The sequence below is a fragment of the Alosa pseudoharengus genome, unplaced genomic scaffold (genome assembly GCF_046254945.1).
Source record: "Alosa pseudoharengus isolate Yale_2024_CS ecotype anadromous, Long Island Sound unplaced genomic scaffold, YU_APseudo_1.1 YU_APseudo_1.1_scf_21, whole genome shotgun sequence".
NCBI lineage: Eukaryota > Metazoa > Chordata > Actinopteri > Clupeiformes > Clupeidae > Alosa > Alosa pseudoharengus.
The window spans coordinates 11,654,558-11,777,057 of record NW_027468674.1 but is presented as its reverse complement, the minus strand read 5'-3'; the positions used below and the strand labels follow the sequence as shown (position 1 = coordinate 11,777,057).

Below are 122,500 nucleotides of genomic sequence, written 5' to 3'. Positions count from 1 at the left end.
ACCCCCAGTTCGACACCCCTGTCCACACCAATGTATATGTGCCTCTGAAGGCAAGCTGCAAGGCCCTAACAATGACAGAGTCATGGATTTAATTAAATGTTCCCACAAATACCCCACTTAAATTCATTGAGGACCAAATCATTGTCAAATGAAAGTGCTTGTGGGAACACATTATCAGTACCATGTGCTGTCTCTGTCTCTCTCTAGACGCTCAAAACCTGTCCGACAAGCACCTACATAACGTCGAGTGGATGTGTGCACTATTTTTTTTTAATATGTTTGGACCCTGTAAATTGCTGCTGGCGTCTGTATTTATTTGGTGATTTCCCCTCTGCGGTTCCTATATGTATGTTTACGGTGGAGCGCAAGTGCTCTTTTAGGGATTGAATATACATTAAGTGGTCTCCAATTCTCAGACAAAACTCACTTCATAGCGGATTGGAACTTTCAGGTCTGTGTTTAAGCATGTCGAGACAAGGCTCCTAAGTATGGCTCGCTCTACCACACTGTGCTTGCTGTGGTCTAATCATACCATAAGTATCGCCTTACGTGCGCTCCCAGCCATCTGATAAGAATACGTTGCCATCCCATAATGCTTATTAAGAGGTGGATATAATTCAGTCAGTTTGGTCCAATAACAGGGGTAGTGATGAGAGATACATTTGAAATGTTTTCTTAATGAAAGATTCGATGGTATATAAGACGGTGATTACCTTGAACAACTGAGTTTAAAACTTTGAAAGCCAATCTGTCATTTGTTGATGCTTATTCGTGTCTCAATGAAAGAGTTGATGTTCAAATTTCGGAAATTTGTTAATTTACTGCATCGTGGTATGCCCGTGTGTTGAAAAAAAAACCGGAATTTAATGAAAATCTATCCGCCATATTTCATTTGCCGTTGCCTCTTTCCCAGCCTTTCTAAAGGCAGTTTGGCCTTAGCAGACTATGATGGATCATGACTGGTTGACAGCAGTGGTAGTGACAGCCTGCGGTCTGTACCATGTCATTAGTGGCTAAGAAGAGGCTGGCTGAGGGAGAAGGGGGTTTGAGGGGTGTCATCCAGGCCTTTTGAGATTGTAATTAGCTGTGTTGGGTACAGAGTTTATGAGATTCAGCGTCTGGTTGTGTGCGACATACCCTTAGGCGACGCTTGTAGAAAAAGCGGCTGGATGAAATGCTTTCTCTCACAGCGTAGAATTACTGAGAGTTGCTATTCGCTTGATTGCTGGTTACATAAGTGATATTTTCAGCTCTCTGTCTTGGAAGACACATGGGCTTATTTGGGACCACTATAATGGAATTATGTGCATTTGTGCCATTTATGTGTACGTGCCCATCCGTTTCACCACACTATGTATAGACTATGCAGTGTAGGATTGTGCAGACGCACCCTCGGAGTGATATACGGATATTGTGTGTGTGTGTGTGTGTGTGTGTGTGTGTGTGTGTATTTATGGATCTCCCATTTGGTAGTAGTCTTTTTTTATACACTCACATTTTTTGTTTCGAGATATAGACGATGGGGCGGTGGTAGTGTGGTTAAAAATGCCTGCTAAATGAATACATGTAAATGCAAATATAAAATATTGTTTTCATTAATCTATGGATTCTTTATTTGTTTTGAGATATGTACTGTATGTATTGTTTTCACTAAAATTCTGGATTTATTCAAAAGTCTCAGGTAGAGTCAGCAGTCAGTCAGAAATCTCAGAGAGCTTTATTCACGGTACCGGAGACCTAAGCTGTGTCGCTAACAGACACAGTCTAATGTTACAAAGAAAATGCATACTTCTCATACCCTCCTGACAAGACAGACAAGACATGACATCTCCATTAATGGTACGCAAACCACTTTATGGCCTAGTTACTCAAGCAGTTGACCATATCTATAAGATCGTATCCACTAACGGCCAACATCTGTGAAATCCAAAAAGGGAGATCCAAGGTCTAACAGGAGCCAAGGAGCAGGACCGGAGCACTCAATGCTTGAACGTGTTTTTATTTGTGCAAACTGACTAACGTTTCGACGCCCATGCGTCTTCTTCAGAGACTGTTAGACCTTGGATCTCCCTTTTTGACTTCTGCGTCCTGTTCCGTGAGCACCAACCATGCTGAAGCGCAAGTGACCTACTTCATCTGTGAAATCCAGTCAAAATTGACCCCGGCAGTAAATAAGGTCTGGGGCGCCAGCCCGCTGGAGCAGAGGCCTGGCAGTCCTTCTCCAAGGCACAACACAAGCAGCATGACTTCACACACACCTTGAACATGGCATTCCACAGATGCTGGGCATAAATCTTTCCTTCTGTTCTCTGCCTACTGTTGCATTTCCATCTTTAACATGTTCACAGACAACACCAAAAGAGAAAATGGATGAATATAGCACACACATATATATGGTACTCTTCTCTAAGGCTAAACATTTCTCACTACAGTATGTGTGTATGGTTTTGACTCTGACAGAGTGCTGGATTTCCGAAGAGTGCCACCTGTGATAGGGCGACTGGTTAATGTCTCTGGGGAGATTCTGCACGTCACTCGGAACGAGGAACTCAAGAGTGTGTTTTTCACCTCCCCAGGTGAGCTCGCCGACATGTTAGACTTTCCCAATCCAGATATATACTGTACTCACAGATACATGATAGACTTTCCCAATCCAGAAATATACTGACAGATACATGATAGACTTTCCCAATCCAGAAATATACTGACGGATACATGATAAACTTTCCCAATCCAGAAATATACTGACAGATACATGATAGACTTTCCCAATCCAGAAATATACTGACAGATCCATGATAAACTTTCCCAATCCAGAAATATACTGACAGATACATGATAAACTTTCCCAATCCAAAAACATGCTCACAGATACTTGATAGACTTTCCCAATCCAGAAATATACTGACAGATCCATGATAAACTTTCCCAATCCAAAAACATGCTCACAGATACTTGATAGACTTTCCCAAATCAAATATGTGGTTAAGAGCGAGGGAGATAAGAATATCATTATCAGCAGACACTAAAAAAAAAAAAAATATTGAGAAGGAGCTCACTCAGACACTTTCAAATCTAATCCATGGTTGGGAAAGAAGATGATAAGGATATTATAGGAAAGAATGACCTTGTCATCACTGGTTTACTCACAAAATACACAGGGACAATAGAAAAACAGAAACAAATGACATAAAGTGACAGTGAGTCAGCTCAGACATACACAAGGCATTCACAAATACACCTGTCATAATTCCCTCATGATTCCTGTCCTTCACAATTCCATCATAATTCGGAAGAGGCTATAATTGCTAGTTCAAAAGTTGAAAATACTGCAAAGCTTTTGGCCCATCCATTTTCTGATCTGGTGTTTTTTTTCCACCCTATTGGAAGCCACGTTTTCCCCTGACATGCCGAATCATGTGCATGACTCAGAGGTGTCTGACACATGAAAACCAAAACCTCCAACCTACCTCCATTCTTTCTCACCCGCAGCAAACAACACCTGCTTCTTCGCCAAATGCCTGTACGTGTGCAAGACGGAGTACGCCGTGTGTGGTCACCCGGACCTTCTGGAAGGTTCCATGTCGGCGTACCTGCCTGGGCTGAGCATCGCACCCCGGATCTCCATCCCCAACCCCTGGATCCGATCCTACACCTTCACCGGGAAAGAAGAGTACGACCCTTTCTTTCCCTTCCCTCTTTCCCAAGTATTCTTTTTGTAACACTTAAAGATGATTAAAGGTTAATTTATTAACTTATTGCTTCATTTAGAATTTAGACTTCGCTGTGTAAACTGTTCATTTTAAAGCTAATGTTGTATTTATTGATGTCATTGTAAGTCACTTTGGACAAAAAAGTTGGCTAAGAACCATAAATGTAAACATAAATGTGTAGTCCTTAATTATAATCATTTACACTTATCTCCTCATGTCCCTCTGACTGTCCGTTCAATGTGTACACTCCAAAAAAAGAAAAAATACTGAAAAAATACTGTGTTGTTTATCATACGCAGTCCTGGCTGGGACACAAACAAAGTGAAAATGACACTACGCAAGAGTGGCTATTGAGCTCACATATCAGTATCGATCACATATCAAGCCAAGTCTCTTTGGACAAAAGCGTCTACAAAATACCATAACCATAACCATATCAATCACATATTGTAGCATTCTGTGACGTTCACTGTCCAGACAAGAGCTCAAACGAGAAGTGTGTTTTAAGCTCACTGGGGGAAGGATGGCAGACTCGAGGGGTCAGAGTAATCCTGTTCATTTGGGTGGAGGCAGCAGCGGAGTCACTTTATATTTCTGCCCCATTTACAACTATGTGCTCTTTGCAGATGGGAGGTTAATCCTTTCTACTGTGACACAATACGGAGGCTCTATCCCTACAACTCTGGAAACAGGCTACTCAACATCATCGACATGGCCATATTTGACTTTCTCACAGGTATGGCCAGCACTGTGTTTGTGTTTACCTGTTTGTTTTTCCATATAAACCAGTTATAACGTGTCATTATACAATTTTTTAAATTTTTTGTCATCATTTTGTCATCAAGGGAACATGGACCGCCATCACTATGAAATCTTTACCAAATTTGGTGATGCTGGATTTCTGCTTCACTTTGATAATGCTAGAGGGTAAGAGTGCTGCCATTGCCAAGTGCCATTCTCTACATTACAATATCGACAAATAACGTGTGATAACCTTTCATCTCTACATTACAATATCAACAAATAACGCATGATAACCTTTCATCTCTACATTACAATATCGACAAATAACGCATGATAACCTTTCATCTCTATAGGCAGGAAAATGTACATATTATACAAAAAGCCCTCGTTGGTTGAAAATGTCTATTTTTTTATATCTGTCTGTCTGTCTGTCTGTCTGTCTGTCTAATTAAGACATAGCAAGTGCATGCATTTCTGAGTGTGTTATATCTTGTGTTGACAGGTTTGGCAGGCACTCCCATGATGAGCTGTCCATCCTGGCTCCCCTGACTCAGTGTTGCACGTGAGTCCCTCTCTTGATTTGGCCACTCTCCCGACAGAATGTGGGAGGAACAGCACCCCAAAGCTATCCCAGACCTCCGCTTACATTTCCAAAGAGACGATTAGAAATGTATAAGACGCAGATCTTTAAATCATCACAGGGGGATTATGTGCGTGTAAACACTCCCCAGGCATGGGCTCTGATGGAGTTGATGTTCAGTGCTAGTGGTCGCTCGAGGCACTGTCGGAATTGATCCATCAACAACACTGCACTTGCCATTGTAGTAGAAAAGATAATCCAGCTTCTATCAAGACAGTGATTAAGCTGCACGTATGAACCTGTACTGTTTGGATATTGTAACTGGTTTAGGAGTAGATCAATCGTTTTTAGTAATGTGCAATCACAAGTGAATTTTTGGATTCTTAATCGTTTTTTAGAGTGTGAATGTTGTTTTGAGATACAGCAATAGATATGGCTATTTCACTTTATTACTGGTCATAGCATGAATATACTCACTGTCTGACTGGACTGTTGTATCTTTGACCTTTGACCCCCTGTCTCATATCCCTCCTCCCTCCACAGTATCAAGCGTTCAACGCTGCTCCGCCTGCATCTGCTGACCCGGCCAGACCTCCGCCTGAGCGAGGTGATGCGCGAGTCCCTGGATGGCGACCTGCTCCGGCCGGTTCTGACCGAGCCGCACCTGCTGGCGCTGGACCGGCGCCTGGAGAAGATCCTGCGGGCCGTGCAGCGCTGCGTACGCAAACTGGGCGAGCGGCAGGTCGTGGTGGCCGACTTCGTGGAGGTGCCAGATGACCCGGCGACGCGGTCGCCACAACCTCCCCTGCCCCCAGAGCCCCGGAGCAGGTGACCGATGGACAGACGAGGAGGCGCCGGACGGAGAGATGGAGAAGACAGAGAGATGAAGACGTAACGATGAGGAGATGGAGCTGAGGGAGGCTCGATGAAGTCGTAGAGTGGAGGACAGATGGAGTTGGGAGAGATAGGAGTGTCATGTTAACAAAGGCTATGGCACTGTTCTCCTGCAGGTCAAAGGTCAAGGTTCAGTTCAGGTGGGGTGCTCTTCTCACTGGAACAGGTTCAGTCTGGATTGGGTTCATTTCAGTGAAGGTTCCTCTGGCCTGCCATTGCCAGAGCAAGCAACTAGCACCAGCGTCTTACCAGTGCATACGAGTACTTAATCCTCACATACAGGTCATTCAGACTGCCAGTATACAGCTCTCACCCTCAAAGCCAGCATCAATGGCTCTTCTTTGGAATAGAGCAACGGACATGCATCTGTTGGGTGGGAAGAGGTGATGGACATGGTTGTGGAGATGGAGCTACGTAGGGGACTGCTGGAGATGGAGCTACGTAGGGGACTGCTGGAGATGGAGCTACGTAGGGGACTGCTGGAGTTCATAAGGGCAGATGGAACTGCAAAGCTGGTAGAAAGAATCTCACTTACTCACTTATTCATATTGGCTGACGATTTCACCCAAAGGAACCCCAAAGGGCCAGTTTCCCCAGAGCAACACGGGATGCCTTGCTGAAGGACACAACAGAGGCAACGGGGAATTGAACCCTTTTCTGGCTACTGCCTGCTGGCCCAGGCCCTTATAGACCCTTTCAACAATAAAAACAAAAACAATGCTTGAACATTCTATTTGGTTCCCAATCTACTTCCTCTGCATTAAGATAACATATGGAATGTTAAAACGGAAGCCTTGTGGGGCCAACTATGATGCTGATAATGGAACTCTCTTGAAAGGGTCTATAGTAAAGCATATTTTTTGGGCTTTTTATGCGTTTAATGTGATAGGATAGTTGAGAATGACAGAAAGCGAGTTGGAGAGAGAGAGTCAGGGATGGGATCCGGAAAGGACCACGGGGCGGGAATCGAACCCGGCTCGCCGGTGTACGGTGCAGGTGCCCCAGCAAGTTGCGCCGCGGCTGGGGCCCAGGCCCTTTTATTAGCCACTATGCTCCCACTGCACCTGTCTGCTTTGGTACATGGCCCATGATTGAGGAAGAAGGGAAGTCTCAGTAGGAAGAACTTGTGGGGAGAGGATACAGCAGGAGTGACAATAACACAGCGCTACACTCACATGGACAGACAGAGATGGTGGAGCTCTCTGTGCAATGCAGTGCAGCCATCACTAAACAGTGCAGAAGACCCTGATGAGATTGCTCTGATGAAAACACAGTGAGAAGCAGAGAAAAGCTGTTTGCGTGTGACGTGTCGCTGATCAGTTCAGGGAGACACGAGAGAGTGTGTGTGTGTGTGTGTGTGTGAGAGAGAGAGAGTTAAACAAGAGAGCACTGACCGCCTGCACCCTGACATCCGCACATACACTCACGCACCCACAACCTACATGACTCACACACAAACACACACACACACACACACACACACTCACTCTTTGTCTCTTTCTCTCTCTCTGTCCCTGTAAACCTAAGTGGCTAAATGTGGCCTCTGACAATTCTTGCACTCATTTCAAAATAAACTTTTAAATTTCCCTCAGTCATCTCTAAAACACGCAGAAAAAGATACACTTGTGTCTAAAAAGAGATTTGGGGGGGGGGGGGGGGGTTGCAGACAGGAGTAGGGAAGGGAGGACTGCTTTAACTCCTACTCCTGAAATAGTTAAATGTTTTTTTTTTTAATGTGGCAACTCCCAAATAACTGCCAAAAGAGGGCTAGACTGCAAAACCACTTCTGAGCTTTTTAGGCCAATGCGGACAGACCACTAGCGACCTACGATATCTCATCAGAGAGTCTGGAGCTTAAACTCTTCCTGGGAGCCCCACTGGCTTCCATGGTCAGATTTTTTATTTTGTTTTTGCGGTTCTTCCTCTTTCACACCCTTGATGTCTTAAATGACTGTGAGCACAAACAGGAAAAGTAAACAACACATTAGAGAGAGAGAGAGAGAGAGAGAGAGAGAGAGAGAGAGAGAGAGAGAGAGAGAGAGAGAGAGAGAGAGAGAGAGAGAGAGAGAGAGAGAGGGAGCGGTAGAAAGCACAAGAAAAAGAAGAGAGGAAAAAGAGACAGAGGGTGGAGATAGAGAAAAAAGAGGAAGGGAGACAGTGTTAAAAACACAGCACAAGCTCAGACAGAGAGAGACAGAATGGGAGAGGGAGAGTTGGAAGAAAGTGGGAGAAACAGAATGAAGAGAGAGAGAAAGAGAGAGAGAGAGGGAAGTAGGAGTTTCAGGGCTGAATTTTATTCCTCTCCAAGACAGAAAGAAAAAAAAAACACAACCTCTGACACAGAGACAGAATGAGAATGAGACAGAAATAGTCTGAGGAATAGACAGATACACAGAAAGACTGTTAGAAAGGAGAAAAGGAAAAGCATAGTATATAGGCGCACACACACACACACACACACACACAGAGGTGGACAGGGAGAGACAGCATGAGGCAGACTGAAAATGGGGGACACGGAGTGGACTGCGTGGTTTGAAAAGGCAGATTGAGCTAAACACTGAAAAGTGTTACCTAAAAAACATCTGACACAGCAGCAGTCGATGGTTCCCCCAGAACGATTGCAAACCCCAGATCCTTAACTGTCTAAGAGAGCTATGCAAGGGGGAGATGTCCATGTTCCTTAACATGTGTGTGTGTGTGTGTGTGTGTGTGTGTGTGTGTGTGTGTTAACACAGTTTTCACTTGATCCCATCTCATCACAACTGTTTTGCCATTTGTAAACATTTCATCAAAATTTTACCTTTGATTACAAATGAATTACAGGAAAATGGATCTAAATATATATAAATATAATGGCTAGCTGACTGTAAACAATAAGATTGTAAAACTAAAAGTTTACTTGGTTTTGGTGAGGAGAAATAAACTCTTTGTTAAGTGTTCTCAGGCGTGTTCTTGTAAATTTATAGATTACAGATAGTTTTAATGACTGTTTACTGCTACATCTCAGGACCTGTCCAAGGACCATGTCCTGTTGAAGTCTTTGATGTAACGATGTACATTAACTTACAGTGTCCTGTATTCATTCATAATAACAATGGTATATTCTCTAAAAAAAAGAAAAACGTTTTGCTGTTGGTCCTATTGGCTTCTATTTATAAATCATAAATAACTTCATGAGTCATAAAATACAGACATGGAATTTTAAAATAAAACACATGTTGTAAACTGTTTAAAGGCCATAAAAAGGGAAAATGTTTCTTATTAAGATGTAATAAAAAAAAATATCTTGTGAATTTCACTTGGAGGTCGATGTGTGTTACAAAACAGCCAAACAGGACTACTTACAGCACACAGCTCTTGGTGAAGGAGCAGTACAAAATGTCATGAAAGGGTTTGATGCTGCCATCTAGTGTTCAACCAGGTAGGTTGGATACTCTGCTGATTCCTGTTATCCATGGGAAACCAATGATATTTAATGGTGCAGCAGGACCCACTCCCGGTTTCCCTTTAGATTTATGCAATTTCTTTAATAAATGTCATTGTGTAAGTAGCCTAGCCTACTTGGAGGGACAGTGTTCTGCAGGAAGTTCAAGCATGCGTTAATCTCGGCTATAGGCAAGGAATCCGAAAAGGGGAGGCGCAAGAGCACATCTGAATCGAGTGGTATCGCACAACCAGAACGTAAACAATGGTCGGGAATAGTTAGGCCTATACAATTACGCAATATTTATCCTAGTAATAGTTAAGTTAAAAAAAAGAATCCTTGCAAAAAGGACAGTCTTCAAATCCGAGGCCAAAACGACAGGTGCTTGCTTGCTTGCACGTGTCTGTTGTCCGAAGTTCAAAACAGAACAGTAGGCCGAGCCGAGCCTATGAGGTAAGTTATATCTTGTCGATGTAAAGGTTATTCACATTGCCTTACAACAGCCTATGGTTATGAATGGTTCTGCCTTTTAGCTCGTACATTGATGTTGATAACGCTATAAAGTAAATGTACTTATGAGCCAGTCTAACATGTTCGTGCTGCTGCTGATGGCTCCTCCTGTCCTCCTGCTGCTGCGGATCAAGAGTCCAAACCTTGAACGTGATGTCCGTGATCGAAGACTAGACTACACATCAAATTAAGATTAAGAGTTTAAGTGGTCGTTGTTGAAACATGCACGTCAGGCATTTTCACGGGCTTTCTTAAATTGGATAACGCCTGACATAAAGGGAAGCATATAGTCTGGCTAGTTAGCTCGCCATTTAATTTGTTTACACCATTTCCACGCCCCGCCCACACATCCAGTAAGCCATTGCCTTGCACATTGTGGTGAATGACTGGTAGGTAGCCTACATTGATGGACTTTAACGACTAACAAACGAGCCATTTAGTCTATGCAGCTGCAGCAGCACCAGCGCAGACAGACACAGAATAGACCGTTGGGGTTCTTGTGTAACGAATAATCATAAATATTGATTGAACAGAACATAAAGAAGTGATCCATGTTTAAGTTACCCTAACCCCTTGCTTCGGACTAGGCCCTAATTAAGTTAGCCTCCAGTGGGCAAACCCTATGTGGATCTTAGTTGGGTAACTATTACATGAGGCTCAGAATGGGCAACACAAATGGTGTCTGTTTGCATTTACCAAATGGGTCAGGCATGGGCAAATATAATGAGTCTCACATAGGCTGACTTGGTAGGTCCCAGGGGGCATGCCCTACCTATTTACAATAAGGATGTCACATTTTTTAAGGATACAAGACATTATCGAATGTCGAATCAAATTGACAAAATTAAAGAAAATATTGAGGTATGATTTTTTTTGTGTCATTGTCATTTGCCGTTTTTTTGTGATTGGTCCCTAATTCAGACAGAAAAAATGGGCCCTGTGCAAAAAAAAAAAAAACACACGTGTCTATGAAACGCAGTTATGTCTTTGCATACAAGACGTGCTTGAAGCATCGTCATACATCTGGCCATTTAATTAAGACCTAATACAGAAGCAGTATGGTGTGCCTCATATGTCTACGTTGACCTCTCTAGGGTAAGTGCAAAAGTCTTCAAGGGCAAATGAGCAGCCAACCAGAATCACTTGAGCAGAGTGCAATCTCCTATTTGAGACAGAGCAATCTCGGGTTCGGAGGAGAAACCCCCCTTCCCAGAGCAACTCCGACGGTCAGCAGAGACAAACATGATCAGCAGAGGGACCACCACTTGTTCCAACAACCGAAGGTGAGTTGTTTATTTATTTTAATATGCTGTTTATGTATTTGTGAGTTGTTTATTTATTTTATTATTTTTCGTTTTAAGTATATATATATATATATATATATATATATTTTTTTTTTTTTTTTTGGGGGGGGGGGGGGGGTTGCCTTAGTTCAGATAGGATAGTGAAGAGAGTGACAGGAAGTGAGTGGGAAAGAGAGGTGTGGTGGGACCAGGAAATGACCGCAGGTCGGATCCTAACCTAGTACAGGCGCTGTAGCAAGTGCAGAACTTGAGCAAGTCTGTAGCAAGTGCAGATGTGGAGAAACACATTGTTCACACATGAAGTTTTATAGCATATAGATACTTATATGCCATTAAACTGAAACTACTACTACCACTTTTGAGATGGGGGCATGTTTTTTTTTTTTTTTTTAAAACACTGATTCAACATCTCTGAGAGTCTGTTTGCTATCAGAACTGTCTGGTCATCTTTCCAGTGCTCCAGTAACCGACCTCACAAAGCCACTACCTCTGTTGCTTCTTCAAAATATGTTTTTGGCTTTGCCTCGGTTACATAGAACGCCCACAAAAACAACTTGGGGGTCATTCCACGTCAATTGAACCAGGGCCCACGCACTTAGGTCTCAAAAAATTCTGAAAAAATTACCAGGTATACCTATGTTACCCAGGAGACACACTGTAAAATTACTCTTAGGTAAGATCAATACTTTCCAAGATACGGCCAGTTTTACAGGGGGAGGGGGGTGTCGAATTTGGTCTGCCTCTTTTTTTTGTCAAAGTTCACAAGCCCACAGCGCAAGAACTAAACCATGTAGGAGGCTCAAATTGTGCATGCTGGTACATAAATAAGAATAGTATGTAGCAAAATCGTCATGTTTGGTCTGGATAATCCTGCATGGTCATAGCTGTCCCTCAAAGTTGATACAAGTTTTATTGGAGTTTTTGGCTGGGCTCTGTTTAGGCCTTCAGAAGACATATTTGTACTCAACATAGACTCTTGATTTATTTTCCTTACTGAGATAAGTAGAAACACTCTCACAAAAAGCAATGAACAGAAAATAAATTCCTTCAGGGTCTGAACAGCAAACCTTACAAGTCTGAAAAATCATTTTGGTTCTCATTTTCAGAGCACCCAAACACCTTGTGGGAATATACAGAGCCCAGCCAAAAACTCCAATAAAATTTTGATCAACTTTGAGGGACAACTATGACCATGCAGGATCATCCAGACCAAGTGTGACGATTTTTCTACATACTATTCTTATTTATGTACCAGCAAGCAAAATTTGAGCCTCCTACATGGTTTAGTTATTGCGCTGTGGGCTTGTGAACTTTGACAAAAAAAGAGGCCGACCAAAATCGACACTCCCCTCCCCCTGTAAAATAGGCTGTATCTTGGAAAGTATAGATTTTACATAAGAGTAATTTTACAGTGTGTCTCCTGGATAACATAGGTACACCTGGTAATTTTTTCAGAATTTTTTGAGACCTAAGTGCGTGGGCCCTGGTTCAATTGACGTGGAATGACCCTTGGGCAAACCTTGCCCATAAAAACATAATAAACTATTCCAGCAAATTACTGACAAGATGCGCGTTTTGGAGAGTTTCAATTGCACGGGAGGGAGGGGGAGGAAGTAGCGTGCTAGCTTTCTGTTTTGTTTGAATGTCAACAGAAGTGACATTACCCAGTATCGTTTAGAGTGCCTTTAACTTACTTTGCAGGAGGCCTTCATTCAGTGTGGTGGAGTTTGTGGATGAACTTGGCCCTGATAGCTGCAAGAAGGTGAACATCATCCCTTCCAAGTGGTTGGAGGGTCCTGACAGAAACGAATGCTGGTGGCCACCAAGTTCCATGCTCAATGTGGCCAAGGCCGTGGAAGAGGGCATGCTACCAGCCAGCAACTGGACACTGCGTGAAGTGCGTGTGCTGGCAAATGCAGGTAACTTCGGTTTTCCTTGTAAGATTGTGACACTCTTTTGCTTTCAGGGTTCCAATGTTCAATTTCTCCGTACACCACTGTTGTCCAAGTTAGGGCTGCAACTAACAAAATAAAATGTCAAAATTGTGAAAAAATGTCAGTCAGTGTTTCCCATAGCCCGAATTTGTCCTCAAATGCCTGGTTTCATCCAAACATGTAACAGTTGACAACTATTTGATTAATCAATTCGTTGTTGCAGTCCTTGTCAAAACTTACGCTTATAAATGGCTGGTGTGGCTGAAGGTTTTCCCGACACCACTCATTCAATTCAGTTAATTCGCTGTTCAATTTGACAGCTGTGGTTTATACCATGTAGATCCTATATGCATATTACAATTAAAGGAGAATTCCTGCAATATTTCACATAGATCTCTGTTTCTCTAGGTCACCGAGTGCTGTCGGTACGGGAAAAAATAAAACGTCAGAAAAAATTTGGTTTTACCGAACTCGAGTTGTTGCAGCCATGGCCCCAGGCTGCACTCTGAGGGCATGTTCATGGGGGGGTTGGGAGGGGCATGTTCATTATAGGGGCAGCCGTGGCCTACTGGTTAGCGCTTCGGACTGTAACCGGAGGGTTGCTGGTTCGAACCCCGACCAGTAGGCATGGCTGAAGTGCCCTTGAGCAAGGCACCTAACCCCTCACTGCTCCCCGAGCGCCGCAGTTGTTGCAGGCAGCTCATTGCGCTGGGATTAGTGTGTGCTTCACCTCACTGTGTGTTCACAGCTGTGTGCTGAGTGTGTTTCACTAATTCACGGATTGGGATAAATGCAGAGACCAAATTTCCCTCACGGGATCAAAAGAGTATATATACTTACTTATACTTATGTTCATATCTGTCTCTCTCCTGTCTTATACAGATACTTATGCAGATGCCAGAGTAAAGCTACATCAAGCTGAGTATTCATCTGACCTGACTGACACCAAAGGTGGCTCGAGAAAAAGAAAGTAAGTGTTTGTGGGGGAGTGCAAGTCCAAAGGTAATTTTCCTTCAGAGTATGGAAGCAGTACCGTAATTTATTTCACAACTATTAGCTGCGGCTTATACATTGATTTTGCAAAATTTCTTCAGCTATGAGGTTAATATATGGGGGCAGTTAATATGGTATTAATAGGATTTTTTTTAACTTGCATTAAACACTGTCCTGCAGTATACACAATGCGGCTAATACACAGGAAATTACAGTAGGTATGTAAAAGTCCGGCTTTAGAAAGTAAAAGTCCTCCCATGTATGGGTTTTACTTGTGCACTTAACACATGTGATTTCACTAACTAGCTGACCTACCTGGCTTAAGAACTGTGCTAATTAGAATCTCTTGATTAAGTGAATGGTAGGAACCAAAATGTGGCAGGACTTTTACTTTCTGAAGCTGAACTTTTACACCTTTACGTATGCTTTGCTTTGTATGTCTCTGTTAACCTCTCTAGGGCAAGTGCAAATGTCAGCCAATCAGAATCACGTGGGCGTTTGGATTCAGAGGAGGAACTTCCACGCACCCCCCCAGACCAAGTCCGAGGGCCGGCGGAGAAGAACATTATCAGCCGAAACACCAGCCCTCCTGCCCAACAAGATGCCAGGGCCACTGCCCAGCGAGACACCTGCCCCGCTCTTCAGGGAATCGGCCACCCCACTTGTGAAGCCATGTTGTCTAGAATTATTACAATGTTAGAAAAAATGAAGGAGACTCAAGAGGTCCATAGTATGATGTTAAACGCCTTGCCGAGTCAGCAAGGCGTACCGACGATAGAGGACTCAGAAGGATCGGCCTCACCTCTAAGAATCCAAGCTGCCGTTCATGTTCTCAATGAGGAGCAGGGGGAGACAGATGTGAGTTAACTTTTTTTGTATTTATTTATCAGACATGTATATCTAAACCAACTTGCGTGGCTACTAATTTGTATAAAACACAACGCGCCACGTAGTGCGCTATGAACCCACATGAACCAATGTTAATAATTACTGGGCAAAATCCTTGCTGATTTAATACCACGCCACCCACTAACATCTTTAGGTCTTCATAAAGAAGAGGAAGTTCTAATACATGAATTTATGCACCATACCTTTTAACGGTTAAAACTCATACAGGAGGAACCATCACTAAACATTAAAATTACTCAAATATTGTGCAAATATTCAAATCACTGCCTGTTCTCACTGTGTGGTTTCCACAGCATGGTAACCTTATGTAAAGCACGCTGCAGATTCAAATCAATGCCATTGGTCATATACAAATATATATGGCACTATTACACAATTCCACCATGCCTTCAAATGGTTAAAGAAGCCCTATTATGCTATTATGTACTGTTTATTATTTCATTTGTTGGGTCTAATAGAATTGATTTACAACGTTAAAGTGTCGTCGGCCACATTATTTTTCCTCATACGTCTATCAGTATTACAACCTCTATGTGTAACGCCCGGTTGCTGAGAATTTTGAGGCAGATAGAATCTTGGCGCTGACAGAAACGTCTCGTCAGACATTTGTAAGTTAGGCAATCTACTTATCGGGTTAAATTGTAGAATCTTTGGAGTTTATCCTTTTTTCTCTTTTTTGGAATTCATCCCTAGGTTGGCATGGTGACAGATGTAGGGAGCACAAGTGTGGACAAAGCAGCACAGCACAGTAAGTGAATTAACTAAGTGTAACTAAAGTTGAGTCTTCAGTCAAGTCATTGTGGCAACCGCAGTCGTGTCAGGGGCAGCCGTGGCCCACTGGTTAGCACTCTGGACTTGTAACCGGAGGGTTGCCGGTTCGAGCCCCGACCAGTGGGCCGCGGCTGAAGTGCCCTTGAGCAAGGCACCTAACCGATCACTGCTCCCCGAGCGCCGCCGTTGTAGCAGGCAGCTCACTGCGCCGGGATTAGTGTGTGCTTCACCTCACTGTGTGTTCACTGTGTGCTGTTTGTGTTTCACTAATTCACCGATTGGGTTAAATGCAGAGACCAAATTTCCCTCACGGGATCAAAAAAGTATATATACTTATACTTATACTATACTTGTGGAACTTGAATAGTGGTCAATATCTATGCGCCTTTGTAATAATACCCAAGTATGATTTGTGACATTTTTGAAAACACTGAGATTCAACCTAGTTGCAGTTATGAGAGAGATCTTAATCCTTGTTTTTATTCTAGGGTCAAAATTGTTCTCGTTATTGAACCTGTTTAAGTACAAAGGCGTTTGGATATTCTTAAATGCTAGTTTGTTTTACAGAGGTTCGGAAGAAGAACACGCCGTCAAAAAGCAAACTGCAAAAAGCTGAGAGGGAGCAGTCAAAACGGTCCAAAGGTGAACATAGTCCGAAAAAGCAGTCTTCAAAGTAAGCACTATTGAAAATGCGGTAACACTTTACTTGACAGTATCGACATAAGAGTGATATGACACTGTCATGAACACATGACACTGTCATGACACATGAACCCTAACCCTAATCCTAACCCTAACTTTAACCCTAAACCTAATCCTAATCCTAACCCTAATTTGTTATGACAAAAACCGACACTTAATGACAGAAGCGTTATGTCATAAATGTTTATGACTTGTTTATGACATGTTCGTGACAGTGTCATGTCACTCTTATGTCGATACTGTCAAGTAAAATGTAACCGGAAATGCTCTAGCTGAAGTGGGGTTGCAAAAATTAAGCGATTAATAGTACATTTATTGGCAACTATATAGACACAAGGCATTTGAGGACTTAAAGGTACAATATGTAAGACTTTTACCTTAATATAACCTCTATGAAGCCAATTTGATGATAAAAGAACTTGTAATAGGGGAATTATTCACCTAGTATAGCCATAGAGCATAGCTGTAGCGGATTGCTACCAAGAGAACCGGCAATGGAACTTCAAGAATTGCCGACCCAGAGACACCTTGTGAGAATCGTGAAACATATATGTAGATATAGCTACTAGATATAGAGATTGTTAGTCCCTCGCCTCCACAACAAAAGCATTTACATTGTGTATTGAGGAAACAAGCCATGAGAAGTAGGCTATTTATAAAGGTAAAGTAAAATATAAATATATTGCGACTCTAGGGGGAGGTCTAGAGTTGCCAAAAATACCTGAAACTGCATAGGATGCCTTTAAAGGTATACAAGGTATAAAGGTAAGCGAGAGGTCTTCGGGTCGGCAATTGTTGAAGTTGCATTGCTGGATCTCTCGGTGGCGACCCTCGATGGCAATGTTAGGTAAACGATTCTTCTATTACAAGTTCAAATTGGCTTCTGGAGGTTATATTAGGGTAAAAATCTTGCATAGTGTACCTTTAAGCTTTTGGGAAACACTGATCGATATCACTATTTTTTACATTTTGTAGACCAAACTGAATCAATCAAGTAATTGAGAATATAACCGACAGATTAATTGATTAGGAAAATAATTTCTAGTTACTGTCTCAAACTGCCCCCAGTGTATTTCCTTTTTCAAATTCAATCAAACATCACAAACAACCCGATGAAATGTGCTGCCAGGGTTGGAATTTCACGGTGTGGTGGCTGCCTCCCCTCCTCATTATACATGGTGTAGTGGCGTGTAAATGTGCTCCTCTGAAGAATCAGAAGGTTGTGTAGTCCTGATTGTAAAGTGAAACTTAGAAAAAATAAGGAAGCTCAGTGTTTCCCACAGAAATAAATTCTATTTGTGGTGGTAGTTTTGCAGAATTAACTTGAATGCAACAGTTTTTAACAAATTAGCGCAGTGTGGTTATGATGCTAACCAGATTTAAGCACAATGTAGTACAACCTAGAAAATAATTTTGTGGTGGTCAATGTTGATATTGTGGTGGGCCGCCACAAATAAGTCAATGTATGGGAAACACTGAAGCTGTCTAAAGCAAGTGGTATATTCCTCCGTGCCCATTTGCGCGGCGTCGAAGACGTGCATCATTGATGCGCGGTCCCAATTGTTGGGAAGCATACGAAACCCCCAACGTGGGCGTTGATGACTCAATGCAGGAGTATGTCACGGCCTTAAGCTGTCGTTAGTGAATCACTCTCCTGTGTTGTACTAACATGGTTCTTCTGAGTTTACTTTGTGAAACTGAGCTACACACCTCTGGTTCTTTGTAGCTTTCACCTTGAAGAAAAGGTAGCCCCCCCCCCACCCCTCATACTATATCATTTGTACTGTCACTATGAAATTCAACAACAGAACAAACAAGAAAACAAATGTTAACACCTCATTATTTTTTTTAAAGGAAAGTCTACAATAGAGAGGACGTGGCACTAGCTTTGGGGGAGCTGCAGGTTGGGGGGAGCCTTCGCAAGGTTGCGGCAAAGTACCACATCCCCCACACAACCTTGCAGGACTACAGGAAAAATAAGTACATGCACCACCCTCACCCCAACCGCATCCTGACTCCGGCCGAGGAGGATGCCCTGGTGGACTACATTCGGTGGATGAGTGAGCACGGCTTCTCCATCACACACACGGTGGCCAAGGCGCTCGCTTTGGAGATGGTGGAGGCCACAGGTCGCCCCACCTTGGTCAACCTGGAGGGAGGCTTCAGCAGAATGTGGTGGTTCCGTTTCCGTCGCCGCCACCGAGACATACCCTCAAGAACACCTGACACCCTGGACCATAACAGGCCTCATGGAGCAACGAAGGAGGCTGTGGCTGTGGATGGGCTCTTCTCTCTCATTGAGCCTATCTACGCTAAGCACGGTCTGGGAGATAAGCCGCACCTAATATTTAACTGCGACGAAACAGTGTTTGGTCAAACCCATTCCAGAGAAATGGTCTTCTGCCAGAAGCATGTAGATTCCCAGCAAAACACTTTAAAGGATCCTATAACTGTCCACTGCTGTGTAAGTGCAAGTGGTGAGAGTATCCCACCCCTTATTATTTTCACCAAATCCCTCCCCAAAGCTTCCTACGCCCTAGACGGGCCCAAAGACGCGCTGTACGGCGTCTCTAAGGAGGGCTATATGGACAGTGACCTGTTTGTGAAGTGGCTGGGCCACTTTGTGAAATATGCCCCCACCGAGCGCCCCCTTGTTTTGTTCCTGGACCAACGTGAGACGCACGTCTCCAAAGACGTGGTCAACTTCTGTCAAGACAAGGGCATCGAGCTGGTGTGCTTACCGGCGAACACCACTCACATGCTCCAGCCGCTGGACGTGTCTGTGTTCGGGCCGCTGAAGCTGGCGTCCCAGTTGGGGCTTGTTCGAGGGGACCGGGTGAGCAAGCGGCGGTTTTCTGCGCTTTTTAAGTGCGCATACCGCAAGGCGGTGACACCTGCCAATATAAAGAGCGGGTTCAGTAAAACGGGCCTCTTCCCACTGGACAGGGCGGCGGCGGTGGATTCTCCACAGGTAAATACAGTAAATAAATTAATAATCAGTTACCGTAATTACCGTAAACATTTCTTAAGACATGAGATAATACTATGCAGTTTCGGGTACATTTGGTTAACAAGCTCCCTTAAGAGTCGCGGGATATTTATGTTTTACTGACGAGGTTGACTTTTTCTTTTCCTCTTTGTTTCCTCCGAAACCACTTTCTTTGTTCCCATTGCTGCCCGAAGCATAAAATACATACGGTTACTAGCCTGCAGTGTGTGGTGAATACAAAAGAAAATTGTGGTAATTGTTGTTTCGAACACAAGTTGTGTGTTAAAAAAGCATCAAATATACCTTTTCCCCCTTTTCAGATCGTGAAAACGACAGCCTCTGCTTCGCGTGCTGCCTCCACCAGTGATGCTGCTGCCGCCCCTGATGCTGCTGCTGCCCCTATAGGTGGGAGCAATGTATACTTGTAGATATATCTGACAAATTGTCAACCGTCCCATCCTTCCTCAAGGTGCTCTAAGCGATGTTACACGGTTTCTAAGCTAAAACATTTTTTGTTGCATACTGCAAACACCATCCGCTAGCTGTCTGTGGCCTGCATACACTGTAAAAAAAAAAACTCGGTCTCTGTGGACAGCCCAGGCTCCAAAAACGGCAACAAAAACAACTTGGTCCAACCTGGACCATAAAAACAACAAACTGTTCCAGCAAATCGCCGACGAGATGCCCGTTTAGGAGAGTTTCAATTGCATGGGAGGGAGGGGGAGGGAGTAGCGTGCTAGCTCTCTGTTTTGTTTGAACGTCAACAGAAGCGACGTTACCCAACATCGCTTAGAGTACCTTTAAACGTTTTCAAAATGGTTCTTGTTATTGAACCTGGTTATGTACAAAGACGCTATTTGTAAATGTTAGCTTGGATATTCTTAAACACAAGTTTGTTTTTACAGAGGTTCTTAAGAAGAACAAACCGTCAAAAAGAAAACTGCAAAAAGCTGAGAGGGTGCAGTCAAAACGGTTCAAAGGTGAACACCAAAAAAGTCCAAAAAAGCAGTCTCCAAGGTAAAGACACACACACACACACACACACACACACACACACACACACACACACACACACACATATACATATATGTACAGTGCAACCAGAAAGTTTTCAGACCCTTTCAAGTTTTCCACATTTTGTAATGTTTCAAACTCATCTTAAAATGTATTCAATTATTTTTTTTCATCAATCTACACACAATACTCCAACACTCCACAAAAAACAGGTGTTTGGAGTGTTTTGTAAATTTATTTAAAAAAAAATTAATAAAAATATACAATTTACATAAGTATTCAGACCCTTTGTTATGACACTTTGCAATTGTGCTCTGATGCATCCTACCTCTATCAGTGGTCCTTGAGATGCTTTTACAACTTGATTGGAGTCCACAGTCTGTGCCTAAATGAATTCACTGGACATTATTAGGAGAGGCACACATCTCTTTATATACGGTCTCACAGTTGATGGTGTATGTCAGCGTGAAAACCAAGCCACAAAGTTAAGAGAATTGTCCGTAGACCTGCGAGACAGATCAGAGAAAGGATACAGGAAAATTCTGCAGCATCGAAAGTGCCCAAAAGCCCGGTAGCCTCCATCATTCTCAAATGGAAAAGTTTGGAACAACCAACAGTCTTCCTAGATCTGGGTGCTCAGCCAAACTGAGTAATCCGGGACGAAGGGCCTTGGTCAGAGGCCAAGGTCCCTCCGACATACACCATCAACTGTGAGACCGTATATAAAGAGATGTTTGCCTTTCCTAATAATGTCCAGTGAATTAATTTAGGCACAGGTGGACTCCAATCAAGTTGTAGAAGCATCTCAAGGACCATTGATATAGGATGCACCAGAGCTCAATTGCAAAGTGTCATAACAAAGGGTCTGAATACTTAAGTAAATTAAATATTTCAGTCTATTATTTTTATAAATTATATATATTTTTGTGGAGTGTTGAGAGTATTGTGTGTAAATTGATGAAAAGGTTGGGAAGATTGTGTAGTCCTAATTGTAAAGTAAAAGTTAGAAAATAAGAAAGCTACCCAAGTCGTCAGTTGTTAGTACAACACAGGCAGGTGATTGACTATCATGGTTCGTTTGAGTTTACTTTCTGAAACTGGGTTACACACCTCTGGTTCTTTGTAGCTTTCACCTTGAAGAAAAGGTAGCCCCCCCCCACCCCTCACCCCTCATACTATATAATCTGTACTGTCACTACAAAATTCAACAACTAAACAGAACAAACAAGAAAACAAATGTTAACACTGATTCTTTTATTAAAGGAAAGGCTACAATACAGATGACATTGCGCAAGCTTTGGAGGACCTGAAGGCTGGGGGGAGCCTTCGCAAGGTTGCGGCAAAGTACCACATCCCCCACACAACCTTGCAAGACTACAAGAAAAAGAAGTACCTGCACCAGCCCCATCCCAACCGCGCCCTGTCTCCGGCCGAGGAGGATGCCCTGGTGGCCTACATCCAGTGGATGAGTGACCGCGGCTTCCCCATCACACGCACGGTGGCCAAGACGCTCGCTTTCCAGATGGTGAAGGCCTCAGGCCGCCCCACCATGGTCAACCTGGAGGGAGGCCTCAGCAAAATGTGGTGGTTCCGTTTCCGTACCCGCCACCCAAACATATCCGCAAGAAAAGCCGACACCCTGGACCGAAAAAGGGTTCATGGAGCAACGAGGGAGGCTGTGGATGGGCTCTTCTCTCTCATTGAGCCCCTCTACGCCAAGCACGGCCTGGGAGATAAGCCCAACCTAATATTTAACTGCGACGAAACAGGGTTTGGTCAAACCCATTCCAGAGAAAAGGTCCTCTGCCGTAAGGGGCAGAAGCATGTATATTCCCAGCAAAGCACTTCGAGGGATCCTATAACTGTCCACTGCTGTGTAAGTGCAAGTGGTGAGAGTATCCCTCCCTTTATTATTTTCGCCAAATGCCTCCCAAATGATGTCTATGGCCTAGAAGGGCCAAAAGACGCGCTGTACGGCGTCTCTGAGAAGGGCTATATGGACAGTGACCTGTTTGTGAAGTGGCTGGAACACTTTGTGAAACATGCCCCCACCGAGCGCCCCCTTGTTATGTTCCTGGACCAACATGAGACGCACGTCTCCAAGGACGCGGTCGACTTCTGCCGAGGCAAGGGCATCGAGCTGGTGTGCTTACCGGCGAACACCACGCACATGCTCCAGCCACTGGACGTGTCTGTGTTCGGGCCGCTGAAGAATGCCTTCACCAAGCTGGCGTCCTCCTTGGGGCTTGTTCGAGGGGACCTGGTGGTGAGCAAGCGGCGGTTTTCTGCGGTTATAAAGCACGCATACCTCAAGGCGGTGACACCTGCCAATATAATGAGCGGGTTCAGGAAAACAGGCCTCTTCCCACTGGACAGGGCGGCGGTGGATTATTCACAGGTAAATACAGTAAATAAATAAATAGCCATTTACCGTAATTATTATTATTGTGTACAATGTATGCCGAATACAAAGGACATTGTGGTAATTGTTGTTTAGAACACAAGTTGTGTTAAAGTAGCACTAACATCAAATATCATTACCTTTTTCCCCTTTGCAGATTGTGAAAATCACTTCCTCTTCTTCGCGTACTGCCCCTGGTGCTTCCGCTGTCTCTCCTGGAGGTACCCCAGCCAGTGCCACGGCCGTTTCCCCAGCCACAGACCCCTCTGTCTGTGCCACCACCACTGCCTCCTCCAGTGATGCTGCTGCTGCCCCTGATGCTGTTGCCCCAGATGCTGTTGCCCCTGATGTTGTTGCCCCAGATGCTGTTGCCCCTGATGCTGTTGCCCCAGATGCTGTTGCCCCTGATGCTGTTGCCCCTGATGCTGTTGCTTCCGCCCCTGATGCTGTTGCTCTTGCCCCTGATGCTGTTGCCCCTGCTTCCGCCCCTGATGCTGTTGCTGCTGCCCCTGTTGCTCTTGCCCCTGATGCTGTTGCTGCCCCTGTGGGAGATGCCAGCTCCAGCATTGCTGCTGCTGCCCCTAGTTGTGCTACCAACCGGTATGGTGCCTGTTCAACTTGCGGTTCGAAGCCGAACCCCCTGGTGCTGGCTGGCTTAATCCCGGAGGAGCTTGCAAACATTCTGGTCCCCCCCAAGTTTGTGAAGTCCGACTCTCCCCGGAAGCGCCTGCCTCTCCCAGCGAGGGTGATCACGTCGGAGGAATATGCCGCCCTCTTGGAGGAAAAACTCGCTGAGGAAAGGGCCAAACAAGACAAGAAGAGGTAGGCCTCTCACAAATTTACTGTAATAATCCTAATCATCATTAGGATTATTTTATAATAATAATATTATTATTATTATTTGAGCTGACCACAATGATGGGTAGAATTGTTCATCTGTATAAAATCAGCAGGATGAAACCAACATAAATGTGATCACTGTTCCCATGGCTTCCATTGGTAATGGTTTGACTGGTGCTCTTTGATGCCATCTTTTTGCAGCTCTAGTACTATAGCTAAATGGCGCCACCTACTGTTAATCTGAAGGTGCTCAACTTCTAATATTTGACCAACCTTATTCAGATGAGTTTAGTGTTGACATTTACACCATGGATTTGGTTGTGAACCCAAACACCATAGCAACACTCTGGTATATGTGTTAGTAAACTACTACACTGCTCAAAAAAAATTAAGGGAACACACATCGGATCAGTACTCTGACGTTGTTTGGTGTTGAGGTGAAACTGTTCTGAGGTGATTGTTTGATTTTGCAAGAACTGTCTGCCAGATGTTCTGTGAATGTAGTTTGAGAAAGGAGAAAAGGGTGGAAGGTTTTAAAAAATGTGTTTTGGCAATTGTGAAAAACCGTAAGTGTTCCCTTCATTTTTTTTAGCTGTGTAGAATTAGGCTTGTACTTTTAAAATATACTGTATTTTAGTGGCATGAACTCAGAAAAAAAAGTCAGTTGTTAATCATTTTGATCGTGACAGACGACGGAAGAGGAAGAAGAAGGAGGAATGTTAAAGAAAATGGGAGGAGTCAAGCAGACGAGGAGTCGTGGCCACAGTCGTGATGTGGATGCTGACTACAAGCAACACTCTCTGGCTTCTTGTAAGCCTCAAATTACTTGTGATCAAGTGAACTCTGTGAACTGTTGTTTGGACTACACCAATGTTGTCGATTAGTGAATGGTAGCTCATTACTTACTGTATCTGAAGGACCTTGCAATTGAAACTCACAAGAAAAATACACAAGCCAAAGGGGCTGTAGAGACCGATTCAATAATACAACATTTTTTTATTGCTTAAACTGCCATTAGGACAATCTATACCAAAAAAGGGCTATAGTCTGAGCACACATACAAGAAATTAAACATTGTACAGACATTGGGTAAAATAGAATTTTTAAAAAAATAAGACAGAAAAAAGAAAGATGGTCCTCGGTCGACCGGCAGGTGGAGGTCACTGCGGGTCACGTCACACCCTCAGAAGGATGGGCAAGCACCCTCAGAAGGATGGGCAAGCAGGAGAGTTCCCTCCCTCGGTAACAGAAGCTAAGGCAAACTATGTTAATCTGTTTGGTAACGTACATACTCACACACACACAAACACACACACACACACACACACACACACACACACACACACACACACACACACACACACACACACACACACACACACACACACACACACACACACACACACACACACACACACACACACACACACACACACACACACACACACACACACACACACACACACGCGCGCACACACACACACACACACACACACACACACACACACACACACGCGCATGCACACGCACACACCTCCGCTCATCCATTCCAGTCACACACATTCACACCCAGTAAAGATAATTAACAAAACAAAACAAAAAGCGACAGAGGAGAAGACGTCAGTGGGGAAAGCGGGGGTCCTTTTTCAGCTCTTTGTAGGAACATTGTCATGTTTACATGGGTGGCAGCAATGGGGGTGGAATGGACAGCAATATCACTTTACAGTACAATGGTAAAACAGTACAAATGGAGAGTTCCAGAAAGAAAAAAAAGGAGTCATTTTATCCCTCACAAAAAGACCTTAAACCCGACTGCAATTTAGTGCCCCTAGTACTACACAGCACTAAAGCTGTACATCAAAAAGCTTGCATTCCTTTTTTTTTTTTTTTGTCTTCTTGGGTTACTTGCCAACACCAGTCACCTGTTTATCTCAGGTAACCAACAGCCATGGCATTCGGATGCTGCACATGCAGTTCACATTCCAATGAGAAGACAACTCCTCACGATACTCAGTAAAATAAACTTTGTAGTGTGAAATGTGATATCAGAACGACTTAAAAAAAGAATGACTCTATTTTGTCTGCATGGGGTTGATCACCCAGTACATTGGCGCAAGTCTCCGTAATACAGTGTCCCTTCCTGTTTGAGGCCATGTCAGAGATTTGAGCGCGGAGCTTGTTGTGAAAGTTAAGTATGGTTTGATGTGCTCTTGTTTGGGGTTTCTTACAACAGAGCAAAGCTTTCACATCTGTTATTATGGCACTCCTAAATAACATGGTGTTTTTGTAGAAGATTTCTTACTCAAAGAATCTACACAACGTTAAAATGGTGGCGCAAATGGTTAAACATGTAGTAAGTGGCGGATACTGACGAGACATTAAATACTGATAACGATACATTTTGGTCTAAAACAGCTTTTCCCAGTAAGATCTGATCATAGTTTTGTCTTGTTACGATTGAACTGGCTTAATATATTCTCTTGTAAAATCACAACAGCAATGAATTGTTGTGCCATACACATAAATTTCAATGTTTGGCACTAGTTTCAAAACTAAACAGAACGGAGCAATGCTCGGAAGCAAATGACACCAACCAATTACTGAAGAGAAACTTCAAGAGTTGAGAATTGAAAAATTCAAATCACTGAAACATTTTACAACCCTTTTTAACAGTTAAGATAAGCAAAAATATGCTGCTCAATTTTCTCCCACACAAAACAAATCACTTTGCCAGAGAATAAGCCATAAAACTCAGAATAATCTACTGTATTGAAACTGATGGTAATGACACAGGATTACGTAACAATCAAATGCCCTCTACTGTTGTCTTGTAACCAACCGCGCCCTGCTCATTTCTACAGACCCCCTAACAATATCCAATCTAACTAAAACCCCTGGTGTGAACATTCACATTCGGAACGACTTTATCTGACACATAAGGTGTGTTTGGAACCTGACTTTTTTCTGTTGGATTGGCTGTGTTCAAAGCAAGGTTAAATATCTGGCATTCTAGAAGTCTGTTGGAAGGTTAAGTGTTCCAGAAAAGGTCTCAGGTCAGATTGCTGGAGCTGTGCCTACACTACTCTGGTCCATTCATAAACAAGTTGACTTCAGAGGAGAACCCAAGGAAAAGACGAAAGATGCACACACATTAAGGCTGACTGCAAGTTCTGAAAGTTTTTTCAGGAGTAACGTCAAGCAAGAAGCTACCAAACAACATTGTAATTCGGGCCTGTATGAATTTCAAGTGTATTGATGTCAGTTGTTGTTTTATAATTATTGTTTTTCACACTCTCTTTTGGTTTCTTCAAGATATCCTTCATTTTCAAACTCACACTCAGAAAACCTTTAAAAAAAAAAAAAAAAGCTAAAAGCCACGTTTAACAACCACACGTGAAAAGCAAAGTGAGAACATTTCAATCTGATTGTCTACTCTTCCACGAGCCTCCGCCAAAAACACTACTGCACTGTCGCGTCAACAGAAACATCCCATTCTTCAATGAACTTAACAGGTGCACGAAACAACCACAAAAAAAGGTGTCAAGCTGGTGAAGTGCAAGGGGGTGCCGCTCCTGGCTCTTAAAAAACATCCGACCAACCAACCAACAAACAAACAAACAAACAAAAAACCTGGGGGAAACGGCAAATGCAAAGAGCATACTGTGGAGACCCTGCCTGACTGTGAGGTCTGGGCTGAGGGGGGGTTGAGGGGTTGGGGCAAGGCGTGAGGGAAAAGAGGGGGTGGAGGTTGGTGGAGGAGGGGGGGGGTGGTGGAGGTTGGTGGTCCTACGGGTTTCCTTAGACGGACAACGACACGAAGCTGTTGTACTGCTGGATGTTGCGTTTGAGGATGTCGGAACAGGGCCCGAGGACACGCTCGAAACGGGGTCGGTCCAACTTCACGCACTTCAGCGGACCACGGGCCACAACCGTAGCGGCACGTGGACGGTTCATCAACAAAGCAATTTCACCTGCAAACGAACACACACACACACACACACACACACACACACACACACACACACACCAGAGTTCTCAGTAAAGACTTACAAATGAACACTATTCCAGTTCATCATAGGACTAAAAAAATAAAATAAAAATTCCACAGGGAAGTACTACTTCAGTGTCTTCTTATGCATCAATGTATGTATAAAATATCTATGTCTTCAGAAAAGAAGAAAAAGATTCCCACCGAAGTAGTCAGAGGGTCCTAACCGTCCGACCTCCACAAACTCCTCATTCTCTGACCTGCGTTGCAAAACGGCGGCACTGCCCTGTGTGAGGTCCCCAAAAAAGAAAGGGTACAATCAACAGCAACTCAATAACCCTATATGGCTGACAAAAACATGCTAATTTCAACATTACTTAATTAATTGAATGAAATAAGTTTTTGTTAAGTTTTGAATAATACAACTTAATTGAACACAGGGTTTCTGCAAATCTCATTTCATGCTTTTTCATGCCACTTTAAACTAATTTCATGCCCATGTCTAACTGCAGATACGGAATTTTTCCATCATTTGATATTTCCTCCGTTCTTTTGCCACAGAGTACACTCACTCACTCACACTCATAGCACGTTGTTTACTAGCATCTGGTGTTGCGACTTCATGCACCGGCTGTAAAAAACAGCCAATTAAAAGGTTCCGCCTGTCAACCATTAAGCTATACTTCTGATCAAAATTAAATTTAGATGTTTATATAATCAAAATAAATTGTGAAAAACAATGTTTTTATTCCATTAAGTTTACATCATTTTTAATGCCTCTGAACATCGAAGTTCATGCTTTTTCATGCCTGAATTTTCCCAAAATCTATTTAATTACTTTTCATGCTTTTTAATGACCCGCGGAAACCCTGTGAACAGAGAATGTGTTGGTTACCTCCAGTATGATGAAAAACTCGTCTCCCGGTTCTCCCTGAACTACAATTTTCTGGCTGTCCTCAAACTGAACTGGCTCCAGTGAGTCGGCAACCGTGAGGCGTTCCCACTTATCCAAAGACTCTGAGGATGCATGGAAACAATGTGAGTTAGCCTTATAATCCTCCCGTCTAGCCAAGGCTGACTGGATTGACAAAAACATCGACAAAGACAAACATCAGCATCAAAGCTTATGGTCAATGTTTACCTAAGATGGAGACTTTGCTAAGGAACTCGTCGTACATTTTCCTCTTCCTCAAAGTGCTCCCCTGAGGGAGACAGAGACACAGACACAGGATTCAGAGAAGACACACCAAAACACAGGAGTACTGACATTTTGTGGCATTACGGAACACACTACTTTGAAACAAATAAAAGAAAATACACCTTCATTATCAAAACAAACACAAACAGCTTCAATAAACTCCAGACCATGTCCACACACCATCACAACCTTTTTTACTGAATCAGAACCCAGAACCTAGTGGCATCACCCAGGTAGGTGCTGCACATCGGTAGTGGTTTAAGTGAGACTACCCCCTTCACTGTAAAGTGCTTTGGGTACCTTGATAAAGCGCTATATGGCAAAAATAAGATTGCTCTACCGCACACTGTTGACCTGAGCGAACCTGAGGACGCTGTATGCGAAACGCGTTGTTCGCTCTGAATAAAACCAAGTAAAAAGTCAACAGTGTGCGGTAGAGCATTCTTATTTTTGCTATTTAAGTATGTTCCTGCAATCTACCTGCACCTAACCAGGCTGTGCGTGGATCTTGGTTTCATTTGAAAGCGATATATGGATTAAATGTGGGAGTATGAACAGCACAGTGTCTGCCCGTCTTACCATGAGTATTCTCCGGTAGCTGTCTCGGTCAATACCCCACAGCTTGACGTTGGTCCTGGCTCTGACGGTGGCGGCACGGGGAGTGCCGTAGATCAGGGCGAGCTCGCCGAAGCTGCCCCCCTCGCCGATATTTGTGGCCCACTCTCCGTTCACATACACCTGAAGCCAACACGAAACAGACGAAAGACACTGAAGCGAATGCAACGGTAGCGAGCTATGTACGTAGCTGTGCAGCATGCACGCGGTGTAAACTTATTGCCGGGCTGAGCCGCGCGGCTGAGCCACACAACACCAGTTACATGCTGTGACCCGGATCGGGAGTGAGGTTTAGGGAGTTGAGTGTAATGTTAGCCAACTGCTACATAGCTGTGCAGCATGTATGTTGTGTAAACCTCCCTCCCGACGCCTTAAGAGACGTGCTAGTGAGAGAGCTAGCAGCTTGGGGCCTTTAGCTCGATTGCTAGCACACTCGACTCCCGATCCGAGGTGCTGCAGTCTGCGGGTCTGAGTCTGGCGAGCGCAGGGCTGCGCCGCGTCGTCAACACTACGCAGGTTACACACACACACACACACACACACACACACATATATATATATATATATCCAGGAGTGCTTGGACTACCATAGTACATATAATATGAGGTCGTCTCATGTACCATTTCAAGACACTGCTGAAAAATACAGGATATGAACAGAGAAAGATGCAAAAATGCTTAGCAATGTTTTGATACAGTAGAAGACGATACAGTATAGCTTGACCAGGAGAGGTATCAGACTGGACATGAGTTGCGAACTGAGTTGCAACTTGATAAACTCATTAGTGTTCAGTGTCACATAGTGGCACTACTTACATCCATCTCTCCCTGATCGATGACATAGAAATTATCTCCCTCATCACCTGTAAAATGACAAACATAATGGAACTTTAAACAGCTGACGAGCCATGGGGCTTAACAGCATGTGCTTGACAAGTCACATCCAGCTGTGAAGAATAGCACAATCAATTTACAAAAGCGATAAATAAAATAAAAATGAATTATAAAGGCATTAAAAAAATGTAGTTTACATACATAACTGAGATACAACATCTGCTGTAGTAAAGTAAGTGATCTTACCCTGCTGTATGACTATCTCCCCAGCAATATACGTGACTGGGAACATAGCATCAAAGATGTCACTGGAGAACAAATGAATGGAAAGAATGACTGTTAGGATTTCTACACAAACATAATGTAATAACGTGATTACCCTTACATTGGGGGAAAAACAGAAGATAAAAACATCCACAGAAAAATGACTTGACATCTAAACCTGACTGGGGGCAAATGTCTTTACCTTCTTTCATTGTCGTCAAGGTGGGAGAAGAGCACGTTCTTCTCTATGGCTTTGGCAAGAGCTGCCATTGTCTTGTAATCTTTAGGTATGACCTAGAATAGGATCAGATTAGAAATGTATACATTTAAGAAGCAACAAGCAGACAATTATGACATACACACCAATTAACAGATTATCAAAATAGTTGGCAATTAATTTAATGTGTCAACTAATCGATTAATTGTTGCACCCCTGTAGTGGATGTCACTGTATGCGTCTGTGTGTGTGTGTGTGTGTGTGTGTGCGCTGTGTGTGTGTGTGTGTGTGTGCTGTGTGCTGTGTGTGTGTGCGCGCTGTGTGTGTGTGTGTGTGTGTGTGCGCTGTGTGTGTGTGTGTGTGTGCGCGCTGTGTGTGTGTGTGTGCGCTGTGTGTGTGTGTGTGTGTGTGTGTGTACCTTGCGGACGTATGAGGCGGCGTCCTCCTCCGTGTAAACCTCAGCACTGATGGCTCCTCGCCGCATGCGACCCTTCACCACGGGGTTCATGGGAGGGGACACCTCATCCTCCCGGGAGTCCGAGCGAGAACTCGCCTTCTGCTGATTCTGGATCTGCTTGGTTTCCTCCTGCAGGGCCAAGATAGGAATGCAAAACAGCACACATAAATAACACATACAGTACATGCATGTGTATCATCTAGAGAGGAACAAACATATGAAATGCACACAGTACACACATGTGTATGATAGAGGAACATATGAAATGCATACAGCACATGCATGTGTATGATAGAGGTACATACATATGAAATGCACATAGGTCATGCATGCGTATGATATATTATAGAGGAACATACAAATAAATGCAAGTATATAGATATGTGCCATGAGAGGTTCTGACGTTTAGATGGAGACAAAGACAAGGCACTTGCTTTCCACAAGCCAAAACAATATGTGGTTTACTTTGCAACTATTGTTTTATACATTCTTATACCAGCAGCAACAGACAAATATTTTTTTTTTTATATATATATATATATAGAGAGGAACTACCAAGGAAAGACATATTTTGAGAGTCTAGAAAATGACGAATAACGGTGAACAACTTGCTAGTTCTGTGACGGCGCACCAGTTCATGAGGGGAGGCCGATAGTGAGTAATGTGGCGTCAATAAAGAAGTTCACATCAAGACAAAGCTCCTATTCATTCCTGGAAATATCACAACATCCCCATATTCTTCTAGCCTTTTGAAGTGCAAATTGTATGTATTCATGTGCTCTCACAGAGAGCTGGACACAGTACAGTGTCTCCACATTCTTTTGCCTCCTCTTGAAGAGCATTTTAATTTTTATTAATTTATTCTCATCACTGATAAATATAACAAATCTTAACCTTCTCTAAATGGCAACTAAATGGATCACTATATTCTCATTGATTGGTAAAACATCACATGCAATGCAATCATAACATAACACACCCACTCAACCGCCACTTCACTGTAATGTCCTCTTAGCACAGGTACAGATCTCAGATCTGATATGATATGCAAAGGGCCTCACTTTGACAAAAGCCTGGAAGCCACAGCCATAACCACACTTAAGCAGAAGGGCATTCAGAGAGCGCAGAACTCCGCAATCGTGGCCATGTAGCTCCGCTGTACATGCAAGTCAAGTAAAACTCAAACTCGAGATATCCGTGTGAAGCTGGCTAAACACAGCCCAATTATAATCACAAGACGCACATCACCTTAAGGCAACCAGCTTGATGTGAAAATGCTATACTGCACTGCATGAATTCATTAATTCCATGTCATGGGAACACCCACACACTGGTTTAGGAACCCCAAAGCCATCAAGTGATGCATTTCCTCAGTTAAAACACTAGAGGGCAAAACAGGCGTGAATGCCATATGGCACAAGAGTAGGGAAAGCAAAACTAAATCACTACAGGAGGCCCGCGTGTCAGACAAAATGTTATGAGTTCATCCTTGGACCATGCTACATCTTTCCACCAAGCTTCATGGAAATCGGGACAGTAGTTTGTGAGTTATTCTGCACATTGACGGACGGACAGATAGACAGACAAATCACACCGAAAACGTTACCTCCTGGCAGAGGAGATAGCTTGATAGCTTGTTGGTAGCCTTGTGTTCACTTGGGTGACTTTGAATACTGTGTATGATATTGTGTGATGTTTTCGTAAGGCCTGACAGATAAATCAGAGTATTATCGGCCGATATTAGCTATTTGCCGATCTATCGGTATTAGCATTTATAACGGACGATAATTATTTTTAAATTAAAGGGGACGTATTGTGAAAATGTTACTTTTTTCATGATTCATTATAAGAGCCTTTCAATAGGCTACCAGATAGTTTGGCCCAATTGTACACAATATGTTGGACGATGGTAGCTTAGTGGTTAAGGAACTGGGCTAGCATGCAGTAGCCGAAAAAGTTGTAAGTTCAATACCCGACTTTCACAGTTGTGCCCTTGAGCAAGGCACTTAACCCCGAGTTGCTCCAGGGTCAGTAGCCTTTGTAATATGATTGGGATATGTAAGTCACTTTGAATAAAAGCTTCTGCTAAATTAATAAATGTAAATGTAACATTGATCTGAACAGTACGTTTCAATATGCTAATTATTGGACATAATTTTTACATTGTGTAGACAATGTATAAATTATTGTTTTCTGAAATCCTCAAATATTAATATTGGAATCAGTCTTTACAATTCCATATCAGTCAGGGTCTAGTTCTTAGTTATGTACTATGTATGTTATGTATTAACTGATTATCTTTAGTCACGGCTTGTATATGTTTATGGTCATTGTTATTATGATGACTTGCCATTACTATTGTTATTATTATTATTATTATTATCATTATGTAGTGTTGTGGTGTATCACCCCCCACCCAGGGACAATTAACTAACAAATTAACTGAAAATATCTGTGACCCCCATACCTTCTCCAGTCGCTCAAAGTATTCCCTGAGGAAGGCCATGGGGCGGTCTGGCCTGGAGGTGCACAGCTGCACGATGCAGTCCTTCAGCAGCTGCTGGACGTTGTGCCGCTGCACGTACAGCTCACACTCCCGCAGGCTCTTCTCCTCTTCGCTGCTCGCACTGCCGGACGCCATGCTGCTGACCTTTGACTCTTCGACCTCTGACCTTGGAGGAGGACATGGGATGGTGAGATTCAGAGTATCAGTTCTCATTTCCAGTGAAGAAATGGTTTCGGTGGTTTGTGATCTGTTATCAATGCATTTGCACATACAGTAAACAACACCCCCAACAAACAGTTCTGTGTACTCTGTTATTTTCTGTACCTCATACCTATCAATTGTGTCATGGATTTCAATGACAACAATACAGCAAATGATTTTGCACCTCGTTGATCTAAGTACTTTAATACCCACTATCGAGTAGAAAAACACACACACACACACACACACACACACACACACACAGCTGCAAACATAATCAACAAGACGATGAGAACAACGGGGCACCGAGATTATTGTATTAATTTTGCTGCCCGCTTGTAATTGGATTCAGGTCAATAATAATCTGTGTGCGATTATAATGCCTATGACAAATAGTAGCTAGGCCTATTAACCTTACGGCACAACTTGCTGGCTACATTTTTTACAACAGTTACATACGCAGCCCGATAAGATGACATTGTAGGCGTTTATGCTTTCCAAAGGTACACCCAGAGTTATTTTTAAGTCCAAATATTAACAGAAAAGATTGTTTCAAGATTCAGAGGTCGGGTTTGCACTCAGAAAGTAACGTTAGCGTATTAACACTTTCAAGCTGGAATCCACGAATATCAAATGATTGCGAATGAAATGTCAAGTTTCGAAAATCAAAAAAACATTTCCGGACATCATCTTAACGTTACCCAACTTCTTACAAATAACATTAATCTAAATAGGTAGCCTAACTTTATGTTACCGTTGACGTTACCTTTCTTTTAACAGAACGAACAACAATAACGTTGGCGTCTCTGTCGTACTTTGAGCAAGTGCCTTTACAGAAACAGGCCTGTTAACTTCGTGTATTAACCAATGTTTTCAGTTCTTCTGAGAGCAAGGTGTCACGGCCTTTTAAGGCGACATTAATGTTGACAGAAAATCGGATAAAATGTTGGGCCTCAACTGCTGCCCGTCGACGCCATCTTGATTCGTATTATAAACAAATGACAGTCGTAGGATAACTAGCAAACTGTAAAACATCATACGATATCACTCTCTGTTGTGTTTACCAACCATCTATAACAAAACCCTGCACAAATTCATTTAATTACCTAGATCCTCGAATTTTTCTTTCTCTCAAATGTTATGTATTTTCCGGGTAACAGAAGCTCAAATTCTTGATTCTTTTCAACCTCTTGGATGGTTGCCCTACCGGAAACAGGTCAAGACCAATCACAAACCACCATTGACGTCAATACGCCTCGATTTGACATGGAGGATGTAACCCCTGACAACCTTAAAGCCACAGTGACTAATTTGCTTAGATCACATGCACAGACCATACTTAAAATGCCTACCTCACCCTTTGTTGCTGATAATGTTTAGCATAATAAAACAATGCAACTTTGTAGTATTTGACCAATTGCTAGTCTTTACTAGTATTTAATTGATCATCAAAACAAAGAAGTGCTCCACAGACTCGAATGAGCTACAATGCAGAATCCGATAAGCCTTTTCTGACAGTACCTGACAACAGTCACATGCTTTTGTGTAACTAACCATAGCTCTCAAGCTATCACGAGGGAAGTTGACATTTTATTCAGATTATTTAAAGACCGCACCATTTGCAATCTATTTCCAGTAACCTATCTACGATTACGTATTTTATCACACTCCTGTCACAATTTGCAGCATGTAATCTTAACAATTCCGCGTGGTTCAATGGAGGCAGAAAGGAGCCAATGGGATGCTTCCTCTTGTTTAAGCAGCAACTTCTAGACCAATCAGAAAATGTGTTTGAGTAACAGAAACAATATGATTGGAGGAGAGTTGACGTGGGTTTTTAGCGCAAGCAAAAACGGGCTATGTTCCATACGTCTCATGTTTTTGCATTTTGTAACGTCTCGTACATTAAATCTTTAGGTAGGCTATACCACGTTTTGATTAGGGTCAAATACTTCGATTATAACAATAAGTATCCATAAATATATGTGTCTTGACGAAATGTGTCTGTAAATTGATGTATAGTAGACACATTTAATTGGACACATTTCAAAACCTTACGGGCTTGGAATGATCTTGAACATACCATCTCTCCTACGTGACGTACCAGGCACTCAGCTGGCCGTGTTTTGTTGACACTCTGGCCATGTAAGTGTCAACAACACGCATTTTTTTGCGTAATTTCTCGGAAAGGATAAAAACAAATAATTTGGAGGAGATTTCTATTTGGGTCGATAGACCGTTTTCTCTGCCAATCGAAATATATATTTAATATAGTTGTATTGTCCAAGTAAACTCTGTAATCGTGTCACACAACAGTGACCACGAACAGCAGATAGGATGATCGAACCTGTCCCAGCTTGCCGTTCGGGGGACGAGGGTGGTATATCGGACTTGGAGCAAGACTGCAAAGGGCAGTCCGATGAACCCACTGGAGGACAAGGAGTTGTGTGCGCCTCCTTCAATCAGGACTCCACGTAAGTATGGAGATGGAATGCAGAAAAACAGCGCTCGACTGTTGATCAAAGGCTACGCCTAAATCGAACACCATATGCCACCTCAATCCCTTTGTGGCCTTTTCTAGAAGGGTTCATAGGGTCTAACAATCATGGCAGCAGGTCCTGCCAGTATTTCATGCGTTTTATGAGCTGTTTGTCTGTTTGACTGGTCTGACACAGTGCAAACATTCACACCTAGCGGTTCACTCATCATAAAGTTAGCTATCTCCTGGTCATTTTACATGCTTCCTTTTTGTGTTACATAGGTGGCCTAGAAACGTTTTAAAGAACACATTGACCCAAGATGGCAACTGCTTTGATGCCCTAACCTAGCTTTGGTTTCCTAGCACAGATCAGAACCGTTAAGCCTTTAATTGTTTGGGCAGGTGTGGTGTATGATAAGAAAACTTATCTTATCATTAAAAGTTTCCTCAGCACCTGTCTCCTTAGTCAATATTTCCTTCTCACATCACTGGAACCTCTCTCTACTAAGCTTGACATTTTCCTTGCTTCTGTCAGGTCTTTGGCTATTGGCACCAAAGATGGATATCGACTCTTCTCTTTGGCATCTGTGGACAAATTGAATTGCATTCATGAAGGTGGTAAGTGTTTCAAGTGATGCAACTGTTGCTTTGTTAATTATTTTGTTTTTGGTGGTAAATAGGCTTGGTTGTATAGGCTACCTATAGCAGAAGGAGTTTAAGATCTCTTCTGTGTAGGCTATATTTGAAATTGTAACAGGTGTAAATTTAAAAATGAATAAATACTCATGATTTATTAGGATATGTGTGTGCCTTTTAAAAAGTGAACTGTTATTATTACATGATGACATTAAACTAAGGCAAACATAGGTCATTGTAACAGGGTACCTGTACTCCTTGGGCTAGCAGAGAGCCCAGATGTACACACACACAGGCACACACAGGCACGCACGCACGCACACATACACACACACACACACACACACACAAGTGTCTTTACTTTCAATTTATGATGTGTATGTATGTGCCCCTCCCTTGGGCTAGCCGAGAGCCCAGACGTGTACATCGTGGAGCGTCTCTTCTCCAGTAGTCTGGTGGTGGTGGTCAGCCGCTCGATGCCGCGTCGCATGAACATCTACCACTTCAAGAAGGGCACAGAGATCTGCAACTACAGCTACTCCAGCGACATCCTGGCCGTCAAACTTAACCGCCAGGTCTGACCACATGTGTCGACATAAGCTGTGTCTATGGTCTTAGTGGTAGTGGTGGTTTGAGGGAGTTTGAGATACTGATATCAGTCCCGTTCTTTTTTAATGTTTATCTCATCCTTTTGTTGGATGCGTGGTTGGGGTCATTTCAGAATGCCAGTTCCTCAGTAATAATAGTGTTATATAGAAAGGCAATAGTGATGCAAAGAACTCAGGGTTCCCACCGGTCATGGATTTTCTGGAATATCATGGAATCTTGGAAGTCTATTCCAGACATTCTTGAATTTTCCCTTGGGGATCAATATCTAGTAGTATCTATCTATCTATTTATCTAGACATGGAAAGTCAGAGAATTTGGAGGAAAGTCAGGGAATTTTGTTTGTATCAGTTTAAAATGTACTAAAGATTTACTTGAAATTTGTGGTCGGTGAAGTAATGTCAATGTACCATTCATTATATAGCAGGTCATGGAAATTCAGGTTTTTGTCAGGGGAAAGTCACAGAATTTTACATTTGACGATTTGCATTGAACAAAATGTGCATAAAAATGTACAGCATTTGTGATATTATGTACCATATATGTTTAAGACAAGCTCCTCTGGACATACTGCTCTCTGTTAATGTTGCATTTTCAGTGCTATTGATATCTTGTGTGTCTTTCAAACTCCTGCTTTGGGTTCCTACAGAGACTGGTGGTCTGCCTGGAAGAGTCCATCTATATTCACAACATCAAGGACATGAAGCTCCTGAAATCTCTGCTCAACACACCAGCAAACCGTACCGGTGAGTTGCGCTGCACTCTGTGTATGCATGTGCATGTTGTGTGCGTGAGTTTATTGTGGGTATGTGTGTGTGCACCCGCTTTCGCTTATGATTTTTTGTGACCCTATATTTATTTTATTCTATATATATTCTATATTCTATAGTTGGTGTTGTGCAATGTGTCAATTGTATGGGAAAATATGATGTGTTTGAAAAATATGATATGTGTGTGCTCTGCTGCTTTAGATGCAATGGACTTTTGCCAGTGTTTGTATTCTGTAGACAATTGCTACTTGAATACTTTTGATATAACTTGGCACAAATTGCTATCTTGTTTGTATCATGTGTGTGTGTGAGAGAGAGAGAAAGAGAGAGAGAGAAAGAGAGAGAGGGAGAGAGTCATTTGCGAGTGTTGACTTGTGTTTCCTCGGTCCCAGGTCTATGTGCACTGTCTGTAAACCATTCCAATTCTTACCTGGCCTACCCTGGGAGTACCAGTATTGGGGAGATTGTTGTGTATGACACCAACAGCCTGGTAAGAGTCACAACATGCGTGACTAGAATGGCCAAGGAAACGGTGCACACTCACCAATAAGCAACCAATCACCCTTCTTCTCATCACTTGTCTTCACCGATAAGCAACCAATCACCCTTCTCTTCTCTTCTCTTCACCGATAAGCAACCAATCACCCTTCTTCTCTCTGTGTGTCCCTGTCTCTGTCAACCCCTCCCAGAGTAACACGATTGAGATCCCTGCTCACGACAGCCCACTGGCTGCTATGTCTTTCAACATCCAGGGCAACATGCTGGCCAGCGCTTCCGAGAAGGTATGTGGCTCAGCATTGTTTTTGCCGCGATGGACCTCAATGTGTGTGTGTGTGTGTGTCTGTCTGTCTGTCTGTGTGTGTTTGTGTGTGTGTATGTGTGTGTGTGTGTGAGAGACAGCATGTGGGTGTGTGTAGCCTATACAGTACATACATGAATACGCAAATACATATTGGATTGATTGTGTGTGTGTGTGTGTGTGTGTGTGTGTTTGACCATTTTTTTGTATCTGTGTTGCTTAGGGCACAGTCATCCGTGTCTTCAGTGTTCCTGATGGCTTGAAGCTGTTTGAGTTTCGAAGGGGGATGAAGAGGTGTGTTGTTACTCTATTTTCTCCACCAAACACACACACACACACACAGACACACACACACCTGGGCCACTGCTACAGTATAAATGTTCGACCCTCCCAATAAAGTTGTCCACTAAGGTCTTTGGGGGCCCTTAGTCAATGCCCTTTGCCCGACTCTCTCTGTAGGTGATGTAACCAGCAGTTTAGCTCATGACCTTTGACCTTCTGGTTGCTGTTGTTGTAGGTATGTGAGCATCAGCTCCCTGTCCTTCAGCGCTGATGGCCAGTTCCTATGTGCTTCCAGCAACACAGAGACCGTGCACATCTTTAAACTGGAGCATCACAGCACCAGGTGCCCCCATTCTCTCTCTCTCTCTCCTTTTCTCTTTGGTCTCTTCCTCTATCCTTTTCTCCCTGGTCTCCATCTCTCCTTTCACTTGAGTACTGCAACAGTTAATTGATTGTTCAATTAGTATTGGTATCAGTATCAATTAGTATTAGTAATAGTATCTATTGAATTAATCGCCAGTTTTTTTGGTAATCGATCAATTTATAATTTTGAAAGGAAAATTACTCAGATTGCAGTCTTTTGTCTTTGCTCATTCCTCTTTTACAGTAAACTAAATATGGATGAAACAAGGCATTTGAGGACATAATCTTTAGAAAACACTGATCAACTTTTTTTCACCATTTTCTGATGTTATATCGATCAAACAACTAAACAAAAATAATTTGAATGATTAATCAACTATGAAACTAATCACACTGGTCTTGATTTTTCTTTTCTCTCTCTCACTCTCTCGTATCCTCTCTCTGTCTCTCATGATGACTGTATATTTAGATAAAATGTTTTCATATGCTATGGTTATTGTATGGGAAAATATAATGTGTTAAAAATATGTTTGCTCTGCTGCTTTAGATGCAATGGACTTTTGTCAGTGTTTGTATTCCATAGACAAAATTCCTAATGCACTCGTAAGACTTGGATACTGGTGACTGCAGCTCTGAATTGACATGTGTGTCTGTGTGTGTGTGTGTGGGAGAGAGGGGGGGGTTGTTTTGAGGTGAGTTCAAATTCGCAAACATAGGCGAACATTTGCAAACAATCGCAAACAGTCTGAGGAGGTAGTTCTCTGAAAACATACAGGACGTGGACTTGACGAAGGTAACAATGCAATTACTGTTACAATGGAATGTTAACATCAAATCGTTCAAAGTTAACAGTTTGGAAAAAAACATGTTCACCACACACGGTTGCCAATGTTTGCCAAATTTGAACGAACCTCTGTAGCATTGTCAAGTATGTGTGTTTGCTTTTGTGTGGTTTCACCAATTTGAATGTTTTTTTTGCACTCATTTGACTGTGTGTGTGTGTGTGTGTGTGTGTGTGTGTGTGACAGTGTGGATGACGACTCGTCTACCTGGACTGCGTACGTGGGGATGGTGTTCTCTGCCGCCAGTACTTACCTGCCTGCCCAGGTGTCCGACATGATGCATCAGGACCGGGCTTTCGCCACCGTCCGTCTCAACATGTTCGGCCTGAGGAATGTCTGCACCCTGGCCATGTAAGCACCTCTTCTCATTGGCCGATTCACCCTGGCCATGTAAGCACCTCTTCTCATTGGCTGATTCACCCTGGCCATGTAAGCACCTCTTCTCATTGGCCGATTCACCCATGCGAGAGTGGATGTCCTCTCATCACGTGTGTAATACATAGTGTAGTCTTCCACGGGAGTGAGCTTTATTGACCCTTTCAACAAGGTAAACAAAAACAATGCTTGAACGTTCTATTTGGTTCCCAATCTACTTCCTCTGCATTAAGATAACATATGGAATGTTAAAACGGAAGCCTTGTGGGGCCAACTATGATAATGAAACTCTCTTGAAAGGGTCTATTGTCAGTAAAGGGGTTGAATTTTTTTTTGTGTGTGCTTATGTGTGTGTGTGTGTGTGTGCACGTGTGTGTGTTCTTATGACTTTGTAGCATCCAGAAGCTTCCCCGGCTGTTGGTGGCCTCCTCAGATGGCTACCTCTATATGTACAACGTTGACCCTCAGGATGGCGGGGAGTGTGTACTGGTAAACAAACACAGGTGCGTAAACACAAGTAGTAAACAAACAAAGGTGTGTGTGTTTGTGTGTGTGTGTGTGTGTGTGTGTGTGTGTGCTCTGACTGGTCTGAGTTTCTGAGTTTAACCTGTGACACTACTCATTTTAACTTTAGTGGAAAAGCTCTATGTGTCCATTAAATCTACTGTTAGCAATTCTGATTATTATTGTGATTGTGAAAGTGTTTTGTAACTTGTAGCACTTTCTGTCACATTCAGCAAAGATCTCCTCACAGTCTTCTAGCTTACAGTATGGCAGTATCTACTTAGTTACTATAAAGTAACTACTATTTAGGTAATTAAAAAATATCAACCAAGTGAAATGAAAGCCAAGCGTATTCTGAATGCTAGAACCACAGCATAGCTAAGACAGTTGGCACAATGTAATGTGCGGAAACATGATTAAGTGTAATCCAGATATTGAAGTGTAAGTTTTCCACAAAAGGCCTCTCCTTCACACCTTTACCTGCCTCATCTTTGCTGACACTTTTGGAAAATGGAACGCAATGAGAGCAGCTTTGCAAAGTTGGCTGTAGGTGATAAACTTACTTGGCTGTCACTTTTATCCAAAGCGACTTACTTACAATCAAGTATTACAACATTCCAGTCTCCCCGGAGCAACTCAGGGTATAGTGCCTTGTTTAAGGGCTCAATGGTGGTAGCCAGCTCGAACCCATAAGTTGTTCAGGCTACTGCTAGCCCAGCTCCTTATCCACTACGCTACCACAGGCTACTGCAAGCTAGCCCAGCTCCTTATCCACTACGCTACCACAGGCTACTGCAGGCTAGCCCAGCTCCTTATCCACTACGCTACCACAGGCTACTGCATGCTAGCCCAGCTCCGTATCCACTACACTACCACAGGCCCATACAGCATGCGATGCAAAGTCTCATCGTCTCCTCTTGTCTCGCGTCAGGCTGTTCAGCGGCGAGGAGGAGCTACCACCGCTGCTGGCGGAGGAGCCCATGGGGGGCGTCGGGGGTCAGACGTACGCCGCCACGCTCGCCACCCCCGTCTGCGTGGAGCACACCGTCTCCGCCGGACTCACAGGTCAGAGTTCAGTCAAATGATCACACACACACACACACACACACACACACAGCCACACACACTCACACAGTGGATTGAGCTATACACTATTCCAGCCTAGTAGTTAAAGATGACTGGTGTTTAGCAGATGCTTTTATTCAAAGCGACTTGGCCTTGCAACAGCGGGTTTGTGAATCGAATGCAGGTCGTCCCATTGTCAGGCAGACTGCCATTATAGTGGCATCATGTTGTGAAAGCTGTTAAGTTTTTTGTGGAGCGTTATAACACAGTGGTGAATGACATGGGGGAAATGTAGAGTGTCACTATCTCTCTTGAACATAAATGAATTAAAAAAAAACATGTTCAGTTCTAAGATCACAGAACATTTTTTTAGATAAATAATATTTTTAAATATATGTTTAACATTATTTTCTTAAAATGTCATAGAGCACTGATTCTTACAGATATTGTCTGAACAAATGTCATACTCTCTCACTTAGAAACAGCAGTTTTACTAGTCTACCTTATCTTAGAGTTTGGGTGTTGATATCCATTCTAATTTTAGGTTTCTAATTCTAATTCTAATTCTAATGGTAGGTTACTCGGAAGATGGAGGAGCCAAAAAGGGTGAGGTCATCCCCGAGCACGAGTTGGCTGCTGGGTCCATCCGTCTGGATGATGAGCAGGAGTTCCCACCAGTCAGCTCCCTGAGCAACTAACCCACCCCCGGGCCAATCAACCAATCACATCGCTGTCTCGGGCAGGGGGTCTCGGGTCAGGGATGGTACAGAAGTTGTGTTGGCGTATTTGTCTTGTCAATGAGAATGTTTGATTGCCGTTGACAGACCACTACCTTGTAGCTAATCTCATGCAGTATTACCGAGCGACCATTACCACGTGGTAGGACACAGAGTTAACTGTAGTCCATAGATAAAAATATAGCCAAAATGTCTACTAAAACGACATCTAGCATGGTGACATTGACAAAGAAATCCTTTGTAGTTTGAAATTTCAGTTTTGGTATGCACTATTTATGATACATTATTTATGACAAACCATTATAGGGAAACTATTGCCCTTTGAAAAAAGATCCTCAATGTTTTGGTTTTTTCGTGAACAGTGGTTAGGTCAGGTTTGCATGTCAGAAATGCCTCAAGCTCAATTGATTCCTCATTTTAGGGAGAGAGCAAGAGCATCCTTTCTTTTATTACTGGTCTCCCATATTGAGCATTGGTAATACGATGTAAGGAGACATGTTGAGTTATCACTACTAAAACAAATTGCTGCCAAATAGTGAGCCATTTTTAAAGTGCTTACATATTCACAAAAGGGTAAATAAACAAGCATCCCCATCCCCTAGTCTCATACCTATATCTGTAAGAGTAATTTACTTCAGGGGCAATTCCATGGAAAATTACATTTTTTGTAACATCCATAACGCCAATAAAATGTGATAGTATGGTATGATGTGAATGATTACATGAAATTTGAGCATTTGCTATTTTTGGCTGAAGAATGTAAATTAAAAAAATGCACAAAAAATTAATGTTATCATTCACATCATACAAATGCCAAGGCATTTCACTGCGTTATGGATGTGACAAGAAGTCCATTTTCCGTGGAATTGCCCTCAGCTTGAATCCATAGTATCACACATAGACTTCAAGAGTGATTTTGAAATATTACATTGAACAATGCATTTGTTTTTGGCTGCCCTCGATGAGGGAGACAGCGGAATCTTCAGGCATTGTACACTAAATGTAAAGTAACAAAACAAATAATTCTCAAGTTCGGGTGTGATTTAGTTACAACTCTACAACCAACACAGCTTTCCAAACCTGTTACTGTTCAAGAATTTATGGAAAGCATCTGCCATAATGAATCTAATTGAAGAAGCAGTACATTGATAATTCTCTGTCACAAGGGAGTGAAGAATATTGATGCTGGCTTGACTTTAGATTTGAGTGTGTGTGTGTGTGTGTGTGTGTGTGTGAGAGTGTGTGTGGGTATGTGTTTGTTGATAATGCATGCTTCTTAGTCTCCGCTAAGGGACAATTTTTTTTTTTTTTTGGAAAATGAAGTTAAATCTTGAAGATCAACACTATATGTACAGCAACTGGACCAGTATGTAGAGTAGGCAGTGCAATGTCAACCTCAACTTTATCACAGAGAATTTACATGACAAGAAACACATTGTAGTGGTGTACCTGTGAACATTTACTCATATTTCAAGTCTGTTGTAGTTTCAAGTGAGCAAGACCAAAAGAAAGAAAACACGTGTAGATCCTGCTCAGTTTGTTCTCCTGCAACATGATTTCAAATGCTGCACACAACTAACACATAATGTGAACTGTGTCTGATAATGCCCAAGGTATTTTCATACTGTAGACTCTGGATATGACTAAATATCTGTGGTACGTTTGTCTCCATGTAGCAACCATAGTAATGTGGAACATTATACTTGGTCAGAGAATTTGTGTACATTTGTGTATGTAGATTCTGCCATACGCAGTGTCGTATAGAGACCACTAGGGTGCGCTACAGCTTCAGTTACAAATCATAGGGCTCATCCTGCTTTTCTAGAAATATCATAACATGAGCAGCTAGTCTTCTGTTAACCTGCTTTTTGAGACCATTTTGACCAGCTTTCTATCATGTCAGCAATACCATGTAGGAATAATTATGTAGGCATAAGGAAACAGGTGAGGATATGATAGATGTCATGTTGACTTTCTGTGGTGTGCAATCATTGCAGAGTAACACTAAAATGCTATTGAATTGGAGACAGCACCAGGAAGTGTTGGTGGTATCCAATACCAATGTCATAGTTCTTCATATGGAATCGATAATACCAAATTGTACTTCATCTTTTCCTCTTTTTAAGCAGTTTTTGTTCTCTTCATGTTAATTGTACTGCCCATGTATGTTTTTGTATGTGCCTATTTGAAATATTGTGTGTGTGAATGAGTACATGTATGTTTGCAGGAGGGCAGAACAGTACAAGAATAAACATAACTTTGCATTAACAAGATGTAAGTTTTTATTTTTTTGAATATTTTCATATTAACAATAGTTAGATTGCCCAACAATCATGTAGGCCAACATTTACTGTATATTCTAGCAGATATGACCCACACAAGCATGATTTCAAAATAATGGTTGGCACCGTAAATGTCAAGATGAAGAGAAATATACTGTCAAAAAAACCTACCAATTGTTCTGTGGAGAATGTCGGGGATATTTTAAATGAAAGTAATAAATAAAATAAAAAGGAGTGTTGAGCTGGGCAACAACACTGCATAGCTGGGCACATGTTTTTCAAAAACTGTCAAAATGGTTTAGAGAACCTTTCACGGGAGAGGGGCATGAGATTGGAACAAGATCTTGTATTTAGAGAGACAGACAAAGATACAGAGAAAGAGAGATAAGAACTCACAAAGCAGAGGGAGAGAGAGACATGAAAAGAGTAAAACAGTCATAGAAAAAAAGAGCATCTTATCAAACCATCTTAGTTGAAAAGTAAGCTCTCATGTGCTACACCATGACAGAGAGCTCAGAAAACCTTTAAGATAACCAACGCTAGACAGTGCAAATACAATACAACTGAATGAATGAATTCAAACAGCACAAATTCACTATGACAAAGAGGAGCTTACAATTTATTCTCACGGGATAGTATTAAAACCACTTTTGCTTTGTTACATTTTATTCCACTGTTGCAAAGCCTGCTTGTTCAATTGTCTGTGATTACATTTTTTTGTTACCAGATCTCCTTCATAGGAGCCCCAATATACAAAATGAATAGCCCCTGCCTGCCAATCAGAAAATAGTAATTCTTCTCCCTTGGGAATACGTTTTCAATAATATGCCTTGTTTATTTTAAAAGTTGGTATACCATGCTGCTGACATCATGGTTAAGATCATCTTATATAAAGCGCATACAATCATCCATCAACTGACTATATTGTTTTGGATGCAATTCTAATGTGATTGTTAAAGTTTTTTATTTTGTACAAGAAACTTGTTTTATGCCACTCACTCACAGCTTAAAAGTGATATTGCTAAGTTTTCTACTTTATCACCCCCTTAGAATATGTCTGAACTATACTAGTATAAAATAAAATATCAGACTTAAAGCAATACAACAAGCAACAGTTAAAGCAACAGTATCATATGAAATTGCCCCAATTGCACCCTCCGCTAGGCATAGCCTATGTCTACAAGATTCAGCAAAAAAATAAATAAACTTAAAACAACAAAAAACCCCATGGATGCCAGACAATAACAGCAAGAAATATTTTTTTTGCTAATAGAGGAGGGACTGGCAAGAAATTTAGCTAGCAAGTTCTGAGAAAATGTGTATAGCTTGCGTCTGATTTCCGCCTGTAACAGCGCACATGCTCAGTAACCACGACTGTACAGCTGAGCTACATGACAGGGTGCGGACATGGTCCGTTCATGCCACCTGGGAATATCAGGGACCACCCCATGATTACGTTGTTTTTCCCACTGCGAGTGTTCATGTGGGGAGTTGGACTGCTGGACTGTGAATGGTTAGGAGTTGCTTGTGAGAAGTGACGGAGTAGGAAGTGTATGATGAATGAATCTGAGCGCGGGTTTGGTGAGGATGGTAGGCCAAAACGCAAGAAAAAGGACATTTCTGTGAGGAAGGAAACATATAGTGGTGCTCATAAGTTTACATACACATGATGAAGTTGACTAAAAAGAGGAATAAAAAAATCCTCTTTTGGAAATTGATCTTAATGCCTTAAAGGTTGTATCAGTGATTTCAGGCCAAAACAAGGCCCAAATATAAATGATCACATTCGTCTATCCTGTCTGCCCCTGTCCTTAGCTGTCTGCCCCATAAGCAGGCCGTCAAAAAGCCGCGTCTCTGTAGGCAGCCTAGGCTCCGAGATCTGTACACAAAAACAATTGCTACCAACAAGGGTTGGCAACCCACTCAAAGGCAAAATAAAATGTTTCAACCAATAACCGACGAGATGCGCATTTAGGAGAGTTTTAATTGCACGGGAGGGAGGGGGAGGGAGTAGCGAGCTAACTCTCTGTTTTGTTTGAACATCAACAGAAGTGACGTATCCTCGCTATCGCTGATACAACCTTTAATAAAAAAAGAGGAAAATCCAACCTTTAAGGACACCATTTTTTTGTGTATGAATAATGTATCGTATATAAATAAATGTTCTTCCTCAAATAAAACAGGGCCCATAAGTATACATACCCCTATGTTAAATTCCCATAGAAGCAGGCAGATTTTTATTTTTAAAGGCCAGTTATTTCATGGATCCAGGATACTATGCATCCTGATAAAGTTCCCTTGGCCTTTGGAATTAAACTAGATGTAGCGCATAGTGACCGCCGCTCTGTCCTGTACATCCGTTCCGCGAACATAAAGCACACTAAGCAATTTGTATCCATCTTCTACTCCATCCCCCACTCTTAAAACTTTGGTGTATGCTTGTTTGGCATGCCTGTGTGTGTGTGTGCGGGCCGCACAGCAAGTAACCTACTGGCGCTGCGAAGGTGAATAGATTTGTAGCACTAGCCAAAACATTTGTAGCATTGTTATAAAACCTTTAAAATCTCTAAAGTAGCGCAGTTCATCACAGTTCATCCATTGCAACTGGACTGATGAAAGGTCATGTACACCTGTAGGCTAGGTATTTGGGGAAAGTAGAAGGTATAATTTTTACATTTATTTATTTATTTACTTACTAAAAAACAAAACCATCCCTGTCATTGCCATGCAGTTTTCAACAGCTATCAAGTAGAGAGAGGTCATGCCATGGATTTTTGTGAATGTTTCTTCTTCTACATATGCAAGATTTTAGTCATCTTTAGTTCATGATGTTCAACTATATTGCCAATGCACAAATGAAATACCAATAGTCTAAAACGAAATGCAGTTTTACATCTAACCAGTAGGGCTGGGATAAACGATTATTTTTTAAACGATTAATCTAGCGATTATTTTTTTTGATGCATCGATTAATCAAACGATTCATTTTTTCAGTCCGATTTGATTTCGGTTCAATTCGATTATCTCCCAATTAATTCACTAATAGCAACTTATACATGTTTATTTACATATCTGAATGAAAAAACATGAATTCTTTAACATTGCAATATATGTTTATTGCTCTTAAGATTTCAAAATAAAAGACTATACAAGTGCAAAGTAATGCATTCTTAGTCAGAGGTAGCATTCAATAAAGTTCAGTAGTGTATGTCTAATTGAGTGCCTGTCATTTTAAGACGTTCATGTGAGAATCCTTGCAATTAACATTAACAAAGGCTGCTGATGTGTGGATGCAATTCATAACGTAGTTAGTTCAAATAACGGTTCTTACTTCTCCTTTGGACAAGCACTTTTGTGTCTTGGAAAACACTTTTCCATTTACATCGGGATTTTGCAAACATTCAGAGTCAATAAAATGAGCAACAAATACAAGCAGCTGCAAGTAAGCATGCTAAACTTGACATCCAAACAGTATTCTAACGTGGGATACTGCTTGATTGCATACTGTAACTTAACTTAGTTTAGTCTCCTCAATGTACTATGTTGTGATAAGACCTTAGCAGAGTTTACTTTAACTTTAATGCTGCAGTTTTGAACAAATTTGCACAGCATGGTCACGATGCTAAGCAGATTTAATAGCAATTTAGCCCACTATCTCTGGGAGGTGTCTTCGTAGGGATGGAACAGTGTGTGTGTCTGTGTCTGTGTCTGTTGTGTAGATAAATGTACAGTATGTGAGTGTGAGTGTAATAATCAGCTCATGGTGTAAATTTGTTTATGTCCATGTGTGTGTGAGTGTGTGTGTGTGTGTGTGTGTGTGTGTGCTCTGTCGGTTAGTAATTTCAATGTACCATCACAGAATTTTACATTTGACTTGATTGGGAACCCTGGTTTTAATTGATAGACACACCTTCAAAGCTTTGTTTAGCTATATATTTCTTTGCACAGCAGGTGTCACTAGTAAGCACACTGTTGAATGAGGCTTCAGGTAATTGGTGAATCAATGGGCTGGAAAGCCAGAGGTTCATTTGGACATCACTAAATTACCTTTTTGGTTGGAGTAGACAAAGAATCTTGCCACCATACATACATGCATTCAAACAAACCTGTACCTGTGCAAGATGTGTCATACAATAGGCTATCAGCAGTACTGGAGCACCATAGAATTAGCTATCATGGACTTTAATTCACTGCTCGCTGTGTGTTCTTCCACTTTATACAGCCCCATGGAACCCAGTCCAGAAAAGCAATGTCTCCATGGGTGGTGGGGTATACACCCTTCGCTGTGAGGCTGAAGGGTATCCCCTCGGTCATTTCACCTGGACCGATGGATGTGGGAAAAAGTTAACTGACCAGACCAAGCTCACAATCAGCATTACCTCAGAGCAGCTTATTTACATCAACAGCCAATTGAATGTCACCATCTCCACCCGTAGCAACTACACCTGCACTTTCAGTGATGACAGAGGAGTTTCTCAGGCTGCCACCTTTGTCTTTCCTGGTATGATATAAAATATGAAATGTTATCACAGTATATGGTAAAGGATATCCACATGGCTGTGATTTGGCTGTAAGTCATGGGTAACCACAGCTGTGGGGGTATCTTTTATAGTGCAAAATGGGGATTGATAATTAGAATTTAATAGGCCAAGTGGGGAAGTCCTTGGATATCGGCACTGAAGGAATGCCTCTTGTCCAATAAGATATTAATCAATAGTTTGACCCGGATCTAACTGTTATCCAATGTAAAATATTATCACAGTTAATGTTATCACATACTTTTTAATGACACATTAATGACCCATCGATGCATGCTTATTATTATTATTACAGACAAGGACAAGTCAAGACATCACTATTGGCTGATCCCTGCTATAGGTGGACTGGTGGTGGTGGTGGTTATTTTAAACGTGAAACATCAGGTAAGTCATAGAGATGGAACAGGTGTACAGGCCATAACATAAGATTAAATTATATTATTCAAGACTTCTCAATACAGAAGCTTATCAGGAAATATAGTATGGGCACACATATTTTGATATGGACCCTTTCAAGAGAGTTCCATTATCAGCATCATAGTTGGCCCCTACAAGGCTTCCTTTTCAACATTCCATATGTTATCTTAATGCAGAGGAAGTAGATTGGGGCCCAAATAGAATGTTCAAGCATTGTTTTTGTTTACCTTGTTGAAAGGGTCTATACTAACAAACACTTTTGGTCTGCTTGCCCTCAAGGACTCGTCTCAACACCAGCAGCTTAGAGCAACAGGAGCCTCGAAAAACCAAGCCGGGCGGACATGGTAGAGCCAAGGGGGTAGGAGAATGTTCGGAAAGCGTACCCCCTATGGGAAGCTCTGATGCTAATAGATGACCAGTTAGTCATTCCTTTGTAACATTCCTTTGACCCCAGTTGATTTTGGTGTCACTGTGACATCAAATAGCTTTACATCTGAAGCATTTTATAGCGTTTTTTATTTTCAGAGAAATGCATTGTATAGGCTTAATAACCTTGTGTCTCACTTTACGGCTCCATACTAAACTTTTTTCTGCATGCGACTTTTAGTAGCAGAGGAGAGAAGTTACCATATTATCTGATTAAGAATAAGCCTCTCTGAGGCTTCAATGGGAGGATTCAAATTGGCTTCACTTGTCTCTATCAGAGTCTTACAGATTGGCTCTGTCCATTTTTTTTTTTTTTTTTGGGGGGGGGGGGTTATGCCTTTAATGATAGGACAGTGGAGAGTGAGATGAAGCGTATGGGAGCGAGAGCAGGGGCGGGATCCGGAAACAGATAGCCCCTTCTAGTGCTACTAGTTAATAGCCGTCCTTACTGTCCTAAACACTAAGTGCGAACTCGCCCGTCCATCAAGATACGATTTGCTGACTCGTTAGACTGGATTGGCTGCTTCAGAGCTGCTTGTTGTTTTGTTTGTATGTCTGTTTGTTTGTAAATCCAGAAATTGTCGACAATAAGCTTGACAGTGTGCCGCCACCACTGAGTCCATACAAGTTAATTACCGAATGGAGCACACACTTCTGACACTAAAGGAGGAGAGCTTGGTAATCAACTTGTACAGACTTCCTTGTAATGCACTTTCCTTTCCTTTTCGCTTTATGCACATCTTGTTTTTGTTTATGTAGAAATGGAAGAAATGCTTTATACAGTGCCTTCATTGTATTTTATTTGTTTGATTCCACAAATGAAGATGTGCAATGTTGAGGAGCTTGAATATACTACCCTAGTGCAGTGGTTCTTAAACTGGGGGTCGCCAAAAGTATGGGAGGGGTCGCGAAATGATTTGCAGTCTGAATTAAATACATGTTTCTAAAGGTTTTTAAACCAGTATGTTTAAACTGCAAGCAAGCTCAGGCATGAAAAATTAAGTCAACCATAGCAACGGAGCTCTTGTGTTATCTCAGGGATTGTCATTTTTTCTTACTAAAAGTTGGCCTCATCAGCTTTGTGAATAGATTTTAATTGAGACCTGCCTTTATTTATCCTGAGATGACTGGGATACATCGGTATAGGAAATTACCATTTTAATGCATTTATTATATTTATATTTATCTTTAATACATTGAACTCCATTGTCTCCATGCCTTAACACCTGCCTTTCTTTGTTCTTTTGTTACTTTTAAGTGTAAAGAAACTGGTTTGTGCTAGCCCAGGTTCCCCTAGGCTTGAGGCCAGTAGTAAAAGCTGTCATGACCTGTAATATACAGTATTTGTATACAAACTTTATATTAAACTTTGAAGATTGTGAACATACAATTTGGTGTTGGTGTGTCTTACTGCTTCCCAGGCTTGCCTCTGCTTCTTTTCCTCTCCAGGATAATAGCTTGAGCTAACATGCCCAAGTCCACCTTTGACCAGTTGGTGGCAATAGAGGAGTCGAGGTGCAGACAAAGACACATGGTACTGTCCTACTGTCTTAACTTACAACAGTATGTCTGATTTTCAAAAATCAGGTAGGCCTATCTTTGAAATGGAGATATGCCAACTGGTGATGTCAACCTAATTGATTCAGCCATCATATTGGATAATGTTGCAAGGTTTAAAACATTTTTTCACAGGCCATGCATTTTGGCTCGTGTGTAGAGTTTTGACAAATTATGCTAAAAGTGTAAGCAATTGGCAAAAACTAAACTAGATCTTGCTCACTGCTCAGTTTGTTCTACTGCAACATGATTTCAAATGCTGCACACAACTAACATATAATGTGAAATGTGTCTGATAATGCCCAAGGTATTTTCATACTGTAGACTCTGGATATGACTAAATATCTGTGGTACGTTTGTCTCCATGTAGCAACCATAGTAATGTGGAACATTATACTTGGTCAGAGAATTTGTGTACATTTGTGTATGTAGATTCTGCCATATGCAGTGTCGTATAGAGACCACTAGGGAGCGCTACAGCTTCAGTTACAAATCATAGGGCTCATCCTGCTTTTCTAGAAATATCATAACATGAGCAGCTAGTCTTCTGTTAACCTGCTTTTTGAGACCATTTTCACCAGCTCTCTAACATGTCAGCAATACCATGTAGGAATAATTATGTAGGCATAAGGAAACAGGTGAGGATATGATAGATGTCATGTTGACTTTCTGTGGTGTGCAATCATTGCAGAGTAACACTAAAATGCTATTGAATTGGAGACAGCACCAGGAAGTGTTGTATCCAATACTAATGTCATAGTTCTTCATATGGAATCGATAATACCAAATTGTACTTCATCTTTTCCTCTTTTTAAGCAATTTTGTTCTCTTCATGTTAATTGTACTGCCCATGTATGGTATGTTTTTGTATGTGCCTATTTGAAATATTTTGTGTGTGAATGAGTACATGTATGTTTGCAGGAGGGCAGAACAGTGCAAGAATAAACATAACTTTGCATTAACAAGAAGTTTTTATTTTATTTATTTTTTTATTGGTGTTTTAAAGGACAAGTTCGGTATTTTACACTTAAAAGCCCTGTTTTCAGATAGTTTATGATTAAATAGAACGTTTAAGATTGAAATTTGGACACATGCTGCTGTCCTGAGAATTTTCGGTTTATGTGGTAGCACCCCCCCACCAAAAACTGTACTGTACTGTACACGTGTCACCCCCCTGCCTTCTGTCACTTGCCTACACTGTCCTGTCCTGTCCTGTGCCACTAGCAGTGGCGCAAAAAGTGGGTAGGCTATGCGCTATATGCGGCTCATAGGGGCGCATCACCGTGGGGGCGCCAAAGCGATGGTAAAAATAATAATAATAATAATAATAATAATAATAATATATTTGGTATATTCTATATGTAGCTACTGTTGTACGTTTCTAAATCATTTCTGCATTTCCTCAATGTTAAATAACATTTTAGAGGACAAACAGGCTAGAGTAGGCGCCCTATCTCATAAGATTCTATCATAGAATTTTGACATAGAAAAGGGAGTGGGGGCGCCGTGAGCGCTGAGTGAGCAGGTAGGCCTACGAGTAGTGAGTTTTCGTGTATGGAAAAAGATGGATACAGCTGTCGGGGGGTAAACATAAAATAAGTGGATGGTGAAAAGCAACAGGTAGGATTTAAAGTGTGACGTTGGAGGCTTGCAAATATTCATGTTAACAGACTAACTAGCGTTTGCTAAGCATATGCTGATTGAAACATAACCTATTCCATTAAGATAGCTAGGTGGCTACCATGCTCATACTGAACTTTTAATGGCAAACTGCAAACAGAAATGTCACGTTAGCAACAACTCATTACATGTTTCCATTTCCTAACAATCCTAATATTAATAGCTTAATATTGTGCTGATAATGTGGCAAACAAAGGCTAGAGTTAGATCAGCCTTATCCTTTGTGAGCAACAGCTGGCAAAAGGACATTATGAGAACCGTTTAGACTCTCTTAAAGTGACAATGCACCATTTACATTACATTACAATTAGCAGACACTTCTTGACCAAAGTGTGTGTGGGGGGGGGGGGGGGGGGGGGGGGGGGCGCCAATTTGTTGTTGCATACCCTTCAAAAAATGGGTAGCTGAGCCCCTGGCCACTACCACTGTTCCAACCCGGGACAGTGGCACGAGACAAGAGCGTGGCCGTGGGACAGTGGCGTGTGTGCAGTTCAGTACCACTTTTTGGCTTCAACTGCTGTTGTTGGATGTCAGGTTGCAGTCAATTTATTCTACATTTGAATGTACATTTCTGAGGTCTATATCAGAAGGAAGGAATAATTCTTCTTGAAGGAATCATTTTCATTGCAATAACTTTGCAGATGCTGAAAGTGACATGACAAGAGGACATTGGCTTTCATTAGGTTAGTGGCCCTTGTAATTAGGATATACAGTATGTATTTTTTTTATCTTGTATGGATAACTGTGAAGTGTAGTCAGGTTAACAATGCTCTAAGGGCACAGACAGGGATGGGCACAAATACATCAAAAGGTATTTCCAAATAAAATACCAAATACCCACCTTCAAATACCCACCTATCAAAATAATCTACAAAATACAGCAGCCAAAAATGTATCAAAATAAAATACTGTATTTTTGTATTTTCAAAATACTACAAAATACTTCTTTTTAAAAGCCTTTTTCGTCTATCCCTTCACTTGTATACTTACTACCTGAAAAAACATCTGAAATCAAGAGACTCCTTCCATAATCAGTCAACAGATTAGATATGCTGACCCCTCATGTTTGACATCCCAATATAAACCTCTGCCCTAAGAAATGTTCGGTAACTCAAGGAAGCCTTCCTTATACTTATTTACTCTATTGGTGTAATAGATTGCCCACTATAAATCAGTGACAATAACTCAAAAACAAACAATTCAAATGGATGATTTATATAGAAATTATGAAACTAGTAGCATTTTAACCTTTTAAGTTATTTAACACCATCACTACCACACTTATGGTGAGTTTCATCACAGTTGAATCATTTTGTATACACCTGAAACTGGTGTGTGCACAACCTCTATCAATATAAATACAAAAAAAGTAAAAATAAAAAATCAGGTTGTCACATTAATACCATCCAATCAGTTAAGCCATTAAGAAGCCAATAATTATGACATTATCAATCATTTCTTATTTAAAATGTGCAAGAGGTTGGATTTTTTCTTGTTTGAGGTAGGAAAGTATCTTGTCAAGTCACCGTAGCCCTGAAATATTTCACAGATCAGAGAACATAGACAAATTTAAAGTCTAGAAAAAAACTGTAAAACAGAAAAAAGAAAGGAAATAGCAAACTCAAGTGCGATCTAAGCTTGTGAACTCAAGTCCTTGTGCTGTCCTTGAGTGAGCAAAGGAGTGTGTGTAACCTTAGCTAGTGGTGTCTCCTCAGTTGATGCCTTTAAGCACAACTAACTTCTCAAACAGTGTTGCATTCAGATGACGCATATGGTATATATACTCTTGATCCCGTGAGGGAAATTTGGTCTCTGCATTTATCCCAATCCGTGAATTAGTGAAACACACTCAGTACACAGTGAACACAGAGTGAGGCGAAGCACACACTAATCCCGGCGCAGTGAGCTGCCTGCAACAACAGTGGCGCTCGGGGAGCAGTGAGGGGTTAGGTGCCTTGCTCAAGGGCACTTCAGCCATGGCCTACTGGTCAGGGTTCGAACCGGCAAGTCCAAAGCGCTAACCAGTAGGCCACGGCTGCCCCTAATCAGTCCAGCAAAGGAAAATAAACGCTCTACTGGAGCAGAAGATGGAATGATGGTATTGAGGTTTTTGATGAGGGGATACTGGTCCAAGGATGGCAAGTCCTTCCCTGGTCCTCTAAAAAATGAAGTGACTCTAGCTCAGCCTTGCTGTGAGTTGACTTAAGGCTTGACCATGCGAGGGCAGAGACAGAGATTTTGTGCTTTATAAGATCAGACAGTCTGTCCACAGACAGACAGAGACAGTGATTTTGTGCTTTATAGATACAGTAGTTAGATAGATGTCATCACAGTGTTTCACAGAACGTATTTTACAGTATTTTGAAAATACAAAAATACACAACACTGAAGTATTTCGATACAAAATATGGAGGCATTTTCATCATCTAAATAAAATACAAATTACAAAATAGTATTTTGTATTTGAAATACATGAATTAGAAATACTGCCCATCCCTGGGCACAGATTTGGTCTATCCATAGAATCAGAACAATGTTAGCAATGATGTAGTCTAGTTAGCTGTAGTGGGTATACTGTGATATGTAGTCTTGTTAACTGTAGTGGGTATACTTTAATCAACCCCAAATGTTAATATGTACCCTTGTCTATTTTAAGTGGGTATACTGAGATGGTGATGCTTTTTAAGTGGGTGTACTGTGCATTCCTGCGTGTCATGTAGACTACAGCACTGAATGTTAGTAATCAAATATGATATATTTAAAAACAGCACTCACTGATGCACTTATTCTTATTGTACTACGCCTTTTTTTAATTGTCCTAGAGTTGTTGAGAGAATTGCTTTAAAACTGTTTACCAAGTTGTTAGTCGCTTTGGTTAAAAATGCGTTAGCCAAATGTAATGTACTGGCAAAAGAAATGCATAAAACGTTTTGTAGATTTGTACAATTGCATACATTTATTAAACAATTACAAAATATAATTGGGTAAGAGACTTAATGAAATTAACACATCAGATCTAATTGGTGATTATTTCTAATAAAGATGTTTAGTGACCAACACATGTACAGCAGGTACCTCATGACACAAACGTGTCAGTTTTCTCAGCCCTGGTTTTGTCTCCGGCAGGGACCGGGTTGACAAGTGGTTATTGGAGTGATTGAGTGGTGGTTGGAGTGAGGAATAGGCTGCTAGAGGCTGCTGGAGCAACAAGACTCCCTGAAGCTGAGACTGGAAAGGGCAGGCCAAGTACTTCCATGGCAACAAGCAAGGTGGGAGGCATTGGTTTAGGCGCGGAAGGATTTTGAGTCTTCCTTGCCTTTTTGCTTTAACTCTTGCTTCCAAGATGGTTATCATCCTGTCGCTTTTTGTTCTAACCCTAACCCTAATCGATTTTGCTTCAATATGAAGCCTCAGCCTGATGTATGTGTTGAGAGTTTTTTGTTTTAGGTCATGGCATGAAGGCAGTGTGCTGTGCAGGACCATGGCCTCTCTCTGTAGTAGTGCCACTGCATTGGCTGACTCCATAAGGGAATCGGTCGTCCTTGCCCGGAACAACTGCTCCACTTTGCTGGTGAGATCAAAGGCCTCTTGTGATGGACGGTAAAGGGCACCTCTCTTGAACTCCTTCAGTTGTAGTAGTTCACTACATTTGCTAGTAGCACCATCATTGCCAGATGATATAATACACAGGCATCTGTTTTGGTTAAGGCAGTTGTTGCAGGTGTTGCTGTTGCAGGCGTTGCTGTTGCAGGCGTTGCTGGGTCTATCAGTTCCTCCAGCCTCAGACCAGGACTGCAGATGGTGTCCTTGATGTCCAGGAAGTCTGCCAAGTGTTCACAGCCATCCTCCTGGTAGCTTCCTGTTTGGACCGTCAAGAGGAACTGGCCAACTGTGACTGCCCACAGTGCATGGTGGAACTCCACTGGTGTTGGGACAGGATTCCTCTGTCTGATGCAGCTGAACATGTTCTCCAGGCAGTCCTGTGTGAACCTACTGGTAAGAATGAACTTGTGGCCCTGGCGTAACATATCTGACTGTACTTCCAGTATAGTGGTTGTAGCCATCACCACTCCAGTTTGAACTGGTTTCCAGCTGCCCTTGAGACCAATCTTCAGTCCACAAAAAAGATGGATGGTGTCCCGAAGGAAGTTGGTAGCTTTCTCATACTCATCCTTTTTCAATTCGCTCAGGGCCATTACAACATGGCGGGAGGACATAAGGTCGAACCAGTGGTCTACCTTCTCAAGGAACCAAGATGTTGTGAGGTAAGACTGTGGCCGTTGCTCCTCCTGAACCAGGTACTTCAGGCCAGCACTGGTCGCTTTGCTAAAGTCATGCATGGCAGAGCTTACCTTCATTTTCTCAAAATGACTAGGCTGCAGAATGTTTCTGGAGAGATTTGGCACCAATTTCAAAGCCTTGCCCTCCTCATAGGTCACTAGGTCTTGTAATCGACCGATACACACCTCATTGGATGGTAGCCTCTCCTTGTCAACCACATCTTGCGGAATGGTGATGATCTGTCCACGGACAAGGGCACTTTTCAAGTTCTTCACCAGATGTGGTACATCTGGCATGAAGTACAACCTCTGGTGTTACTGGACAGGATGTGGCACCCATGTGTGGTTGTAGTCCACCCCAAAGGACTTCCACATCGCCCTGTTGGGGCTCCCCATGTCTGTTGTGACATTACAGATGTGAAGTCCTACAGAGGCTGCAGCTTCCACTATGGCAACAAAAATTGGCTGGTACACTGCCCCATCTGTGGAATTACCACTGTAGTGGTATGCTACAATCTGCTTCCAGCGTGTGGTAAGTCCTGCCAGCATGAATATGCAGGCATGAGTTGCACGGCCTTTGTGCCCAGGCAGTGTGATATCACCAAAGAGCTTCCCGGTTCCCATGTGCAGCTCCACACTTGTGGTTCATGCCACCTGTTTTAAGCTTTAGCATTTCAAACACCTCCTGTAAGACTCCTGGCTCCAGTTTAACATGCTGCATCCTGCTTTGAATTGTTTTGATATCTGGTAAGGGTATGTTTAGGTCTTGTAACGTTTTGTATCCTGTTGTGCCTGCAGTGAATCTGATTTTAATCGCTTTCTTTATTGTTTCATTCCCCCAACGTATGCCACCTTTGTGCTTTCGTCCAATTGCTTGAATTTGATCTTTTGTTTTAAATCGTTAAACTGTTCCTCTGCCTTAACACTGAATATTTCTTTTTCTGCTGTAAAACCGCCCTCTCTGCTGTTCTTCTCAGAAGTTTTTCCTTTTTCAGTTCCTCCATCAGGTCTTCTCCACTGGCCCTTGGGAGACTGGCCTGGCTCACATACTACATTACATTACATTACATTACATTACATTCGGCTGACATTTTTAGCCAAAGCGACTTACAACATGGTAACAATTTTAAGTTTTAAAGCGATTCTCAACAATTTTAGGACAATTTAAAGAACAGTTTAGAAACAGTAGAGTACAGTAAGAATAAGTGCATCGGTGAGTGCTGTTACGTCTCAGATCAAGACGGCTGGTGAGTGCTAGGATCAGCAAGACTTGTTGTGAGTGGTGCTATGAGAGGAGATGTTCTCTAAAGAGCTGGGTCTTCAGGAGTTTTTTGAAAATGAAGAAGGATGTCCCTGCCCTTGTAGGAACTGGCAGTGTGTTCCACCAGCGAGGAACAACAGATGAGAAAAGTTTGGTTTGGCCTGAGCGTACCGGTGGTAGAGCTAGATGTCGTTCGTCTGAGGAGCGCAGCTGTCTGGTGGTAGTGTATGTCTGTATGAGGGCATTCAAGTAGGTGGGAGCAGAACCGGAGACTACTTTGTAGCAGGGGTTGAAAACGAAATTATTTTACAACCGTTCTGTTCCGAACGGTTCAGGTAGGCCTATGTTTAACGTTTTTGTTCTTGCATGCGTTCCGCCACCAACATATCGGTCCTGAACCGGTTCGGAACACAAAATATCGTCCGTTCTTAAAGTTCCGGCAGTGTTTTGCGGGCCTATCAAGTCTATATATGTGGACTTCACCTTAGAATAGACCAGTGGCGTAACAAACCAATGGTGGGCCCAGGTGCGAGAGCGCTATGCGGGCCCCATACCTAATTTGGCCCAGGATGAGTTAGCTCTGATACATGCAATACACATTAAGGGTGACTTCAATTGTTTACGCAAAGGGCCTGATGCACCGAAGTAGTTTAGTAGTTACAGATTACAATTTCAAAAAACACACGACTACATAGGATCCATTACATGTGAAAACATTGAAAAATAATTTTATTAACAGCCTGCAGGCCAGGGTAATCTAATATTACTGCATTAACATCAACTCGCATGGAATTATGGGAACACTCAATGCGCCTCTTCAACCCTCTGCTGAAACTGCAAGCGTAGATTGCTTGCTTATAAACTTGCACTGCGCAGAAACAAAACTTAATGTAGCCTAACTTATTTAACCGTGTAGAAACCAAATAAAATCATTCATATGCATACAATCCCCAATATGCGTGAATTAGGCCATTAGAAGAAGGCCATCTTACGAGCCTTTCGTTGTGCAAAATCGTCGATATTCCCAATATTTAATGCTCTGGCTCTCGTATTTTCAATGGACAGGATAGCTAACCCACTGAGCCTCTCCTGCCCCATGCTGCTCCTTAGATAGGTCTTAATAAGTTTGAGTTTGGAAAAAGATCGCTCAGCTGTTGCCACAGTCACAGGCAATGTCAGAAACAACATGAGAGCAGTACACACTTCCCCGAATGTGGATGTTACACTGTCATAATCTACCGCAGCATTTTGGCAAGTTGAAAAATAGATGACTTCTGATCTCTGCTTTAAAGCAAGACCTGAATGAGAGGAGTTGTGTTGGGAATGTCGGTGCAATGTCCCTGCTATAATGGTCTGACAAACGTCTTGCCTTAGTTCATCATCACCTGCGAGTTGAAGGGTCATAGGACGTAAAGACTCAAACACATGACAAGTTTCCCGCATACTTGCAAATCTTTGGGAGAGCCGACTGATTATGATGTCCAGAGTTGCGTTAAATTAGCCTGACGTAGTCATACTCAATTCTAGTCATAATTTGAGTCTGATACTGCTCCATTGAGCTGTGATTATGGGGCATGTTTCAAACGAACCAGGAAAGAAAATGCCTCTGCACTCAATTGGATAGACCTACAACCAATCAGAGCAACGGAGTGTGTGACGTATGTTAAGCGACGCATAGTTGATGTCAACCAAGGGGGCAGGCGAATTCCCGGAAGTAGAAGAATCGACGTAGGCTGGAGGGACCACCTCTCTGCTAACTCCCATAGAAGTCTATTCATTCTAGGATTTTTTTGAAATACCATAACTTCATATAACATATATCCTGTGCCGATATTGTAGCTTCTGTGTAATCTACATAAACACTACAAAGGCAAAACAGACTCCATTACCTCGTCCGTAACGTTGGTTACCCGTAAGAAGAATGGTTAGCTTGTTCGGTTGGAGGGAAGCTAGCTTTGACGTAATCTCTCTTTCGCGCCGTAGGGAGATAACCGTATTGTTTGGATAAGAAGCTCAGTCCACCTTACTGTGACGGTAACTCATAAGCAAAACCTAGCATACACGACCGTATGTTAAGGTAAAGCATTACACAGAGGAAACCTTATAATAATAAAAAAGTAAACCTAATTTTTTTTAAAACGGCACTAATCATTTCAGAGGTTTTCGATGGATTGACCGTAGGTCGGAAAAGTGGAAAGAAGATTAGCTTCAAGGCTATAACTTTTTTGTTATGTTTTAGCATGACTGTTTTTGAAGATGATCATGTATGGGGTAGCTTCAACATTAACACGACTTGGTGAGAATGATATTAATAATAATACATAAATAAATGTTTAACTTTGATGACTTTGAAGGCGAAGGAAGTGTGAGAAGAATTTCTGTGTATCTATCATATGAGTTACAAGATTCAGTTCGATGGCTAACGTCACGAAGTTAAGTGTGAGTCTGCGCAGTACTGGGGGGACCAACTGAAAAATCGTTCTATTTGACTCAGTGCCCTCCCATTGAAAACGACGGAGTCTGTTCGTCCATTTCTTTTACTGTCTATGATGTCAACAGAACTCAACTGCACGCTGGAAGTAGAAGAAAAAGATGTGAGCAATATTCGCAGGTGTTGTAAAAATAATGTAAGGATACTTGGTGTTCTTCAACACACGAACCTAAATTTTGAGAGAAACTGTAAAGGTGAATGCATATACGATCAAGTTATCCACAACACTGCAAACAAATCGCATCGCATTTGTCGGTCCTGTCAGAACGTTATAACACGGTTGGAACGCGACATGCCCGTGTTTAAAAAATGGGCAGAAGACGAAGGAGACCAGCCTGAAGAACCGTGTTCATCTGAGGCATCAGAGAAAAGAGACCGGTAGCCTACTCCTTCCAAGACGCCCCGGACTCTGAAGAAGTTCTGCCCCAATCCGTCAACTCCAACCGGTACAAAAAAGCGAAGAAGCATTACAGAGGTAAGCTTGTTAATACATTTCTACTTCTTATGATATGACTATGAGATTAACCTCGATTGCCACGTTTCACATGAGTTAATAGTGAGTCGTGATTATTGTCCAATGTGATAAACACTGTGCATTCCCACACTCCTCATTTCCGTGAAATCTATCTATGATTAAATCATCTAGTCATATTTTGACATGCCTAGTATTCTGGAAGCCAGCCCGAATTTCAGTGTAGTGTGAGCAAATGTTACCAGGATAAACTTGTACCTGATGTGTAAGTTGGCCTCTGTCACTTTGTCAATATGTAGAAACTTCATTTTGTAATCGACTAGCATGTTATCCAACCCCCACTTCTGTGCTCTGCACCTCTGTGGGGGGTGGGCAGTGTTTCTCTGACCTGCTCAGCAATTGCATCTGGTGTCACCATATTTAACAGTCTGTATTTTCCAATGTATTGTCAATGCACGTTATACTTATTAGGCTATACTGTAATTCTTCACACTAATGTGTTCACTTATATTTCAGGTTGTCACCCATTTTCCATCCACTTGACCTCCACCTGGAACACCTAAACAATTTTCTCAAATCATTTATGAGAGGATTGGGACCAAACATGTCAGAAATGTCAGCAGCCAGAATCAGTAGGTCCATTGGCATCGTCAAAGAGATAATGGACAAAACGGACACAGAGCTGGAGCTGACAAGGCCGGCTGGCATTCATCATGTGGCCCAAGAACAGGACGTTTTAACACTGGTAAACGTTTTCAGGGAGACACAACTTTCCCAACAAAAATCACCCAGGCAGGCAGTATCATGCATTCCCGAATTTCAAGAGAAACTTATTGGCAAAGCTGAATTACCAGGAGAAAATAATGGACTGGCAAAATGTGCCTATTTAAATAATTAAGTAAATGTGAAATGTAAATGGTGATGGTAATTTGTAAATATTGTTTTCATAAATGACAATGTAAATAATTGTGTTTTCATATAATAGTTTAGTAGTATCCACATTCTTGAAACCATTTTTGTGTTTTCTTATTGGTTGTATGTTCAAAGTTCAGCGTATATCTTCAAACATTACCTATTATGTGTAGATATTAAAAATCTTTATTGACATGTCTTATTGTTTGTCTTGTAAATGCAGAAACATCACCAACCAGTAGAGAAGTATAAACCGTTTTAATTTTATTCAAAAATATAAACGTAACAGAGGTAAAAAAAAGGCATTTGCACAACAACAGGACCCTGAAGCTACAAATTTGAGCCTGAATTTGAAGCTAGTCTGAGATCTTCAACATTGACAAGCCTGATTCCAAGTTACTTGGTGATGATTGTATCTTATCATCCTCATCATCAAAGTAACCAGTGTAATCCATGTCAACCTGAACACGGTCATTCTGAACAACACAGTCATCAAACAAATTAGTTTGACTCTGTTCGATGTCATCAAAAACCTCATGCATAATTCATAGTATCTCTTTTGCATGTTCCAGCTTGTATGTAGGGAGATTATGGATAATGAAGTCCAGGTCAAATATCTGTGTGTACTGTTCTAAAACTGATCAATGAGTTCATCTCCAAAACCAGTGCAGGCTGTGTCAACTGTGTAAAGTGGTATGTTTGTATGGTCCTGAAGTAAACTACTCCTGTAAGTTTGTAACAGTTCCCTGATCAAAAGTGTGCCCTCAGGTGTGACTATTCTGTGTTTGTGGTGTGATGAAACCTCCCCTTGAAAGTGTTCATATTTGGGGATTAGCTCCCCACAACCTTCAGGTTCACAAGAACAAACAGAATGGCAGTGAGTGCAGCACAGATGTCCTGATGCTCTGGATTCCCGATCAGCAGAAGCGGTCAATGTCAGCACAGGTGTACCTGGAATATATAGCAGTACAAAAAGCAACCAATAAGTAACAGTAAAAATAATAAAATGAGTAGTATCATTTAGTACTTTTTAATGACTGTACTGACATCTAAAAAGAATACATCACTTATAAGGGGTACAGTGACTAGCCTACCAATATGGCTATGGTGCTTGAGTACATAAAGCAACACCCAAATGCCCTTCTGCAGCCTGACCACTGATAGAAATAAAACAGTATCCTACATTAGAATGTTTTAACAGCTAGTTCGCTACAATCACACTAACGTTATGATTGTACCAAGTCTGAGTTAGCGAACGTACAACGATACCTAGGCTACTATGTTTACAACATGGGATTCATATCACGACATTGGGAGTTATTTACTAAGTCAGACAGTTAGACTCTCTTACCATTTGTAAGTTAGATGAACTTCGTCCACGACGATACCCATTACGTTGGCTTGAAAAACATCGGAGCCAAGCATGTCCCTCCACTTGTTGTTCAGCAGCCAGGATTCCGGGCTTCAAAAAAGGATCTGGCAACGACCTGGCTAAGTCCACCTCGTCGTGCACGCCGAGTTGCATCGCCGTGATGCCCATTTCAGTTGCTTCGGCAAAAAACATCTTTCTTATCAACAAATGCCTTGATCCCGTTACTCTGTTCCTCTTTTAAAATTAATTCGCTGTCGATATCTTCTAGAACAGACCTGATAGCAGAATCTACACATCTCAATTCTCCAGCGGCAGCCATCGTTGTTGTAAACGAATTCAACTTAGAATAGAAAAACCGCACTCTCAAGTTCATTCTCTTTACTTATTTATTAATACCATGTCCACAGACGCGTTTCGGCCTAAGCCATCGTCAGTGTGTAGTGTGACTACCAACATGAATGCTTTTTATCTTTGAAGGGGTAAAGGGTTACAGGTGAATCACATGAGGTCATTAGGTGAGCTGCACCCAAGGGTGCGCTGCACCATCAGTTGTACAACATATTTGCACACAAAGGACACAATACATCCGACTATAGTAAATAGACACATGCAAACCCTATCAAACAGTTGCCAAATTAATCAGCATTAAGAAAAATAAAAAAATAAAATAAATGATAATAATATAATGGCCTAAATACAATTGATTGACACAGGCTAAGCCTATTTAAAATTATGCAAAAATAGGGAGAGCCCACCACATAGGCTATACATTACATATAGCCCAGTAAGTAGATATGCATTACACAAAGGTCATAGAAACTCACAAGAAGCAATTTAAAACCAGTTCTTCATTTAAACCATTAGGGTGTACTGTTTGGAGCGTATAGATCCAGAAGGCCTCCCGTTGAAGGAGATAGCGCTCCCTATCTCCGCCCCGTTTAAGAGGCTTAACTGCCTCGATGCCTTGAAATTTCAAAGTACAGACGTCGTGCCTAGATTCATTAAAGTGTCTTGCCACAGATGACTTAATGTCATGATTACGTATGTTGCTTTTGTGTTCATTTATTCGTATTCTTAATTCTCTTTTTGTTTTACCAACATAACAAAACCCGCATGGGCATTTCAGTAAGTACACGACAAAGGATGTGCGGCAAGTGATTCTCCCCCTCACAGAGAAAGACTCGCCGGTCCGTGGATGTAAAAAGGAGTTGCCTTTATTCATCGCATTACAGTTCACGCAACTCCTGCAAGGGAAGTTGCCAGGATCGAGAGTTGAAAGCCAATTGGTTGGCGGAATGAAAGAGTCCGCTCTCACCAGCGTATCTCTCACATTTTTACACGTCTTATAGGCAAAAAGTGGATGGTTTTGAAAAGATTGGCCGATCGGTGGGTCGCTAGACAAGACATGCCAATGTCTTTTGACTATGGACTTAATCTCACCAGAAAGGGGTGAAAAAGTTGTGGATAAGACAACACGATTATCTGAAGTGGCTTCTTTTTTCTTAAAAAGTGATTCTCGTTCTGTGCCGCGTACCTTATCCAAACATAAATCCAAATTAGTGTTATCATGGCCTTTGGCGAGGAAACGGTCATATAGAATTTTGGACTGATCTTTAAACTCTTAGTCAGTGCTACAAATCCTCCTCATACGTAGAAACTGGCTATATGGGAGACTTTTTTTCATAGAAGGGGGGTGGTAGCTTTTGGAGTGCAAAAAATTATTCCTGTCCGTTGGTTTACGAAACACTGATGTCTGTAATACTTGTCCCGTAGACCTAAATACCCTAACATCAAGGAAGGCTATGGAAGACATGTTGTATTCCAATGTAAATCGTATAGAGTCAAGTCTTGTGTTCAAGAATTCATGAAATTGATTAAGTTGTTCCACTGTTCCACTGAAAACAAAAAACACATCATCAATGTACCGAAACCAACATTTCAGACAATGGTGGAAGATATTATCTGAAGAATAAACAAAATCCGCTTCAAATTTGCCCATAAATAAGTTTGCATAGTTTGGGGCAAATGGAGATCCCATTGCCGTACCCTTTACCTGGTGGTAAAAATTGTTTTCGAATTTAAAATAGTTCATAGTCAGCACTATGTGTGCCAGGTCCCACAAGAATTTAGCTGGAGGCTCATCAACATCTCTAGATTTTAAGTAGTGTTCTAAGGCACATAAGCCTAAATCATGGGGAATGTTGGTATACAGGCTAGTTACATCCATAGTGCATAGCAAGTCATTGTCAGATACATGAACATTCATCAATTTATTGAGAAAATCAGAAGTGTCCCTTAAATATGAGGGCAATGTCCATACAATTGGCTTTATATACCAATCTACATATTGTGAGATGGATTCAGTTAAGGATTGACAGCCGGCTACGATTGGACGTCCAGGGATGGTACCTTCACATTTTTTATGGATTTTCGGCAATGTGTAAAATACAGGTCGTACTGGGTGCGCTTGTAATAGAAAATCCAGTTCATTCTTTGTGATGTAATTTTCTGATTTGCCACTGTTCAAAGTTCTTTTAATCATATTGAAGAAACGACTAGTTGGATCGCACGTAAGGGGGGAGTAGAATTCCTGATCTCCAAGTTGATTCAGAATTTCATTACGGTATGAGTCTTTGTCTTGTATTACAACTGCCCCACCCTTGTCGGCAGGCTTTATCACAATGGACTCATCTTCGCTAAGCGCCCGCAAGGCTTCGCGTTCTCTGATTGAAAGGTTTGAGTAAAAATGTTGATCTCTTGTGAATCGGTTAGAGACATCCTGATCCACCAACCGGCAGAAAGTCTGGACCGAGGGATTTAATACAGGGGGCATAAATGTACTTTTAGGCCGAAAGCGGCTCTTCTCCGAATTTTCTCTAGAATTAAGGCGTGGACAGGCAAAGGCGTGGACAGGCAAAATAGGCTATTACGCATAGGCTACAAACAATTTCCAAATCAGTTTCAGTAGCCTAGGCCTACGCTACGAGCTGGCCTAAGATCCGAAGTGGCAGACGGATAGGTTACATTACAATAGCAAGACAAAATATACACATTTGGACCAAAGGTCCATTTATTAACAGTGTAGATGCGGGCTTGTTGCACAACCGGAAATAGTCTCCCTGACATAGGATATGCTTTTGTGAAATTTTATAATAGAGAACGAAAAAAAAACGTTATTAACCGGTTTTGTGGATTTCAGAATAACGTTTCTGTTCCGGAACAGTTGAAGACCATTTTGTTTTCGTTTCCGTTTCCGCTCCTCGTAAAATTCCTTGCAGTCCTTGCAGTCCTGGTAGGTGAAACAGACAGGGAGTCAAATTTGATGTTGATGTCGTGGTGTATGGTAAGTTTAGCTGGGAGGACCAGCAGTTCAGTCTTTGAGAGGTTCAGCTGGAGGTGGTGTGCCTTCATCCATGTAGCTATGTCTGAGAGGCAGTCTGAGATCCGTGCTGAAACCAAGGGGTCATCAGGTGGAAAGGACAGATAGAGCTGTGTGTCATCTGCATAGCAGTGGTATGAGAAGCCATGCGAACTGATAATCTGTCCCAAGGAGGTAGTGTAGATAGCAAAGAGAAGGGGGCCCAGCACTGAGCCCTGGGGGACCCCTGTGGTGAGATGGTGAGATGCAGATAGTTGACCAAGCCATGATCCTGTGAGGTAGGATTCAAACCAGGAGAGAGCAGAACCGGAGATTCCCATGTTAGCGAGTATAGAGAGAAGGATGCGGTGATTAACCGTGTCAAAGGCAGCCGATAAGTCAAGCAGAATGAGTACTGATGACCGAGTGGTCGCCCTGGCTTCTTTTAAGGCTTCTGTTACAGACAGCAGAGCTGTTTCGGTAGAGTGGCCGCTTTTGAATCCAGACTGGATTCATACATGCACACTGTTCCTGGTATGTCCCTATTAGTCTGAGCGAATTAGGGTTGAAGGTGGAAGTAAATACAGCAAAAGGATATTTGGTATCAATCAAACCGTAATTTCATGTAGATTAAGAATTTCAGGTGCCTACAGCGCAGATTTGTACCAGATATACAAAAAGATATACAGCTTTTTGGACCATGGAATAATGATTATTGGGCCAAAATCATATATATTATCACATATAGATATTAGCTGATATCTCCCATACTGATAAAAGCATCTTTACCAAACTTAGTGTACATACTCACCATAAGTTGATGAAATTAGTAGGTGTTCAATGTCTTGGGGTCAAAGGTCAAGGTCACGTGAGGTCATACATGACATCCAATGTCAGATTGAAGGATCCTCATTAAACCCAACACAGTTAATTAAGCCTAAATTAACTGATAAGGCATTAAAGATCATGGGGTCACAGGTGGAGGTTAAAGGTCATGATGCTATAGCTGGCTGAGGCATAGAATATCTGATTTTACATTAAGAAAGATTAAGACATTTATTAAAGCAAAACAAACTTTATTATCTGTATAAAAACAGTTGTTTCAACCTCCACATCTTATTTTAGTATTGTAGTAGTAGCCTCTCTGAAACCAGGGGAAATCAAAATAATTAGCTGTTTTATAAATGTAAACATCTGTGTGAATACCTGTTTAAGTTCATAAATGATATTGGGGTAAAAAACAAAGTACTATTACATAACATTCAGTACATCAATAACAACATTGTAGTTCATTTAGACAAGCTGAATAGCAAAAGTTTTAGATTAAATCCAAACCATTTCTGTCAAACATCTGATGAACATTGTCATCTTGAGCTATTTCCTTAAACTTAAATTATAACGCCAGACAATCGATGTAAATGTCTATGTTGATAGAATAGTGTTAGAAATAAAAACTACCCTTGCATCGCATTGCAATAGTTATACTTTGTTGCCTGAAGTTGGTAGTAGGCATATAAGCAATGGCAGCAGCGGACTGATATTACCTAGGATTCTACTAGGTATTATGGTGGGTTTTCAGGATGTGAAGGGATGTAATCATGGGTTTCAATCATAAGGGTTTATACTATTGCATGGATTTTCATGTTTTAGAAGAATGTAGTCATGAGTGTCATAAGTCTTAATGCCACTGCATTTGCTGTGAGTAGTGTGAGGTCATTGTATCTGTGTAGGCCAGACCAACTGTCAGAGGAGTGGGGTGAGTGGAAAAGTAATGGGGGTACCAGGATGAGAGGATCTCCTCCTTACATGGTTAAGGGAGAGGGGGTGTTATCAAGCTGGTGAGGACTGGACAGGACAGGGATGAAGAGGCCACTGTGCCTTATGAGTTAGGGCCTGTCCAGCTTGGAAGAGAATAAGATAAGAAGGAACCAGAAAAACTTGTAAGCGACCCTGCTTGGTACTGATTGGTGAAGGGTGTTGATGGAGATGGCGTGAGAGGGCAGCATTTCCAAATGAATACCCTGTTTACGCATCCTGTTTCAGGGCATTTCTCAGATTTCGGGCCTATTTGGGTTACTGAAATTTTGAAAAATAAAATTAAAAATTTTACTAATTGGTATGCATCAAGTTATCAGTTATTTTGATAGGAGTAACCTTGTGAGCTTGGTTGAGACCACAATATAAGGGAATTTATGATTTTTTGTCATTTTTCAGGTAAATGTCATTACCATCACATCATCTGATATGTACATTTTAAAGATGAAATAGTCAATCAATGATCAATCAATGATCAATTGTGGTTTCACATGAAGTATAGTTTATCTTGAACTTATTAGAATTGTTGAACTTTACTTACAACATGAATTATAGTCGTTTAAGTATCTTATTTTTAGATTTTTTCACTCGACCCTGACTTGGAATTTCATTTATTTGAAATAAATGCCATATATCATATCTGTTTTCATCCAGTGGCAATTTAGACTGTCCAACATTATCAAAAATATCTAATTAATGTAATTAATTGTAATTTATACATAATCTATTGGCAAAAATATGCATGGTGATGGTGATGACATTGCAGTTCTGGTAATGACATTTGTTGCGGTGATGACAAATCACTGATCGTAATCTATTGCAATTAAATGTTTATAATTTAGAAACCCAAGTTGAACTGACTTTGTGGAAAAAAAAACTTATTTCTTTTAAAAAGAGTACTTTAAATGTATCTGCAAAAATGTCATCACCAACACAGTCGTCATTACCACTACATTTCAAGCTATAATGTGCTGGTAATGACTGTGCTGGTGATGACATTTATACCGAAAAACTACCCTGAGAAGCAAAAATGATCACCATGCAAGTATAGCTAGCTTTCTACATGTAAACTACATCATTTAAACTATTAAAGTCATTTTAAAATTTCAGGAATATTCAAAAATACAGAAATACAATGCGTATGGTAATGACACATAATAAGTGTACATGCCCAAAACGAGGGATAAAGAGTAGATTTTCTTATGTTTCTGGACATCAAGGCATCAATCTTTCTGCTTGACACCCATGTATTCCACTGTGATATTAGATGACCATGGTCACCAAATATTTTTTTGATGAAAAAACAGTAGCAAAGTGCCTTTATGTAGAGTGTGCTGGTAATGACGGCTAAACCATGGGACAGCCAAACATTAAGCAAAATAAAACAGGAAATGCATATATATGCATAATTTGTGCATGCAGTTCATTAGTTCAGATAACATTTAATTCATAAGCATGATTTTTTAAATGTATTTTTGATAAACAATGTTTGAGATATGGCACTATATGTGAAAACTCTGGTTGCGGACAACACCAAAACACTGATATTGTACCATAAAATACCAATAAAATGTGTCTAAATCATGAGTAGGAGCAACCATTAAAAAAGTCTAGGCTTGTTTTTCTTTATACTAATTAGTGATGCTAAACATTATTAGAAATAATGTGTTTTTAATAGAATTACACCCTGTGGACAGAAATAGGCCCCAATTCTGGGAAATACCCTTCAATTGAGGAAACCGCTAAACTGACTCTCAGAAACTGCATCTCATTTCTTGGAATTCCAGCCTTACCAATGTTCATCCGCGGGGGACTATATAATCATTTGAACGCGTTTATCTCGTGATTTCTGCTGACTTCTATTTTGCATTCAAGTTATTTCACGGTAATCACAGACAATCTGAAATTAGGCATAGTTGTTTCAGCATTTAGCCTACTCAGCCACGTATTTTTCGGTGTGGAAGGAGACTTCGCAATGCGGTAGTATAAATGCCCTCCCTACTAGCAGTTCCCACTCACTGTAGAGCAGTATTGCACATAGTAGGTTGCCATGAGTTGTAGAATAGGCTATAAACGATAGAAACCATTTTCCTCCTTTTTTCGACCATAACATTTGTTAACTTTTGTTCATTATATCGTAGCAAAACGATATCTACCTAGATTTCTCCTAGGGTAAGCATTTTTACATTCATTTCTACTTTAGTTAACATTATGCCTTACTGCTCGTGTATGCATGGTAGGCATAATGAGCCGGTTCTTTTTAATCCGCGGTTGTCACATTTAGTAGAATCTTATAACCGGTTGTTTCGGTAACGTTATGTTAATACAGGTCTAACACTATTCGCCTGTTTGATGCATGTGATATTTGCAGCTAAATATTTGTAACGGGAGTTAAGTATCCGTATGATAGGTGAATTCAATCCTGCTCATCAGATGTAACACAAACCTTGGACAAACTGCATGTTACCTTGAAATAAACTGGTCGTCAAATGGCAGATGCTACCATTAAACCCCAAACTTTGCTGCTTCAATCCGGTCACCAATTCATGCATTGCACGGTCTTGCTGTGCCTGCAATACAATGTAACAATTTGTTTTCCAGCCGTTTAGCTAGAGGCTACATTTAGCACAAAACAATAACAATGACTAGCCTCCTGCTAATGCCCCCCTCGTGGCTCGAGAGAAAGGCGTTCCTAAAGCCACTCATTGGGTGGGTGTACGATGATTTACGAGACTACTGGAAAACAGCATAACTCGCCAATGAGTGAGCAAACAGGCAAATGCAAAACGATGTTTACCCTTTTGTCTAATAGGCATTTAATGTCAGAATTTCACCAACGGAACGCCCCCTATTACCACCAGTCCCGTGTTTCTGTCCTCTTGCGTGTATGTGTCGCTTAATATGAATTTCTAAACAAACCAAGACGGCGGATTTCTAAAGAAACGTAAGCACCCACACCATTGGTGTATATAAATTAGCTATGTACCAAAAATTACATTTTACCGTGACTCGAAGAGTTATCCAGACTTACACTCCATTTCGGTAGGTGGCGGTAATGCTTCCAAAAGTTCTGAAACTTTTTTTGAAACCGCCATTAAAAAGGAAAGAAGAAGACTCGAAGAGCTGTAACAGAGAATGTCTAATAAGTGGCTTATTAGACATTCTCTGCAAGTAGGCTACCCAAACGGGCTCTGGCTGTAACAAAGATTCACCAGAGAATGTCTAATACATGGATTTCTATGGAACGTCACGAAAACATGCGTGCGCAACCAAGAGGCAGAAAGCACCACAGAACAGCATAGAGCAATGCAAAAGAGCAAAAGAATAAAATGAGTTTTTGTGCTGAAAACTGCACCAATTCGAAATCACGATTGCTAGAGAATGTTAAATATGTTCAATATCCCTAACGGAATGCATGTCTTCGCCAAAAATGACAAAATACGATGTTATATTAATAATCCAAATGAACGTCAAACTTTGAAATATAGTCTGAAATGAGATGTTATTATCATTGAGACAACAGGGGTATACAAAAAAATCCGATTGTAGCTTACAGCAGCCGACTATTTAGGTTAAGTTTATAACGTTGTGGACGGCCACCAAGCTTCTTCTGCCTCGCGGCTGCGCGCGCATCTAGTTTTGTTGGTAAACGGGAAACCCGTGTATAAGGGGAGAACCGCCACTCTCGGGAAACTTCCTGTTTCTGAACTGGTTGCAGTTCCTTTACTGGTTCCACATGAGGGCGCTCACGAATAAGTGCAGAATAAATGGAGGTCTATGGAGCTGTACCCCTCAAATCCACTTTTCTCGAAATATAATTTTTTGCCCAGAAATTTGAATATTGCATGCGAAAGAGGGGGCAGAGAAAATACACACCGCTGAGTATTATATTTTTTGAGTCACTTATTTGTTCTAAAAAGCCTTTCAAATGCGTCAATGACGTCATTCATTACCAGAAAGCTAGTGTGTTGTGGGCAACACCGACCCAACCTGTAAGAAATCGAAAGGACGTAAGTACTCATTCATTCAACTTTTGACCTATAATCCATATTTATCTTGCAGAAACCACAATCCAGTCTTCGATTTTTCAACGACAACCAGGTGAAAGAGACACATTTAGCCGTCTAGCTCCATAGACCCCCATTGTTTTTGCACTTTATTCGTGATCGCCCCTAGCGGAACTGCAGCAGATTGCAGGTACAATGGAGTTAATAGGGAGTGATCCGGCTCTCCGTAAACAGGCTCTGGATTCACCAATGGAACGAAATGGCACTAGTTCCGGACTCCTAAATAGGCGTGTTAAAACATAAACTTTTCTCTGAATAAGCAATAATAACATATAAATATAATTTTGTATACTATTTTACAGTCATTGTTTGTGTATGATGCCAATGAAACACTCTTTCGGACATGGAATGAATCATTTCATTTTGCCCCGTTAACCGAGCTAGCTAGCTAGCTAGCTAACGTTAGTACAGTAAACGGAAAGTGAATGGGAATGTTCGCTAGCTAGCTAGCAGCTAAGAACTTTGGTTAAACTTATATATTGTTGCAAACAAACCTGAAATAACATACGTTCAGCAACTTTGTGGTAGTCTACTAGTTCTAGCAAAAAATATGTTGGGTTAGTTTATCAACCATCTCTGAGTCTAGAGCCTCTGAGAACAGGTGGCTGTGCACCAGAGCTTTGAGGAGACAGTGACAGATCACGAACAAAGCTATTTTGTTCTTTATTTGTTTTGTTGGAAAATACAATTTCAATGTCGGAATATTCGGGAGACATGTGGCTTGTAGAAAATGGGTTCAAAACTTACATCGCTGAATGTAGGGTTAAGGGCTAAGGCAGTGGTCCCCAAACTACGGCCCGCGTGCTGGATACGGCCCGCCACCTCATTTTGGGTGTCCCCCCAAAACATGTCCGTGGTATATAGCATCTGGCCCACATTAGTACAACCAGAGAATGTCTAATAGGAAGAGAATTGGCACTGTCTGGTTACTTCCGGTTTCTGGACTGGTTGCAGTTCCTCCTCAGATTCCACTTGAGGGCTATGGAGCATTACCCCTCAATATCCACTTTTCTCTGGATATAATTTTTTGAGTAGTAATTTGAATGTTGCATTCGCTAGGAGAGGCAAAGAAAATACACACTGTTGATTGTTATATTTTTTTAAGTCACGTAAGTCACGTAAGTCTTCTAAAAAGCCTTTCAAATATGTCAATGACGTCATTCATTAGCACAATGCTAGCGTGATATGGGCAACAACGACCCAACCTGTAAGAAATGAAAAGGACGTAAGTACTTGTTCATTCAACTTTAGATCTAAAATCTATATTGAACTTGCATAAACTACAATAAAATCTACGATTCTTCCACGACAAGCAGGTAAAAGATACATTTAGCCGTCTAGCTCCATAGACCCCCATTCAACCTGCACTCGCCCTCGATCACCCCCAGTGGAATTCTAATGGAACTTCAACCAATTTCGATACAATGGGGCTTAATAGGAAGTGCCAAGGCTCTCCGTAGACGGGCTCTGGTACAACATCGTCAAACTATTACCTCCGTAATTTTCCCCATCCATTCTCTATGGTGAGTCTTAACAGTACACATGTAATACGCGTTTTGCCCACTGGTGGTTGTTTTGGCGCTGTTTCCCGTTTGCCATCGTAAACGGAATGAAATGTAGGCCTACCTGCAAACAATGTAAGAGGCCTATGCTGACTGCATCAGTGCTCAAAGTATTCTAAAAGTTTATCAATTAATTGTTAATAACTAACTTAACTTCTATTCAAGTCATATTTCTGGGACTTTCTTGGATAATTATTTCTATTTTTATTCACTCGTTCAAATGTTCATACAAATTCACAATTCACAAAGTTCTCATCAGGTGAGTGAAAGTGGTCATTTCAGGTGTTTTTGCCAGCACTTCATAAAACTCTCATAGTTTGAGAACTTCAAATTATTTGTGGGATATTGCTTGTTCACAACTTGAGCTGTGTATGCAAAGACACAGAGTTCAGAGTTCACACATTTTGAATAAAATACACTTTTGGGACTCCCTGCAAATACTTTTGGCAATGCTATTTTTTTTATTAGTATTATTTCATTTGAGCTACATTTTACACTCGTATGGCACGATTGCAATATAAACACAGCTAACAATGGTATTAAATTGCAGTAGCCTATGATTAAATGTAATTTAATATTCAACTAAGGTAGACTGCTGTTGTTCACAGCACTAAGCTATTTATGGTTACTAATATACTCCGAGTCTCTGGCCCTCTCTTAGAGCCAGGCATAGTGAGCCAGGCATAGGGACCACTGGGCTAAGGGATTGGTCATATTCCGAGAAAATGTTCATTTCTCCCATAGGAATACATAGACACTGGACCTTCCGCTAGACTCTTAAATGGGCGTGACGGCTTCGAACCCCACGTCACAACGTGCCAGAAACCCTCTTATGAATCGTCTCGCTTTATCAACCGTCTCTGGCAAGGGGGAGAGCGTAGACACTATGGCGGATCTGAGGCTATATAGTAGACCAGTTCACCTAGCCATCCCACTGAAGCCCATTCAATTTGGCGCCACTTTGACATCAAATAACGTTACAGCTGAAGCGTTTTAAGCCTTTATATGAACTTTTTGTATTTTCGGAGTAATACAACATTGTGTGATTGGCGTCATAACCTCGTAACTGACTTACCGGCTGAGTAATAAACATTTTTCCGAAATCAATGCTAAAGTGACGTAATGAGCATACAACCAGAGCGGGTGAAAGCGTCGCACAGGAGCAAAATAACCGTATTCTCTGGATAAGAATGAAAGCATAAAAACATTAACTTTAAATCAATGTATAGTACATTATTATCCCCTTTTTTCTATGTTTGTTTATCCTAGGCCTGTCATTATACTATACGCAATACTATTGAACTTTAAAATGTGTGGCTTTGGGAACAATAAGTTGTGCATATTTAAAAGGGGGTAAAATGGACTCCTTATAACATATACTTTCAGAATACACATAGATAAATACCAAGTTCGCCTTTGTAGTACCAGGCAATACCAAGTCTGTACCAAGTCACTAGGCCTGCCATTGACACACACTGTTTAACCCATTCGCGCTGGATGCTGCACGACACAACATTCTATCTCCCGCCTGTTGCTGCATAGCGCAGCATTGACTCTCCCGCTGGTTGCTGCGTAGCGCAGCATGCTTTTTATTTCATGTTTCTAGGTGTACAGAGGCTTAGATATTAAGGTTTTGGTAGACGTTGACAATTCTTAGTATTTTTTTAGAAAACCCTCAGGAAATAAGGTTATTTAGTCTAGAATGCCATAGGATTCTTTAGGCGTTTTTAGCAGGCATATTAGGAGTAAATGGGTTAACTTCAAATTGTGTGGCTGTGAAAACAATAAGTTCTGCATATGTAAAAGGGGAGTGAAATGAAATCCTTATAACATGTACTTTCAGAATGTATAAAGATATCTATACCAAATTCACCTTTGTAGGTACCAGGCCATACTAACTCTTTATCAAGTCATATAAGCCTGTCATTAACCCATAGCCTACTATTGAACTAAAAATTGTATGGCTATGAAAACAAAGTTGTGCATATTTTTTTTTAAAAGGGGGGGGGGGTGAACTCTTTATATCTCTTTATATCTCAGTGTTTCCCCTAGAAAATTTTCCAGCAGCGGTGCTGTTGATCGTAGGAACCCCCCCCCAAAAAAAGAGAAAATTTTGAAGAAATGATTCCTGAAATGGTGACTTCTGGTGGATTTTGTGAAAGAAATGGACAGATTGAGTTACAAACTAGATGTACCGCGTAGCGGTACAAAATATGACCGCCGCTCAGTCCTGCACATCCATTCCGCGAAAATAAATCATATTAATGAATTTGTCTCCATCTTCTACTCCATTCCCCACTCTTGAAACTTTTGTGTATGCTTGTTTGAAATGTGTGTTTGCACACATTCCGCACACAAAGTAGCCTACTGGCGCTGCAAAGGTGAATAGATTTGTTTCTGGGCCAAAAAATCTGTAACATTGTTATAAAACCTTTAAAATCTCTAAACAATCACAAGTAGGGCAGTTCATCACAGTCCATCCATTCCACTGGACTGATGAAAGGTACACCTGTAGGCTACATTGTATTTGGGAAAAGCAGAAGGTAGCAGCATAATGTATTTATTTATTTATTATTAAACAAAACAATCCCTGTCAGTTCCATGCAGTTTTCAACAGCTATCAAGAAGAGAGGTCATGTCATGGATTTTTGTGAATGTTTCTTCTTCTACATATGCATAAGTTTAGTCATCTAGTTCAAATGATATTCAGCTTTATTGTCAATGCACAAATGAAATACCAGTAGTCTAAAACAAAATGCCGTTTTTCCCAGTGGTGCAAATAACTGACATGTCCAAAGGGCCTTCATGAAATGCGTTGCGAGACTGTTCATACACATTTTAACGGGCAAAGTTGAAGAGCTACTCTCCGTTATTGTTTGTGCAAATAATATGCTGATTCATGTTCCCTTGCATTTTGCAACCATGAGGTCAATGGTTAAGCTCAATCTTTTGACGCAATCTTTTGATTTTCACCCAGCCTAGTCCATGGTAGGCGCCCGATAGAAATATTGTTTAATTTTGCGATTGAGATATCCACGCACTGGCGCCCCCCCTGCGACGTGTTCGCCCCCCGGTTTTAGAGCTATTCTAAATGCAAAAAGGCATAGAGGGAGTTATGACAAAACCGTGACTGTTAACAAACTATAAGCTATATAAGGTAGGCCCTATGCTAGGCCTATTACACAACACAAATTGTCGCTGGGCTATGCTGGCGACCCAAATAAAATCTCCGTTGGAACCAATGGCTTACACCTTACAGTATCAAGCTGCCACCTCTTGGCGAAAAAGTTAATAGTTTTGCATATCAGTAGTAATACATTTCACGTAGCTGTGAATCACGGAAAGGGCGAATGAAGTGGACACTTCTAAACGGAACCCAACCCACTGTACAGTAGCTCAAGGTCTGTGGCTAAAGCAGCCATAATGAAAGCGTTATCATTGTTTGGATACTTCACACACACGTGTTTTTTTAATCGCATAGACTACAACTACCAAGCTGGAATCAAAGCACATCGACTCCCCTCTCACACCCTAAACACGCACTTCGAACAAACAAAAAGCGCCTCAGTCTCACGGAATAGCCATAGGCAAAACTGTATCTGACCCTTGTAACGTTGGTACTAAATCATTCATCGCAAAGAATGATTTTTGTAGCACGTGCAACAAATATGTGTAGGTACAGCCCTGCCCTGAATACATCTCAACGTGCGCTCTAAAACATCTGGTTTAAATGGAGATTGTAGATCATCACGGGATCATAGACAGGTTATCTTTCAGGTAGCCTATATATTTTCCATTAAAAACCATCACGTAGCGAACGTGTTGTGGCTAACTCACTTAGCTCCTGTTAGTAGCCTAGGTTATGGTCATAAGCAAATGAGATGACAGTCGAAAGATACAATTAGTGCTGTTATCGATTTGCTTGGTAGCTTATAAACGCATTTATGGTTTTCTACAAATACATCAATAATCAAATTGGCCTCCATCACTCAACCATGCTAACGGTAACATTATTTTACCTACGTTCTGCTATTGATAGGATTAACGTAGCCTACCTGCAGTAAAAAACAAGCATGTCCGATAAACATTCTCAGATTTATTTCGGCTTCAAGAGGAAATGGGAATTACATGTCATGCAGAAATCATCCTACCCTTAGACGTTCTCTGCGGTAAACTACTGTAGCCTACAGTCTTGTCCTTGTAGGAAGCATAGTGTCTTTCCAACCCATTTAAGATTAACTTCCAACAAAATTACGTCTCACTGCAACGATGCGCCATCTAGTGGACAAACGACTACTTATCGCCAATACTGGAAATGCAGCCATGATGATGATGATGAATATTTATTTTGGTTTTCTTTTAATCCTACTGAATTTGTAATTATGTATCGGCCGTTCTAATACCGATAGTATGTGGGTGCCTGTGTGTGTGTGTGCATGTGTATATGTGTGCACCACCATCTACAGGCCAATGAGTGTAGAGTCACTAAATGTACACATAACTTAATTTTTTAGACCCCCCCATGGATGAAATTCTACGAAACTTGGCATACCCCCAGAGAATGTCAGGTTAATCATACACATAAAATTTGGTGCAGTTCTGAACGTCTTTACTGAAGAGAGGGGCGATTAAAGCAGAATGATATTGCATTTTCATTTTTTACCGGGGGGGTGCAAATCACAAATGAGTGATTATGGGCTAAGTTGATGTGGGCCCTTGAGACCAACATACCATAAAAATTTCTTCATCCTCGGTGCCACGGTTCAGGTAGTTATTGAGGAAAAACTGCATTTTTTGGGTTTCGGGGGGCCCAGCGCGGAGGGGGAGTGGCCCCCGGGGACCAAACGAAAATTTTCCGTAAAAGTCTAGTGGGGCTACATACCCACCAAATTTCATGTGCCCTGGTGTTTCGGTGCCCCGGGTATCGTTGACCAAAATTTCAGGAAGTAGATGACGGAAAAAAAAAAAAAAAAAAAAAAAAAAAAAAAAAAAACTTTGACAATCCCTATATGACCGCTTCGCTAGCTTCGCTAGCGGCGGTCATAATTATGACATAACCATCAACACAAGTATTTACAAAGCATGATTATTGCAGTACTTGAACAGGATTATTCATGTTTTTCTTTCACCTTTTTCATTTACATTATTAGTAATTCGCCACTGTACAACGGTACACTGTAGGCCACTGTACAAACTATTACTATTTAGAATATAGTGCTGTGCATAAGTTAAGACATTTATTTATATAATAACATTTGTTTATTTACGATTCATGATACATTAAAAAATAATTAATGTCCAAAAGGCAAAAAAGACAAAAGGCAAAGTATTTTTTATTCCTCCCTTTAGTCAATTTCAGCATGGGTGTCTTAACTTTTGCACAGCACTGTATAAACTATATAGACTTCTCTTTCATGTCATTATTGGTGCTGTGCAAGTCGAATTGAGTGCCTGTCACTTTAATGCCGTGACGGCTTGCTTGATTCTCAAGGTTTTAAGCTAACTTAGCAGCGTTGTTGTGCATGGTGCATATGTGGATGAAATGAATTATGTTTCCCATGTCATTTGGTAAAATAAATGCTCAAAAACTCGAAGAAAATCTATCTTGGATTATAGCAGATAAGTGTCTTGTATCATATCTATAGTTTTGGTGAGCTCTACAGGAATTACAAACTATCTCAGATGTAAATTGTTGCGTATCCTATTACTCAAATTCAATTAAACCCACCAGTAGGCTAGCTAGACCTTAGTTTCACAGCCTAGGTATTAGCAACATGGCTTGAAATCATTGCCTGTATCAAACAAAAACGAAACAATGCGTGGAATTTATCTGGGAATAGGCTACTGAAGGTAGGGGCAGCTATCTCGCTGGCGTGTTTAATTTGGTTCCTTGGTTAACATAATGTAGGCTACATTTTCTTGCACAAAAATGCGTCTGCTAATAAACTTAAACATAAACACAAACAAGCGTGATCTCCTGTGGAATCCTGACTGCGTCTGAGAGGCGGTTAGAGCCGAAACTGTACTGTACCGTACTTTTGTCCTGTCCTCTGTCTTGCGGATGTTGCGTAGTGTCTCGCGGCACTGTCTTGCGGAAGTCGCGTACTACCTTGTGGCACTGTATTGCGGAAGTTGGCTAGTGGTATCAAAGATTCTAGACAGATCACGAACAAAGCTATTTTTTGTCTTTATTTGTTTCGTTGGAAAATACAATTTCAATGTCGGGATGTTAGGAAGACACGTGGCTTGTAGAAAGTGGGTTATTAACTTACAACGCTGAATGTAGGGCGACGTCTGGCCAATATTATTCTGCTGTAAAACATGTTTTTGTTTATCCAGCATTGTCTTGCTTAAGTTACGTTGTGCCTTGCAGAACTGTCTTGTGTAAAGGTATGTGTGCTAGGTGTGTAGCGCTGTCATGATGGTTGTCTCGTGGAAAGTTAGGTAAAACGCCAAATAAAAACACAAGTATCCGTTGTCGACCTCAGTTGCTTTGGAAATGTTTTGTTTTGTTGAAATGTTTGTTATGCCACCTAGGCCTATTAGGCTACCTTCCACCTCTTTCTGTTCTATTTGTTATTAACTTGTAGGCTAGCCTAGGCTACTTGTAACCAAGAAATATATAAATCACTTTTTACTTACAACAAATAGCCTACGTATATTAAACACTTAATGTATATTGTTGATATTCCACAAGCAGCATTAGTTCAAGTTCAAGTAGTTTATCGTCATGCACGCATAAAGGGAAATATAATTAATGAAACTCCTTGTGCCAGCAAATATTTTAAGAATAAATAATAATTGTTTAGATAATTATTATAGGCAAATGTGTAAATATTTAGGCATCTTACCAGGGGGGTATTCCAAGTACGAGGTTTAGTGACAAACCTGGGTTAGTTAACACAGAGTAGGTGGTAAACCTCCTAATAGAAGAGCTGTATGGCTTCATTCTCCTAACAAAACAATACCATAGGGCTCTTGTTGTAGGAGGTTTACCACTTACTCTGAGTTAAGTTACCCAGGTTTATCACTAAACCATGTACTTGGAATACCCCCCAGGTCTGTTAAGTCATAGGCTTGCTTAACCAAATGTTGTAGCCATCCATGGGTAGATGATCACAAAAACAGACAACTGGACAGTTTTGGAGAACACATTTTAATTCTAAACATAAGAACAAAAAACCTTTTAAACAAAAAAGCTTTGTAAATCTAAATACGGAAAACCTTGCATGGTTCAGTTTTCTCTCAGAACAAAATACACCATAAACTTAACACCAAAAAAAATCAAATTTCCCCAGTACACACATATAGTAACAAGTTTTAAATACCTTGGTGTCCACATTACTGAAGACTTAACATGGACTGTTAACACTCAATATGTTCTGAAGAAGTCCAGACAACGACTCTACTTCCTTCGTCAGCTAAGGAAATTTAAAGTTTCTACATCCATCATGAAGGCCTTCTACACTTCAGCGGTTGAGAGTGTTCTAACTGGTAGCATCATCACCTGGTATGGGAACTCCACAGTTAGAGATTGTAGTACTCTGCAGAGAGTAGTGCGCTCAGCTGAACGTACAATAAGAACTCAACTCCCTGCTCTACAAGATATCTATTCCAGAAGAGTACTCCTAAGAGCCCAAAAGATTCTGAAGGACTCTTCTCATCCTAACAATGGATTATTCCTACCACTGAAATCAAGAAGACGCCTATGTAGTCACAAAGCCAGAACTGAGAGACTTAGGAGAAGTTTTTATCCCCAGGCCATCCGAACTCTGAACTCACACTATACTGACTTTGCACACATTCACTCCTCAGCACTCTCAAACATTTCCCAACTCTGAACTCACACTATACTGACTTTGCACTCATTCACTACTCAGCACTCATGACCCCCCCACCCCCCACACACACCTACAAGACTTTTAGCACTTTTACATCCCTCTCCCTAAGCTACAGACCTTTTATTTATTTTATTTATTTTACAAACACACACACACACACACACACATATCTGACTTTCTCCAACTTTTGCATATCTCCATAGAACTTTTTATTATTATTTTTGTTTTTTCCTCCATCTACCCATGTCCTTGATTGCCTAGCCTTTCTGCCCCCCCACCCCCCACCCCACCCCCATCCCCAACACACACACTTACATCATCACTGTCATCACTTCACATACATACAGCACACTGCTTGCTACAGTAAGCCTCCTCTACATACTTGCTGCACACTGCCCCCCCCCCCCCCCACACACACACACACACCTACAAGACTTTTAGCACTTTTACATCCCTCTCCCTATGCTACAGACCTTTTATTTATTTTCTTATTTCATCACACGTCAAAACACACACACACACACACACACACACATATCTGACTTTCTCCAACTTTTGCACATCTCCATTGAACTTTTTATTTATTATTTTTGATTTCTCCTCCATCTACCCATGTCCTTGATTGCCTAGCCTTCTGCCCCTGAACTCCCATCTCCCCTGTCATCCCCCCAGAAGGTTTAGCCTTCTGCCCCCCCCACCCCCACCCCACCCCCATTCCCAACACACACACTTACATCATCACTGTCATCACTTCACATACATACAGCACACTGCTTGCTACAGTAAGCCTCCTCTACATACTTGCTGCACACTGCCCCCCCCCCCCCCCTACATACACAGCACACTGTCTTCAGGATCTTCTCCAACACACATCCTCTACATACTTACAGCACACTTCCCCCACCTACCCACACACACACTACACACACACACACACACACAGTCACTGCTCCACTCCCCTCCCGCCCACACACATATCTTCACTGTCATCACTCACATACATCATACATACAGTACTCTGCTTGCAATAGTAAGTCCCTGCCCCCCCCCTACATACACAGCACATTATTTCATCAGGAAGCTTCTCCAATACACATCCCCAACATACTTACAGCACACTGCCCACACACACACTACACACACACACACACACACAGTCACTGCTCCACTCCCCTCCCGCCCACACACACATCTTCACTGTCATCACTCACATACATCATACATACAGTACTCTGCTTGCAATAGTAAGTCCCTGCCCCCCCCCCCCCCCCCCTACATACACAGCACATTATTTCATCAGGAAGCTTCTCCAACACACATCCCCAACATACTTACAGCACACTGCCCCCCCCCCCCCCCCCAATACACAGCACATTGTCTCATGAGGAAGCTTCTCCAACACACATATTGCACACTGCCCTCTCCCCACATACACAGCACACTATCCCATCTCCCCTGTCATCCCCCCAACACACACACCAAGACCCCTGGCAGTTGGGTTAGCCCCTTGAGCCGTGGATCTGCCCAAGGTTTCTTCCTTTGTTTTTCCTTGCCCCTGTTGCTCTTGGGTGCTCCTTGTTGGTGCCCCCCACCCAATCCCAATCCTCCCCCACCTTTTTTATGCAGCCCTTGCCACTTAATCTACTAAACCCCTCTTCTACTGCACTTTTTACCCCCCCCCCCCCCCATAAATGCACAAATAGGCTGACACCAGACATAATTTCACTGCATTTCTTACTTCCAGTAACTATATGCATGTGACAATAAACTTCCTTGTATCCTTGTATCCTTGTATCCTTGTAAATAATGAAATGAAGATAATAAATTGAAATCCAATAAGACATAAATAAATAAATAAACAACTAATACATTAAAAAAGAATGTATAAATACAGAAAAAAACAGCAATGCTTGTTACTCCAATGCCGGATGCATGGACATGAACCTCTCCAGAAACCTGCAGAAACCCTCGTGGTTCGTGACAATGTTAATGGAAACCTTCAAATGCAAACAGATTTCAAATTGGAAATAGCATGAGAATGTAGTGACAATATGCATGTTTGGTATGGTTTGGTTTATTTATTCTGGAGAAACCACACTGATCATAATATGACATGGCTTTTATATTCACATTTCCTTACCTCAGGCATCATTACGTCGAGCACAAGGTCAACATCTATGATATCTTCATCACAGATTATGGCAGTCTGTATCATTTTTGCCAGTTTCCTGGACTAATTGGGGCCACAAAAGAGAAATAAATCTTAGAACAAAAACTTTTTGCATTACTAATTGTATGTTTACTTAAAATAGTTGTTATTCATAACCAGTGCATTATTACTACATAAACTGTACAGTGTATTCATATCAATCAGTTTTCTATGCAATCTAATGCTTTTCGGATGTCATCTTCAAATTCCTTATTTGACAGTTACTGTTTATAAGTTTGGAGATGTACTGTTTTGCAGCGACATGCAATGCCGACTCCACAACTGTTGCACTTTCCAACCAGTTGGTGTAATAGATTGCCCACTATGAATCAGTGACAATAACTGAAAGACAAACAATCCAAATAGATGACTGATTTAGAAATTTAAACTAGGTAGCATTTTAACCTTTTAAGTTATATAACCACATCATTACCACACTTATGGTGAGTTTCATCACAGTTGAATAATTTTGTATACACCTGATGGTGTGTGCACAACTTCTATCAATGTAAATACAAAAAAAAGTAAAAATAAAAATCAGGTTGTCACATTAATACCATCCAATCAGTTGAGCCAATTAGAAGCCAATTATTATGACATTATCAATCATTTGTTATTTAAAATGTGCAAAATTGGAAATGTCCTTGTTTGAGGTATCTTGTCAAGTTACCATAGCACTGAAATATTTCACAGGTCAGAGAACATAGACACATTTAAAGTCTAGAAAAAAAACCTGTAAAACAGAAAAAAGAAAGGAAAATATCAAACTCAAGTGTTGCAATATAAACTTGTGAATTCAAGTCCTTCTGCTGTCCTTGTGTGAGCAAAGGAGTGTGTGTAACCTTAGCTAGTCGTGTTTCCTCAGTTGATGCCTTTGAGCACAACTAACTTCTCAGACAGTGTTGCATTCAGACTATTTTTTATATATATAAAATATTTTTTATATAGTTGTTATGGGGCCTGTTAATCATTCCAGCTTGACCATGCAAGGGTGCCACAAACAGACAGAGACAGACATTTCGTGCTTTACAGTATAGATAGTTAGATAGATGTCATCACAGTGTTTCACAGAAAGTATTTTAAAGTATTTTGAAAATACAAAAATACGCAACACTGAAGTATTTTGATACAAAATACGAAGGCATTTTCATTATCTCAATAAAATACAAATGACAAAATAGTATTTTGTATTTGAAATACATATTTTAAACACATGTATTAGAAATACTGCCCATCCCTGCCCATGCCCATGGCCCAATCAGTGGAAACTGACATAAAGATTTGCTCTGCCCCAAGTGTGGCCAAAACGCCGTAAAATGACTTATTGTTTTGTTATGCAAGGAAAACAAACTCACCAAGACCAAGGAGATGGTTGTTGTGGACTTCCATAAACAAGCACTTATGTTATGTTATATTGTATTTATTTATTATTCACTATAGTACTTGGTCTGCACTGAGACCTGAGTTGATATTTTGTTATCTTCATACAAATAAAGCATCTATCTGTCTGTCTGTCTGTCTGTCTGTCGGCCCAGGTGTGGGTGTTATTGTTTATCAAAGTGTTGGCTGAGGGTTGCCTGGGTCCCTGGGCATGCACTGGCCCACACACTAACTGATCTGACTGAGTGTTGGCTGAATGCCAGCTGTGCTTGAACATTACTTGATAACAAAACACAAATCCAGAGCTACTACTTTAAAGCACAAGTCATCTTTATTAAAAATTCTAACAAACAACTTTAAAACTTAAAAAGTCATAAAGCAAAAAAGGATTTTTACATGTACAATTTTATGTAAAACAATTAATAAGCTTTATATTTTATCTAAAACAAAACAAATAAAAAGATACATACATACATACATACATACACACACACACACACACACACACACACACACACACACAATGATTCAAAGACATAAATGATTCTACATAATAATAATTATAATAATTATTATAATAATTATAAATATAATTAATTATAGCACCTTTCATTCACAGAATGCAGCTCAAAGTGGTTCACATTTGGAACATTTGTCATTGGTGTCACAGGACAGTGGCTTGGTGTCACAGGACAGTAGCTAACTGTCTCAGGACAGTGTCTGGATGTTACAGGACAGTCATAGGTGTCACGGGACAGTGTCTGGGTGTTACAGGACAGTCATAGGTGTCACGGGACAGTGTCTAGGTGTCACAGGACAGTCATAGGTGTCACGAGACAGTGTCTGGGTGTTACAGGACAGTCATGGGTGTCACGGGACAGTGTCTAACTGTCTCGGGACAGTGTCTGGGTGTTACAGGACAGTGGCTAACTGTCCCAGGACAGTGTCTGGGTGTCACAGGACAGTCATAGGTGTCACGGGACAGTGTCTGGGTGTTACAGGACAGTCATGAGTGTCACCGGACAGTGTCTAGGTGTCACAGGACAGTGTCTGGGTGTTACAGGACAGTCATGGGTGTCACGGGACAGTGTCTGGATGTTACAGGACAGTCATGAGTGTCACCGGACAGTGTCTAGGTGTCACAGGACAGTGTCTGGGTGTTACAGGACAGTCATGGGTGTCACGGGACAGTGTCTAACTGTCTCGAGACAGTGTCTGGGTGTTACAGGACAGTGGCTAACTGTCTCGGGACAGTGTCTGGGTGTCACAAGACAGTCATAGGTGTCACGGGACAGTGTCTGGGTGTTACAGGACAGTGTCTGGGTGTTACAGGACAGTCATGGGTGTCACGGGACAGTGTCTAACTGTCTCGGGACAGTGTCTGGATGTTACAGGACAGTCATAGGTGTCACAGGACAGTCATAGGTGTCACGGGACAGTGTCTGGGTGTTACAGGACAGTGTCTGGGTGTTACAGGACAGTCATGGGTGTCACGGGACAGTGTCTGGGTGTTACAGGACAGTGTCTGGATGTTACAGGACAGTCATAGGTGTCACAGGACAGTCATAGGTGTCACAGGACAGTGCCTGGGTGTTACAGGACAGTCATGGGTGTCACGGGACAGTGTCTAACTGTCTCGGGACAGTGTCTGGATGTTACAGGACAGTCATAGGTGTCACGGGACAGTATCTAGGTGTCACAGGACAGTCATAGGTGTCACAGGACAGTGCCTGGGTGTTACAGGACAGTCATGGGTGTCACGGGACAGTGTCTAACTGTCTCGGGACAGTGTCTGGGTGTTACAGGACAGTCATGGGTGTCACAGGACAGTGTCTAACTGTCTCGGGACAGTGTCTAGGTGTCACAGGACAGTCATGAGTGTCTCGGGACAGTGTCTGGGTGTCTCGGGACAGTATCTGGGTGTCACAGGACAGTGTCTGGGTGTCCCGGGACAGTGTCTGGGTGTTACAGGACAGTCATGGGTGTCACAGGACAGTCATGGGTGTCACAGGACAGTGGCTAACTGTCCCGGGACAGTGTCTGGGTGTCTCGGGACAGTGTCTAACTGTCTCGGGACACTACTCAGGACAGTACTAACAGGACAGGACATTTTTTGCTGTTACTGCTACTGCTGCGTCTTCAACGTTAGCCTACTATTATTTGTTGACATGAAACCTGAACGAACGGCAGCTGTTCCTGAAGTTCACTTGCGTCTATTTATTTATTTTTTTTTTTAATTAGGCAACTTTTTTTTGCAGTGGCGCTTGATGCGCCGCTGATGAATACATTGTAGGGAAAACACTGTATCTCTTTATATTATGTATACTTTCAGAATATGTTTATACCAAGTTCGCCTTTGTAGTAACAGGCCATACTAACTCTGTATGGAGTCATATACTATAGGCCTCTCATTGACACATACTGTTGAACTTCAAATTGTGTGGCTGTGAAAACAATAAGTTCTGCATATGTAAAAGGGGGGTGAAATGAAATCCTTATAACATGTACTTTCAGAATATACATTAATATTTATACCAAGTTCGACATTGTAGGTACCAGGCCATATTAACTCTGTACCGAGTCATATACTATAGGCCTGCCATTGACACACACTGTTGAACTTCAAATTGCCTAAGCATTATTCCAGCTGCGCTAAGGTTTTGACAAGCACCACAATTTTGCCTACCATGTTGTAGCCCATCTGAAATAACTCCAAGCTTTGCTATGTTCCCTCCATTTTTTCGTTGTTTTCAAAAAACGCTTTATATCCATGATAGCCTTGAAGTCTTTAGTTAGTGAATTAGCTTAAATCAGCTTATTATGTGCTGTTAACTAGCAACCATAGATAGTAAAAGAAAGCAAGTATGGCTACATTTTCTGTAGTTGCTGCGTCCATTCATTGTTATCCTCTCTCCTGCTCAAACAAATGTTGTGCGTGCATTAAGTTGATGATGACGTGTTTTCAAACTCTACAGAAAATATTGTAAATAGCCTACGGTCATGCAGTTAATGGGATACTGTGCAGAGTTGGAAAGTTAGGTCAACTTGAAAACTGTTTCTCGTTGTTGAGTTGCCTGATGGTAAGGAGCCCTTGCTTGGCCGCCTGTGCTGCGCAACGCACACTTCGCTCCAGGCAGTAAGCAATGTGTTGATTGGCTCTACAGAAAGGCCGTAAAATTAGGGTCAAAAGTCCGTAAGCATTGTATCTCAGTTTCACGCTCATACTTTCAGTGTTGCGCAGGAAAGCATCGCGTAGGAGATTCACACACACGTACAAAGTATTTGTGCAGGTACATATTTTTTCCACACGTGTACAAAATATTTTTACAGATCCGCATTTTCCCCCCACATATGTACAAAACATTTCTACAGATACACATTTCTTTCACACAAGTACGTAATATTTCTACAGGTACATAATTTTTTCACACATGTACAAAATATTTCTACAGGTACGAAATGTCTTTGCACATTCAGAACTCCTTTTGCACAGCTGCAAAACTTTATTACACATGTGAACATCTTTACACAACCTCTCAAAAGTAATGACCCTATTTTGACTCCATAGTAGTAGCTTACACCTGCAGGAGCCCTTGGCCGCCTGTGCTGCGCAATGCACACTTCGCTCCTCATCTATACAACACAGTTCCCATTTCTGCAAACCATACATAATTACAAGGAAAAATATTACCACACGAGGGAAATCAGTGTGGTGTCCATTAAGATGTGGAAAAAATAGGCATAAATCTGTACACATTTCCACGAATCACGGATGTGTTGATGACATAAATTAGGAAATATTAGAGGACTTAGGGAGACGTGATGTTGAACTGCATGCCGATGCCATTTAACACAAATGCCCTAGCTGCAGCACTGGAGAGAAGAGCTTATCTGACAGAAGATATATATGCATTGTCTATAGAGAGGTAATGTTAGATTGCATTACAAAAATATCACCATGCATTCATAACCTCATGATTCAGTGAGAGTAATCCCAAAACATCGGAAAGTACTTTATGTCTTTGTGACAATTCTGTCTTACATTTTGTCAAGAGGAAAAATCAATAGCTACCTGTTCCCAAATGAACAGTGCTTTTAGTGCTGTGAACGCTCCCGGCTGCGCCTGGCAAATCCGCCATCATAATAGCAATCAGCTATGGAACAAGCGTGCCTGTTGTTAAAGGGAATGTGAGATGAGCTCTGATTGGTTTATTGCATGTTACGCCAAAACCACACCCATGAGTAATGTAGCTACTTCAGACCACCCCATTTTAGATTTGCGTCAGGTGCAACAGTCATTTACCGACGCGCAGCAGATGGGTCTTGTTCCGCCCTGAAGGGACTTATTTCCTAGCCTATTTGTTACCATTCATCGTGGCATTTGCTGAGAAACATAGTTCGCAACAACACACGTTGAACTTGAATCAAACATTCTTTAGAACACAGCTGATCGCTTCACTTCACTGTGTGCTGAGTGTGTTTCACTAATTCACAGATTGGGATAAATGCAGAGACTAAATTTCCCTCACGGGATCAAAAAGAGTATATATACTTATACTTATACTGAAGTAGAATCACAAACATAGTTGCCATTGACAGCGGTAATAATATGTTTGCTGCGAATATGAAAATATTTTACCGTAGAACTTTGGGAAAACCCATTCAAGTCAATGGAGCGTTCTACTTGCCTTGTGAAGAGATCATTAAAATAGAGCCCTCTGACTGGAAATCAGACAAGTGTCTGTGATTGCCTGCAAATGTTGCCCATAGACAATAAAGGTGCTGCCCCTACCAATATGGCGGCCGCGTTTACGATGCCACCTGATAGAACTCTACAGTCAATGCGGTATCTAGCTTTCTAATATCTATGCCATAGACTATATACAGTCTATGGGTTGTACCAGAGAATGTCTAATAGGAAGAGAATTGGCACTGTCTGGTTACTTCCAGTTTCTGGACTGGTTACAGTTCCTCCTCAGATTTCACGTGAGGGTGCTCGCAGGCCAGTGCAGAATGCATGGAGGTCTATGGAGCTGTACCCCTCAATATCCACTTTTCTCTGGATATATTTTTTTGTCTAGTAATTTGAATGTTGCATCTCCGAAATCTGGCGCTAGTTAGCCGATGCTACCAACAGGTTTTCAATGGGGGTGCCTCGGGCATCTGGCTAGCCATGCAAATAAATTACTGTTTTACACCATTTACGAGGCTCAAAGTAGCTCCACACTTTATTGGTAGACTTCAGAGGGCCATGACATTTAAAACGAGACATTGAGAACTTTGAAAAAGCACTGGTAGTTTATTTACAAGACTATTTATACAGACAGTACCTTCAGGAAGTTTACCGTTCGCCGCCATCTTGAATTTAGTCAAGATAAGTCGAGCGACGAGTATAAATAGAATGAACAGGTATGATAAGGGATCAGATTCCAAAAATAATTCTGTGGCAATGCATGGATTCCAGTTGTTGCTACTGGAAGCAACTGGAATCCATCTGGTGGCCATGAAATATTTAATGTCAAATGTTTGTGAGGCGCCCTTGAAAATCTTGTTGGTCTGATCATGACATTCGACGAGTGCGGTGAGAACCTGCAAAGCTGTCAGCGTCGCTTTTGTCCAGCCCCTTCACGATAGACTTCTGAATATCACAATGAGAAAACGTATGGTGATGGTGCTAAGAGATGAAAAGCTTTGGTATGTTTGGTAAACGCCTGTCTTTCAGGTAATATTGCAATCTTTAGGGGTGGATGAAGAACTTCAGTGAAGGCATAACCTACTGTAGCATTGTGCTGATAAAAGTCAGGTTGGCTGTTCGAAGTTGGGCTTATGAAATATGAACATCCATGGAAGAGGACTGGAAAACAGTGAAACGTTTATTTTTTGATTCTGCGGCACCTGTAATGCTCTTTTGTTTGCTTTCACAGATTTGGTGAACTTTATCTTGACCTCATTCATTTCACTAAATGGGAAAGAGATGCAAAACATAATAATTGGCCTCTGCCTCATGCTGGCCTCTCTGCAATGTAAGAATACAAGATTTTAATTATTTTCCCCTTTAGTAGGTTAAAACGGAGTCATGTGAAATTTGGATGGTCACAGTCCCTTACCAATTATGTTCAATTATTGTTTTGTTTTTTTCCAGTCTATTCATCTGATGCCAACAACACATTTGATGCAGCACTCCATGACGAGGTCATTTTGTTTTGGAACCTTTCATTTAAGTTGGACCCCGAAAGTAATTTAGTTGTGCACATCCAGAAAAGTGAAGAATCTTCAGTGGACGTTATTCGTTTAGATCAAGAAGGACTAAAAGTATTCCCAAACTTCGTTGGAAGAGTTCAGCTACTGCAAAATGGTTTCCCAAATAAGGTTGTTGCTCTAAAGATGGACAACGTCAGCATCCCAGACACTGGAGCATACAAGTGTTTTGCATCGATGCCTCTCTATATAGATCAGGGGCTGTGTCATTTGAAAGTTCGAGGTTAGTTATATCTACTCTACACAATACTTTTGCCGCCTTTTATATGGCAGTGTAGTGGTAATGCTTTGAGAAACTAATTAATGAGACTTACAGAGGAAACCAAGAAGTAAAGTCATTGCGGAGTGAAATACATTATTGAGATTTTCTAGACTTGAGAGGGAAAAACCTGTGCTAATTCTATGCTTGTGACCTATAATGTGTGTGTGGGTCAGACACAAGCCCCAAACAGGAGAGGAGTTATTGTAGTTTAGATTGTTTGATCCACAATGACCAAGTTCATTCATTCATTCATTCAACCTTTATTTATTCTCGGAGGGTTATTGAGGGAAGCCCTCATTTTCAATGAAGCTGAGATTACAGAAACACTACAGATAACAAAAAGACAAACGATGCCGGACGGAGCGGCGTAGTCGCCAGCGTTACCCGCGACATCAAGACAAACAAACACATTTACAAAATAACAATTGACGCACAAGACAAAAGATGCCTGATGGAGCGGCGTAATCGCCAGCGTACCCGAGACACCTAACGGTAGACATACAAGACAGACAACAAACAAAAATGAACAAGTAATAAAATACATAAATAAATAAGAAATTAAAATAAAGAAAAGTCCGTGTTAACTTAATCCAACTCTAGCTGTGTAATCGCTAGGGCAGAACATTGGTAGATGAGATGGCTTGTAGTTGACACGACAGAGCCAGTTGGCCTACGCTCTGGTGAGACGCGCTCATCAGACCATCGCTGTTGACAGGCACCAGGAAGATAAGTTGAGGAAGTTGACGGAGTTGATTGAATATGTGGTTTTACAGGGTTCCCACAGGTCATGGAATTTCTGGAATATAATGGAATCTATTCCAGACATGGAAAGTCGAGGAATTATTATTTTTGGGGCAAAGTCAGGGAATTTTTGTGGCAGAAGTTAAAATGTTCTTGCCAAAATACAATAATAAAATTTCCATGCTGCATTGGTGTTTATCTGGTTATTAGCTCTTTCCATTACCACTTGCTTGAGCGGTTGTGGTTATTTTTTTTTTATTTTTGTTATAGCCTGGTTAGCACCAGACATTTGAAATTGAGATTGGGTCTGGGCAAGCTTCATTCACCTCCCATTTCCAAGGGGGCGTCACAGGATAGGATACATCCCAGGTCTAAGATTCTGTAACACTATTCGGCTGCTCTGAAATAGTTGGTTAGTAATTTCAATGTACTATTCATAGTAGGTCATAGAAATTCAGGGTTTTTTTGTTAGGGGAAAATCACCGAATTTTACATTTGACTTGATTGGGAACCCTGGTTTGAAGTGATAGAGGCACCTTTAAAGCTTTGTTTAGGATTAACACCCAAGTGACTGCTTTGGAATTTGATTCAAAGGTTTTACACTGCATAAACCATGGGAGTGGGTTGGGATACTGCTTTGTTTGTTATAATAATGCATTTATTTTCGTTTATGAAAACCTAGAGTTGTGAATTGTAAAGTCCCATTTGATTTATAGGTGCCTGGTCTATTCATTGTTGCTTGTGGGCCATGGCCAACTAAGCGTGCCAGATCACGTCCTGCTTCGGAAGCTAAAGTTGTGGGTTCGATTCCCAGCTGCCACCCTTGAGCCCTTGAGCAAGGCACTTCACCCCAAGTTGCTCTGGGGAAACTGGCCCTTGTAATAGTTGCCATACAGTGCCTATAAAAAGTCTTCAGACCCATGCTAAAGTTGACTAAAAAGAGGAATAAAAAAAGCATCTTTTGTAAATGTTAATGTATTAATTAAAAAAATGAGGAAAAATCCAACCTTTAAGGACACCAATTTTCTTTGTGAATGAATAATGTATCGTAAATAAATAAATGTTCTTCATTAAAATACAGGGTGCATAAGTATTCATACCCCTATGCACTCTATGCAAGTCGCTTTGTATTCAAGCGTCACACAAATAAATAAATAAATAATAATAGGAGACAGCCCATTGGGCTCTGTTTTGAAAAACTCATGAACCTTTTTTCAGTACAGTTGTGTTTATAGCGTTGCTGGTTCACAAAGGTCTTCACTGTACCAATGAGGCTTCAGGTAATTGGCGAATCAATAGGCTGGAAAGCCAGAGGTTCATTTGGCATCACTAGATTACAAGATTTTTTTTGGGCTGGAGAAGACAGAATCTTGCCGCCATACATACATACATACAGACAAACCTGCACCTTCCCAAGACGTGTCATAGAATCAGCAGGACTAGAGCACCATATAATTATCTGCTTTTGAAACTATTATGGACTTTAATTCACTGCTCGCTGTGTGTTCTCCCACTTTCTACAGCCCCATGGAACCCAGTCCAGAAAAGCAATGTCTCCATCGGCAATGGAGTATACACTCTTCGCTGTGAGGCGGAAGGGTATCCACTAGGTCATTTTACTTGGACAGATGGACATGGGAAGAAATTAACTGACCAGGCTAAGCTCAAAACCAGCATTACCTCAGAGCAGCTTATTCACATCAACAGCCAGTTGAATGTCACCGTCTCCACCAGTAGCAACTACACGTGCACTTTCATGGACGACAGAGGAGTTTCTCAGGCTGCCACCTTTGTCTTTCCTGGTATGATATAAAGTATGAAATGTTATCACAGTATAAAAGTGTTTAAGCAATATGGCACTAGTGAGAGTAGCACTGGTAAAGGATATCCCCTTGGCTGTAAGTTGCAGGTCATCACAGCTGTGGAGATATCTTTTACAGTGCAATATGTGGAGTGAGAATTAGCAGTTAAGAGGCCAAGTGGGGATGTCCTGGGATATCGGCACTTGAGGAACGCTTCTTGTCCCATAAGATATTAATAAGTAGTTTGACTCTGATCTAACTGTTATCCAATATAAAATATCATCACAATTAATGTTATTACATACTTTTTAATGACTCATAAATGACACATCGATGCATGCTTATTATTTTTTATAGACAAGGACGAGTCAAGACATCACTATTGGCTGATCCTTTATATACTAGGTGGAGTGGTGGTGGTGGTGCTGCTGGTGTTGGTTATTTTAATCATGAAACATCAGGTAAGTCATAGAGATGGAAGATCTTCCATCTCTATGTGAACAGGCCATAATACAAGATTGAATTATCAGTCAACCATTCTCAATACAGAAGCTTATCATAAGGAAATGTATGCATGAAATTAAGCAATATTTGTGTTTGAAATTAGCTTTTCTACCGGGCACTATATTTTGATATACTAACAAACACTTTTGGTCTGCTTGCCCTCAGGGCTCGTCTCCACAGCAGCAGCTGGTAGAGCAACTGTAGAGCAACAGGAGCCTCGAAACCAAGCAGGGTGGGCATGGTAGAGCCAAGGGGGTAGGAGAATGTACAGAAAGTTTACCCCCTATGTTCCCTCTGGTGGTAATGGAAGACCAGTTAGAGTTACCATTCCTTTGACACCAAAATGAAGGGGGGTGGATGAAAGGAATGCTGACTTTAACTAATCACAATCACTTTCACTGTAACTGTCAGTGACACCAAAATGAACTGGTCATCCTGAGAACCGTTCATTTTGGTGTCACTGTGACATCAAATAGCTTTACATCTGAAGCTTTTTATAGCGTTTTTATTTTCAGAGAAATGCATTGTATGATCTCACTTTACGTCTCCATACTAAACGTTTTTCTGAACCTAATGCTAAAAATTATGTCATGAGCATGCGACTTTCAGTTGCACAGGAGAGAAGTTACCGTATTATCTGATTAAAGCCCCCCTGTGTAAGAAATTCTCCCATCTAGTGGTAAGGAGTTATATAGCAACCAACCTCTCAAGCGATGCCTCGTTTAGAACTACGGGAGCAGTCACACATCAAAAGTGACACTAGTTCTGGACTCCTAGCACGTCGAAGCATAAACTTCTCTCTGAAAGCGTAATTCTCGCCAAAATGCACCCTAGGGTGTTTTGTGAATGTACACGAGTCAAACTATAAAAAGCATAATAATGTCTGAAGCGCCACTTTCAAGCTTGTCCGTGTTGTCGTTTTTGGGTCAAATGGAGTTTTGAATGGGAACTGTTTTTTGATACATGATCGCGTCAAAATCGCTATTTTTAAAACACTAAGAAGGCTCGACACAACATGAAACTTCCATCGAAGTATCATCAGTGTGTCTACACATGAACTCGAGCATTGAGAACATTGTTCGTGTACACAGGGTTTTGAACAACTCACTTGGGTTTTCTGCTCGCTGCCATCATGCCAGTCAAGGAGTGAGTTGTCCAAAACCTTTCTTTTTAGTAAACTATGTGTACACTAACAATGTTCTCAATGCTCAAGTTAATGTGTAGAGACACTGATGATAGTTCGATCAAAGTTTCACGTTGTGTCGAGCCTTCTTAGTGTTTTAAAATAGCGATTTTGACGCATCAAAATAGTAGGCAAACACACAGTGCGAACTCGCCCGCCGATCAAGCTACGATTTGCTGACTCGTTTGACTGGATTGGCTGCTTCAGAGCTGGTTGTTGTTTTGTTTGTTTGTCTGTTTGTTTGTAAATCCAGAAATTGTCAACAATAAGCTTTATAATGTGCCGCCCCTACTGAGTCCATACAAGTTAATTACCGAATGGAGCACAGACTATTGACACTAAAGGAGGAGAGTTTGGTAATCGACTTGTACGGACTTTTTTGTAATGCACTTTCCTTTCCTTTGCGCTTTATGCACATAATCTTTTTGTTTATGTAGAAATGAAGGAATAATTGTAGAAGGGGAGGCTTACAGTACCTTCATTGTATTTTATTTGTTTGATTGAACAAATGAAGATTAATGTTGCCATGTTGAGGAGCTTGAATATACTACCCTAGAGCAGTGGTTCTTAAACTGGGGGTCGCCAAAAGTAGGCTATGGGAGGGGTCGCGAAATTATTTGCAATCTGAATCAAATACATTTTTCTAAAGGTTTTTAGACCAGTATGTCTAAAAACTGGGATATTCAGTAGCCCTCCAACACGACGTCGCATTCCAATTCACAATGTTTCCATACTGTTCCTGTTTATGCAAATCAAACCTCTGCCTCTTGCAATGAGCTTGAAGATGCTGTACATAAGTTTACCAGTGACAGAACGCCATGAAACCTTTTTTCGGCACAGGAGCACCAGTTATACATTGGACGAGTGCTAGTAAGATGCATAATAAATCAGATGCAGATCAATTGCTGCCAATTGACATTAATACCTTTGGCCTACCTATCAGAGAAGACAATTTCTGCCTTTGCAACATTTTCCAAAGTAAAAACATATTTTGCCATTTGAAGAGAGGTGGGTCACAGCTTGTCCAATGTTTTTTTTTAAAGGGTGGCAGGAAAAAAGCTTAAGAACTACTGCCCTATTGATTCTCAACCAGTGGGCCGCAAAATGTTTTCAAAATAAAGCAAATTTCTTTTGAGAAATATTGTAGTCACTGCAAGCAAGCTCAGGCATGAAACATTTTAAAGTCAACCATAGCAACGGACCTCTTGTGTTCTCTCAGGGATTGGAGCTACAGTATGTGTCTTTTTATACGTTTGATTTTGTTTATTGCAGTTGACTTTATGGAAAGATTGATTTAAATGTGATGCAATCGTAAAACAAAAAGCCTGAAAGGTGATTACTGGAGCATGTCTCTTGAGTTTCACAAAAGACTGTCTGAGAAAATTACAATAAAAATAGTAAAGATTGCAGTATTTTATATAAAGCACATCAGTGTGTTGTTGCTGATCTGAAAGAATGGTTCACTTGTGTATCATTTTGTTACAAGAATGACATTTTGAAAAAGGATTGTCAAGTGTTGACTGCAGAGTTTCATTTCAACATAGATACGCAATATTCATCTCCAAGTGTTATGTCTTACCTGGCTTGTGTGTAGAATTTTGACAATTTGCCAAAATTAGCCAAAAGTGTGTAAGCAATTGACACACTGTAAACTAGATCTTGCTCAATTTGTTCTATGTGGAACATTATACTTGGTCAGAGAATTTGTGTACATAGACCTCTGAAGTTCGGATACAAAAAAGCTGCCATCTTTGACATCCGGTATCTGGCGATTTTTCCTGCGGGAAAATAACATGGGGATTTTGAATAATGGCACCTGTTAAACTCTCACAGGGATGAAAAAGTCTGAAATTACGTTTACCTAAACACTTTTGTCCTCTGCCTGCGAGTGGATACTGTGATCTCCAGTATGTGAAGGCGGAACACTTAGATTTTTGCTACCCCAGTGCTGACTTGCAATGCAACTTGCCAATTAGCTATATAGCTTCAATTAACAACCAGATCTCCTTATATGGGCAAAGATGGCCATTTTGGTTCTTTTTTGTAGGCGAACTTCAGAGGTTTATTTGTAGATTCTGGCTTATGCATTGTTGTATAGGGACCACTAGGTTGCGCTACAGCTTCAGTTACAAATCATAGGGCTCATCCTGCTTTTCTAGAAATATCATAACATGAGCAGCTAGTCTTCTGTTAACCTGCTTTTTGAGACCATTTTGACCAGCTGTCTAACATGTCAGCAATACCATGTAGGAATAATTATGTAGGCATAAGGAAACAGGTGAGGATATGATGTCATGTTGACTTTCTGTGGTGTGCAGTCACTGCAGAATATGTAACCTAAATCGCTTTTGAGTTGGAGACAGCACCAGGAAGTTTTGGTGGTATCCAATACTAGTGTCAAATTGTACTTCATCTTTTCCTCTTTTTAAGCAGTTTTTGTTCTCTTCATGTTAATTTTACTGCCCATGTATGATATGTTTTTGTATGTGCCTATTTGAAATATTTTGTGTGAATGAGTGCATATGTATGTTTACTGGAGGTCAGAACAGTAAAAGAATAAACATAACTTTGCATTAACAAGATGCAATTTTGTTTGTTTGTTTCTTTTATTGGTGTTTTAAGGCCAACAGTCAGAGTTATAATTATTACTACAATTAAATAGCCAATATTTTAATATTAGCACTAGTTAGATTGCCCAAGAATCATGTAGGCCAACATTTACACTGTATAATATCAAAACGTTGACACTATTGAGTCGACTAGATGCTGTCAGCTCTTAGAACAACAGTCTGGTCACAGTATCATGAAAGTGGCCAATCCATGCCTTTCCAGTAGATGGCGGTAATATACCGAAGTGTACCAACGAAGAAATAGTCTAGGTTCGAGTCTGGTTGTCACTTCAAGTTCTTGGGTTCATTGATCAGTTTGTCTGTACAAAAGACATAGATATGGCTTTTCAGTGTCAGAGGGATTGCTACATGCAGGAGGTAAGTGTCAATATTTTAATTCATAGCTGTGGTTAAGTTCGGTTTGGCAGTCTGCAATCAAGGCTCTGACTATGTATGCTAGCCTACATCACGTTGTTGCTAACGGAAGGCTATGCAGAGTCAAATCTTACTTTCACTTTTGTGTTTAAAAACCTCTTGTCAAATGCACTGAACATCTCGGATTCTATCATGTATGTGATCAACGAGTACAGCTGTTCATGGCGCGAGGGGCAACCTTAAAGAACTAGACTGCAGTTGAAAATGACAGCTGGACCAGCACCACGGACAGCTGAGGCGTGCACTGAGACACGACACCTGTCAAAGTTGACTATTTGACTGGCATTTCGTGCATCCTCTCTTGCAGTAGGCCTATACTACTCTATGATGTCCAAAGTTGATTATGTGATTGGCATTTCGTTCATCCTCTCTTGCAGTTAATGCAGTATACTACTTCTGTGGTGTCCAAAGTTGATTATGTGACTGCCATTTCGTGCATCCTCTCTTGCAGTTAATGCAGTATACTTCTGTGGTGTCCAAAGTTGATGTGATTGCCGTTTAGTGCATCCTCTCTTGCAGTATACTACTTCTGTGGTGTCCAAAGTTGATGTGATTGCCGTTTCGATCAACCTCTCTTGCAGTATACTACTTCTGTGGTGTCCAAAGTTGATGTGATTGCCGTTTCGTGCATCCTCTCTTGCAGTATACTACTTCTGTGGTGTCCTGCGCGGAAGCAGAGCTGCAACTCGAGAACAATGGAAAGAAAGAGAAAGTAAAGGGCTATAACGTCAAGCTGAAAGACACCATTCTCTTTCCCGAAGGAGGGGGTCAGGTAAGGAAGTAGCATCAATCAACATAACAACAAAAAAACATCAGAAATAACTCGAGAGGGAGGGAATAGTCATTATGGGTCATTCCACCAAATCGGTGCCTTTTCAACTTTACACATTTGAAAAATATAATTGTTTCAAACTGATTTTTTTCATATTATTATTATTATTATTATTGTTATTATTATTATTATTAGTAGTAGTAGTAGTAACATTATTATATTATTATCATCACTATAGTAGCTATTGTAGTAGTAGTAATATCATTATTATCTATGTTATAATTACTATAGTGGCTGTAGTAGTCATAATAATAATAATAATAATAATAATATGATAATGATGATAATAATAATATGTTCCCTCCAGCCTGATGATCGGGGGACCATCGGGGGAGTGCCTGTGCTGCGCATCCTCAGACAGGGCCCCGAGGCAGTGCACTTTGTGGGCTCCGCCCTGCAGGAGGGCCAGGAGGTGAAGCTGAAGGTGGACTGGGAGCGGAGGTTTGACCACATGCAGCAGCACTCAGGTGACTGAATACCAACTGGTTATGATTCCAAGCAGGTGGTTTAGTGTCAAACCTGGGAAAGGTAACCCAGAGGAAGTTGTAAACCTGATAATAGAACAGCCCGGGGGCTTCAATCTCCAAACTAAACAAAGTCTGGTTTTATCTTATCCAGGGGGGTATTCCAAATACGTGGTTTCTCCTAACAAAACAGTGCCATAGGGCTCTTGTTGTAGGAGAATTACCACTTACTCTATAATTAAGTTAATTTACTCTGGCTTGTCACTAACCACGTACTGTACTTGGAATACCCCCCTGGTCTGTCACTTAACCATCTACTTGGAATACCCCCCTGGTGCTTTTCTACCGTGGGCCAAACTTACCTGTGGTTCAGAGTTAGGGAAATATTTTCAGATTTCTGACAGAAAATCCATCTGACACTGGACTGGACTGAACCAACTGTCCAATCCAACTGTCCACCAGCGTGACGATAAGGACATCCATAAGGAATCTGTTCTCCTTGGAAATGTCTTAGAATTATTTTATATGAGACCAGGGCCCAGTCCTGACAACGCTGACACTTGTTTTTCTTCATGAGAACACCATCTTAAACAAGGGAGAGTAGGCTATATTGGACTTTTTTTTTTTGTATATTGTTTTGGACTTTTTATGCCTTTAATGATAGGACAGTGGAGAGTGACAGGAAGTGAATGGGAGAGAGAGAGTCAGGGATGCGATCCAGAAAGGACCACAGGGCGGGAATCGAACCCGTGGTCCTTTGCCAGTTGAGCCACAGCTGGGGCCTATATATTAGACTTATAGACTAGATTCAACTTCACTGTCATTGTGCAGAGTACAAAGTACAAAGACAAATGAAATGCAGTTAGACAATGAAATGCAGATCTATCACAACACAGTAAAGTTCAGAAATGTTCTGCATGTGTGCTAAAGGCTGGAGCCAAAACTTCATAATCTTTTTCTTTGTTTTTCCCAGGGCAACATCTTGTCACAGCGGTGGCTGAATCCATGTTTGGATATAAAACCACGTCATGGTGAGCTTCTCAACCAAAAACATGCAATTATGTTTATGTTATGTTTATATTTCTTAGCAGATGCTTTTTTGTAAAGCACCTTGAAATGACATTAATAAGCACTACATTAACATTAAAATAAACAGTTTAAAGTGAACATCATGTGGCTTAAATAAATAATAAAAACAAATGCTGTAGTTAAACAAGTATGCAATGATCAAGAGTTCTAGAAAATTGCAACAATTTCATAAACTAGCATTCCTGATTATTGCAGTGCCTTCAGTTCAGAAAACCAAGGTTCTTAATCACTGCAAAGCCTTCAGGAATAAGGGTTCCTGAATATTGTGAAATCTTCAGAAACAAGGAGCCTTGATGTTGCAATGACATTAAGGAGCCTGTTTCGGTTGTGTGTGTGTCAGGGAACTGGGGAGACAGCGCAGCGTCATAGAGCTGGACACTCCGTCGGTGAAACCAGGAGAAATGGAGGCTCTGGAGGCCGTCGTCAACCAGAAGATCCGAGACCGTGTCCCCGTCACCGTGCAGCTGCTTGCCATAGATGACCCCGCCGTGGAAAAGGTGGGTGCTGCTGAATTTCATCACCCTGTGGTGTCGTGGGCCTAATTCAATGAAACGCCTATGAAGGAAGGTGCCTGCTTGATAATCCCAGTCAAATGCTCTTGATGATGGTCGTCCTAAAGCCTAAAGTTTGTTCAAATTTGACAAACAGAGGCGAACGTTCGTTGCATTTTTCTTTGAATTTTTAAAATCTGAACAATTTTGTGGACATTTTGTGGACAAATCCATAGCCAAAATAATTTGCCTGTGCTTGCAGAATTTGACCTCCCCTTTGTGCTTTAGGCTCAACATACCCCTCAGGAAGACGTCATAAGGCCTTGTGTTTATGCTTATGGTTACAATAAATTAAACTTCATATACAGGTAAGGAGTCGCGGTCTCCCAGAAGACGCTGCTGGCCCGATCAGGATCATCGACATTGAGGGTGTCGATGCCAACATGTGCTGTGGAACCCACGTGTCCAACCTCAGTGACCTACAGGTCAGAATGCTGGTCACTCCACGCCAACACAGACACATTAATATAAATAGACACATTTCACAGAATTTTCACACAGAAATCCATAAACGGGACCTTGTGAGGTGCTTGGTGACTTGGCCTGGTATGACCCTTACAGTTGTCCGTCACTGCTGATGATGCCCGATCTTACTCGTGAAGAGTTCTGTCAGTGTTACAGAGATGATTGAGGAACTGAGTTTCTTTTGGTTGTGTGGTTGTTGTAGATGATTAAGATTCTGGGAACTGACAAAGGGAAGAAGAACAAGACCAACTTAATTTTCTTGGCTGGGAATCGGGTGCTGAAGTATGCAGAGAGAAGCTTCAGTACCGAGAAATCACTGATTGGCCTTTTAAAGTGAGTAGTGCACTGGTACACTATAATAATCTGCCCCTCTCCTTCTGCCAATCTCTCTCTCTCTCTCTTTCTCTCTCTCTCTCTCTCTTGCTCTCTCGTTCTCTCTCTCTCTCTCTCTTTGTGTTTCTCTCTCTGTCTTTCTTTGTTTGCAATTATATGTCAGGCTCAATTCAATTCTTGAATTTCACTTGCATTTCAATTGAGGTAGCAAACAGGAAGCAGAATTGCATTTTGAATTTTGCACAGCCCTGTTACATGTGTGCAGAGGAATGTAGTGGTGTGTCCGTTTAGAGAGCGGACCTTGATTTACTCATCAGTAGATGATGACGGTCCTAGTCTCTCTCTCTCCCCCTCTCTCTCTCGCTCTCTCTCTCTCAATGTTTCTCTGATGACGGTCCTAGTCAGTAGGCTCTGCACATATCCGCTCTGTGTGATTCCTTCTTCTCTTGCTGCTGTTGCAGGACAGGGCCTGAGGACCATGTGGAAGCAGTGGACAAAATCCAGAAGACGGTGAAACGCCTGCAGAAGGTAAACTTAAAGTAGTCAGTTAGTCTATAGCTCCTTTTTAGCCATTGGCTAGCTATAGGCTAATTGGTCTAACCCATTTCCAGGGAATCTCTATGCTAAGCTAGGCTAATGGTGTCAGATTGGGTTATTACATGCACAGAGAGGTGAAGGATATGTACCCTCTAACTCTGGAGTAGATGGCAAATAAGCTAATTTCACAAAAAGTTGGCATGTTCCTTTAATGACTCTTTCATATGTCTACAATGTCTTGGTAAGCATTCACAAACAAGTATCACAATGCTCTGTGATGTATAATCATTGAGGCTTTGATAATACATCTCATGGTATTTAGTCTCTCTGGTACTCTGCGTCATACAAGCTAGTGATTTCATGTACATTTCTGCTAACATTGTTAGCATAGTGGCAGCCCATAGTCCATTACATGAGAGATATTTGGAACCATATTCAGTATTATTAGAACCTTGTCTGTGCTAGGAGTAACTTTGTTACTTTGTATTTCTATGTAGAGCAACCTTACTCTTCTTAGAGATATGGCGGTTCTAACTGCGCAAAATTTCAAGAACAGTCCAGAAAAAGGCAACTTCTTCACTTTACACAAGTAGGTGACAATTCTGTTTTGTCTGAAAATAATGTATTTTAGATGGAAACAATTTATCCATCTTTCAAGATTGTAATATCACCTTTTCTGTTTTTTCAGTAAAGATGGAGACAATGAGTTCATGAACATCATTGCCAATGAAATAGGTTTTGAGGTAAGAAATAGATTATAAATGAAAAATGTAAATTATAAATGATATACAGTATATTTAAATTATAACACACTTTTGCCACCTTAACAACACTGACTTTGAATGAATAGATGTAAAATCTTAACCATCAGGTGTACTAGTCAGTAATAAAGTAAAAGAAAAAAAAAACATAAAGACAAATTTTGAAACTGTTGGGGTATTAAAAAGCAAAAGCAGGTAATGACTCCTATAACAGTACTGTATAAACATAGATAGACCCCCAAATAAAAAGGCCTATTTGCATAACACCACACCTTCAAGATCCCTAGGATCTAGGGTCTTCTGAAAGTGTCGGCCTCCAGTTTGCATTTGGAAATGCAGAATCCCGTATGTTTCTGGTTCTGTCCCCCTTAGCACACAACCATTTTCCTGACGGTGGGGGAGGAGAAAGGTGCCGGAATGTTCCTCTTAGCTGGCCCCACCGCTACCATCGACACCCTGGGGAAACGGTAAGAAGCCTAGAAGCGCCTCTGCACTGAACTGTGCTGTGTGATATTGGCACACAGAGAATGACACTGAAGTGGTGTACAACAAAAGTGCCACTTGGTGGCGCAGTTTTACCAGAAGTTCATTTTTAATCTTTTGTGTATAGGAGAGAGCCTGGATAGTCGCACAGGCCGGTTAGCCAACCGGAGGAGCTCTGTCCTCAAATTAGAGTCCTTCATTTCTGTGTGTGGTAAAAATTGCATTCTTAGTTCTAGTCAGTGCAAGAGTCTTGTACCTTTAGGGACCTGTTCCTCAAGGTCATCTAGCCGTCTGTTCTTTGTGTGTGCATACCCAGAAAACTGCTGTCAGTCAATGGGTAACATGGGGACTGTGCTTTGTATTTTTATTTAATTCTCATTTACACTGTTGGGACTTTGTGCAGTTCCTAACATGTTGAGAAAGTACCCTTTTTTTCACGCCTGCACACTGCATGGAACTAGAGACTATTGAGTTCCTATGGCCACAGTTCCTATAACTATTAGCAACTTCCTCTTTTCCATATGCATAGGAACCATGACCAATATACTGTATATTTACATGAATGTGTGTATAAATATATATATGTGTGTGTGTGTGTGTGTGTGTCTCTGTGTCTGTGTGTGTGTGTGTGTGTGTGTGTGTGTGTGTGTGTGTGTGTCTGTGTCTGTGTCTGTGTCTGTGTCTGTGTCTGTGTCTGTGTCTGTGTCTGTGTCTGTGTGTGTGTGTGTGTGTGTGTGTGTGTGTGTGTCTCCCGTGCAGAGTGCTGGAGCTCCTCCAGGGGAAGGGGGCCGGAAAGAACGGGCGGCTGCAGGGGAAGGCTGGGTCTCTGGCCAAGAGGGCCGACGTGGAGACCCTACTACGGGAGCACTGCAGCCAGGGGAAGACGACCGGGGAGGAGTGAAGGAGGAGAGGAGGACGGAGGATGGGGGGTGGAGGAGAAGAAACGAGGGATGAGAAGAAGAAGAAGAAGAAAAGAAAGAGGAATCGCGGAGGAAGGAGTGAATAAAAAAACCACATGGAAGAGAGAAGAGGAGCAGCTGGTCTTGACAGCTGTTTCACTTGTGATCACTCCAACAGACTGACGGATGCAGACAGGTGACCGTGGGAACCACAATTATCCTCAGGAAAAAATAAAACAAAAACAAGTCATGTCTTCACGATTGAAGACACACAATCACACAATCGAAGGGCACAATGTTGATCGTCTGTCCAATGTGTGTGTATGACTGAACGTGTCTGAAAGGTTCAGATTCGACACACGTATGAGGAATCTGCTAATACTGTATTTTTCTATGTAACAAAATGTACCTCATGACATGTTAAATTATATATAGCGAATAGCGAATATTAAAACCTGTCTGAATAAAAATCATGAGTTTTGTGGATTTGCCTCAAATAAATACATATACCGGTAGTCAGGAAAGTGCAGTTATTTCCACCTCAAAAGATCAAATATCCAAAGCCAGAACTGTTTTTCGTATTCCAGGTTAGTGTATCTTTACCCATTAGAGCATACTTAATGTGGTCGTGTGTGAATTGTGTGTGTGTGAGGGACAGGGGCAATTGTATACTGTACACAGTATTAGTATTTTAAAATATTTTATTACAAATAGCCTAACATAATTTCAAAAATATAATTTACAGAGAACAGAACAGATACAAAAAAATATGAAAATTCACAAAACAAAATTGTCATTTTTTCCATTTTTTGAAAAATAGTCATTTGTGCTTTTTCCTTAACCTTCGATATTAATCCCTTACATTAAGAATGTTGGGCTTAGATGCCAAACCCACCATTGCACAAAAAACAGTATAACAAACACATGTAATTTAATTATGTGTAATCGACAACTGCAGGACTCAAAATAGTCCTTTAATAGCCTGATGGCTTCAACAGTACTTCTTTAGCAAGTGCTATCTGAACTCCCTCAGCCATTACCCTTAACAGTCACTTTATTTCCAAGACAAAAAGTTCTCAATAAATATGTATTTTGTTTTCTATTCCGGCTTTGTTCTGGAATGTGAAGCACCGGTGAACAGTGCCTTGACAATGTGATCCAGAATGCCTTCCCGTTGCTATGGTTACCTGCTTCTTTAGAGCTGCTTTTTGCTCATGTTCATCAGACTTGAAACGCAGTAAGGGATGATGCTGACGGTTGCCAGGGGAACGGTGGCGCTCTTGCAGAAGGAGAGCAGGTAGAAGAGGGCTGCGGTGTGGGTGGGGGGCTTGATGGAGTCAAACAGGTGCAGCAGGAGCAGGGATGCAATGACGCATCCAGCCCTGTAGGTGGCGCCGCCGCTCTTCTTGGTCTCGGCGCGGAGGGGCGAGTGCAGGCTCAGGCCCAGGCCGAACAGGGTGCCCATGTTGCGCAGGAGGCTGGCGAAGGGCGTGCTGTCCATGTGCACCCAGGCCGGGTTGACGCAGTGGGTCTGGGCCTTCTCCAGGGTCCACAGCAGGTCCACGCCCACGGCCTTCAGCAGCACGTAGAAGCCCACGGCGAAGGAGGTGAGGAAGAGCGTGACGCCAAAGTACTTCTTCATGCTGGCGCTGTAGATCCACTGCACTCGGTTGAAGGCCTCGGCCACAGCCATGCCTATAAAGAGACAGCAGATTTATTGTTTGAATGGTCTTAACTGAATTGGCCGATTCTTCTTAATGTAGAGGGGGCTGCTGTGCTGTAGTTAGGTGTTACCTTACGGGTAAGGCTAGATTAAGCATTTAATGCTGTTGATATGGCAGGTTTAAAGAACAATAGTTGAATTAGTATTATTGAATTATTAATTAGAAATAGAATTTGAATTTACTGAATATACTGTTAATTTAATGTGTAACCAGATCATTAAAACAATCAAGATTAAGAGACTACAAGAAACAATCCTCAGATTGTTTCTTATAAACAACAATTGATAGTATCCTCGGTACTATGGATGTTAGTGAATTCTAATTTACAACCATTCACATTCTACACACATTCTGCCGTGCCTCACCTGTGAAAACTCCAGCGAAGACTTGGTGAGGGAAGTGAGCCGCGATGAAGACCCTGGACAGACACACACACACCTGGACGACCCAGAAGAAGGTCCACAGGGCGCCGCGCAGATACCTACAGATCACAGGACAGGACGAGTGAGTAACAGGGAACTGTTTGTGGGGGTAACCTACCACATATGGGTTGATTTGAGAGGCACGGCTGCGCTATTGATTTTTTTAGTCCCCTTTGCAGCTTGCAACTGTCTTTCTAGCTTGATTTAAAAGGTATGGGGTTCCTAAATGTGGACAATCCTCCTTGCATCCATTTTCTTCTTTTATCTAACCTCATCTGATCAATCTAACCTCATCTGATCAATTTAACCTCTTCTGATCAATCTAACCTCATCTGATCAATGGTCTAGTATGTTGACTGCATAACCTGAACATGCATAAGGGTTTAGATCTCTATAGATTCAGATCAAGCTAATGAGATGTATATCTTTAGTACACTTTCAGTGAAAGTTCTGCAGGACCAGTTGTGTAGAGAGCTAAAAGCCTACTCTAGACTACTCACATGCCCTTGGTGGACGATCTCTTCTTCTTCTTGCTGAGTGTGATGGCGAGGATGGCGGTTACCATGGCGTAGTAGACTCCTGCTGCTCCCATGGCATGACCTGATGGACTTCCTGTAAGAACACATCCATGGTGAGTATTAACAACACAAACACCAGACAACATTCTCAAGCTGAAGACAATAATGTATTTGTGCTGAAGCATGATTTAAAAGTAATGGTTGACACCATAAATATCAAGATGAACAGAAATATACTGTTGAAACAAACTAACTATCGCTCTGTGGAGAATGCCAGGGATATTTAAAAATTAAAGTAACTTGCTTTTGAATGTGGAAAAATTAAATAAGTAAATAAATAAATAAAATAAAAATAAATCGTGTTGAGCTGGGCAACAACAGAGAGAGAGAGAGAGAGAGAGAGAGAGACTTCTGCACACACCTGGGCCGGTCTCACAGGTCATGGGGTATTGCTCGATGTGCGGTTTTGAGTCACCGAAGTAGCTGGTTTCGTGCACCCACCAGTATGGCCGCTCTCCAAATAGAATCCTACAGGGACACCGAGAAAGACAAACATGTCAGGACCAAACAAGCCGCTATTGATAAGGACGAAATGACACATGCAGCACAGCGGCACAGAGCCGCATGGCTCTCAGATCAATGTGTTCAATAGAGTACGGCTTTCAGATGAACGCAGAGGGCAAATGCATGCTATCTTGGATAATTAAATAATAATTGATTCTTTACAATAGCATGCAACAAATTACATAGAAAAAATATAAATAAATAACTAATCATTACTGTTGTTAACATGGTTTGAAATTATTTAAAAATAGATTATGTTAAAATGGATTTTTTAATGAAACAATTTGTAAAAACAATCCATAAAATGCATTAAAATGTGTTAAAAATGGATTTTGTGGAAATGTAAATGTAATTTCTTGAGTAAATAGCTGCTTCTCTCTCCAGACATTATGATAGTGAATCGCCCTCACCATTTGAAGACCAAGTTGAGCCAGTCTCCGATGACGGCCACCCAGATGAGCTTGATGCCGACCGACTCCTTCAGGTGGAACCAGAGGGGGAAGAACACGAAGAACGTGTTCCGCAGGTCCGCGGCCCAGGACACGAAGAGGAACCAGCCCTGAGCCTCCTTGTAGTTGGTCTGAAGGTACTCGGTGGTGTACACCCCATAACCCTGCATGTGGTCCATGAGCGTCGTCATAGTGATAGGGCCTCCACACTCTGCGGCTAAGGACTTGTGAGGAAGAAGTGTGTCCTGTTGCTGCTTTGAAGGGAAGGATGGAGCACTGCTGTCCTCAGACCCATCCATCACTTGTTTTTATAGCCAAGGACCCACCACCTGAACGCATGCTGCCTCTGGTCTTTGGACTCTACACACGCAGTAAAAAACACACACAGACTAATCGTGTGTGTGTGTGTGTGAGTGTGTGTGTGTGTGTGTGTGTGTGTGTGTTTGAGGGTGGGATGGGGGCAGTTCTCACCAGGAAAAAAAGACCACACAAACAAGAACACGGAGGAACTAATATAGAAGGGGCGTCGTTAATCTGTCACTCTGTTAACTTCACGTTGACCACAGGATGAGATCTCTGCTCTCTTTCAGTAAACTTGACCTATTTTTGTGGGTCTTTCTTACTTAGAACTACAACAAGCAGTATTTATTTTATAATATTTTATTTATTTTAAAAGTAATTTGAATGGAATCCCATAGACATGCCCTTGGCTGTAAACTAGTGTTTCTCAAAGTGTGGTCGGGGACCACTGGTGGTCCGCAAGCTATCCTAAGTGGTCCACAGGCCGACGTGGTAAAATATAATATACAGTAGATGAGTTGTTTGCAATATTGAACTTTGTATGTAAATCCAAACAGTTCTGCAACACTACCTATGTAAGCTATGCCAGTTTAAATTATATGAATCCTCAGACACAATAAGCAAGGTGCAAAGACAATAAGCAAGGTGGTTTAGTGAGTAGGCTTATCGTGTAATATACTGTTGAAGTAGGTCTCGTGTTTTTTTACAGTTTTTTAGTTTTTTTAGCTAGGTGGTCCGTGATTTTTTAAAATTGGTTTTAAGTGGTCCTTGGTCTGAAAAAGTTTGAGAAACACTGCTGTAAACCAATGGAATGTGCTTAAGGAGATGTAAGAACAACCTGTCAGGACCATGTCATTAAATAGATTAGCAGTTGGTCTCATTTATAGTGTTAATCCATAACTAGAACAAACAGTTACTGCAGATAGTAAAACTGTCTGATTAGTGCCCACTATGAGGCAATCAGAAGGCTATTCAGAGATGGACAGACGCCAGGGTTGATGGAATAACAATTGTCCACCTCGGTGTAATTATGCAGGTGAATGGAGAATTTGAAGTTGAGTAATTTGAATAATTCAGTTCAATTCAATTTGATTCAATTCAAGACACTTTATTTATCCCTGAGAGACAATTTATTTAATTATTTTATTTAAGTCTAAGTCTAAGTCCTCTTATTACTTATCAGATTTTTGCAAATAAAATTGGTCTTTAATTAAATAAATCTATGTTTCCACCTGAACATATTTAATGGATAAGGAAACATTCTGATGTGAGAATTAATTGTATATATTCATGAGTCACACTCAGTTTGACCTGTAAGTCTAAATCAGGTAGCACTAGGCTAACTACAGTAGGCCTGTTCCACAGTCTGTTGTTACGTAATTCTTTGTCTGAAATTTGACATTCATGCATGCACTGCATGTCCGTACTGTAGTTAGTTACATAATTGAATCAATCATTAAGTGTTCTGCGTCGTATTCAGGAGATGCTGAAGATAAATACCCATAAAAACACAAAGGTTGAGGGTCTGTCAAGACTGCTTGGCATATGCACAATTCACCACTTTCACATGTAGTCCTACACAGCATGTGAATACATATACTGTACATTTGTACTGTGCTATTGTCCGCTAGTCCAGACAGTTCATCTTGCATTCTCTGACAATAGGACTGATTGTTCTGTCCTTTTCAAAAATTATGGACTGTTTGATCAACCCAACCCAACCCAACCCAAAAAACAATGGTTTTACTCATTTCAGTGAGTTCAGAAATAAAGTATCAGCTTGTTGCACATATTTTGTATGAAATATACCTTAGATGCTTAGGATATCCAAAATATGTTAAATATGTTTATTTATTTATTTATAAAAAAATATATAAGTGTTTCATTGCCATTGTTCAGCCAGAGTGAACGTCCTTACTGTATACTATAGTTTGTACTGTACTATGTTTGAACTGTGCACTTTATAAAAAAGAAAAAGAAAGCTTTAGTTTATGGAAAGCTGATTGAATTGCCCCTGTGTATGAAATGTGCTTTATTACATGCCTCGCCTATGTATATTTGGTGTAACCTACAGGAGCATGACCTTTTTGGTCTCTTTTTGATGAGTTGGTCACTCTTTTAGTGGTATGCTCCAAGGAACAGGGCTGTCTGATGTACTCTCATGGAACGCTGCGCATTAAAAACTTACACCATAGGGTGTCCCCAGTTTGCTGAAAATTGACACAATGGGTTAAGCACCAATTTGTACATTATGTTGCTTTAATTGCTTCTGCAACACTGACATTTAGGAAAGTACTTCTTTTAATTTATTCCACGTGCAACAGATACATGTTTTAATGTGGAAACATGCCCACCTCTGCACTAAGTACATGAATAAACATGGGCCCAGGGTTGAGAAGAGAACCTTTGATCTCTCTCTCCTCAAACTGACGTCATGCTCTGACGGAGGGTCAGCCAATCTCCACACCACCTCTCGACTTTATCAGTTCTGGCCTCACGGCTGGGGTGAGAGGTCAACTCGGGGGATACCTGAATGATCTGGTGAGCCTTGCAAACAGACTCGACCAGACACAAATAAAGTCCTGAAGTTGGAGGTATGCACAGACTGTACAAGTGAAGTGAAGCACTACTCCTGGTTGGCGACCAGAGCTCTATCCTCACCGGGCGTCTGCAGCAGCCAAAGCCTGGATAAAGGCCACCTTTTCTGGGGTGATTCTGCCAGACCCCCTGGGGGCCTCTTGCCATGGATCTTCTTCACAGCTGGGGGGTGAGCCTTGCAGTACACCTTCAAACAGACTATAAGTCGTACGAGAGCTGGTTCCAGTTTGCGTCCACGGTGGCTGACCTGCACACAGCCTACTTTGTATTGTTCCCCGTCTGGTTCCACCTGAGCAGTAAGGTCGGCATCAAGCTCATCTGGGTGGCTGTCATTGGGGACTGGTTCAACCTCGTCCTCAAGTGGTAAGTTGTGTCAGTAGAGGAGTATGTCTGATAGAAAAGCATTACAGTATGTGACGTATATGACCACACATTCCAACGACAAGAATTAACAAAACTACACAGTAGTTACATTACATTACATTTGGCTGATGCATTTTTAACCAAAGCGACTAACAACATGGTGAACAGTTTAAGTTTTAAAGCAATTCTCTCAACAATTTTAAGACCATTTAAAAACGGTAGAGTACAGTAAGAATAAGTGCATCAGTTCTCTTAACATGGTTGTGTAACCGTATACAAGTTGCAGTTATTTGCAAGAGTATGTAGATAGATAGATACGTTATTGATCCCCAGGGGAAATTCAAGAATTAGAATAGAATTGCTAGAAATGTATTAGTAATAGGTGTGTTTTTAAACACATGCAAGTATAAAAAATATTTTAAATGACTGTTCTATTCATTGTTCCACCCTCAGGGTTCTCTTTGGTGAAAGGCCCTACTGGTGGGTCCATGACACCAAGTTCTATGGTGCGGATGCAAGACCATCCTTGGAGCAGTTCCCCATCACATGCGAAACAGGCCCAGGTACCAAGTATAGTTCCTCTGGCGCAAGACACTTCCACAGATATCCATTGCTAAATGAGAAGAACCTTTGATCAAACTCCTACTCCTTGATCACGCTCGCTGAGTCTGGCAGAGCTAATCTTTATCTTGATACTGTTTAACTTCCCATCTGCAGTACCACAATGAGCTGGTCACAATTGCTACAATATGTCATTCGTATCTTTTGGGGACTGCCCAGAATACCTACCTTTAATTCATGACCCACATCAGGGACTGATTAAAGTAACTATGTCTGGACAAAAACCTTTGCCCTTGAGCTGAGGCGGAAAGCTGATAAAAGAAATTGCTCCAGTTTTATTTGAAAAAAATATTACTGTCAAGATTGGGTAAATCTTTCAGTAATTAATGCATTTTTATCATGCATCTTTGTAGTATTGAAGTAGTTTTGAAGTTAGCTGTGTGTTTATGTGCTTAGAAAACTCAAATGGACCAAGTGTGGAAGTAGTACTGCCTAGCCATGGCAACCACATATTTGAGCGTTCCAATTGATGCTGTATTCTTGCTTCTTATTGGCTGTCTCACACAGGAAGTCCTTCGGGTCACGCCATGGGGGCTGCAGGGGTGTGGTGCGTGATGATAACAGCTGTTCTATCAATGGCTGCCAAGAAGAAACCACCCTTTCTGCTCTACAGGTGGGTCTATGGACATGGACGCTGGCCTTCTTACTGAGAATAGGTTTATACTGTAGGATGAGCCAGTAGCCTATAGATGAGCATATTGGTTTTTGCAAAGGGTAATTGTACACACTCACTGTGATTAGTTCAGGGAATACCTCTTGTTTGTCCACCAAGATTAAATACTCCATATTGTTATCTCTTAAAGAGGACAATGAGGCCTTGGGCCCTATCATGACATTCTAAAGTGCATCGTCACTCGTCAAAAGTCTATTCAAATTTAGTAGGATGTCCAGTTCACATTGGGAGGGGTTTCGTTCTCAAAAGTGGAGCGCATGGCGCAACAAGGTGTTCCTAGGTCTTTTAATCAGTCATATGGGTGTGTTTGGGGCGTAACATCATTTTAAACCAATGAGAATGACATCTGGCATTCCCTTTAACGGCGCAACGCGCGATATGTGAAATAAATGCATCGGTATTTTGGCATTCAACGGCGCATTTGAAGGAGGCTGCTTGCAAGCAGTGTTGGGAGGGTTACTTTCAAAACGTATTCCGTTACAGAATACAGAATACATGCCCAAAAATTTAATCTGTAACGTATTCCGTTACGTTACTCAATCTGAGTAACGTATTCTGAATACTTAGATTACTTCCGCATTGAATTGCATTGGAATGTGGCCATCAAATCCTGCTTAGGCCTACTAAACAGGCCTATTCTGGTGTGTTCTTCTGTTCCAAATGGCTGTGTTAGGCCCACATAGGAGAATGTAAAGTCAACTAGGCCTAAGCTACCTGATACAACTTTAAAATAGCAAGGTGACCACTAAAACTACAGCAGGCGACTAGGCTAATTAAAACAAACAAAATAAATAGGCTACTTTAAGGGCGTAGCCAGAAATTATAATTAAGGTGTGCCTGTGAGATTTTTCGGTGGCATCAACCCAGTACAAGTGAGGGGCGCATATGACTGGTGGAACGCAAATGACCTGTACATGTAAACACTATGGGCTACTGTATATCAGTGCTCTCAAAATGAACGTGATCGCGTAATCAAAAACCGCACGTTAAAATATGCTAGGCCTACTCGCAAGAATAATTCTTCAGAGGCTGCACCATATAATTCATTTTAAAACGTAGATCTAATTAGAAAAAATAATAATCCATAAAGCTATTTTAAGTTAGAATAAACAACTTAGAATGCAGTGCCTATTTTAGAGATTGGTTTTATTGCCTAGGTCTAAATCAACACGTGAACTAGGCTTTGCTTATTGCTTAGCAAACTGTGTAACCGATTGGCCGAAGTAGCCTGAGCTATTAATACTTGGGAAAATATCCTTTGAACAGACATCAGGAACCACGATCAGTGAGGAACAGGAGTTACCTCCACTTACTTTACTCGTAATTTGCTGTGCAAACAGTCATTTCAGGGTCTCCGATATGACGCGTCCATAATGCGCGCTGGCTGCGTTTTGAGGCTAGTGCAAGACGGCGGGGCTTGGATTTAAACATGTAAACAATTTCATCATAGATTGCTTTCAGGAGCTTCTGGGAAATGGACTTGCCTTAATTTATTTAGTGAGTGCACAAACTTATGAAACAGAGAAGTATCGTCATGTAATCCATTGATTTCAACAATGTAACTGTATTCTAAATACCAACTATTTAACTTGTAACTGTATCGGAATACAGTTACTCATAATTTGTATTCTGAATACGTAACGCCGGTACATGTATTCCGTTACTCCCCAACACTGCTTGCAAGACCGTATGGAATAGTCATTCTTAAACTATGCTTTACTAAAATCTAGCATAGCCTTCACGCATTTGCACTCGTCTATTATTTGAACTCATTGGCAAAGTGAAACTAACTTCACCAAGGAGTCAGTTAACGACAAGACAGTTATATGCAGTTACTTTCACTATTGACTGACAATGGGTTACCATCGAAAACAGGCTGGAAAAAGCAACACTTACCCTAATGTTGCTCAAATGACTGAATAAAACAACATTTATCCTGCAGAGGAGTTGCTTATCTCGTGACAGTGCGTCTTCAGCTGTGCTCCATACGTGTCTCTCGCCTCTCCCCTAATCACTTTTAACCGTCATTACCAATTTGCAAATGATGGTGAATAACTACTCATTATGAGATGTACAGTATTTCGTAATATCTTTATTCTAATTATGTTTCCCATTGTAATCGTGCAATTTGTAATGCTTTGCATGGACGTGCGCTGGTGTGCGTTCATGAATGATAGAAGGATGGTGCATGCACCTGCCAATATGACTGTTGACATGCGCTCTTAAAATAGCATATGAACAACTCGCCATTGACTTCTGACCAGGTTTAGGTGGTGTATGATAGCGTTTTTTAGACAAAGCGCTAGGTCCCTCCCTAGGTTGTTAATTGCCACACCCCTGGGCGCAATGCTTAAAAAAATAAACGTGCAAAATACCGAATTCAACTTTCCGCGGGTGAATAAGGAGTATTACGCCATGCGCTGGTGGCCCAAAATACAGCCCCTTATGTCAGATTGATTTTGTGCTATAATCAGGGTTGCGTAGTAACAGATTACATGTAATCTGGATTACGTAATCAGAATACAAAAATCAAGTAACTATAATATCAGCCCAGATTACAATAAGTAAATTGTGTAATCAGATTACAGTTACATTGTTGGGGATTACCTGATTACATTTTATCATGCAAACAATGCAACTTTTTTATGATAGCCTAGGTATCTTTTAATTTGACAAGCATTTCATTCGGATGTTCACTTTTTAGACTTTTTAAAGATATAGTTAAGAACAAAATTATTCATACCCCTGGCAAATATTGATTTTTCTCTTGACCAATATGTTTGTTCTTACTTAAAATTACACTTGCACATGCCAAAAGGTTGCAAGACAATGTGGTAAAAACATGGAATAAACAAAAAGTGTTTTTATCTTTTTTAACATTTTTATGAAAAATTGCATGTTCAAAATTATTCATACCCTTTTTAAACAATCACTGGAAACAGTATTTATTTACCACCACAGCTCTCAAAATGGTTCATATAATACCCACCAAGCCTCTTCATGTCTCCACAATGATTGTAGACTGCACCTTTTTAGCAGCAATCTGGGTTTTGAGGCAGGAACGATTATTTGCCATCACTTTGGCCTTGTGCTCACTTTTTTGACGGATTGAGATCCTCTCTAAAATGTTGATATTGTTCTCTGTTAACCATTTCTTGCCTTGTTTGGCTGTATGTTTTGGATCATTGTGTGGTTTAATGTTCAAATGCTGCCTTTTGGGGCAGCCATGGCCTACTGGTTAGGGCTTGGGCCTTTGGGCTTGCCGGTTCGACTTCACTAATTCACAGACTGGGATAAATGCAGAGACCAAATGTCCCTCACAGGATCAAAAGATATACTTACTTACTAACTTACATAGGTTACTATTGGGGCAGGTCTCTCGGCACACTGCCTGATCTTTTCCTCCTAATCTTAATGTAGCCTCTTGTTTTAGTGTTACCGTTTACTTTGAGAACCAGGTCCCCCCAGTTGAAAAACATCCCAAAATAATAATTTTCTCACCCCCACAATTGAAATGGACATGGTGGCATTTGGGTTTAATGCTTCCCTTTTTTATGCCAATCTCAGGCCATGTCCCTGGGTCAAAAAAGTCCAGCGAAAGCTAAATGATTTGTCCAGGTGTGCCCTTATAAAGGTTAAGCTGAGTTGTGCATGTTTGGAGAAGAGTGGAGAAGAAAAATAGAATGAGAATTCTTTCATCAATTCTGTGGTGGTGTCTTTTACTTAATGGCCATATTTATTGAAGTAATCTAAAAGTAATCCTAAAGTTATCAGATTACGTTACATGTTTTTGGTAATCCAACTGATTACGTTACTGATTACAAAAATTGCCATGTAATTTGTAGTCAGTAATGGATTACATTTCAAAGTAATCTGACCCAACCCTGGCTATAATTAATTCATTACAACTTTATTATGTCAATAATATATTAGTATAATTTATTTGTAATAATTTATCCTTACAAATAATATCCCTTTTTGAGTGTTTATGTTGTCTTTGTGTAAGCGCTTTGAGAAGCTGTGTGTGCTAGAAAATGAGCTATAAATACTTACACACTTATTTAATGACTTTATTCATTTGAATTCTTTATCCGTTTCTGTGCAAGTATTTTGCAGGTTTCCCTGCTGGTCCTGTTCGTGCTGGTAGAGCTCATTGTGTGCATGTCCAGAGTGTACATGGCCGCCCACTTCCCTCATCAGGTCATCAGTGGAGTCATATCAGGTACGGAAGCACATCAGGGCCAAAAAGGGTTCGCTCCGCACCTGAGACCTGTTATGATGTTGAGCCCATACGTGGTTCTGAAGAAAGCCTTCCATTTCGAACTTTTTAGTTGAGGACCTTGGATCTTCACCAAATTAAGCCCTTGTTAGTTACAGATTCAGCTATGATCTGGTGACTTCCTTGTGTGGTTACACTTTACTTGACAGTATCAACATAAGAGTGACATGACACTGTTATGAACGTGTCATAAACAAGTCATAAACGTTTATGACATAACGCTTTTGTTATTAAGTTACATTCGGTTTTTGTCATAACAAGTTAGGGTTAGGATTAGGGTTAGAGATGTGTCTTGACAGTGTCATGTGTTCATGACAGTGTCATGTCACTCTTACGTAGTGCCATAGGTAGGGACATTGCTAATTACCGTAAAACAGAAATAATGGCCATGACGGTATAAGCTAGTAACTCATGTTATGATAATGGCAACAAAGCTAGCTAGCTGTACTTTTAATAAATTAAAATCATTGGGAAGGCAAGAGCATTTTCCAACTTTAATAAAAGCCAGTGTAGACCAGCTAGTTTTTGGAGGTATTCTGATTAAATAGCTCAATTTCCATATTTTCGGATTGTTGCAATTCAAACACAAGCAAGTCCTCTTATTCAACCTAAACCACTCCCACGGTTCATTGATTGGTGTAGTATAGTGGATGATCAACCTAGCATCACACCAAAGCCTGGTGCTGTGTCCAAAACACCCACTCACTCACTACACAGTGAGTAACTCTGAAGTGCACTTCATTCACTAGTGAATAACTCTGAAGTGTACTATGTAGTGAATGGTTGGATGTTCCGAACACAGGGTGAGGTTCCGCAGTTCTTTTTATAACCTAAGCGCTGCTCACCTTTGCTTGTATTTCCTCTGACAGGTCTCATTGTAGCTGAGGTGTTCTCCAGGGTGCAGTGGATCTACAGCGCTAGCATGAAGAAGTACTTTGGCGTCACGCTCTTCCTCACCTCCTTCGCAGTGGGCTTCTACATGCTGCTGAAGGCCGTGGGCGTGGACCTGCTGTGGACCCTGGAGAAGGCCCAGACCCACTGCGTCAACCCGGCCTGGGTGCACATGGACAGCACGCCCTTCGCCAGCCTCCTGCGCAACATGGGCACCCTGTTCGGCCTAGGCCTGGGCCTGCACTCGCCCCTCCGCACCGAGACCAAGAAAAACAGTGGTGCCACCTACAGGGCTGGATGTATCATAGCATCGTTACTCTTATGTTGGCTGCTGGACAATTTCACCTTCTCGTCAAAGAATCAAGAGCTGTTCTATCTGCTGTCGTTTTGCAAGAGTGCTGCCGCCATTTTAATACCTACTACTTTAGTGCCCTCTGGCCTGACAAGGCTACTGAACAGCAAAGGAGATGATAAGACACTGTAATCATGATATATAGGAGGAGATAGTTAAGTCTTGCGTCGGGAAATCTCATTGCAGTGAAAATTGTGAAATGATTTTAGAACAATCAGTGGTGTTTTTCACATTCATGGCAAGAAAAACAGTTACATTGCACACTTCAATTTAGATAATCAGATTTAAGGGCCGTTCACACCAAAGACGATAACTGTAATGATAACGGCAAAAAAGTATCGTTCTAGCTAATATGAATAACGACGTCATTATAACTATATAACGATAACGATATAAAGAACGATATCGTTGGGGATCACTTTCAGAACGATTTTGAGAACGATAAAAAGCTGAGAGCCAATCAGAATACATCAAATTTTAGCCATTACTGTACATTCATCAATACGAGGAGAGACTTTCTTTAACGTTGGTCAGTGTGGACACTTTTATCGTTATAGTTATCATTATAGTAATAGATAACTATCGTTCCTGGTTCGAACGACCCTTTACCGAGACATGCTGGTGGTCATATCAGGACAAGGGGACCATTTCTCCTTTGAATTTTACCTCAGATACAAGCTCATTCCCCTGTACAACCTTAGCACCTTAATATCTACCGCTGCCAGTATTATTGAGTTGAGTTGAAATGATGTGGCATTCAAAAAAAAATAACAGAAAGATTAAGAGCAACCGTTCAATGGATGCGAAAGTGGCATTGGCTTTCATGTACTTCATCCTTTGTGTACAGTGTGTTATCTGTTTGTGTACAGTGTGTTATCTGAGCAGGAGCATATGCCCTTAGACTTACTCTTCTGGCCCTGTAAATATTCTCTCGTGCATGTGTGTGCTTGGTGCTGTGTTCCATAGTGTGCATAGTACATGTACAATACGTGATGCATATGTGTAATGGGTATTTTGGGATGTGTGTGGTGTGTGTATGTGTATACATGAGTGTGTGTGTGTGTGTGTGTGTGTGTGTGTATGTATTGTATCCCTGTTGAGGTGTATAGGTGTGATGTGGACTGCATTTGTATTACTTTGGGGTGTCATAAAGCATGCA

General features: G+C 41.3%; 7 protein-coding genes and 1 long non-coding RNA gene across 12 annotated transcripts in view; 6 read left to right on the top strand and 2 right to left on the bottom strand.

Annotated features, from left to right (window-relative positions):
* Window positions 1-5,989, top strand: part of fam20a (FAM20A golgi associated secretory pathway pseudokinase) — a 23,655-nt gene extending 17,666 nt beyond the window's left edge. Inside the window, exons 6-11 of the mRNA XM_076297877.1 lie at window positions 2,461-2,576; window positions 3,493-3,673; window positions 4,340-4,449; window positions 4,559-4,640; window positions 4,960-5,019; window positions 5,581-5,989. Of these exons, the coding sequence (XP_076153992.1) occupies window positions 2,461-2,576; window positions 3,493-3,673; window positions 4,340-4,449; window positions 4,559-4,640; window positions 4,960-5,019; window positions 5,581-5,869 (838 nt within the window). The 3' untranslated portion in view covers window positions 5,870-5,989. The remainder of the gene's footprint in view (window positions 1-2,460; window positions 2,577-3,492; window positions 3,674-4,339; window positions 4,450-4,558; window positions 4,641-4,959; window positions 5,020-5,580) is intronic.
* A 3,341-nt stretch (window positions 5,990-9,330) lies between these two features.
* LOC143137616 (uncharacterized) lies at window positions 9,331-24,702 on the top strand. Its single transcript, XM_076297874.1, has 13 exons — window positions 9,331-9,808; window positions 10,960-11,148; window positions 12,871-13,088; window positions 13,986-14,073; window positions 14,555-14,954; window positions 15,699-15,753; window positions 16,344-16,449; window positions 18,333-19,449; window positions 19,788-19,872; window positions 20,373-20,484; window positions 21,745-22,879; window positions 23,040-23,704; window positions 24,412-24,702. Exons 2-13 carry the CDS (start codon window positions 11,108-11,110, stop codon window positions 24,443-24,445), a joined length of 4,056 nt encoding a protein of 1,351 aa, XP_076153989.1. The 5' UTR covers window positions 9,331-9,808; window positions 10,960-11,107; the 3' UTR covers window positions 24,446-24,702.
* prkar1ab (protein kinase, cAMP-dependent, regulatory, type I, alpha (tissue specific extinguisher 1) b) lies at window positions 24,699-35,205 on the bottom strand. 2 transcript variants are annotated; one of them, XM_076297875.1, is made up of 11 exons: window positions 35,108-35,205; window positions 33,762-33,966; window positions 31,256-31,423; window positions 30,823-30,914; window positions 30,603-30,664; window positions 30,339-30,385; window positions 29,488-29,646; window positions 28,852-28,912; window positions 28,606-28,727; window positions 27,915-27,996; window positions 24,699-27,693 (listed from the first exon to the last, which is right to left on the bottom strand). In XM_076297875.1, exons 2-11 carry the CDS (start codon window positions 33,933-33,935, stop codon window positions 27,521-27,523), a joined length of 1,140 nt encoding a protein of 379 aa, XP_076153990.1. In that variant the 5' UTR covers window positions 33,936-33,966; window positions 35,108-35,205; the 3' UTR covers window positions 24,699-27,520. The 2 variants fall into 2 exon arrangements, with proteins under 2 accessions (XP_076153990.1, XP_076153991.1); XM_076297876.1 differs by having other exon boundaries at window positions 33,762-33,961.
* Window positions 35,206-36,099: 894 nt separating this feature from the next.
* On the top strand, window positions 36,100-45,730 carry LOC143137615 (WD repeat domain phosphoinositide-interacting protein 1-like). Its single transcript, XM_076297873.1, has 12 exons — window positions 36,100-36,475; window positions 37,016-37,098; window positions 37,522-37,691; window positions 38,372-38,468; window positions 38,885-38,982; window positions 39,182-39,274; window positions 39,515-39,585; window positions 39,809-39,916; window positions 40,965-41,129; window positions 41,549-41,656; window positions 42,589-42,722; window positions 43,299-45,730. The coding sequence occupies exons 1-12, from the start codon at window positions 36,339-36,341 to the stop codon at window positions 43,418-43,420; spliced, it is 1,386 nt and encodes a 461-aa protein (XP_076153988.1). The 5' UTR covers window positions 36,100-36,338; the 3' UTR covers window positions 43,421-45,730.
* A 16,551-nt stretch (window positions 45,731-62,281) lies between these two features.
* Window positions 62,282-63,973, top strand: LOC143138421 (uncharacterized). The gene is made up of 2 exons (XR_012990203.1): window positions 62,282-62,866; window positions 63,380-63,973. It is a non-coding gene; the product is annotated as an uncharacterized LOC143138421 (long non-coding RNA).
* Window positions 63,974-72,351: 8,378 nt separating this feature from the next.
* aarsd1 (alanyl-tRNA synthetase domain containing 1) lies at window positions 72,352-108,102 on the top strand. Of its 2 annotated transcripts, XM_076297871.1 has the most exons (17): window positions 72,352-72,492; window positions 93,304-93,402; window positions 93,522-93,860; window positions 96,164-96,442; window positions 96,800-96,903; window positions 97,112-101,116; window positions 101,817-101,945; window positions 102,313-102,472; window positions 103,443-103,500; window positions 103,899-104,055; window positions 104,418-104,534; window positions 104,777-104,907; window positions 105,369-105,435; window positions 105,942-106,033; window positions 106,133-106,187; window positions 106,578-106,672; window positions 107,448-108,102. In XM_076297871.1, the coding sequence occupies exons 6-17, from the start codon at window positions 101,078-101,080 to the stop codon at window positions 107,587-107,589; spliced, it is 1,242 nt and encodes a 413-aa protein (XP_076153986.1). In that variant the 5' UTR covers window positions 72,352-72,492; window positions 93,304-93,402; window positions 93,522-93,860; window positions 96,164-96,442; window positions 96,800-96,903; window positions 97,112-101,077; the 3' UTR covers window positions 107,590-108,102. The 2 variants fall into 2 exon arrangements, with proteins under 2 accessions (XP_076153986.1, XP_076153987.1); XM_076297872.1 differs by lacking the exons at window positions 93,304-93,402; window positions 93,522-93,860.
* Window positions 108,103-108,782: 680 nt separating this feature from the next.
* On the bottom strand, window positions 108,783-111,481 carry LOC143137613 (glucose-6-phosphatase catalytic subunit 1-like). 2 transcript variants are annotated; one of them, XM_076297870.1, is made up of 6 exons: window positions 111,226-111,481; window positions 110,673-110,779; window positions 110,249-110,345; window positions 110,193-110,207; window positions 109,677-109,792; window positions 108,783-109,282 (listed from the first exon to the last, which is right to left on the bottom strand). In XM_076297870.1, the coding sequence occupies exons 1-6, from the start codon at window positions 111,453-111,455 to the stop codon at window positions 108,783-108,785; spliced, it is 1,065 nt and encodes a 354-aa protein (XP_076153985.1). In that variant the 5' UTR covers window positions 111,456-111,481. The 2 variants fall into 2 exon arrangements, with proteins under 2 accessions (XP_076153985.1, XP_076153984.1); XM_076297869.1 differs by lacking the exon at window positions 110,193-110,207 and having other exon boundaries at window positions 110,234-110,345.
* A 2,826-nt stretch (window positions 111,482-114,307) lies between these two features.
* g6pc1a.1 (glucose-6-phosphatase catalytic subunit 1a, tandem duplicate 1) overlaps window positions 114,308-122,500 on the top strand; it is a 17,010-nt gene continuing 8,817 nt past the window's right edge. The window contains exons 1-5 of one of the 2 annotated variants that reach the window (XM_076297868.1): window positions 114,308-114,525; window positions 114,979-115,088; window positions 115,654-115,763; window positions 119,936-120,041; window positions 120,968-121,312. In XM_076297868.1, coding sequence (XP_076153983.1) covers window positions 114,308-114,525; window positions 114,979-115,088; window positions 115,654-115,763; window positions 119,936-120,041; window positions 120,968-121,312 — 889 coding nt within the window. Of the gene's footprint in view, window positions 114,526-114,978; window positions 115,089-115,653; window positions 115,796-119,935; window positions 120,042-120,967; window positions 121,474-122,500 lie in introns of those variants that run through there. The other variant, XM_076297867.1, reaches the window with a different exon arrangement.

What these genes read in the sequence shown, in the direction of transcription:
- aarsd1 (XM_076297872.1), top strand. Translation starts at nt 101,078, where the DNA reads ATGGCTTTTCAGTGTCAGAGGGATTGCTACATGCAGGAG. An exon ending in CCAACCTCAGTGACCTACAG is followed by an intron (nt 104,535 to 104,776) that starts GTCAGAATGCTG and finishes TGGTTGTTGTAG; the next exon opens with ATGATTAAGATTCTGGGAAC. An exon ending in AACTTCTTCACTTTACACAA is followed by an intron (nt 106,034 to 106,132) that starts GTAGGTGACAAT and finishes CTGTTTTTTCAG; the next exon opens with TAAAGATGGAGACAATGAGT.
- LOC143137615 (XM_076297873.1), top strand. Translation starts at nt 36,339, where the DNA reads ATGATCGAACCTGTCCCAGCTTGCCGTTCGGGGGACGAGGGTGGTATA. An exon ending in CCGTCAAACTTAACCGCCAG is followed by an intron (nt 37,692 to 38,371) that starts GTCTGACCACAT and finishes GGGTTCCTACAG; the next exon opens with AGACTGGTGGTCTGCCTGGA. An exon ending in GTACTGGTAAACAAACACAG is followed by an intron (nt 41,657 to 42,588) that starts GTGCGTAAACAC and finishes GTCTCGCGTCAG; the next exon opens with GCTGTTCAGCGGCGAGGAGG.
- prkar1ab (XM_076297875.1), bottom strand. Translation starts at nt 33,935, where the DNA reads ATGGCGTCCGGCAGTGCGAGCAGCGAAGAGGAGAAGAGCCTGCGGGAG. An exon ending in ACTTTGAGCGACTGGAGAAG is followed by an intron (nt 31,424 to 33,761) that starts GTATGGGGGTCA and finishes TTGGCCCTGCAG; the next exon opens with GAGGAAACCAAGCAGATCCA. An exon ending in AGGACCCTCTGACTACTTCG is followed by an intron (nt 27,694 to 27,914) that starts GTGGGAATCTTT and finishes GTTCGTTTGCAG; the next exon opens with GTGAAATTGCTTTGTTGATG.
- LOC143137613 (XM_076297869.1), bottom strand. Translation starts at nt 111,455, where the DNA reads ATGACGACGCTCATGGACCACATGCAGGGTTATGGGGTGTACACCACC. An exon ending in GACCTGTGAGACCGGCCCAG is followed by an intron (nt 110,346 to 110,672) that starts GTGTGTGCAGAA and finishes GTGTTCTTACAG; the next exon opens with GAAGTCCATCAGGTCATGCC. An exon ending in AGATCGTCCACCAAGGGCAT is followed by an intron (nt 109,793 to 110,233) that starts GTGAGTAGTCTA and finishes TGTGATCTGTAG; the next exon opens with GTATCTGCGCGGCGCCCTGT.
- LOC143137616 (XM_076297874.1), top strand. Translation starts at nt 11,108, where the DNA reads ATGATCAGCAGAGGGACCACCACTTGTTCCAACAACCGAAG. An exon ending in CGGCGGTGGATTCTCCACAG is followed by an intron (nt 19,450 to 19,787) that starts GTAAATACAGTA and finishes CCCCCTTTTCAG; the next exon opens with ATCGTGAAAACGACAGCCTC. An exon ending in GCCAAACAAGACAAGAAGAG is followed by an intron (nt 23,705 to 24,411) that starts GTAGGCCTCTCA and finishes TGATCGTGACAG; the next exon opens with ACGACGGAAGAGGAAGAAGA.